At 34.5% G+C, this 144,179-nt stretch overlaps 2 protein-coding genes across 4 annotated transcripts; both read right to left on the minus strand.

Moving 5' to 3' along the window:
- Positions 1-1,847: 1,847 nt before the first annotated feature.
- On the minus strand, positions 1,848-60,279 carry LOC140451385 (zinc finger Y-chromosomal protein 1-like). 3 transcript variants are annotated; one of them, XM_072545168.1, is made up of 2 exons: positions 60,088-60,279; positions 1,848-3,691 (listed from the first exon to the last, which is right to left on the minus strand). In XM_072545168.1, exons 1-2 carry the CDS (start codon positions 60,108-60,110, stop codon positions 2,416-2,418), a joined length of 1,299 nt encoding a protein of 432 aa, XP_072401269.1. In that variant the 5' UTR covers positions 60,111-60,279; the 3' UTR covers positions 1,848-2,415. The 3 variants fall into 3 exon arrangements, with proteins under 3 accessions (XP_072401269.1, XP_072401268.1, XP_072401267.1); XM_072545167.1 differs by lacking the exon at positions 1,848-3,691 and adding an exon at positions 18,087-24,845; XM_072545166.1 differs by lacking the exon at positions 1,848-3,691 and adding an exon at positions 46,821-48,984.
- Positions 60,280-79,137: 18,858 nt separating this feature from the next.
- Positions 79,138-81,780, minus strand: LOC140449972 (uncharacterized). The gene has a single exon (XM_072543388.1). It carries the CDS (start codon positions 81,750-81,752, stop codon positions 80,508-80,510), a length of 1,245 nt encoding a protein of 414 aa, XP_072399489.1. The 5' UTR covers positions 81,753-81,780; the 3' UTR covers positions 79,138-80,507.
- Positions 81,781-144,179: the final 62,399 nt, after the last annotated feature.

A 144,179-nucleotide genomic window follows, 5' to 3' on the forward strand; every position in this document is an offset into this window, starting at 1 on the left:
ATTTGTAATATAACTTTGCAAAATAAAAGCTCTAATAAAAGCCGAGAAAAAATGTTTTTTCCTAAATTGAATGCAGATTTGACCTTTGCGTTATAGTTAATCATGGTTTAGCGAATTATCTTAACATTTTACAGCAGGAATACCGGGATTGTGCATCTTGACCTAGTGCTCTCATCTCAACAGGGAAAATGATCAAATCCATCTTTACGGATGTCTTCGTGGGGTAGTTCTTTAGTGGGTCCTTTTTTTCGTTTATACTCTTACATAATATGCTGAAGACTACTACTTGATGGTCCTCCTACTATGTTCTGTTTAGTTAGTTTTCCCGCTTTGCATAGAGCACCGGTTATATCCAAAAGGAGTAAATCAAATTTCTTCGCTATTGTAGCTAATAACCGAGTTTCATAGCTGTCATATCAATGAAATGAAAAAATATTCGTAAATAATATTTCTTCGACGTTCACTTCCAGCATATATTGACATTGTAGTAACGATTCTATTATCAAACTAGGACACTACATTGATATTCACATTGCGTATATTGGCTATTTTCTCTACCATATGACCTGTGCCACGCTTCTTCATTTCTTTCTCAGCTGGTATCACAACTCCAGGAACACGTTCCCAAAGATAAAATGACCTCTTTGGCCAGATATATCATGAGAGGTATGCTGGTAAACCAGTTGTCAAAAAACAACTTGTAAATTGATGTTTTGGTATCAATTTTGCTGATTTGACAACCACGTTGCTGCTCCTACTAAGATTTGGTGCTCTTGGAGGTGCAATGTAACTTTGGTAACCAGCAAACAAATCAAAGTCATATCTGAATTCCGAAATACTGCTCAGCACAAAGTTTTTAAAAGCCCCACTTATGTGGTTTTCCTGGGTTGTACTGCTTTAGGATTTTGGGCCTACAGCTAGAAATTCTTCTTTCGGAGCCATGAGTAGCCGTTCTTTGATTTGGCTCAGAACAGGTCTGACTTTGAATAATCTGTCATGTCTAGGTTGATCATTTTCAACCATGTCATCATTGTTATTGAAATGTTAAGAAACATTTTATTTCTTCGAATCTGTTGCAGCTCATCATATCACTAACTGCTCGGTGTCTTGTTGACGGAAGTTGAATTATCGACATATCGATAATAGTAACTCCTATAAATTGTTCTATTTCGTATTTTTTTTTTGTATTAGCTGATTTATCTGGACGTTAGTACTGAGTATATTTTGATTGTTCTGTGATATGCTCTATAAGACTATCAGGAAAGAGAAACTTAAAAAATTGGACAGGAGTTTCTAATTGTAAAATCGAGAAAGGTACATTTTCAGAACCAGTAAATTTTATTCTGATCTAAAATTATTTTCTGATCTTCTCAGATTACCTCTGACCTAATTATGAGATTTCTTCCTTTTATATCGCAGTCTTTCAGAAAAAGGGGTATCATCATCTAAGGAATCTGAGGATATGGCAGGAATCAAAGTTTCTTTGATTTGAATAATACTTTGTCTTCAATTTGGTGTTTCAGAATTCATGTATACCCTTCAATAGTCTACAACTTCAATAGTTTCCGCAAAATAACTTGTAGATAAAAAGAAAATACAGTTAAGATTAGATTTCACGTACAGTGCGTTTGTGTATCCGCTTATAAGTATTTCATCATCTGACATCTGATAAATAAATCCGTAAACTAATTTTCGAAACCAAGTTCAGATTTCTGCTTTAATCTGTACCTTCTAAGAATTGCAAGGCAAAACAGACGTTGATAAAGATGTTATTAGAGACATGGGAAATCTAAAATTGCATTCCATAACATATCTCCTCAACTAAGCAAAAATGCTTAGCGAATTGGTTTCTCATACTCATAAAGAGTAAATCGGAATAAAAAGAAAAGACAGTTAAGATTAGATTTCACGTACAGTGCGTTTGTGTATCCGCGTATACGTATTTCACCCTAAAAGGGATCTTCGGAGCGGCTATTACCAACCGCTCTGTAGATAAAGTTTTTAAAGCTGAAAATTTGTGATATGGTCCTTATTTTGAAGCTACTTTTACAATATTTGATTATATTTGCATATAAAAAAATATCAAAAGCAGTTGTTGGATATCTGTTTCAAAGAATGTCATGGGAAAATTGTTAGTGCCCTGGTCTATAAGTAGTTTCAAAATAAGCAATTATATTTTGATATTATATAGGAAAAGTCTGTGAAAAAATCCATAAAGAAAATGATATTCCGTTACGTTTTAGTATATAAACTTGGCGAATGTTTGTGTGCCTGTATTTTCAATAAATTACGAAATATTGCACCGGTACTCAGTCTCTTCATCCCACAATAGGTTGTAATTAACCTATAAAATTTATAGAATCTTGTTACAAAATACAAACATAACTGTTCAAAAATTTAGCTCTATGAAAATATTTACATGACAGCCATACCAGTACAAATTTTTAAATGTAAATTGAGAGATCCTCTTGAAATATACCCCCCGTTACATAACTGGCAGATATACGGTCTCTCTCCAGTATGTCCCCTTACGTGAATCCTTAAAGAAGCTGCTTGATTGAAACATTTGCCACAGTACTCGCACGGATACGGTTTCTCACCTGTGTGAACCCGTTCGTGCATTATGAGATAGTCTTTTTTGGTGAATCTCTTTTCGCAGTAATGGCAACCAAAGGGCTTGTCTCCGGTGTGTATTCTATAATGGATTTTAAGTTTATCTGATGTACCGAAACCTTTACCGCACATATCACAAAGATGACGTTTTTCTACCTTATCTGCTGGATTTGCGTTATGTTTAGTCGTGATGTGTTTCAAAAGCGTGGCTATTTTACTAAAGACCTTCAAGCATATGCTGCACTGAGTTTTGTGTAACGTACCTTCTATGTGCACCGTATGGTACCTTGTTTGATGGATAAGCATGTACCTAGAATAAACAAAGCACTTATTGCAAACTACGCAGATGAAAGGCTTAATTCCTAGATGTTCGTTGTTGTGTTCTTTGAAGATGACTGAGTCATTGAAACCTTTCCCGCAGGTCGAACAAGTGTAATAAAACTTATGATAGTGGACCCTGTTTATATGAGTTTGTAAACATGTTCTTCTAGGTGTATTATAGCTGCATAACGGGCAAGTATACATAGCTTCAGCACTGTGAATCTGCATATGAACAGCAAAGTTATACGCTTTTGTAGACGTATGCTTGCACACTTCGCACGTATAGAATTCTTCGTGGATTTTTGAAATATGCTCTTCCACTTCTTTTTTACTTTGGTACTCTGCTGAACATGTAGAACAAGTGTAAATGTCTTGCTCTTCGTCGAATTTATAGGTATGTACATCTTTGTTTTCTTCAGGGTGGTACATTTTCGTATGATCGGTCAGCTCCCGCCTGGAAATAAACTCCTCCAGACATCTCCTACACGTCCAAACTTTATGTTCTTGTCTTTTAACTCTTTCTTTTGGCGGTGGTTTTTCTTTAGGAAGTCTACCTTTTTTCTTTTTATATCCTGGAGGTGTATATTCTTCATCGCTGTTGTCATCGAAGGATTCTTCGCCATCTTCCTCTTCTTTGATCGTCACTTGCCCAAACGGGGAATCGCTGAATCGTGTTTTTCTAGGAGGAGAGGGAACGTTGTCGAAGACAAAATCTTCCTCCTCTACTTTTACTTCAACTTCCACTTCCGGAAAAATCCTAAAAGATAAGATTAATAATTATTGTTTGCATTGTTTTCAGCATAGTATTCAAATAAAACCATTTATGTTCTTTATGACTTTAAATTATATTATTATTGTCTATACTTGTTATCAAGTCTTACATTTATAATATTTGCCACGCAGACTTTGATAATGTCGCTACAGTTGCACATGAAACGGCAGGAAAAATAACTCCAATTAACGAAAAGGATTTCAAAAACACAAATGGTCACCAAAATCACCAACGAGGAAGTTATCCAAGCACTTCGAAAAATAAAAAAGGGAAAAGAAGTTGGAACAGATGATATTCCTGGGGAAGTGTAGACAGTTTTAGGAGAAACAGGAACAAGTTAGCACAGGTTTATTTAATAGAATTATTGAAGAAGGACAAATGCCAGACGAATGGAGAGCTATATTACAAATGGAGTGCTAAACATTTTTATTTAAAATTATCTCAGCTGCATTTCACTTTTGAAACATTTTTTTCTATGGCATACAGATTCTTTGTAACTCGATGTTTTCCACCCCTCCCGCTACAAGAGGGGTTTATGCTCTGGGGGTTCTTCTAAAGAGTGGCAAACTTTGGAAAGATCAAAGATCAAGAAGAACAATGCTAATAAGATTTCAGCATTTTTAACATTAAAATAAAATTTGCCATTCACAAAGAACCGCTGTGAGAAACAATAGCAGAAAAAGGTGGAAACGAGCTAAACGGGAATTCATGTGAGAGAACAGATTGAGATAAAAACACTCTTACATTGCGAAAAAAACTGTATTAAATGTTCAATACCCCACGAATCCGTGTCGGTTTGAGACAGTGAGTCGCCTCCACTTAACGTTCAAATGGCAGAATGGAAGAGAAAGTTTTCATACCCGACACGGAACGTTCCATTGTTTAAAAGGAAACGTCCTAGGAGCATATAGAACCATAGGACAAAACGATTGAATTGATAGGATCTAAATAGGTAGGATCATAAAATCAGTTATGTATAAAGATAAAGTCCGCGGAAAAGTCGATATTAGATAATATACCAAAAGAGCAAGAATTGGCTACAAAGATAATTTCCAATAGTAAATGGACCAAGTTACAAGTGGCAAAGAGCATTAGAAAATGAGATTAATGCAAGATTAGAGAAAGGACGACAACTTAATGTCTGATACATTGTAAGAAGAATGGAGTAAAATCGAAACATCAATGACAGAAGCAGTTAATGTTTGCTTAGGATATAGAGGAGCGAAGAGAGAAGAAGACTGGTTCGACGAGGAATGTAAAACAGCACTAAGGCAAAGTTGGAAAAAGACAATAATAGAACTCAAGAAACAATTACAGAACATGAGACGAAAAGGAAAGAAGCTAAAAGAATCTGCAGACAAAAAAAGAGAGAATATTTGGAAAGAAAATTAAAAACAATAGAGGAGCGTTACATAGCAAAGAAATACAAAAATTTCTATTAAGAAGTGAAGAGAAACAGACAAACAAATAACACGCAAACAATTTTTTGTAGGAATAAAAAAGGACTGCTCCTTGGAAATACTGCAGAGAAATTAAACAGATGGGCACAATACTTTGACGAACTTCTAAATAATGAAAAACAGACGCAAACAGATGAGGCAATGGGCCAATCAGATCATAATGATGACGTGTATGTAGAGGAACCAACTGAAAAGGAAACAATAAAATGGCTTAAAAACGGTAACAGCGCAGGGGAGAATGGAATCCCGGCGGAAATTTTAAAGGAAGGAAGGATCACACTGCAAAGAAAGCTATGTAATTTGATACTGAGAGTGTGGAGAGAGGAGAAAATGCTAGAGAGATGGATTAATGCCGTAGTTTGCCCAATACATAAGAAAGGTATCAGAATCCTTTCTAAAAATTACAGAGGGATAGCGCTACTGGATGTTATGTATAAAATATTAGCAAAGATCATACGTAATAGGTTGAAGATCAACAGTGGATCAAATATTTACCTTAAAATTGAAACAAAATAACAGTTACGAACAAAACTTGGGACTCCACATGCTCTTCATTGATTTTAAACAGGCGTATGCCTCTATCGATCGGGAAAAGTTGTACAAAGCTCTACAAAATTTAGGAATATCCAAAAAGTTGATAAAATTATTGAAAATGTCGCTAACAAGTACAAACAATAGAGTGGTCATAGAAGGAAGTATGTCAAATCTGTTTTAGATTACAAGAGGATTAAGACGAACAATAGTCAAACCTATCTTTCACTCACAGATGTTATATGAGGTCAACTTCGAACAAATTATATAACTAAGCAAAGACAATCTGGTTATCCTTCTTTGATTGAATGCTGAGTAGACAAACACTGCTATGGAAGTCACATTTTTTGTTGAGCTTGATTGACTGTAGTCTTTCCTGTAAAGTAATATGTTGTACATAAATGGTTTTTATTTGAATAGGTCTAAAATGCATACTCACAAATATGCACACATTTTTCAATAAATTTGGCACCAGACGTTTTACAAAAAACTCTTATAACAAAAATTGTTAGTACATAAAATGATCACCGTGCGATGGTTCAGTTCATATATAAGAAATAATGTAATCCTTAGCACTTTAAAAACATAATAAAGTTTATACATCTATTCTCTTGAGACAAGGACTCAAGATATATTAAAATATATAGGTCAAACCCAGGGATTTTTTAAAAATCGGTTTACCGGACCATGTATTGTTAAGGGTTAAGTAACCTTTGACGATGAGCTAAAAATTGTAATACCTATTGCAAGGAAGTCTTCTTTTATTTTCTTACCTATTTATAAATAACTATTATTTAACGTTGTAATTTAATCCGAGAGTTATATAAAAGTTCGCAAAATCCTAAAAATCAATCACTTTTAGGGCAGTCTTAAGATTATTATTAGGTACAAATTGACACTACGTCGAAATATTATTTGACATTGAACAAACACCTACAATTACCATTTTCGTCACAAATTATGTTGCACATTACTCTGATAAAAGAAGATAAAATCGTCATAAAATTGTTTACGTAGTACTAGTCCAAGATCCCAGAGCGATCAGACATAACTTATTTTCACACAGATGAAACCTTAGAGTCTGAGTAGCGTCTCGTGTGCTTTGAATACCTGCGTATTTATGAAACTTGCTGAGTGACACCTGGGCAGGTACCAGGTGAGAAAGGTAACTAAAAATAAGAGCTATTTAACTTAAATTTACATAACTGATTTTTATACATATTTTGTAGAATATTATTTTGAAAATACTGTAATAAATGTCAGACACTTGTCATGGACCAGAACTTGTGTCAGACGCTTTAAAGCTCCACTAAAATTAAATGAACTTTACTTACTTTTACATGTCTGATTTTTAAATATGTTATTAATGGAACTATAATAAAGTTATATTTAATCAGTCAGACAAATTAAAATGACAAAACATCCCTCAAATACAAAAATTAGTTAACCAGAAGTATGAGCGCGAGAGTGCTGTGCGCATGAGCCTCAGAGTAAAAAATTCAAATACATTAAGAATACTTACTGTTTTCGATCTGATTAAATATTTTTGCATCTCTATTTAAAAATCAGACATGTAAAAGTAAGTAAAGTTCATTTAATTTTAGTGGAGCTTTAAAGCGTCTGACAAAAGTTCTGGTCCATGACAAGTGTCTGACACTTATTACAGTATTTTCAAAATAATATTCTACAAAATATGTATAAAAATCAGTTATGTAAATTTAAGTTAAATAGCTCTTATTTTTAGTTACCTTTCTCACCTATTACCTGCCCAGGTGTCACTCAGCAAGTTTCATAAATACGCAGGTATTCAAAGCACACGAGACGCTACTCAGACTTTAAGGTTTCATCTGTGCGAAAATAAGTTATGTCTGATCGCTTTGGGATCTTAGTCTATACAATTTGTCGAAAATTTTCAAAATTATTCGTTCTTCTTGTCTTTCTTTTAACTATCTATTTCAACAAACATAATTGTAATATGTTTGGCTTTTTGTACGTAGAAATTTCGAAGTTTAAACACGTCTAACTTAACTTCTAGAGTATTAGCATGACTGTTACAGAGAAACTGCAACTAAATGGAGAAGTAAACAGTTTTATTATTCACTTCTCATAATAAATAAACTATTTTCCTTCAACACTAATCATAGTGCGAAAAAAGTGAGGTATATTTATACGATGCACAATGCCAAAAAAACATTAAAATGTTGCAAGGTATTTGCATCTTCATTATTATCTTAAACCAGCCACTGTTATGATTTTTATTATTTGTTATATTCTTGTCAAAAGACAGAGTAAAAGAAATGATTTATGTAGATCATTCTTTAATAATGAATTTATGCTGTCATACATTTTCAAATTAAGTATACAACAGTGATTCTTGTAATAAAAACTTACTCCTATTAGTCCAGTTACTGTGGCATTTTTCTTTTAAATTTTTTATAACTGCACCGATTTATCTGAAATTTTTACAGTGGGTAGTAAATTACTCAAAAAACATAAGTTATATGGTGCCGATGTGTGCTTCTACCCCTGGGGTGGTTGGCACCCCATCTAGGAGGTTGAACTTTTTACGCTCAAAATAACCCCGGGAATTGATATAGAATCAAATTTTAAACAAAAAATGTCATATAAATTTTTTTCGCTAAATTAATACTTTTTGAGTTATACGCACTTGAAAAAGTAAACTTTTCGCAAAAAAGAACATGCTTTCCAATGATTTTGTACGAATAACTCAAAAACAAAGCGTTTTATTGAAAAATCTATAATGAACAAAAATAAAGCTTATAAAAAAACAAAGAGAATGTTTTTTTATTAAGTTTTATAAGTACAATACTAAGCGATTTATAATTGTTTGAAGATGACTTTTTGTTTTAGGGATACTATACTCGATGCATTTAAAATTAAATATCGGAAAATGGACATCTTTTTTGATAAAAACTCATACAATACTTTTTAAAGAGCTAGAAAAAACCTTTAAAATGAGCTATGTTAAAAGCCATTTCGATTAAAACAAAGCGAAATACGAAGGAAAGAATTTGAATTACTCTAGCGTTTAAAAAAAAAAACGAGCAGTATAAGTAACACTATTTCGATCAGAATTGAAATTAAAAGTATATCTTCTTCAATTCATTTTATTTTAGTGTTATTTATAAGTTTTAAAAGTTTAGCCTGTTTAAAATGCGTATCTTTTGAAAAAATCATGTTTAAATTAAAAAATCTTTTTTTTTTTAATTATCTAAAAATTTACATTTTTTCAAAATAAATCTAAAACTATAAGAGATACGTGAAAAATAGTTCTATACTAAAATGTAGTTTTTTTCTTAACAAAAATTTTGATTTTTTTATTTTTGTTGTAACTCGAAAAATAATAGAGATATAGCCAATTGAAGTTTGAGATTTAGCGGCTGACACATCTGTAATCAGCACTTTGGCCCTTTACTATTTAAAAAGAAAGAATTTTAACATATTTTAATCTACTTAGTCTTGTAGCTTTTGAAATTACCTTTAAAATATTTTTTTAATGGACACTGTAGCTTAAAAATTAACGGAGTTATTCTAAAAAAATTTTGGAGCATGTTATTTATATTTTGGAGCATCAACTTATTTTCTGTATATATAAAAGCTTTATTCATAGCTATTAATATAGCTTTTTATATATATAAAAGTATATTCGAAAAACTGGTAACAGACACACTAACACTCACACAAATATGTATATAATACATACATACATACATATATATGTTATGTATATAATATAGGCACCTCTAAACTGAACATTTGCTTCAGAGAACTAACGAACACAGAGAACCGACACTCCTTTGATGTTGCGTGGGCAAGCCGCCAATGAGTGCCAATGACAGGAGTACTTCAGATCTCGAAGACATTTTAGAAGCTGGGAGATACTGTACAATTTTGCTGTATGGCCTTGTCAAAGACACCCACATGAACAAAATGAATAAGGTCGAAGATTATTCATCATTACTTGAACAAATGCGATACGAATCGTTTATTAAAGCCACAACTAAAAATAGTGCAGTTAAATTATCATCTCTTGTACCAACTGTAAGTGCCCTGAATGAGCATATCAAAAGAGTTTATTTACAAACTCAGATATGGCTTGGAAACAAAGAGATTGATATAACGGATTGGGGATGGTTCAAGAGTGATGATATTTTACAACCAATAAAAATGAAAAGTTCACCTGCACCAGAAGAACTATTGAAACTGATTTTTTGCAATTGCAAAAAGGGTTGCGGCTCAGCGTGTGGCTGTCGTACACTAGGTCTCTTTTGCAATGCAGCAATGCTACGCGTGGAACATGCTCTGGCGACAATTGTCAAAACTGTCCTCCAATAGACGAAGAGGTGGAGTTAGAACACGACGAGAATGACGCTCCAGACAATGAATAATTTGATATATTGTAAATAATTTTTATTTTTGTAAATATATTTTGTATACTTTCTAATGTAAAGTATTTTCATGCATAATTTTTTACAATAAAAACAGCATGAGTATACTTAATTTTTTTATTTAGACATTTACCAAAGGGGAATTTGTTTCGTGAGCATAGAGGTGGTTTTTAAGGGTTGAAAATAAGCTACCAATCAAAAAATATTTTATTGATAAGAAAGGATTTTTTGAATATAAATGTACATTAAAAACTTTTGAAGTTGTTTAAAAAGATTTTTTTATATATTTTGACATAGGGGGTAGTTTTTAAGGGTTGAAGTGTTGCAATCAACCAAAATTATTTTATATAAGCAGATAATTACATTGTAGATGATATAAATGCACTACAAAAGCGTTTGAACCTGTTAAACGATTTTTTACAATTATTTTTATTAAAAGGGGTGGTTTTTAAGATTATTTAAGGGTTGACAATGTACGCAATATCCATTAATATAATTGACAATATTTCAATTACCTAATTTAATACGATTTAAATCCATAAAATGTAAAAATATAAATTTTTTTCATTATTTTCAATAAGGGGTGATTTCACCCCTTAAAAATAAAAAGCTCGCCTATCGCATATATAACTTTTGAAGAGGGAGGTAAGATAAGCCTAATTCCAAATTATTAGCAAAATCGATTCAGTTATACAAAATTTAGAGGTATTGACCTCTTTTCCTCCACAGTGACTAGAGTATATCGTACATTTGTAATTTCAAAACCGGAATGCGTGAAAATAATAAAGAAATACTATGGATCTTTCAAAGTGAGATTGTTTTGGAAAGGTTTTTTTACAACTGAGGATTATAATGGCTTTGAAATATACGAGGTCTGGTTATTCAATAACGAGACTGCTTACGAAAAAGAGATTTATTTTAAAAATTATTCTACAATCGAATGCTCTCCTTCAATATATTCCCCTTCCCTCACCACACACCGTTCCATTAGTTTTTTCCATTGGTCAAAGCAATGCTGGAAGTCTTCTTTTGTTAGAGTTTTTAGGAGCTCCGCCGTTTTTCGCTTCACCTCTTCCATCGACTCGGACCGGATTCCTTTTAAGGCAGACTTGATCTTCGGAAACAGGAAAAAGTAACAGGGTGCTAAATCAGGCGAGTACGGCGGGTGTTCGAGCTCTGGAATGCATCTAGCGGCTAAATAACGCTTCACAGACAGTGCGTTATGGGCAGTTGCGTTGTCCTGGTGCAAGATCCACAGCTTGTTCTTCCACAACTCCAGCCGTTTCTTACGAACTCGCTCTCGCAGCGTTGCCAAAACTTTCAAATAGTAAGATTGGTTTACAGTTTGACCCTCTGGAACCCATTCGCCGTTAATGTCGAAAAAAAAAACGATTAGAATGGCTTTAACTTTTGATTTCGACATCCTTGCTTTTTTCATTCTTGGCGATGCAGGAGTTTTTCAGTTCATGGATTGTCGCTTAGTTTCAACATCGTATTTGAATATCGAGGTTTCATCGCAAGTGATGATGTTTTCCATTAATGCAGACTCTTCATGTAACCTCTCAAGAAAATCTGAGCAGATCTGTTCACGGACGAGGTTTTGGTCACGGGTCAAATTTTTTGGGACCAACTTCGCACAGACTTTCTTCATATTCAATTCGTCATGTAAAATTTTTCTGACAGTTTCTTTATCGGCGTTTACAGTCTCAGCAATCATCCCAATGCTCATACGACGATCTCCGCACACAATTTCATTTATTTTGGTCACTGTTTGCGGAGTTAAAACAGAGACAGGTCGACCTGGACGTTGGTCATCCTCGGCGCTCTCTCGGCCTTCAGAAAACCGTTTATACCATTCGAAAACACGCGCACGAGATAGAGAATTCTCACCATAGGCCTCTTTCAACTAATTATAGCACTCAGTCGAAGTTTTTTCAATTTAACGAAAAAAACGTGTTTTCGTACTGAAAGAGTAGACACTTCCAGCTATCCAATGCTGCGCGCGCAGTCTCGTTATTTAATAGCCGAACCTGGTAGATACTGCGCTTTAGCAAAGTAGTTACAGCCCCGGCTTTTTCTGGATTCTATGGGAATATTGTTCGGAATAATATTTACATATGCTACATGTCACTTTTCTTTTAGAACATTAGAAATCAAAATAGTGTTAGTAAAATAATAAATAAATATATTGGATATAGTTTATTTAAAATAAATATACATATAACTAAATTTTTACTGTAATTGTGATGCAGACAGAGCAGCCAAAAAAAAATAGATTCTAAAAAAATATACCGATATATGATTACATCTAAATAAATTATACAAAAAAAAATAAAAAGTAATATATTTTTTAGTCACCTAAACAATTAAAATATCTATGGTTATAGTATCTAAAGTGTTAATATAAACATAAATCCTGTAACTTAAGGAATGGTTCTTCAGTAACGAATTTCAACGTTGAACCATTACGGAGAAGAAATAGAGATTTGATTAAAATCAGTATTTTACGTGGTTGTGATGTGATACTCTTGTGCCTACGCCACTTACGTCAATTTCATCGATCGTAAATGGCACGAGGAGGGGATAGCTAGTTCGTTACTATTCACAATAGTTCATAAGCTTCGTTAAGATAATTGTATCTGTCTCAAACGTATTGGCGAATGTTCTAGTACATCAGTTGTTGATAAAGAGTTCAGTTTAATGGTCCAAAGTGAAATATTCCAGTCGTTATGAACATTATTGATTCTATGACATTGAACAAATCCTGTCTCCTTACCAGTACATACTGGATTCGTAAACATGAGGCCTGCTCATAGTTTGCTTATTTAAGTGAAGGATATTTGTGTTAATGGAAGGTTATTGTTATAAGCTTGGGAAATTTTTGGAGAGTATCTTATGTTCTGTCTCAAATGACTATTCCTAAGAAAAATCTCTTCCTATCTTTGTTATTATGTTTAATAATAATAAACAAAAGATGAAAAACCTTCAGGGAAACATGGGTGAAGTTTCAAAGATGGAAGGAATGTATCGAAGATAACGGTAACGGAATTTTATAGGAAAGAATTCAGGTGAACGAAGAAAGCCTTCAAATATCAAAGATGTATCATCACCCATAGAATAAAAAATACTATTTAACATTATTTGCCTGATAGGAACATTTACTGAGCTCTATATTTTATATTATTAACAAAAAAATATCTCCAAAAAATTGCAAGGTGTTCTGAACCACAAATTTGATATGATAAACCGTGAGTAGAAAATCTTCCTATATGTTATAATAAAATAACATCCTAACAAAATCGAAACTTTATATGAACAGATAGTAACAAATCAGTGACAAGTGTATATTCTGTAAGAAAGAGAAATAAACTGTGAACTCTATTAACCTCATTTGGTATGCAAATTGCAGGTTTAGAAAACTGACACTATACTAATTGTACTGTTTTCAAAGCATTTCGCTCTGATCAATAGGTAAGCCTGATTTACGATAAAACTCCGGTAAATACTTCGTAAATTTAATTATCGCTTTGCTAAGCAGTTCAAGGGTGCTGATGGAAAAGAAATACCCTATTCTATTTAACTGTCACCTCTACACTCTGTCATGGGACTTGGTACAGCCTGCTCAAACAAATAAGCCACTAACTACTCAGTATGGGCATTATAACACCATCAATCGCAAACCAAAATACCGTTGTCATATGCCAAGTGGGAAACTAAAAAATAAAAGTAAAAAGATAAAGGAAAAAAGCCTAATTATTACTATTGTGGTTTACAATACTTTAGTCTGTTCCTAACGGAGATTACCACGGAGATCTGAATGCTGATGATTTTGAGAAACTGAGATTCTAGTACTTCGACTTCTTCCCTCCAAATGCGAACAAAACTCTATTGATGTAGATGGGCTCAAGCTAAAGTTTCTGTGGCAAAGATAAATATCACAAATCAATGGCAAAAGTGATACAAATGTTATAAAACATGTTATTAAGGAAGAGCAAAAAATATGGGAGGTAGTACTAAGTCCTTTTCCATTCCAGATGAAAATGTTGATTAAAACTTGTTCACGTAAGAAATTTATTAAAATCGCCTATATCACCTAATATTACGTATAGAATAGACCGATCGTATCCCACAATCGAAAATAAATGACATTAAAAGCTCAGATCGACGAAGGATAAGCTTGTTGAAGAGCAGAAAAGTCTGTAGATAAAATTCAAATATTGTTTAGTCTAAAGAAAAAGTTATGGCACTCTATATTAAAATGAAATGGCCTTGATCAACTGCTTATAAATGATAAACACATTAAATGAACAGTATTATACATACAAAAAAAATTGTTGAAATAATTTAGACATATAATCGAAGCGAAACTGCCTGAGTTGTAGAACAAACGTTTTTTCCATCAGTGAAATGCTTCTACCATAAGTGGACAATTGTAATAACCAAACTTGATGAATTCGGTTTTCAATTAATGCCTCATTCGGCCTGTTTACTAGATCTGGCTCACAGCTATTAACAAAACACAAAAAATTGCAAACTAGATGATTTAAATATATATTTCAAGGACTTAGAATCATCGACTCGGATTAAAACGGTGCTAATTTGGAATATCGTTGGAATAAGTGGGTCGACGAGTGGCAAAAATCCTACAGAAAGTCATAGGGCTTTAAGTAAGGTTTGTGATGAACAGATCTTAGACTGTGTTCCGTTAGGCCAGCCGCTTCCATGAAAGCATACCGGATAAAAACGGTCATATCGACGGCATACAAAGGTTGATATCTATAGTCCACCCCTGACCTATTTCCAATTTAGGCAGAAGTTTAAATGTATACTTAATAAAAAGCCACATGCATCTCTTGACCAACTCTGGATTAGAAAGTCCCAGCTTGAATCAATGACATTAAACCGTGCAAGTGTTGAGGTATGTCTCAGTGTTAAAGGGGACGAGAAAGGACACAGGTGCTTGATTAAATATTTGCTGAAAAAGCAGTTATCCCTAAAAGAAACTGCCATTAAATGACTATGCTGTGTCTTGCGAAGTAGCGAAAACTAGTGTAGCGAGCTTAAGTGTGCAAGAGAAACTTGTGAAGATGAACATGGTGGAGGTCCTTTAGTCACCCCGTCAGATCCGAAGAAAATGTCAGAAAATTCCACGATATAATTCTAAAAGATCTCAGGGTCTCTTTGCATCAAATCATGGAGGAAAGAGGCTTTTCATTGGATGTAGTTCAAAACATTATATCCAATATTTTAGCTATGAAGAAACTAACGGCAAGGTTGGTTCCCTGAGTGCTTTCAGCTGATCAGAAACATGCTACACAGAGATAGGACTTTTTCCACAGCTTTTGGACACTTTTCACAGAGTTAAGAATTTTATTGATCAGTACGTAACAATGGAGCAAGTTAGAGCAAGCCGTGGAAGAATATGAATTCACCACCACCTTACGAGTTCACACCTGTGGCGTTAGCCAACAAGGTTATGGTTTCAGTATTCTGGGATGCACAATTATTTGATTATTTAAAAAAGGAGCTACTATAGCAATCCCTTACTATACGCACCAAATAATATTAGCAACTTAGTAACAATGGTTGCCATTCGTGATACAGTTTCCAAAATTGTAAAGCACCTTCCATATTCTCCAAATTTTACCCCAAGTGACTACAGGCTGTTCTCAAAACTGAAAGAAGACCTTAGGGGAACTTTTTTTTGACCAATGATACAAATAATTTATGCCGTAAATAGGTTTAACACAGTCGAAGTAACTTTCTTCTAGAACGCTAGCGAAATGTTAAAGAGCAGATACGAAATGTGGTAAACGGAGGCAGGACTATGTTCAAAAATAAAATCGTTAAAATTTTCTTGTGAGCATTATTCATAGGTCAAGGATTGGAAATAGGCATCAAACCTCGTAGAGGAAAATCTGTTGCATTATGAAATATGGATTGCAGAAAAGGAAAACTTCGGATTGGTGGGTTTCTCACTGTTCACTTGTAGACAGAATCAAAACCGTCTGGAAACTGCAACATTATTGAAGCAGAGTTACTGATGAAGTTACTGCATTTCTTTTTCAAATTGTCGCAATTGATGAAACGTGTTCCATGTTGAACAAATGTAACAGTGACAAAAACGACTTACTGTACTCTCTTTTGCATGGCAATTTAACCCACAGGCATTGAAACATTGCGATTGATTAACTGGAAATACGACTGGAAATTCTAGGCTCATATAACATACAGCACCGCCATAAGTTCACCAGACTTCCACTTGTTCCCCAGGTTAAAGGAGCCTAAGCGTGGGCGATGTTTTTGTCTTTAAAAGAGCTTTCTAATGCCGTTATCCATAATAAAATTGAAAGTTGACTGGCATAACAAACCTTCCAAGACGAGGGAATCGGTGAATTAGAAACAAGGGGTGTAAAAAATATGACAAAAATAAATACGCTTTGAGTAATACAAATATGTGCATTACTTCTGAAATATCCCTCGTAATAACTCACGTAATTATCGAACAACCTTGTTAATCATAAGCGATAACAGCGAAGAAGTGTCTTAATAATTTGGAACAGAAGATTTTATTCAAGGATATAAAATAATCTTAACTAGAACCCTCCACAAACACAACACCTCACTAAAACATATTTTAACGTAATTTATCGTATTTCAACGGTGTCATATCCATTTGTTTAATGTTAATATTACATTGTAGAATTCAAGCAGCTTCTAATATGCGCATTAAGTGACCCTTTAGAAACACAGCCAGTGCTACAGTGAGGGCACTTATAGGGCCTCTCGCCTGTATGCGATCTCAAGTGAATCCGTAAAGGCGCTCCCTGGTTAAACGATCTGCCGCAATGATCACACACATAAGGCTTTTCTCCATTGTGAATCCTTTCGTGCATGATCAAATAATCTTTTTTGATAAAGCTCTTGCTGCAGTACACGCAGGAGTACGGTTTTTCTCCCGTATGTTTGCGGTAATGTATTTTCAGCTTGTCTGTTCTGGAGAAACCCTGGCCGCACACGTCGCATAAATGCTTCTTTTCGTGCGGGCCTTCATGGAAGGTAAGATGTTTGGTTAGTACATGTTTAACCAAGGTCTCGCTTCTAGCGTACATTTTAGGACACATATGACATTGCGTCTTGGACTCTTTATCTAGAACCCTCACTCTATGATTACGGATTTGATGCGCCACAAGGTACCGTGAGTATATAAACTCCCGACTGCACACTATGCACGAGAAAGGTTTAACTCCCAAGTGGAAGTTTTCGTGCTCTTTAAAAGTAGTGGCGTCGTTGAAGCATTTGCCGCACGTACGACACTGGAAATCGTATTTCCTGAAATGCATTCGCGTGATATGGGTGAGCATCGCAGATTTCCTACTCGCAGTGTGAGTGCACATTGGACAAGGAAAGAATCTGTCCTCCCTGTGCTGCTGCATATGGGCGGAGAAGTTCAAGGCACCTGAAATACTTATTTGACACTCAAGGCAATCATACGTCTCTTCATGAGTTTCAATATGCTTCGTCACTTCCTCTTTCGTCTGGAACTCTGCCGAACAATTGTTGCAAGTATAGCATTCGAGTATTGGATCGTACGAATACTTTTCGTCCTCTTCCTTACCAAACTTTTCCTCCATGTCTTCGTGAAACAATTTTCTGTGGTCGAACATATTTTTCCGGGTATCGAACTCCTCGAAACAAATTTTGCAGACCCAAGCGCGAGCTTTGTGGTTGGGCTTCTGCTTTGGAACGTATTTTGGTGGATCTTTCTTCACTCTTTTTGATTTTGCAGCGGATTTTGATTTTAAAACCTTCTTCGTTTTCCTCTTCTTTGACGGCGCTTCCCAGTCATCAACTAGCTCAGTTTTAATATAGTTTATTATCCTAAAAAATTAAAAATGTTGTGTCTGGTTGGAACAATATATTTAACTATAAATGTGAAAATAAAAACGATTTCTGTTTTAATAAAAGGCTTATATTTATATCACTTTATTTGGTAACATAAAATAACTTACATTAATTATAAACATTTTGATATTTTTAATAAGGAAAAAAAACATAATTCCATTTACATTTATTGTACTTTCATCTTTTATCACTGAAAATTTTTTATATTCCTTGACATTAAACATATTTAATTTTAACAGAAAGGTAGAAACATATGCAGAGTTAAAAATGCAAACAAAAATGCTAGGTCTGCAAATTAACACAGAAAAAAAAAACAATTATGCAAATGAGAAGAAATATAGTCCCAAAAAACATACATGAAGATGACATTGAAACGGTTTACATACCTGGGAGTAGAAATATATGCCGACGGATCAGAAGATGGAGAAATACGGAAAGAATAACGCAGGCAAACAGCTTATTTTGCCCCTCCCATATATTACGGTCTAAATCGTCCACCGAAATACAAAGATGAGAATTTATAAAACCTTAATTCGACCATTAGCATGATATATGGCAGTGCAGCATGGGTCCTGAAAGAAACATCCAAAAGCAAACTCGACACATTCGAAAGGAAAGTACTGAGGAGAATACTAGGACCTGTGAGGGAAAACGGAATCGTCAGAAATCGGAATACAACAACGAGCTTTATCAACTTTATAAGGAAGCACCACTGTCAGACTTCATTAGAATACAAAGATTGCAATGGGTCGGACATGTGATAATGTCGGGAGAGGATAGGCTACCAAAAGAGCACTGAATGCTAGAATGCAGGGAACGAGACCGGTTGGAAAGCCAAGAAAGCGCTGGGAAGACACAACTGTGATTACTTATGATTCAGATCGAGAACTTTGACAAAAAAAAGAACTATGGTCGTCGGAATGACAAATGATATTGCTGAGAAATGTTCTTACGAACAAAAGTAGAAAAGTATCTGACTGTGATTCGAATAACTATTTTACAGACTTAAAATACATAAGGAATGTTTTTCATAGCACTGACAGGGATCAATAAATGATACAATATTTAACAAAAAGAACAAACAAAAAACAAAGTCCCCTTGTTGGAACACATATACAAACATATAACCATATTGGTTAATATTTAAAACATAAATTTTTTATTAAAATTTTAGTTGAAAATTAAGCCAAGACTTTAGTACCTCAATCTAATAATATCAGTGAGGTACACTGATTACAATTTTTACTACTACATATAAATAGTGGTATACTTCAGTCGTACCATTAAAAATCACACGAACAAGCTGAATTTTGCCGAAAATGTCAATTTTTGTACGCTAAAAAAGATGCAAAAAAGTTAACCACTTTTACCTCCGGGCTTTCTCCTAAAACCCCCCACCGAGAGGGTGGAAAACGGAAAATAATCCATTTACCAATAATCTGAACAACAAAGAAAAAATGTTTCAAATAAAAAATGCAGCAAGATAATTTTAAACAAAAACATTTATTAGCATTTTTTGCGTAGAATGAACCGTTCTCCCAGAAACAACGATTGAAGCGATCGGAGATTTTGAATGTCGGTTAGGCGCGCGAAAACAATGCTCGTTAAAATTTGTATCAGCTCGACGGTAAAAATTCAATATCTTTTGATTCGAGTGTCCTATCGACAAAAATCAAGATGGGTTTTAAAGGAAAATAGTGCAGCTTTTGAAAAGGGTGCAGAATGCAATTTTTGCTTCGTTCAGCTTGTTCGTATGATTTTTAGGGCTCAAATCTCTGGCGACTGGACTAATAACATAAATATGAATCCGGCTATAACAGTTTTGGGAATAATATATCCAAAACCGTCTAATAAATCGAAAGAGAATGTCTTCTGGAAACTGGAGTGGAAAAAAATATGTTATAATGAATGGTTCATATTGGAATTAACTTTGATATACCGGAAATATTCAACGACAACCACACGAAACCGGGGAAGGCACCTCAAGAGATGGACTGATGACATAAAGAGGATATTTACCAACTGTATTGCAACAGCGCAAGGCATATCTGAATGAAAGTTTTTACAAGAGGCTTATGTTCAACAGTAGACGTTTACGGGATGGTGATGATGAATCAATGTTAAACCTTAAAGTCTTGTCACAAAGAATATTGATCAATGGAAAGGCAAGTGGATTAGAAAATGGAAGTTTTCAAGCCAATTCATTCGACATGAGGTAATACTTGAGGAGCAAAGTGCTCAACCAGTGCAACCTTACCCTTATCATGACATATGGATGTCAAACCTGGACCGTAATTAAGGTAATTATGAATAAACTAGCCACAGCAGAAAGGACAAATGGAGATTCGCAGGCTATTTTGCTAGACAAAAAGACCAATGTTGTTAAAGACCTTATCAAGTTAGATAAGGTGACATTAACAAAATACCCGGAACAGTATGTTGCTCACGATAGAGATCGATGGAAGGAGTTGGGAGAGATCTATGTCCAAAAATTGAAGATAGAAAGCTAAGAAGAAACACAGGTCATAGACCTAAGGTACAAAGAAGTGTTCAAGAAAGACCTAACGTATGAAAAAAACTGTTCAAGAAAGACAAAAACATTTGATAAAAAAGCACTAGGTTATGATGGTCAAGGTGTGTTGATGGAATCTTGCACTGTGCGAGAGAATTTAAAACGAAGGCTTTCGAACTGAAGTGGCACAATACATGTACATATACATATACATGTACTAAGGTGGACTCTAGGCCAGTGTGGAAATGTGGAGAAGAACTACTTCGGTTTAAAGTCGGCCGTAGGAGCACCAAGCACCATCCCAGTCCGGACAAAAGCCTGGATCAGAACACAACATAAATCTCATTGGGAAAATATACTCAGTCAGCACATCGTAAAATTTATATTTGACGGACACACGCTAATAAGACTCAAGTACTGTAAACTAAGCAGGAATCAGCTCATGAGTCATAACAGGCTTGGACACTAAAAGAAATACTAAGACAACTAATCCAACTAGTAAAATTAACGTTAGAAACAACAATAAATGAAATGAATTTGAAGTCAACCAAGGTTTACGACAAGGGGATCCAGTGTCTACAATCCGCTTGAGATAATAATTAGAAGATGCAAACTAAAAACAAAAGAAACAATTTTTAATAATTAACATCAATATTTGGCATTTGCAGATGATCTTGCAATAATAACAATACAGAAAAGAGAACTGCAAAAAATATCAAGAAAGTAATATAGGAAGCAGAAAAATTTGGACTGAGATAAATCAACAAAAAGACAACATATATGGTTATGAGAGAAACATAAGCCAAAGAAATGAAGAAAGTTATTTAAATATAGAAATAATATAATCAAAGACCACAGGCAAAGAACTTGATAAGTCCAATTTTTGACATTTATCCTTTTTAATACCAATATGTAGCTTTAATTACATAGTTTTTGACATTTAGTAGTAGTAGTAGTAAGAGTAACACAATACAGAGTAATAACTTGATAAGTCAAAAGATATAATTGTTTGAAAAAACACTGTACATGGAAAGAACTTGACATGTCCATTCCAAACAGGGGAAAACGTTGATAAGTCCAGGTAATCCTAGTGGTTGGCAATAATGAAAGTGACATTGAATAATCTGATTACTACAGATGCTTTCAGTTTCTTTGTTTTGACGGTTATGATAGTGCTCAGTTTGTTTTATTTTAAAGTGAAAGTGATTATTTACAACGTTTGATACTATTATCTGATAGTCAAAATAAGCATGGCAGATACGGGGGAGTATTCGAGTGATAAATTACCTTGTGCTCGTGGGAAAAACTTTCAAGAAAATGAAAAGCTATGGGAAGATGCAAGATGTTTCAAAGAAACTAAAGTTACAGTCTTATGAAACTGGCGAAGCTTGCAAATGTGTTAAGAAATGCTTTGATGCAATCTCTGAACATGAAAGACAATCTATTATAAAAAAATATAAACTCCTCTAAAAATAATGATGAAATAAACATATTTAGCGGGCTTGGTTACCTTGGTTACCTAACCAAAAGGGCTAGAAAATCCGAGAATGAGGCTGGTTTCCGAGATTTCACAGTCTGTTATCATGTGAAAATAAAACGGGAAGCAAGCGTGGAAGATGCCCCCTTTTGTGCCATTTTATGGTAAAACAAGAGGTAAAGTTGATATTCTTGTAAATACTTAAATTAAAAAAATTAAACGAACCTCCTAAGTACTTACGGGGTTTTAAAGAACGGGAACAATCTATCTCTGAGCACAAAATTTGATCATTTTTCCATGTAAATCTCCAAAGAAAATCTAAGGTCCAAAATAGAAAATTGGTCGCAAAGTCGTACAGTTTCTACTATTATATTATTTATCTATGGTTGTACAGCTCGGAAATGGCTTGACGGATAATGAGCTATGAGGTATCCATGGAGATGGTGGGAGGAGACAATTATTAAAACAAATATGGCGTCGTATCTAAAAGACACAGTAACGTATTCTTATTGGATCCTGTCGTATGAGGTATCAAACAATTGGATTTTATGTATACAATAAAACTATATGGGAAAAACAAGACTACAGGGTATCGTCAAAGTATGTAACGTCCACTTATAGGCATGGGTCTGTCGAAACATATACAGGGCATAGTCAAAAGTATGTTACTACAAGAAGATTACAGGGTATCGTCAATCACTGGAAAACTGGAATTATATTGTAAAATGTTTTTTATGAATGTTTCATTTGATACAAAAAATAGACAGTCAATGATTTTTTGGGGGTAATGACGTGATAAGTCCTTCTTTACAAGGGAAAAGGTTGTTAAGTCCATTAAGACGAATAAAAAATAATTAATACCAGTAATATGCGATATAAATTTAAAAAAAACTAAAACGTAAACCAACAACCAATATTTTTGTTTAGCAAATTTTTTTCTTTTTATTTCTGATTAATTGTAAGACTTACTTTAATACAATCAGAGTTTTAAACTTTAAAAATTTTCTCCTGAAGATAAACAAAAATGTAACTTATCAAATTATTTTCTTGTGGTCTTCAAATGACAATGGATATGCACAACATGAAATAATGGTCAGGATATCAAAAACGAACCAAAAATTTGGACCACTTAACTAAAGGGTACCCCGTTAAGATGCGCAAAAGACCCTCACTTACAGAATTTATTTTTTTTTTAAATTTTTATACGTTCTATGTAAAAAAGTAAAAGTAAGGTTCAGCGCAATTTTGGCCCGAATCTCTATATCCTTTACCCTTTAGACCACATCGCACTGTTTGGATACTATCAAGCTGATACAGGGTTTCCAGAATTATTGAATGGGTATCTTTAATGAATAGAAGATATAAATGTAAATTTTAGCCTTAAATTAATACAGCCTTACGATTAACTGTATAGTAAGTGCCACATAATGGTAAAAACATACTAATGTGTAGAGTGGACAAGAAAAAATAAGTACTGAGACGTTGTGTTTTTTATTCAAACAATCTGTATATATCTCTTAATTTGTGTAAATAAAATTAGTCTAACTGTTCAATGTCCATTATAAAGTCGACATGGTCTATTTCCAAATCGTCAATTTCTGAAAGAGCGCTGAAATCAACTAAATCATCGATCTTTTCAATATCGTCTGGATCTTTGGAATTTTGCATCTCGTGGTGTTGCCTGTGCCTTTTCCAGTATTTGTGTGCCGAAAAAGCTTTACCGCAAAGATCACAACAGTAATTTTTCTCTCCTGTGTGAATCCTCATGTGTATTTTAAGATTATAGGGGTTGGCAATTATCTTGTGGCAGATAGGGCATTCCACGGTACGATCTTCGCCGATGTGATGGATGATGCTTTGGTGGCGAAGCAAGCTCTTCAAAAAAGTGAACTCTCTGCCGCAAATTTCGCACTGAAAGAGCTGGTCGTCGCCGTAGAGTTCTTTTCGATGATTAAGGTTTATATGTGATTGAAGGTATCTCTTCACGGCGAACTTTTTGTCGCATATCTCACAGCTGTACCTCTTTATATCCAGATGTAATTCTTTGTGGGAATCCAGCAAGGTTCTGCCCAAAAATCCCTTTCCGCAAATATCACAGTAATGTGTGTACTTCTTTTCGTGGCGCAGAATGTGCCCCTTAATAGAAGACTTATTACGAGTGGTAAACGAACATATTACACAATTGTATACATTGTCGTGTTTATAACAATGATAGACATATTCTAGAGTACTATTGAACTTTAAGTTGCATCTCGTACACGGGTGATCATTTTCCAAATGCTCGAGTTTGTGCTTTTCGAATTCTTCGAAAGTTTTGAACGATTTTGAGCAAATATCACAACTTTGTTTACCATGAAAGGCCATGTGTTTGGACATACTTCTAGTTTTTACGCGTTTACCACAAACACTGCACAGAGCCAGTTCAGAAGCAGAACTTTCACGTTCTGATTTATTAATTTTTTCTGTATATAATATATCTCCGTCGATATAAATATTTTCTACCGGCTGGTCAAATTCGCCTTCTTCATATTCCTTATATTCTTCTAGAACATTCACTTCACAGTCCTGCTGTTCTTCCTGTTGAGAGTCAACAGATTCGTCAGGGTACGACTCACTATATACTTCTGGAGTATGATCCCCCCATTCAGTTGGCTTTTGAGCATCATCGTCTTCAAGATTTTCATCATCAAAATTTATTAATAAAATTTCAGGATCGATTATTTCTTCAGGATTCGTTGGTAAAAGTGCATCGTCTAGATAAGACCAATTATCTTCATTGACACTAGTTTGACAATCGTCATATACAACTACTATAATTTCTTCCGTGTTTGATTCTAAACTGTTCCTAAAAGTACACTATATTAATAAATAAAATTCAAATAAAACTTAAAAAAAAATCGTTTTCTTTTTGGATCAACGCATGAAGAAATCACTTTTTACTTAAAGATTTCGAGAAGATTTTAATAATGAGTCCAATGGGCCCGAGACGCCAATTATTTTATCATAAACTGATAAAAGAAAATTTATTGAATTTTATGCATCACTGAATTTGTTTACAAGTATGTTTCAACAACACGGGCACTTCGGACCCTATTTGTATTGATACCTTAAGTCTAAATCTTTGTTACAGAAGTTAATCTGGTAGTCAGGTAATGTTTTTGTGGACTATCTAAACGACCTATAATTCCAGAAATCCAATAATAAAGTCTAAACGAGTAACAAACAATGTAAACATCTCTTTGATGCTAAGAAAAGCAGAAACCCAAATATTTCGTATTCCACTTCTTATAGATAAATATTTTTGAATGCACATTATTTATGTGAGATATATGCATTGTCACGTAAGCTGCCTGCCTCTCAAACATTATTGCGGCGTTCAATGGACCCCGACCTTCCGGAACATAAGAGTAGAAGCAGGTGAACGCTCGCATTTAAAATAATGCATTTATTTTACCTATCAATTATGGTACGATCCTATGGTCGGAGCGAGGGTCGACGCCTCGTTGTGAGCGTCCACTAACAAGTCAATGGTTCCACACGGTAGGATTCTAAATAAAGATTTTTCTTACAAGATGTCTGTGGAACAATTCGAATTGTTCTAAGCAAGGATCTGGAGATTTAGAGAGGCATAAGTGTACACTATATATAGGGAACAATTGAGATTTGAGATCATTCTGAAATATTGTATCTTCAAATAGCAAATAAATTTTAATTTTAATTAAGTGGTTGTGTTTTAGTGTAAATAATATGTAATAAATTAAACATAGTGTTAAAATAACTGTTAAATAAAGACTATAAATAAATTGGAAATAAAACCATTTCAGTATAATACATTTATATATTATAAGAGACGTGCCAATATAATAACGAGTTCTTCTTTCGAACAGGGAGAGCAGGGTCAAACTATAACGTAATGTTAGCTGATATTCCAAGAGAGACTCTCTTAAATAATTATAAGTAAAGTACCAGCAAGATTCATACATTAGGACTTACAAAATAGTTTACATTAGATTTTATAATGAGTAGATTAACTTCATCAACGTTATTATGAGTTTTGTGAGCATGAAGACAAATTTGCGAAATTTACAAATAAAAATGATTTGTTCATAGCTTTAATCGAAAAAGATATCGCACTGTAATCAAAAATAAACAGTAAATAAAGAAAAAAAAATCTAAATAAAACGCATGGATGGTTTTCTAAAATGTTTTATTCAATCTAATAAATTATTCAAATAAAAAAATCAATACAGACTTTGTATATAATAGGCAAATCTAAATTTGCTACGGACTATTCACAATTCGCTCCTATACATCCACGGACACAAATACAATAATAAAGGTCTGACTACATACATAATTTTTTAGTAGTTGTCATAATTGTCAAAATTTGACAATTATGAGAGTTTGCTAGTTAACGCATATTAGGAAGCTCAAGTTGAGTACCAAGCGAAAATAACAAGAAGCGCATATAGTTAATTATACGAAAAATTTTGTTTATAATAATTTAGCTCTATTCTATTGGGGTAAATAATTGGGGCAAGAATGTATGAGACGGAGTCGGTCCACTAAGGCGCTACCATACACAGTAAAAACGTATTTGCGTTGTATAATTATCGATAAACATTTCATTACCAAGAAATTATCACAGCCCATAGGAAGTCTATGCTCGAAAGTCAGAAAAATTTGGTTTTATGGACAATAAGTGTTCACAAAATTGTGGAAATATAAAAAAAAATTCTAGAATTGATATCAGATATATTTTTATATTAAAAAAATTTTTTATATGAATGCATTGAAACAAATAGTTTTTTAGGAAATACAATTCGTATATTCGCTCCGTGCGTGACCATGGTAGGGGTACCTTGAAACGAAACCAGCGTGCGTAGCGGCGAAATATGACAAAATTGGAATCATGGAATCTTTTTACGCATAAATTTTATCAAAAATGTGTGCAAATACATGTTGCGTATTTAATTGTGCTAATAATAGCAAAAATAGTAAGTGTAGTTTTTATAGGTTCCCAAAGATTGCATATAAATTAGAGAAAAGAAAAAGATGGATCCGTGCTATTAATATGAAAAAGTAAATATCACATAATCTCATTTTTATGCAATTGAAATAGGAAATATTTAAATAATTTACCTTAAATGATATTTTATAAGGCTTCAAGCTAACTGCAGAGTGCCTGATGACTTTAGCTTTTATATCATACCTTTTACTATTACTGTTTTTAATTATATGCTCTTTCAGGTGAAAAACTTGATTTGCCAGTACTAGATTTTTCCCTTTCTTTTCCGTTTGGGGTTAAAAAGATATATTATGATGAATTTTGAGAAACCCAGTTTTTAATACTACATTTATTTTGTACATAAACTGAAAAAATATAGGTAATTAAAAAGTTAATTATTAATAATTGTCAATTTCGCCTGTATTTAACAATGTCAAACATATGTCATATGTTTAACCTGAAAATTGGTAGGTCCAAAACAGTCAGATGAAGGCGGTAGGTGTCGCGTCAGTCACGCACGGAGCGAATACGTTATAAAAATAGGCCATGTGTATTATTAATTTTAAAATAAAAGAAAACATGTTATTTCGAGACACAGGGACATCAAAAAATGGTAATGTCTAAAAACATAGTACCAGATCGACAGTAGAAATCTGCTACAACCAAACGGGCGTAGCAGTGATATCCAGTTGTGACCAATCGAATGTAAGTAAGATGAATACCATATTTTTCAAACATGTGTGAATACAGCTCAAAATTTTGCTTGTGGGGTACTTTACCCCATCAACTCGAAAGTACCAATAAGACTGTCGTTAACGGTATAGTATCTTGCAATTTTGTTTCATAAATTTAACAAAAATATCGTGTGAAAGTGTGAGAATAGCTGACAGAAGTTATTTCGCTTTGCACTGATAATAGCCCTATTAAGTCAATGCACCTTGCTCTTAAAAACTGGATCGTCCACTGATAAACCTGACCTAATAGAACAGGAAAATGGGTTTTCGTAAAGATTTTCTTACAATCAGTATTGTTAAAAATCTGAAATTACGAAACTGTAGGGTTTGGATGACGCTGAGTAGAAATATACTGTTGTGCTGAATGTTGCACTGTAGACGTCAATAATATTGTGAGAATAAGCCAAAATTTAAGTTTAAAATAACTTTATTTTTGACGTTTCGATTTCCATCTCGGAAATCGTTCTCAAAATATTTATAATATTAATAAAATCATGTCACATGTAACATCAAATCATAAAATCTCTTTAAATCTTCCAAATCTCGAGGTTGTGCTTTAGATATCACTATAGGAAGAAATCTAGAGGTACTAGCTTGGGTGATTGTGCTGGTCATTCTATTACTCCTCTTCGACCAATCCATCTACCAGGTAATCTATCGTTTAGCCACTGTGTAACCAGAAGAAAGTAATGCGGTGGAGCTCCATCTCAATCGTGGTACCCAAATCTTCCAAATCTCGAGGTTGTGTCATTGTTTCGCAAAATTTAATCCTTCTGCCGAAATTCCCAAAATCTTTATCTTTATGTCATACACAATATCTCCAAAAATTGAACGTTTGGGTTGGTATTCTTGGGAAGCTAGCTAGCTATCACCAAAGCTAGGACCTCTAGATTTTTTCTTATAGGGATATCTAAAGCACAACCTCGAGATATGGAAGATTTAAAGGGAAGAACAACAGCTTCAGCCTGAAGTGTTTCAGCCAGAGCAGGCTTTCGAACATTTACTTTAGTAAGTTACTTTTCTTGAGTTTTTATATTTTATTGCAAAACATTTTATACTTAATATCTTTACGGTTTTACTTAATTTTTTCAAAAGTACTAAAAAGAAAAAAAATGTATGTGGTATTTTTAAAAAGGTAGTTGAAGGACTTTTAAAGATTTTGGAGGTTGTGTCTGCCTCCGCTAGAGGATTAATGTAATTCAGTTGAAAACTGGTCTACAAAATGTCCCACTCACAAACAAATGTGACGTGTTTTTGCATATTTTAAGATTTTCTGTTGGGAATAAATTATAGAGGGTGGTACCTTTTCAAATTGGCACACAATAAATGGATACAAGTACTAATATTTTGCGAATTTTTAAATCATGTTATTGATAGATGTAGGCAGACCTTTCGTATGCAAGTATTTCTAATTTGCTCCTATTACTAAACCTTATTAAAGAAAGGTTTGAGATCATGACTACATTAAAAGGAACTGTTTAAACTTTGACGAAAAGCCAAAATTATAGTTTTAAATATTAAAGAAGGAGACAATCGGAAATATATTTCTACTAATTTAAGTACAAGTTTATGCCGCATTTTTTACAGTCCTAAAATACATTCGGAAATATACATTAGTAATAAAATGAAACAAGGAACAACAAAGGGCGAAAAATCAACTTAAAAATTTGAGTAAGACTCCCAAAAGTAACTGAATGCAGCCGTCAACAACTTATAAAGCAGGGATCCAACGGCGCGTGGAAAGCTAGTCCTCGCACCAACACAGTTGGTACGTCGAAATTTGGTCAGGTCATTCCCATGAAGTATCAAAGTTTTGCGCGCAAGCTTTCGAGCTCCTTTGAATAATTCGAACAAACGATGGGACTCACCGCACCGACTGAAGATCGCCAAATATGTCCTATTCACCGGCGCGTGAAATGGCAAGTTTTGAGTGAGTAGGGGCATCCGACGCGCCGTTTGATCCCCGCTTAAGGCGTCTAATAAAAGGGCTGGAATTAAAAAAATTTTCGACTCATAAGTAGATTTTGTATAGGATTACCAACAAATTTCTATATACCACGTTCTACAAATTCTACTTCCTAATCTGTGGAGTTACATTCATTTTAGTACGTATAATCAATTAATACAATGATAACAAAGTACTACTTCTATCTATATGTCTATCTATCATTTGGTAAACATTTATATTTTTCCTTCAAATTCCGTTGTACGTCATAAATAACGACTTTATAACATTATAGATAGTTTATTTCACGGAGTTTGTCCGATGAATGGAATCATACTAGAGGCACATTTAAAGATACAATCAAGTTACAATTTTAAACGCGGAAGTAGGTTTTTTAATCCAGCACCTAGGCAACTACATATACTTTCGCCGGTAAATATAAAACATTCAATACTTAATTCGCATTCCTAAGTAGCCGTCATTTACAGCTCATTTTTAAAGAAGTTCACTTTAAATTAAATAGCGGTACTGTCTGTTGTCTAATATTGTTGTAGGTAAATTATAATTATGTAAATAAGTGTATGTATATTAAATCGAAATAAGTGGTTAAAGTGGTTTCATCGTTAATGGTGTTAAGAACAGAATTCTCGTACGTTTTTAACTGTATGTATAACCTGCCAAGGCAGATTCAAACACAATACTGAATATTTTCTGATGCTGAATAAAGGAAATATAACAGGTTCTATTTTCAATTTTTTCCATATGTATTTAGTGCAGTGTAGTGCTTCGTTTTTTTTATAGGTTATGTCCCTAAGTTTTTTCTGAATAACCTTTTGCTTTTTTATGTACATTATAATATTTATGTAGATTATAAAAGGCATCACTGCATATCATTATATGATAATGACCAAGGAAAATTTTAATGTTACTTTTTTAAATCGTTTTTTACTTTGATACACATATTTTACCAGTTTTTACCAAGTCATTGAGAGCAATTAATATTTAACATTAAATAAAGATGTAAACAAGCATTAATTCAATATTTAATGCAGGTATTAAAGTTTAATCAGGCGTACAACGGATTTTGTCAAAAATGATGGACATATATAACAAACTGTATTCACGATGATTCTGCGGTAACGTCACAACTGAACAATAAACTTTTTAGAACTATACAAATGAAATAGAACAAATTTAGACAATTAGAAGTGTAAATATTTTTTTTGACTGTTGGTAAAGTTGATTACGTGAATTGTGAGTAATTGAAGAATAAAATTAAGGTAAGTTATGCTTTTAGCTTCGTCGTGACTCTACGTCAGCTCAGTCATAAGTTAAAATGAGTGTCCACAAAAAAATAAAGAAGTGTTAGCAAAAGACAAAGTGGATCTTTGTAAGTGAACTTAAGTTGACCAAATAGTCTTAGTTGAAGAATTTGTTAGCGTGTTATAAAAACAGTTCACGAAAATCATTTGCCTTATTGCCGTAAGTTTTAGTACGAAACACTTTAAGTAATTGTTTCTTATTTTATTTCTCTTCAAAATACAAATCATTATCTGAGAGGAAATCTTGCAGTTATTGTTTTAAAGATGTTTTCTGAAGAAGAAACTGTTCGGAGTTTTTTTTAAGTCTTGAGTGACAGCTGGCATTGTCCAGAATTATCACACTGCTGGGCGTTATATTAGGAAGTGAAGTATTACTACGTAAAATATACTTCCAGTACATTTTCATCATCACCATAAGAAGCTCGACAATCCGTTGTGGATCTTGGCCTGCTCACAAAGAAGTCGCCACTCCTGTCGATTCCTGGCAACTTCCCTCCATCTTCTAACCCCTCCAGTACATTTTACTGGAATTAATATAGGTCTACAAGAAGACCTATAGGTTATTTTCCTAACCTTGCACGAAAATCATAGGCAAGAAATGAAGAAAGTGTCAGCAAAGTTTGTGAAGAAAATATGTGTACATTTCAAAGTACATAGAAAATGAAATATTTGTAACTCTAAAAATATCGACAGGAATGAGTTTAATATTGTTACAAGGGTGTTTTCGAGGTCGTTAAATACGAATAATATTACGCCGATAGTTCTCGAGCTACCTAGTGGAGGTTGGACCTCTTCTCCTGGAGTTTTATGTTATTTTCGTTCGAAATCAGTCAAAAGTCGTAGGTCAATTACTCGGGGGTTTTTTGGGGTTGTTGAACACAAATATTATGACGGTAGTAATCTCCAAGGTATCTGGTACCAAAGGTGACCTCGTCTCTGGAGTTTTATGTCTACGTAAAAATATCTACCGTTGCACTTTACAATGAAAATGATGTACGACCTTTACCGAGAAGTATATCCAAGTGGAGTGTCATATCGCTATTGCAGTCAAGAATTTCATCCTTTAAGATTAGCGATTACACCAAGAAAATTGGATACTTGTGATGAATGCAACAACTTTAAGCTAAAAATAACATATAAACAAAAAGCAAGAGATAAACAAGTAGCCAAAGGAAATGAAAATGACCAATGTTTAACGTTGGATCTACAGCAGTGCTTAGCTACACCATTCCTGTCAAATGCCATTGCCTTTTACAAACGCCAGCCAAATGGACTTATAATTTAAAAATTCACGACAATAAAACTAACCAATCACATTGCTACATGTGGCATAAGTCTACTGCTGCTCGTGGAGCCAACGAAATAGATTCATGTACTTTTAAACATATTCAAAATCTTCCTGATGGAATTACAAAAGTAATACTATATTCGAATACGTGCGGAGGACAAAACAAAAACTCGTATGTAGCGGCAATGCTAACGTTAGCTTTGAAAAAGTCTCCAAGAATTTGCACAATTGAACATAAATTCATGTTGCCTGGACACTCACACATAGAAGTGGATGCTGATAATGCTGTAATTGAAAGGAAAAAACAAAGAAGCAGTATTTTGATAGCCCATCCCCATGATTGGTATCAGCTTGTCCGATCGTGCGGTCCTAGATTTTTGGTTATCGAGATAACCCAGGACGACTTTTTAGACTTTTCAAATAAGTTGAAAGGTCCTTTAGTAAAAAGAAAAAGAGACGTTGCACAGATTTTAAGTGGCAACCTGTGCGTACCTTAAATTACAGTAAAGGGTTTGGTATCATCCAATTTAAAACCAGCTTGAATGATTATGAACGTTGGCTCGGTTTTGAGACAGAAAACATCCGAAAAATGGTTAGCTAATGGTGGTATCGTCCAAAAAATAAGAAACACGTTATTGCCAATAACAAAAGAAAAGAAGGCTGATCTGTTGTCTCTAATAGAATTTAGTCACCCTGTTTTTCATCAGTTTTATAGGAGCTTAACTTCATCCGACTCAACTGTATCGACAGATCCAGATTTGAATGAAATCGATGCTGACAATAATCAAAATTGAAAAATTCCAAAAACTAAAACTTTTGACATTCTTAATTAAAAATGTGGGATTTTTGTTTGTCTTTTATTGTTGTAGTTTTTATCACTATAATAACTTACTTGTTTTGTTTTTAATTTTAAGATAAGTAGAAGGCATTTTTGTTTATTACTATGTGGCAGTTAATATTATATATTTGTTTCTAGTGCCAAATGCAACAAGTTATTTAAAAATAAATGATATATTACTGTTAATTTTTGTGAGTACGTATGTCAAATTTTGTTACGACATTTGATATTCAGCAAATAAAATTGCAAAAGAGATTAAATAAAGAGTTTACCAAATATTCTATGACTTTATTTGAAAATATATACTGACAATTTTGTTTTGTACAAATGGTGACAGCAATTTAGTACAAACAACAAAACGGAACTTTATCCTCTATAAATCATGTCTGTCACCGCAGAATTATCGTGCATTTTCTAAATAATCCCAAATAAAAACTACATTACACGCTGTTTTATACAATCAATTATTAAAATCAAGAGTAGTACAGCGTTAAAAAAGCATATACTGCATTTTGGAATGTAAACAATGTTGAAATAATTTACAAAACAATCGTAAATATTCACCGCATGATTTCCTTTTACAAATTGCACACTCAAAAAATATAAATACATAATAAATCATCGTAAAAACCTATATACTGTATATAAAAGGTATTTTTGTATCAATACGAATATGACAAATAAATCAAACAATCAGCATCGTTTAATGAAAAACACATTTTAGTACTAGGAAAACTTTATCTACAATAACACTCAATAAATAGTACGTGTAGTTATGATACATGAGGTACTGCGTTATGTACATATTAAAAGCCTCTATACTCTACATACATACTACTCAAAAAACAATATAATTGTTAGAAGGCAAGATCTTAGGCTAAATCGGTTAAAAATAAATAGTAAAATGCCGTTCGGTGACACTAAAATTTCCAAGTTTAGATATAGTATAATTTCAAAATTGTAGGCACTAAATTTCAAGAAATGATATTCAGCGTTATTCTTAAGACTCGCAAAAATTTGAAAGTTGCTTTTCAAAGATTTTATTAACTATAAACCAAATTTTATGGTTGTTATAGACAATGCGTTTTACCATAGTCGACAATTGGAGCCGTCACCAACAACTGCTTGTTGGAAATCTAACATCATGAACTGGTTCTCTCGAAGAAATATACCATTCGATGACAACATGTAGAAAATAAAATTATTAAAATAAATATACGTAGAGGGTTGCGTTTGGATTTAAATTTGAGCCTCTTACCATTGTTTAACACGTGTTTCTGGGCCTACCCGTCACCAGAGAGACTTCTAAGAAGACTCAAACCAAATCGAAACGCACCGACTAGTATGGCATTTATAGGAACAATAATTACCTCTAGTGAGGGAAGATGAAGTGAAATGTCGATAGCAATTAAAGTAAACTGTATACCCAAGCTTAATCAAGCAATTCAGAGCGATGCTGGGAATATTTATATTCCACTATGCATCAACAATTTACCCATATAAATTACCTTCATTTTTGTACTCATTTCGTCGAGTAAGGACGATAACAAAATAAATATGCGTAGACAGTTGTGTTTGGATTTAATTTGAGCTTCTTATGATTCTCTAATACGTGTTTCTGGGTCGACCCGTCATCAGGGAGACTTGTAAGAATTAAAATTATTAAACCTCGTGAGGGCACATAGACTAGTGGCCAAAATGCTGGAAACTTTACAAAAATTGTAGTTTTGTTATCAGCATTCCTCTTTTTCACAAGACTTATATTTTATAATTTTATCTATAATTTTATTGCATCGTTTTATGCTTCTACTTAATATTTAACATTTACTTTAAGAGGAAACCCTCTAAAAATTTAAGAAATAAAACAACAGTCGTTAGCTATTAGTAGATATATTTGTAAAAAATTGTACAATGGTTATTATCAAGAAAATTAGTAATTGGTGGGATAACCTTTGTTTTTTAGGACAGACTCGATTATGCGAGGCATGGAGTTCACGAGACGAGCCAAATCTTTTGGTGTAATAACTAAATCAGTTCTCTTTTGTTACGTGGGTTTCAGTGTAATACTAACACTTTTAGCCTTGACCATAAATTTTCTATTAGATTTAGATCGGGATTATTTCCAGGCCAAGACAGGACAGTAACGTCATGGTTTCTTAACCATTCCATGAAAGTCTTAGCCATATGACAAGGCGCTCCATCCAGCTGGAAGATGCATCGTTGGGCATCCCCTTCAAACAAATGGTCTGATGGTCGGCAGCAGTTTGACTTGCAGTATCTCTTCCTGATATTTTTTTGCATTAATATTGCCCCCTATTACTGCTAAGCGTCCAACTCCATTAGTGGCCATACAAGCCCATACCATGACACTCATAGGATGCTTCATAGTGACCGTAGTACACACACTGGGGTAAAAGGTCTTCCCCAGATCGGCGGCGAACAAACTTCACTCCGTCCCTCCCAAAGATCGAGATTCTGGTTACATCACTCCAAATTACCTTACTCCACTGTTCTTCTGTCCACCCTCTGTGTGTCAAAGCACAATCAATGCGTTTTTGCCTGTTTTTTTTTTCAGAATTTTGGCCACTAGTGTATATCGGAATTCAAGAAATACGCTGTCGATGAAATGGCTCGTAAAAACAAGATAATTGTACATCACCTCCTTCCTTATCATTGTGAGCTGAACCCTATCGGGCTTATATGGGTTCAAATAAAAATTCAAGTAGCTAGGGAGTACTTGATTTTTAAAATGGACGATTTGAAAGGCCTGCTATAGAAAACGCCACGCATGACTCATAGAAAAATTACATTATACATATTAGAAAAGAATAAGGTAAAACGCGGGATCTATACACTAGATCATCCCACTAGGTAGGATGTTCATGTTTCAGTTGAACTACTAATTATTATCAATTGTGAATAACAGTGATTGCGATATTTCTTCATTATTCGAGTTTTCTGTAAGCCCTACATACGTTACTAATATTTAAAAAATACACAAGTTTTAGGTAATTATGTTTTAAAACATTAATTTAGTAAAAATACTCTTTTAGTACATATAAATTTTTAAAATTCACTTTAAAAGCTTAAACGATACACCAGTGGTTGTGAAGTTAACGCCAAGACTGAGAGTGATATATTTCCCTCTTACTTGCATCTTCGATGATTTACTGTTCTTTTCTACTGGTCAGCGTTGTCATCTTTTATAATACACTTTAAAAAGTTCCTTATTTTGTGACTATTTGACCTTATGTAAATTATTATAATAGAAGTTGATAACTTATAATAATCATTAGAACAATTATCATTTCTACGAAATTAGTGCCTACAATTTTGAAGCTATACTATAGTCTTCAGAAGACGGGGTTATGTACGATATTCTTTAAGTTTTCACATCTATCAGTGACAAGTTTGTCTACTGTCGCCTAAAAATTGACATTTACATCGGATTCGGAGAATCTTTTCACGGTTCGAAGAATTTTTCACTGCTACGTGACTATTGATGAGTCACACAATTTTAACACGCTACAGGTGAAGAAACATTAAAGCAGATCACCCTCAAAAAAAAAATATGGTATTATTCACATTGATTATTTTTGAAAAAGTGTACAAGAAATGCAGCTCTCTTAGACTGTTTGCATGTGGATTTGAGTGAATACAGCCCAGGTTTATCCTGCAAGTATACGCTCTGTAAGTAATATAGTTAGATCAAGTCACAATATCATCATAAATAAAATTGAAGACACCGTATAAATGATGAATTCTGACCATGTTGTACCACGACACAGACCAAAAGAACCTTTCCAAGTGAGCCATTGCCACAAAAGTGGGCAGATTCACAAAGAGGGCACAGGCCTGGTACAAAGATGGATATCAAACTGCAGAAATGTCGGTTGAAGGAATCTAACGTAGGGCGAAAATATAAACATTTCTATTCAGAATAAAACCCAGTCATAAGGCGGCAAGTGAGTGCAAAATTAAACAATGGGATACGAATTGATCCATCTTATTCACCAGATTAACACCGTATGACCATTTCTTCTTCCAAACTTCTTTGAAATGAATCTTATCAATATATAGACCGAAAAACATTATTTTAAAAATAGTAACAAAAACAGTAATGTTACCCTAAATTGCGAGTAAAATATTTACGTAAAAAGTTTGTCAAACCAAATGTATAGAAAAACTGGTCTTCTACAATATGCGCAAATGCTAGAAGTCTCTTAAAAAAAAGTACTAGTAAAAAGTTCTACGTCCAAAACAGAAAATCTGAAGATTTCTATAATTCTGTACAGCAAGTAAACAAAATTATAAACCTTTTTAAGAAAAACCTTTTTAAGAAAATTCAAAATTGATAATATTTTAGGAAGTGAAAAATCTTAATGTATATTAAGTGAAGTATTCTTTATTTTCTTCAAAAAATACAAGACTTGTCAAAAATTTGGTTATATCTCTGGATTAAGCTATCTTTTCTGAAACAGCAAGGAGAGAAAATAGGGTTCCTTAATTATATGCTCACCCGTAATTTCTCGTCCACCACAACGAAGTTTTTGATAGCGATCCCAAGAAGAGAAAGAGAGATCAAAATCTAAAATATATAAGGGCCGTTTTGAATGGCACAATCTGTATGTACATATAACCAAGGTCCTGGAGAAGATAATGCGAACTACAAAAGTTAGTGAGATAATTAATATAAACTCAGATGGTTCGTACTACATTTAATAGTGTCACACCAAGCAATTAATAAATATTAAATATAATAACAGGAACACAAAATCAGGAACAATAAATTATTTTGTTTAAAGGATATTCTCGAATGATTTCTGCTGAATAATTTTTTTTATATAACTTTATATAAACCATTCGAAAAGACATCGTCAGTTTACATTTCCATTTTTTCTTTTGGTAAATTTTATTGAAATATAAAGAAAAGTCATTAGTATCGATACATAAAGAAATTGTTAAGTCCTTTAAACAAATATCAAATAAATATTAATAAATAATAGAAAATTTTAAGTAGTATTGCCATTTTTTAAGTTGGTTAAATTTTAACTTGAAATACCTTTCCGATTTTCACATAAATATACATAATTCAACAAACATTTGTCCTCATTTAAAATTTTTGATTGATAGTCTTGAGAAGATTCTTACCCAATGTACAATATAAAATAGTATAATTACAAAAGTTATATAGTGAAACAAATAAATAAAAATTTCAATTAACGAAGTTGGTAGAGCACAAAATAATGTAGACTACTCTTTAAAAATCCGTAAAGTTATATCCTAAAATGCATTTTCCTTAGGGAGAAGGCATTTCCGAGCAGAAAAGTTTATAAAAGCAAAAAATTGCGTGAATTAAGTAATACTGAAGATGCCTCCATTCTTGGAATCGAAAAATCGATTCAGTCAATATCAAACTCATTCAACACGAGAATTAAGTACGTTTAGTATTAATTTTTACTTCAATATTAATCTCAGGTACGTTTAAAAAGGTCAAGGAAAATAAAGATGCTGACAAGTTGGCAACACTGGCTAAACTCATCTTTTCTAACTGAAGTCATTTAAAGATGGATTTCCGCGCCTGGAAGCATTATTAATTACGATCTTACTAATTTAACACGCCAGGACTACGTCAAGCAAAAAAGTTTGTCCAATTATCACGTGAAATGTCAAAGTTTCTTCTTGAAATAAGCAAAAGATGACATTAAATTGATAACAGACCTCACTCAAATCTATCTTCTGAAGCATCAACTCAATAAGATCTATTTAAGTTCATAGAAGGCGATATTCTTACACACTCAAGTAAATAAGATACATATCCTCTAGAAAGCTGACAAACTTTGCCAGACAAATTTTTATTTTAACAGAAAGTAGTTATTTTCGGTTATTACTTAGTTAAAAAAAACTTCGATGTAGAATTGAATATCATTAAGCAAATAGCAATAAATAACGGGTACAACGAACAAACAGTAAACAAAATTTTAAAACAAAAGCTGCATAAGAAAGCCCTGAAATTAGTATTTTCACCACCACCAGAGAAAAAACCGAATACTTTCTGCTCGATTATGATCCCCTTCCCATATCAGTTGGCCTAAACAACAAGAGCCAAAATAAAAAGCATTTACACAGTGGTCTATACAAACTTAAATGTGGCGACTGCCCAAAAACTTACATCGGTCAAACTGGTAGAAATTTTAATAAACGAATAGCATAACATAAAAGGGCTTTCAATAACAGAAAAACAGATTCTACATACGCACTTCACCTTCTAGATCATAATCATTATTTTAACGAACAATTTCAAATTCTTCACATTCAAAATAAAGGCCTTAAGCTATCTTTATTAGAATCTATGGAAATCAACAAAGACATAATTCTGAATGACCAACTTCAGACAAACAGTTCTCCCCTCCTCAACTTATTCAGTTAAAGACTATAAAGTGTAGATGCATAACAAAAATAGATCAAAGTCTTGAAAACAGAAATTTTCAATGTTGTATTGTTAGATATTATTAGTTTCGTCGGAAACAGAGTTTATGTCAAATATTTGCTTAAATCTCAATGAAATGAAATAGATATTATGTTTAAAGTACATAATATTTTCAAGAAAATCAGAAAAGTATACCAAATGTTACATTTTAGCTATCTATATAAACCAACTCTGTCTTCTTTAAGTTGAAGATCAGGTTGTTTAAAATAATGGATCGTTACGTACAGGTAATCTAAAGATATACGGTACTGTTACACCTGGAAAGGAAATGAATGAACTAATTACTTGACTAGTTTTATTTGCAATCCAATTCGTAATCCTTCCGATGGATTCTTTAAAAGTTTCTACTAACTACTGCGAATTTTGTTTATTATAAAAAAATTTAAGATAGATTGTCTATTACCTTATATTAAAATAATACTCTTTTGGAGAGTGAAATGATAGCATACATTTAGGAAAAGGCAGTACATACCTATCGTTGAATCGTTGAATTTGAAGAGTTAGCAAATTTATCAAGCGGTTGAGATGCGCGAAAAAGATATTATAGTAAATTAGAAATAAGGGACGTCCTATAATCAGTACAAACACTTTCGCTCCGGAACTTTATTCCAGATGGTTCACCTGTGCGGAATAAACTTGTTTGATAGCATATGCTAATGAAATTTTACAACTTATTGTAGAGGAGACTAAAAAAATGATGCGCAAAACGTTATAGCAGATCATCCAGAATTCATGCATGGAAACCTACCAATAAAGAAGAAATTTTAAAATTTTTGGGATGTATTATGTATATGGGAATTGTCCAGCTTCCCAAAATTGCTGATTATTGAGCAAGTCACCATTGTATAATTTGACATTTATTTCTTCTGTAATGACCAGAAACAGATTTCAGCTTCTCTTGAGATTCTTACATTTTGATGATAACACTGCTGCTTTACCAAACGATCGTTGTCATAAAATTAGAAAATTATTTAAAATAACACAATTACGTTTTGCTCAACAATGTAATCCTGGCTCAAACTAGTTGTTGATGAAAGTATGATTCCCTTTCGAGGAAGACTACTTTTCAAACAATATATACCTTCAAAGCGTCACCGATATGGCTTGAAACTGTTTAAATTATGTAATTCTGCAGGATATACTCTAAAAATGATTATGTATACTGGCAAAATGGCTAATAAAGGGCTGGATTTATCGGGAAAAATTGTACTAGATTTAGCAAAAGAATATCCACAAAAACGAAGAGTTGTAATAACCGATAATTACTACACGTCTGTGCCTTTAGCAAAACAATTCTTAGATGCTCCTCCTACTCCTAAGTACCTTCTCTGTTGAGGTTGGCGATCAATATGGCAAATTTCTCACTGTCCTGGGCTTGATGAATTAAGTAATTTCCTCTTGTGTGGGTCCAATCTCTGGTAGCTTCTGGTAGCTTCGTAGCCAAGATTTTTTCTTTTGTCCTATGCCCCTTTTACCTTCAATCTTGCCTTCTAACCTGGAGCTGCTCAAATTCCCTATGGCGCATTATGTGTCCTAGATATGACGTATTTCTAATTTTGATAGTATTGACCAGATGATGGCGTGTGTTCATTGCTCTCAGTACTTCTTCATTCGTAGTTCTGCTGGTCCAGCTTATTCTTAGCATTCGGCGGTACATGAATTTAATTTGTTGACGTCATATTGTTTTAATGTCCAGGTCTCACAGTCATATAGTAATAGAGACCACACATAACACTTTAGTGTTCTCAATCTTATTGAGACTAATAGCTTGGGGTCACAGAGCTTTTTACGCATATTAATGAAACCAGATCTTGCTATTTCAATGCGTCTTCTAATTTCTTTTGAGTGGTCTAGTTGACTATTTAGTTCTCTGCCCAGGTATATGAAGCTTTGGGAACTCTAAAGAGTGATACCATTTATTTGTATGTTAGGTGTAACTTGTTTATGGAGGGTTTTGTGGAATACCAGAATTTTGGTTTTGGAAAAGTTAATGTCCAAGCCCAGCCTGTGACTTTCTTCTGATAATATGTTCATCAATATTTGTAGTTGGTCTTGTGTTTCTGCTAATACTACGGTGTCATCGGTATATCTTATATTGTTAATGATGATTCCATTAGCTCTGGCACCTCCAGGGCGATCTTCAAGAGAAGCTCTAATTATATGTTCCGTATATACAAATAATAGAGGGGATAAAATGCACCCTTGACGCACTCCTCTCCTTGACGCACTCTGTCATGCAGTGCCATTAGGATCACCCGTAATCTTGCTATTTTTTTCAAAAAAATTTGTAAGAACGTAAACTTACTTTGTTTTATTAACCATTTATATTAATAAATATTGTTTTGTAAGCATTCTTCACTTTGGCACCTGGGGAACTTACCTAACACTCTTATGGCGGCAGTCAACGTGTTAAAAAGTTTGAGAAGTGCTGGAATGACATACATTGCGTCATTTACCAGCACAACAACAATAAAAGGTTAAAAATCATCACACGGAATATTGGAATAGAACATAAGCAAATTTCTGGAAAATCGACAACCGCTTGACTAGATTTGCCGTAGTTTACTTAAAATAGTAAGTAGCAACGACAAATATAACTTATTTTACTTAAAATTGACTAGCGAAATGAACCTGAGTACGACTAGATAGTTCATATTGTTTCGAGAATTATCTTTAAGTGTTGCAACGTCTGTCGGAAAGCGAATCATGGCATATAAGAAAATAGTAGGTAGTGAAAAACTCAAAGTAAAGCAAGTTTTTCACTATTTACTAAAACTTAAGTAACACGCAAATTAGACCAGAGCCAAAGCCTTTGAAAAGATAAAAAGTAAAAAAAATGGCAATATGATGGAACTCGTTGGAAAGAAAAGAAAATATAAGAACAATAAAAGAAAAATAATTTACGGGTGATATGAAGTCGGGAAGTGAAAGTGGATGAGTTTTTAAGGGTAAAAAACAGTTTTTCACGATGTCAGGCAAAACTATAAGTCCTATGGAAAAAAGTTAAATGGCAAAGTTGTAGGCAATAAAAAGATCTACAACAATTTGTATTTACTTTTTTACATAAGCTCAAAATTTATGTTGTAAATACAAAAGTTGTAGATCCTTGTATTATAGTCCTACCAGAGATCTAAGAGAGTCATTAATATTTATTATCGATAAGTGTCTACAGCAAGGCAGCGAGGGATCGCCTCTGGACAGGATCGTACTTTTATTTTCGATTTGTATTACTTATTCGATTGTTAGGTGTGTTTAAAAGCCGGTCTTTATCATTGTCTATTAAAGTTATAATAGTTGCAAACATATTTATATACACTACATTTACATATTTACAAAACTTTATCAATTCTAAATAGAGTACAAAACGGACAGAGACAAAAATATTTTAGAAGATTATTTTCAAAATTGAGCGGTCTAAACGCTGGTTTTATACCGTTATCAACTGAATTTAAAAATATTTACATAAATTACGTATACACAGAAAGTTTACCATTTATAAATACAATTCAAAAACTACTTACATTTAAAGAAAATACATGGACAAGTCAGTTTCACTATCACTGTAATGATCTAGATCTACAATAATTGTTTCTTTAAGCAACCTATCTGTATTTATATAAGATCTTTCCATCTTTAGAACATGGCAACACTATTTTTCCAGCTGTCATTGTCTATTTTCTCCATTTCCAATTCAATTAGACGAACCACAGATGAATTTAGGGTGAGCGAAACATTACTTCTTCTTACCGATGCTTTTAGCTCATGCCATATGTGTTCAATCGGATTGAACATGCAATAGTAAGGAGGAAGTCTTAATAGTGTATGACCCATTTCTTCCGCCAAACTGTCGCAATAATATTGTTTGCTGATGGAAAATGATTTTAAAGTTTCAAGTAATTGTTTTTTAGAATAGTTATCTTCATAATATATGTCATTTTCCAGCATCTATTCCTGGATTCTAAGTTTGGTGTCGTTAGAACATGGGACTTTATTCAGCCTACGCCTGTGGTAGCTGGCATTGTCCATCACAATTACACTGTTTGGTGGTATATTTGGCAATAACTTCGTTGAAAACCAGTTTTCAAATAATTCTGAAGTGGTATCATCATGATAGTCGACACGGGAGTTCTTAATATTTTTGCATGACAAGGCTAAAGCATTAGGTATAAAACCATTTTTGTTCCTGCATGGATTATTGTAATACGTTTTCCTTTATTTGATGAAGCTTTTGTTGTACAGCGACCAGAATAATCTGCCGAACCATATTTTGGAATGTCATGGGTGTCAAACCACGTCTCATCCAGATAAACAATCTCTCTTCCACTTTCTCTGTATTTATGAATTTGAATTAAAAATTCCGTCCTCCATATTTGTAGACGAGGAGATTCCATAATCACTTGGCGTTTATCGATCGTTTTTATTTTAAAGCCGTTTATTAGAAGACATTGCCTTACTGTCTCACTGCAGCCCTTGATTCCTGTGTCATCTTTCTGCAACTTTTGCATGATGATTTTTAACGTGGGGACCATCTGTTCTTTAAACATGTTATAAATTTTTCTTCTAATGATCTCCACTTCACTCCGGTCTAGTTTCATAACATTACCAGCGTCTTTTATTTTTCTTCTACTTACTATCGGTTGTTTTGTTATAGACCACACTGTGTTCATTGGTCTTCGTGTTATGACTGCCGCTTTCTTCACTGCATTAAATTTGGAAAGTCATCGTTCAAGGAGGGTAGTGTAAACGTCAAATATCACTTTTTTTGTGTCAATTGACAAAACACTGCGCTTTACGGGTTTGTTAACACTGACGTCTATTCTTTCGGCATTATTATTATCGATAACTTCACAAGAAGTACTAGGCTCTTCTCACGGACAAAACATTTTTAAATAATATTGTTTTATACACAAATTGTCTTCCTGTACGAACAAAGTCAAACAAATAACTAACGAAATTGTCATAATATTATCTTAGTCTACATGTTCCCCAAGTCAGAAAATATAGTTATGATTTTAAATATATCGTGATTGGTGCTTTAGGTAATATCCAAAAAAAAATCATTCCAAGAAATTATTTCAATTGACTTTGTAGCAGTCACAACTGCTAACATATAATTAATTAATATAATTTATTATTAAAATCCTAAAACCCCTCAGAATCCCGTTTATGAAACGTTTATGGGCAATAGACGGTACGATGCGCAAACTAAAGTGATCAAGAGGTGCTCGGCTAAAGTCAGTTTTGGCCAACAACTCACACAGAGAGGTGTATTTCTCCAAGCCTTAACCGGCATATTTTTTTTTTGTCTTAAAATCGGGTAGATAATCTGGGACTGGATTTAATATTTTTCCCGAACATCAAGGGAGAAATTGGAACAACATAATATGATACAGAATCTTGATTGAAAAACCCGGCTTCCAAATCTGCCGAAATGATTATTTAAAACCCGGCTTCCAAATCTGCCGAAATGATTATTTAAAACCCAGATTTCACCCGATTAGGATAACGTTTAATATTAGGATTAGTTTAACCAAACACCTACTTCAACCCATTGGTAACCAGGAACCGATTGTCTCCAGAACCACAGCGTTCTTCTTCATTCGCTTTTTTCGGAGCCCCAAGGACCGCCAGAGTCTTAAGGGGACTTAACCAGGACAGGCCTTAAGCTAAACACCGCAAAGACAAAGGTGATGGTAGTCAGTAAAACGCCAATACAACCGGAAGTGGTAACAGCTTATGGTGAACAACTGGAGAGAACCAACAGTATCACTTACCTTGGTTGTAATCTAAATGAGAACTGGGACATGAGCAAAGAAATTAGAATACGGATAGAGAAGGCCAGAGCTGCATTCTTTAAGATGAAGAAACTGTTATGTGGAAACAATATTACTTTAAATCTGAAAATTAGATTAGTGAGATGTTATGTGTTCTCTACTCTTTTGTATGGTGTCGAAGGTTGGACTTTGACGGATACACTTCTCAAGAAACTGGAAGCCTTTGAAATCTGGGTATATCGGAGAATCCTACGAATAAGTTGGGTGGATAGAGTTCGTAACGAAGTTGTTTTGCATCGGATGGGAAAAGTTACGGAAGTCGTCAAAACAGTTAAAAATCGCAAACTTGAATATTTTGGCCATGTTATGCGCCACCCAGAGAGATATAATATACTCCATTTAATAATACAAGGCAAGGCAGATGGAAGAAGAGGGTCAGGTCGAAGAAGAACGTCATGGGTTGGACTTTGACGGATACACTTCTCAAGAAACTGGAAGCCTTTGAAATCTGGGTATATCGGAGAATCCTACGAATAAGTTGGGTGGATAGAGTTCGTAACGAAGTTGTTTTGCATCGGATGGGAAAAGTTACGGAAGTCGTCAAAACAGTTAAAAATCGCAAACTTGAATATTTTGGCCATGTTATGCGCCACCCAGAGAGATATAATATACTCCATTTAATAATACAAGGCAAGGCAGATGGAAGAAGAGGGTCAGGTCGAAGAAGAACGTCATGGTTTAGAAACCTGAGAGATTAGTTTCACAGATCCCCTGAGTCCCTTTTCCGAGCTGCCGTCAACAAAATTACTATAGCCAATTTGATAGCCAACGCTCGATAATCGAGCTCGGCACATGAAGAAGAAGAGCTGGAAAAATACAAATAGGTTGCTCAAAGAAACAATTATTATAGATCTAGATAATGACGATGATAGTGAAACTGACCTGTTCATGTAATTTTTTTAAATGTAAGTACTTTTTGAATTGTATTTATAAATGGTAAACTTTCTATGTATACGTAATTTATGTAAATATTTTTAAATTCAGTTGATAAAACCAGCTTTTAGACACACCTCAATTTTGAAAATATTTTCTAAAATATTTGTGCCTCTGTTCTTTTTATACTCTATTTAGCAATGATAAAGTTTTGTAAATATGTGAATGTAGTATATGTAAATACTTTTGCAACTATTATAACTTTAGTAGACAATGATAAAGACCGGCTTTTAAACACATCTAACAATGTTAGTATAACAATAGAATAAGTAATATATATATATATATATATATATATATATATATATATATATATATATATATATACCGGTATTTAGGCGCCACGCCCTTCCGGTAGGGATCTATGGAGGAGTATCACCAAGCCGCAAGCCCTTATCTCTTGCCGTATTGCTCCACCATAGGCCGATCAGACACCAGCATATTCTAGTCTAAGCCGCAGATTCATCTAAAATTTTAAACTGCTGCGTTAGCCTTTTTTATTTTTCTCTACACCGAGCTGGGGCTCGAAGCCACATCCACTGAACCATTCGACAGTGAAGCGAATGAGAATCGGCCGCCTAGCCCGCTTGGCTATCTGACCGAGTATCTGCCGAGCCTATCTGAAATGAGTAATGCACATCGAAAGTAAAAGTACGATCTTTCCAGAGGCGATTCCCCGCTGCCTTGCGGTAGACACTTACCGATAATAAATATTAATGACTCTCTTAGATCTCTGTTACTACTTTACCTACAACTTTTCCATAGGGCTAGTAGTTTTGCCGGAACTAGTAATAAATAAAACAGTTTTTTACTCTTAAAAACGCATTACTCGTAAATTATTTTCGTTACATTTTCTTTCTTTACCAACGGGTTCCATTCTATTACTGTTTTTTTTTTGTCTAAAAAATTATCGGTACTGGCCTAAATTGAATGCCTATGTTCAAAAATGACAAACTGTAGTGCAATTTTATAAAGATAATTCGAAGTTCAAATTATAATTACCTATACACTGTTATTAAAACTAACGTAACTACCAATATACAGATACAGCAGTCAAGTAACTAGTTATTGGGTACCACTGACCTTCAGTAAACGTCATCATGCCTTACCAGCAAACCTTTGCAACTCTTGAGGTGAATATTCAACATAGCCTTCGCCACGAACGCTTTGGTACAGAACTGACACACGTACGGCCGTTCTCCTGTGTGTCCCCGCATATGTATCACCAAACTAGACCGCTGTGAAAATGCTTTTGTGCAGTAGTCGCAGATGTAGGGCCGTTCTCCCGTGTGTATACGGGTATGCTCCACGAGGATGGGCTTCTTCGTAAAAGACTTCTCGCAGTACGAACAACTGTACGGTTTGTAGCCGGTGTGGATCCGGATGTGGAATTTGAGCTTCTCTTTGCTAGACAGCATTTTACCGCAAATGTCGCAAATGGAGAAATTACCGGTGTGCGAGTTCATATGCAGCTTGAGGCTGTTCTTGTGTTGGTATTGCTTTTTACAAATGACGCATTCGTGTAAGCTGGGGCAGTTCATGTCTTCTTTGTGAAGGTTAACCTTGTGCGCATGTAGGTATCTGGAATACAGGAAACACTTGCCACAAAATTCACAATCGAAGGGTTTCAGCCCCGTGTGGTAGTTGTCGTGTTCCTGGAACCAAGGTAAGATCTGGAAGCCCTTTTTACAAGCGTCGCACCAATATTTCAAGAGATCCTCGTGGTTGTTTATGTGATTCGTTATTTGATTTATTTCAGGCGTGCGAAAGTCGCACATGAGGCAGTTAAATATCCCCTCCTCGGAATGTATTCTCAAATGTATAACATGCTCCAATATTTTTTTCTGAGACGCGTTGCACATTTCGCAGTAAAAATAGTTGTTGTGCGTTTCGATGTGATCTTTAACTGCACTTGGGGTTCTAAACTCTTTTCCACATATATCGCACGGGTATACCTCACTAGAAAACCGACTTTGGCGCAGCCTCTTACCTGGATGTTGTTCTTTATAGTGCATCTTCAATTCTTTGGGGTACCGTTCAGTTTCATCCTGTTTTTCTTTTAAACACAAAGGGCATTTGAACTTCTTATCTTCTTCAGAGTCAGTGGGCATTAGTGCTCTATACTCTTCTTCTGATAGTGGCAGTATTACAGGTAACTCAATTGAATCCGTAGGCTCTTCCTTAATCTCCTTTTTAATTTCTACTGTCTCGCCTTCGGCGATTTCATCTTTTGGTTCTTCTTTAATCTTTACAGTTTCTTCATCTGACGTTTCTTCTTTGATCACTATTTGTGTTTTTCTCCTGGAAGATCTTCTCTGCACAATCTCTGGTTCACTATCACCGTGCTTATTCTTCTTTTTCGTGTCTTTTAATTTTGCCCACGGCGGATCATCTATCTCATCTTTTACCTTATTACTGTCGGGAGTCTTTCGAGGTCTACCTCGTTTTGGTTTAACTATTTCACCAGAAATCGCTCCTTGTTTGTTACCATCGATCTTTATTTTTATCTTCTTGACTTTCGGCGGTTTAGGTGTAGGTTCCGGTGGCGTTTCATTTATTGTAACGATGGGTGTGAAAAACGCCATGGGGAATCTGCAAATAACAGTGTAGTGTAAAATATTTCTTAAATATTTGCTTGACAACAACCAAATACAACAAACAATACGTTATAAAGCTATAACTGGTTCTATTAACCTAAGGAGCTAGCAGTTTTGACCAAAACCGACGAGAGCATTAATTGGGTGTCCATTGGACGAACTATTTTTACACTACACACAATATTTTAAAAAATAATTCATGTAATTGAAGACTTGAGATAATAAATTGTAATAATGATGAAAGACATGGATTGAAGAGAATCTATGAGATCTCCGGGCTAACAAAATAACAAATTGGGCTCCAAGATATGAGAGAAAGCATAGTCTTATTAATGCCAGAAATAATCTGCTAAGCACCGAAATAACTGTCAACGAATCAATTCAAGAAGCACGATATTTGGACTAATAAACACAAATTCTTGACAAAATATGGACGAAGCAATTAAAATCAATGGAAGACAAGGAAAGAGAAACTACATAGAATGCAACAAACTAGGATTTTTTATTAGAATTTACTTGGAAATCCATCAAAATGAGTCTAAATATTCTTCATATAAAAGAAAAACCCCAAAGATTATTTCAAATATATCAAAATCGTCTATAAGTTTGACCATTTTGAGAAGGAATATTTTTCGTTAATCGTGAGCTTTTATGCTCAAATTTCCGCGAAGGTCAACACTTTCTTTCATTAACGGTTTTCTTTCATCACAGGTTTTCTATGATTTTTCAATTCGTTTTCGTTAATCCCTTCTTTGACTTCTTGTTTACAATATTCAATTTTTTTTTTTTTCGTTGTTAAAGATGGCTGAAACTTTCCAGCCGTTATATATTGTAGATGATGTTCTCATTTGATCTTAGTTCTTAGCTCGGGAATGAACAGTCGGGTGAAATTTCCTGCTTCTACGTTTTTTGTGATTTTCCGAAGGACGTTTTGTCCTAGGATTTATGTTTAAAATCGGAGGAAATATATGCTGTAATGCATAAGAATTGTTTATGAAAACAGTATGAACCTGATTGTTCCTTGAGCCCTTTATTCGATTATAAGCAGTATTCAACGAATAAATGATAGAAACGAATTAGACTAGATTAAAATAATTCGCTATGCCAACTGAATGTTGTCTGAACGGTACAGTTTATGGGACATATTCTTACGAATTATATCAAAATGTTGACTTAAAAAACTCTAATAATGCTATGACATACACTGGCGATAAACCTGAAACATGCACAGATTAAGATCCGCTGAAATGACGGTATAGAGAAAAATAAATTACCAAAACTCCTAAACAGATTACCTAATAAATAACCAAGAAGTGTTTTAAACATAAATAGTGTTAATGAGTATATTTAAAAGAGAAATAAATAATAAAATATAGAAAGAAGCATAACTTTACTTGGTGGTAATTCATTATTGAAAATCAATACAAGCACACGACATAAATATATTGTCAATAATGTTACAGCACATTGGAAGGCATCCTAATGGTTTCATTCAAATCCATTCTGTTCCTGTGTCCTTTAAATTACATTAATTAATTATTAACAAATTAATAATTATTAATTTTTAAATTAGCTCCAAATTTGTTTAAATTGGTGTCCTAAGAACTGGCAAAAGTGGCCAGTGGTAGGAAAAGTCCTTTTCCTGAAGGTAGTTTTTACATACAAAAAATTTGCTACAACTACATCAATATCGATCTATACCCTTTACATTTAGGACACCACAGTGCAACGTCCAATATTGCGGAAAAATGCATAAGAAATGGACATAGTATGAATGATTTTTGCAAGAATAGTCTGAAAATGACTACGCCAAAAATATTGACCATCGTGAAATTCTTATATGGGAAAAGTGGAATTGATATTGTCTGAGGAGATTGTCTAACTGTAGAAAGAGGTACATTACAAACTTCTTCGTGGGATATGTTTTATTATACGCCTGTTACTTGGTCGAACCTATTTTTCGGCATACAACAATCAACCACGTACCGCCTATGAAATAAGCGAATATTTGCATTGACTTGAAATAAAAATGATCATTTGGTCAGCAGATAACCCAAATTTAAATCTGCTAGAGCATACCTAGGACTAAATAAGATGCAACTCAAGTACCAGAAACAATTTTTGGAAATTTTAGGTGCTCTTCAAAATGAATGGAATAGCTCCAATCGAGAATATATATTCCATGACGCTTAAGTACTTTGAAGATGTTTAGTATTTCATTTTGTAATTTTTTTCTTGTATTTCCACACGTTTTAGAATTGTTCATATATTTTCCAAATTTTTGCGTTAGATATTTCGGAATCACAAGTAATCAAACAAACTTGAAGGGTCCAGGTTTTTTGGCCGCCAGTGTACATCAGCCGATCAAGATAAATCGAGCATTTTTGACTAGAAAATAACAAAGACACCGGAAAATGGATTATATGGTAGTAATTTATTTGTAGTCACTTTTGATCTATTTTAAATGTGACTCAACCTACCCAGGATACTAGGATACAAAACTTGCCATTGTAGTTGAAATATATTTCATTTTGCATTTAATGTATAGGCAATACAGAACATACGGTTTGCTAATTTTGCTAAAAACTGCCAAATCTACAACCTAAATCAACATCGACAACATTACAACCCTTCTACTATAATTCTTTTGAACAGCTACTCACCAGTTTTGATCTTAACGATAACGAACAAAATTCTACGGACTAGATAGCCAGATAATTTTTAAAAAAGAACTATTTTTGATAAAATTTAGGCTGTGAAACATCTTTTATAAATGAAAAAAATTAGGTTGTTGTTATCAAGCAATATGCTTTAATATCTACTTATAAATATACAATTACAGAAAAGTTAACTACAATAGTAAAATGAAAATATGTAGAAATGCAGTATATGCTCCTAATATAATGTAGTTGTCGAAAAACTTGATGAACGAATGACTGCATGTACAGCTGGTTCCTAAAAAAAACTGATACGACTCTTAAAGTGTATTTTATAAAAAATTGAGCAGTGCATTTTGAAGGATTATTTACATCACTGTCACTACCAAATTTTAAAATTTGTCAGATAATTTATTCTGTTCAACGTCAAAAAATGACTCCACACGCTGTAACGAAATAGAAGATGGTTGGTCACTATCTGCCGTAGCGAACCATTTTAACGTAAGCAGAACAACATTTTTAAAATTTTTAAAAGATGGAGAGAATAAGAAACTCTCTAAAGAAAGCAAGGTTCTGGAGGACCAAAAATATCTACCGCTCATGAAGATCGTACGCTTTTGAAGATATTAGAAGAGAATTCTTTTGAAGATGCGAAAACTGCAAGAATTATGTCACAGTTACCGGGAAGAAAGACAACAACTTGGCGCAGAATTAAAGCATCGCTTTAATTCGTTTTAGGTACCGAACTGCAGAAAAAAAATTAATTCTTGATGATCCATGTATAAAAAGAGTATTGGATTGGATGCGTCGAAGTGAAAGACCTTCTTGGCAGGACATTAGTGCATGTAGTCCCGAAGTCAAGTGTTACTGGAGCCAATGGAATTTCCTAGTGCTAAAAAATGATCTGTATAGAACCCTTGAGAACGATGAAGGTACAGAAACTAAGCTTCAGTTGATTGTACCTAAAAGTAAAGTGTCAGAAGTATTGCGTCAGTTGCATGATGGTGTATCAGGTGGACACTTTGGTAATACGAAGACTCTGCAAAAGGTTCGAGAACGGTTCTATTGGGTGAACTGCAAAGATGATGTAAGAAGATGGTGCCGGAAATGTGAACTGTGTGCAACCAGTAATGGTCCAGTTGGTAAAAAGAGGGCACCCATGAAACAGTACAATGTTGGTAGTCCTATGGAAAGAGTAGCAATCGACATTGCAGGTCCACTTCCAGAGACGAATGATGGAAATAAATACATCCTGGTAGCCATGGATTATTTTACGAAATGGACTGAGGCCTATGCGATACCAAATCAAGAAGCTGCTACCGTTGCAGAGGTACTTGTTAAAGAATTCTTTAGCCGATTTGGTGTTCCCTTGGAGATCCACTCCGACCAAGGGCGAAAATTCGAGTCAACCCTTTTCCAAAACGTTTGTAAATTGATTGGTGTCAATAAGACCAGGACGACACCCCTGCATCCTCAATCAGATGGAATGGTCGAGAGAATGAACCGAACGATGGTTAAACACCTGTCCAAAGTTGTATCAGAACATCAAAGAGATTGGGACCAGCACATTCATTTATTCCTAATGGCCTACCGCTCGGCCGTGAATGAAACTACAGGCCAGACTCCAACCTGTCTGATGTTAGGTCGTGAAGTTCGTTTGCCCTGCGACCTAGAGTTTGGCTGCAGACCTTCCGAAGAACATGTTGCAAGCGAAGATTATGTCGACCGCCTGAAGTTAAGAATGAACAACATTCATGAACTTACCCGACAACACATCCAGTTAGCCAGTGACAGAATGAAAGATCAATATGATTCTCGATGCAAGAATGAAAGCTATGAAGTAGGTGATCTTGTTTGGCTTTATAATCCACAACTTCGTCGTGGCTTGTCTCCTAAACTGCAAAGACAATGGGAGGGTCCGTATGAAATTAAAAAGAGAATAAATGAAGTAATATACCGAATTAAGAAGTTGCCGAAAGGTAAACCAAAAATAGTTCACATAAATCGTCTTGCACCTTATGCTGGCTCAAATAAAACAGAAGAAGCCCGAACCCTTCAACATGAGATCAAAGATGACCGGCGGCCCAACTTTAATGAATTTGTGTCAAATTACGCAGAGAGAAAGAGTGCTAGATTCCGCGTGACCACAGAAGTTCAGCGGGATCTTTTTAGTGTTCCGCATAACGTCTCTCTGGCCCACTGTGTTGCCCAAGATCTTGAGACGACTAAAGGAATCTCATCCGCATTCTATAAGAAGTTCGGTCGTTTGGACGAGTTAAAAAATCAGCAGCCTAAAGTTGGGAAAGTACTGAGATTAGAAGATGGTCCTCGATCTTTGCTGTATATGGTGAGCAGGAAGTCGTATACAGACAGGCAACCTACGAGGATATATGGCGTGCTCTAACTAATTTGAAGAAAATCGGCTGCAATTACGACATCAAGAATTTGGCATTACCCAAGATAGGCCATGCACTAGATAATCTGGATTGGAAGATTGTCAGAAGCATGCTTGAAGTGATCTTCCGAGAAGCCGGCGTAAGAATTACTGTGTGTTGCATTAATCCGAGGAGATCGTGTCCTTCAAAGACAGTAGACTGTTATTTCTTTCTGAGGGGTCCATGCAGAGCTGGAGAGTCCTGTAGATTCCGCCATCCTGGGCCTACATATAGAGTTGCTGATGGGACGCTCAGATCTAAGAGGGGAGCAGTGTTACGAACATGCATGCGGCGTGGCCCGTGTAACGGTTGCATCTCGAAAACGACTAGAACTTTCCGGCGATGTCTCGAGCGCGAGAGAGAGATCAACCCGTCAAATAGGCGAATTAGAGGTGGGCTACTCCCGAATGTTGGGGTACATAGTGACTTTTATATATAAGCGTACTTTCTAGTAGTTTTTAGTTGATAAGAGATAATCGTGCTGTAAACTATATAATATATTTACATAAATTCGAACCGCTCGTTTTATTGAAACACACTACAATATATAATCAATTGTTTGTTTGTTTATGTCATAATAATATAATATAATGTCAGACCAATCAAATACACTGCTCAAAATAATCAAATCTTACTAAGAGTTGTATCAGTTTTTTTAGGAACCAGCTGTACAAAGCATTAAGTTGGGTTAAAATGTATAATTCAAACTGTAAATGGCATGAAGGACCACAAAATTTGAAGAAACTACATCGACTAAAATGGACTTGTCTGTTTTTTAATCTTGTCAAGCAGAGTTGTAAAAAAATGTTCGACCATCAGTCTCGTTATTTTACATTTTTCATTTCAAGAGAGTCTGTCTGAATCCGTCAGGGTAACTAGTAGAATAATCGTTCGACTAAATAAAAGTCTCGTTAGTCTACACTTCAAGAAAAGTTCTTAACCAGCATAATACACAGTCCATTCCAGTCAAAGTAGTTTCTTCAAATTTTCTAAGTAACAAAAAAACCAAGCAATTTTCAAAAATAATTATTTTGAAAACGATTTTTGCATCTGAAGTTAATTTCAAACAATTATAATAATTAAAATTCAAATTGTTATCGTTTGTGACCTTATAGCTCACGGATTAACCCGTATAGACTCCAATGGACACTTAAGAAAAGCGCAGTCATCCTTATATTGATTTTCTGTCCTTCCACTTTGTGTTATCGCCATATAATAAAAGCATTACGCCCGATTTCATAATCGTTTTAAAGTTGGCATCAATTTTGAAGTCACCGTAACTTTGGATGGCTTTAAAGTCAACTTTAAAATGATTATAAAATCCGTATTATATAGTGTCATTAAAAATAGGGTCAAAATACTGTTTTCTTATGATTTTTTTTACAAAGATCTGATATAAAATAATTTATAATACAAATGAATGATTGTTCAAAATACGTGTAGTCTTAATATCACCTCCAAAATTAAAAAAAAAAATACATTTTACACTTACTATGCACTATGTAGTATGTCTGTCTATAATAAAAAAATTAGAAACCCACTAGATCCCATCTATTGTTTCCTGACCTTTTACACGGCAATGAAGAAAGCAAACGTCCAATGTAAATGTCTATAGAACCTATTAAACTATTTTGTCCAATTTGTATGTGTTTTGCATAAAAAAATGAAGTTTATCCCTCTCATTATCAAATAACGTATACCTTTGAATCCGCCCCGACCCTTCATAAAATAATTACAAAGAAATCAAATTGTTTACTATGGTTACAATGGTTATACCTTGTACAGTTTATATTATATGTTTGTTTATCATCTGTGTGAATTGCTGCTTCAAATATTCATATTGATAGGATCTAAGGACTATACGAAAATGTACATGGTCATTGTACAATAATTTATTATACCAACCGTTTAAGAGTCACTTCCAAAATATCGATTTTATACAGTAAGCATCAAACATTAATAAAACTTTGGCAATCTTAAGCCCAAAATGTACCGAAGTTATTGTACCAACAATAATATTAAATATTTTTTAATTTATTTTGTCAAAAGATGATCCACAAGCAAAATACTCGCAAATAAATATAAAATTAGGTGTTTACTCCTCATGAGCATGCAAGAAAATGTTTCATAAACTTGTTTAGATTTATACAGATTAGTAAGGCATACAGAATCACAATCACGAGTCTTGATCCGACGATTTACAAGATCGAGTTCCTAGTACAAAACCTAAAGTCCTATGATTCCATATGAAGACAAAAGTTTGACAGTCAGGTTAAACGCAATAGATAAAAAACTTTAATATTAGTATTATATCATTGTAAACCTACTTACTATGATATGAACTAACCAATCAGCTGTGCTATTGCTACAAAGTTTCTTAGATTTAATAATAACTGACTAAAAACAAAAATAAGTGTTAAATATACCCTTTCTTGGAAAACTCAAGTACCAAAATTAATTTTACCCATTTTCTTAAAATTCCTGTATCTTTGAACCAAACAAATCAAACTATGTAAATATCCTTCCTGTACTCTTTTTACCAACCAACACTGTCAATAAATATTGTTTATTTCATTATACAAACATTAAACAACAATAGTAATACCAACAGAATGAAACATCTTATAAATTGTATAAAATACTTCACTGGTGAATAGGTCAACGCATAGAAAGCCAAACGAGAAATTAACAATATTATCACAAAACAGTTCTTTTCTAAAAACATCTGGTGCCTTAAAGTCATTAAAAATATATTTACACATATGTATAACACAGCTTGATTCAAATTGTTACCATTAATGGTGTAGATTATAGCAAAACAGCAATTAAGTGAATTAAATTATTGCATATTTGTTGATCAGGTAGTTTAAAATAGGTACATTAATAATAATAATAAAAAAAATTGGATTTTGTATATATTGCATATGAATTCACTGACTTTATCAATTTCCACAAAACATCTGTAGGTCAAAAATGGAGTTAAAACACCTAATGGTAATGTTAGTAATACATATTCGTAAAAAACATAAAGACAATGGGCTAATTTTACAGATTACTCATTTATGAACTATTCATATGAAATTATTTATATCTTAAAGTAACTAGAAGCCTGATTAGAAAAAGATGTATAGATGAAAATTTATACAATTGGGGAACAAAATATGGCTCAGATCAGGATTTATCTATATTTGGTATCACATGCATGATGCCATACAACCACAAACTGGCAGCAAAAAAAAGTACAATAACCAGCAAAACTTTACACGTATGATAATAGAGTGAAAACATTGGAAGGCAGTGCAAACTGGGTCCTGTTAAAACATACAATACATGAGTACAAAAAAAGAAAAATAGAATGGAATAAACTATGTTGATAGAATGGCACAAAACAAAATAATAATATGTGGAGATAAATCATCAATAAGGTGAAGAAGAATTAAGAGACCTAAAGTTGCTGAAGTATTCAAAAGATACCAAAGAATGAAAATTGACTGATATAGTAGAAGTTAAATTTTAGTGCTATTCAAAATTTAATTTTTAAGTAGGATTACCCTATTATATGTAGTTAGTTTTTTATTTAAGGAAAGGCAATTTTGATATGAAGATTAATGTAAGATGTGTGATATCTAAAAAATTTTTGGTGTAATTTAACTCAAAGAGAACTTTACATGGCGTTTTTAAGACTTAAGATTTATTGGTGATTGCTAATAATAGCAAGAAAACATGTGTAACCCATGCAGGATAGTACTTGAACACATTTTTTCTTTGAAATAAGAAAGTACTTGACCTACTAAATAACTTGTTAAAGTCAATTTATTTGGCCACCTAATAAGTTATTATACCTGAAGTCATATGAGATTCATTGCTTACACAAAATCAATAAATATGTACCAATAATTTTGGAGAATGTGCCAATATTATCAAAGCTGAACTGTTTCTTTTTTTGTAAGAAACCTTTCCTGAACAAAATCCTATGAGACCAATTTTTGTGTATAAATAACCAATTATAACAATTACTTAGTTTTATAAGACCCTTTCCTTGATCTTTAAAATATAGTATTCTCAACATCACAACAAATAAGTTAGGTGATGATTATTCAATATAATACATCTAACAAATTACAATATTATTCAAATATTATCAAAAATATCTATAATCTTTTTATTGTTGGAATAATAAAAAACTGAAACTGTACTATACATTTGTGTAGCAAGCACTTATATCCTCAATTTGATATTATAAATATAATATCAATTTTTCCAGGATAAAGTACATTTACAATAATCTAAATGTCTCTTAAAGAGATTAGTTTTCTATCAAATAAATTAAGTATTTAATAAAGTATATTTTTTAAATGCATATTCCCAAACTAACATATCCAAACAAAAGATCTCTAAGAGACATATTTAACTCGATAATTCCATATGAACGATTATGTATATACATGTTGTTTACTATTGAATTAAACTGAATTCATACATTTTGAGCATTGTGTCTCATCAACAGTGTCTGTTAAAAACTATAAAAAATATAATAAATGGGTAAAGATACAAAGCCATTCAATGATAATATCTTACAAGAAAAGTTATTTAATAGTGATACTATATAAATAGAAAGAGAGGGCTATGGCATTAGAATAAACCCAGTTTAAAAATTGTAATTCATGATCGTAATTAATTCGGAAAGCAAACCCAACATAAATTTAAAGAAAGTGATGATGTACTCAATAGTATAAGTTTAATAACTACATATTGGAAACTTATCAATACTAGCATTAAAAACATGTAAACTCTCAATAGTTGTAAATATCTACTATGTTGTCTACTATACGAATTAACCAATGCATACCAGGATCAGTAGATACAAAGGACACTACCAAATGGGAATTATACTGGCATAAATGATTGGACTACTTGTTTGGACCCCTTAGTACCCATATGATAGGAACTCCTAATAAACAATGAAATAACCAAACAAATAAAGTGCATAGTTTGGAGCTAATTATGTAGATCTTATGCTCAAGTATGTTGTAGCACTAGCATGGAGCACAATACATGATAGGACGTAAGATATTCAAACCATTAATACTTTTAAGAGCGGTCTTTGAGAAGGCAAAAATATGTTGAGGATCATTATATCATTAATACTTCCAAACTATCAATGTTTGTGAAAAGCTTCACAAATGTACCATGGTGCACTCAGATTGTTATAAGTAAATATAACAATATACCAGCGGGAAGAATTGGTTAAGATCATAATTAATTCTATAAAATATTTTGAGCATGGGTTGCCCACATTAGTGGATTCAGTTCAAAATGGAATACATGTTACTTAATTGAACACTATTTCCATATTTTTGTTCAGATTACAGTGTTCAAATTAAATTATTAAAGGTAATTAAATTAAACTCAGTTCAAACTCTTTTGTATTGCCTCTTGGTAGATGTATTTAGAGCATTTAATAATCACAGGAAACAGATGATAATTAAAGACTAAGTAGGTACTTAATGTTTTTGTGAAATCACAAAAACTTATGACTGTAGTAAACAGGGCTTGTTTGTAAATAAGCAAATGAATCACTATTAAATTATAATTATTTACTAATTGGGGACAGAAAATAAACAGATAATTAAAATGACATTTCTTAAAGACTAAACCAATTTAAACCCATAAAAAATCAATACAAATGTCAAGATTATTACCTAAATCAGGGAAGAAACTTTGGTATAATCGGGTAGATATTTTTTGTGTTGAAATGTCAAGTGTAAATTATAACAATGTCAATTTGTGGGCATGTGAGATTGATAGCATTAAATAAACATGATATTCAATCATATTGTTTAATATCGTTGTCCCAATTGTTTTGGATCGCTACTTTTTTAAAAGATCGAAGACATTGCGCATGTGCTCAACGCACACATGGACATAGAATCGGTATTCTTTATTATCGTTCATATGAGACTAGAGAAAATTTAAATAAACTTAGCCAATTAAGTAGTAACTCACTCTTTTTCGTCTGTGTCAGCCATGGAAAAAATGCCTTCGTTTTTTGCCGCCGAAAAAATACCACCACTGAGAATACTTTTGATTGAAACTCACAAAATAACAAATATTGTTTTTTCACACACACAAACAACGCAACACCCTGTGTATCGCCATCTTGAAACGCGTCATCTTTTTTAATGGTTCGCACAAGCGCTTCACCGCCACACTAAGCATGCGCTGGAGAAAGTTTGGACACACTCCGTACAAGATTTATGTGGGGAGGTGGGTTGATTAGAGGAAACGTCACAATTTCACTGCGCTGACGTCACTTGTATAAACAATTTTAAATTGTCTAAAACTAATCTAATAAAAAGGGTCTTTCCACTGCCAAACGTTTATTATTATTAATATATTAAGGAAGTATATTAATTATTGGAGTATTGATATACAAAACACAAAAACTTCATTATATTTATAAAGAATTCAATTCATTCTGCAAACAAGGGGCGTACCAAAAGTTAGAAATAAGCGAAAGAGACTCAATCCTTCTTTCTAATGAGTTTAACTAGATTAATTTGTCACATATTATCATATATTTAAACATGTAGGTACATTTTACATTGTTTTTGGTGATAGGACAAGGACAACATATTTTAACAAATACTAACAATCTTAATAAAATTTCTTTATTTTCAGATATGTTTAAAATATTTTCATTTATATCTATCTATAGTAAAATAAGTAACTTTAAAATATACAGTAATACAATACAACAAAATAGTCAAATCTGTATTAGAATTTTTACAACAATAGTACACACAAAATTTGTATAATAATAAGGTAAGTGCGCCAAGTATTGCCTTGCTCCTAATATTGCCACTCCCCATAAATTTATTAATTTGTCCCTTGAATCACAGATGGTCATGTAAGCTCAAATATATCGAATTAAAACAACCACTCTAAAAACGTTATAGGTGGAACCAGTTAGTATTGGTGTTCACGGCAAAGCAGCGTATATTTCGTGCGATTTGTTTATAAAAACGTGGGAAAACTGTAATGATTGTTATAAGCTAGCTAATACCGACTATAGAAGGGTGAGAAGGTTATCAGATAGGTACATTCAATTACTTTATTAATCCATATTGTATGTAATTAATATAAAAGAGAATAAAACATAAATCGCTATTTTTGTTCCGCAGTAGTAATGATCCTAATATTGCCACATGAGATAGTTCCTAATATTGCCATGGCAATATTTGGAACCTAACATAAAAATTTACTTTTTATTAATAAAAACTTTCTTTTCAACAGAATGCCGAATAGAAAGAGAGCCCTGTGGTCTGAGGTGAATCTCCTTGCAGCGTTAGAAGCACTAAGAGCTGGAAGCAGTATAAGCCAAGCTTCATTACGATATGAAATACCTTGAATAGCACTTGGACTACATTATCGCAGCCAAAATTCGGTTAAACGACTTGGAAGGAAAAGTGTTTTAAGTTTTGAACAAGAAAGAGAGCTAGAATTCATAAACTAGCAGAGGTGGGCATGCCAATAACTAGTAAAATAGTAAGAAGAAATGTATTTTCGTATGCGATGATAATGAACATTCCTAATCCTTTTTCTGATACATCTAAATTAGCAGAAAGGAAATGGCTGAAGTTATTCTTTGCAAGACATCTCGATGTGGCTAGAAGGAAGGCTCAGCAAATGAATCCAGCAAGAGCACAGAAAATTAATCCATTTATTGTAAATGATTATTTTAAGAAATTGGAGGAAGTATTCATTAAATTAGAATTGTTTGATAAACCTAGAAACGTGTACAATATGGACGAGAAAGGTTGCCGTCTAAAGATCCATAAACAGCCAACCGTAATGGCCAAGAAAGGTGCTAAACGTATCCACTTGACAGCGCCTGAACACGGTGAAAATGTTAGTATTGTGGGTTGTAGAAATGCCCTGGGGCAAGCCATCCCACCGTTCATTCTTTTCAAAGGGAAGAGATTGAAGCCTGAATGGAATGATCATCTACCGCCAGGATCAACTGTAATAATGACACAGAAAGGGAGCATGACAAATAACATGACAAATGAGGCGTTTATTTCATGGCTAGAACATTTTGCAAAGTATAAGAATACAGGACCCACACTCCTGATATTCGATGGTGCAAAATCGCATCTGGACATAAGTATTGTTGAAGCTGCAGAAAATTCTGGTATTACTTTATTTTGTCTTCCAAGTAACACCACGCATGAACTGCAGCCTATGGATAAAGCAGTCTTCAAAAGTTATGAGTCTTTTTGGGATCAGGAGGTTTCAAATTTTTTAATAACTCATCATCTCTAGGTTCAAAGCAACTGAATATTCCCTTTTAATCCAGACATAAAAACACATAAAAACCTGCATAAAGACAGCAGCCCTAGAAGCTCTTGGAGAAGTGGACCAAAAATACACCCACCAAACTACGTAATTAACCGAAGACATACTAACATGCATAAAAGAGAAAAAAGCACTCCATATAAAATACCTGAACACAAAAAACTATGGAGACTTGGAACTATACAGAAAAAAAAAATAAAGAAGTGAAAAGAAAAGTGGCAAATGAAAAAAATTAAAGATGGGAAAAAACATGCACAGAGATAGAACAGCACATAGGAGGAACGAGAAATTCAGAGTCATGGCGCATCTTAAAGTCGCTCCAAAGAAATAAGACAGAGAAAATCAAGATCAGCCAAATCAAAGAAAACGAATGGCAAGAATACTATAAAAAATTGCTAACCGAAGACCGCCCCGAATTCAAACAATCAGAAATAGACGGAATAGAAATCTACACCCATGACGAAATCGAATTAAGCCTAGCTGAGGTAAAAAAAACGATCAAAACTCTAAAGAACAAAAAAGCAGAAGGTCCCGGTGGAATACCAAATGAATTGATAAAAAACGGATCGGAAAAGTTATTTCGTATGATACATAAAATGTTTGAGAGAGCACTGAATGGAGAAGACTTACCGGCAGAATGGACCCAAGCATATATGACATCAATATACACGAAAGGAAATAGAAAAAACTGCGAAAACTATCGGGGAATCAGCATTATATCGTCTATAGGCAGACTGTATGGAAAGACCATCAAGGAAAAATTAGAAATATATATACAAGATAGGTAGGTCCAGACGAAATACCTGCGGAACTACTGAAATGTCTAGACGATGAAACTCTACCTGTACTTCTGGACCTATTTAATGAAGTATATAAAACTGGAAAAATCCCACAGGAATGGTTGGTGTCCACCTTTGTAGCAATACCAAAAACAGTATATACCAAATATTGTTCAGACTATAGGACAATATCACTAATAAGCCATACCCTCAAAATATTTCTAAAGGTGATTCATGGAAGATTATATAGAAAACTAGAAGATGATATGGATGATACTCAGTTTGGGTTCCGCAAGGGACTGGGAACAAGAGAGGCATTGTTTGCTTTTAATGTCCTCTCTCAAAGATGCTTATATATGAACCTAGATATTTATTCCTGTTTCATCGACTTCGAGAAGGCATTCGACAGGGTCCGACATGAAAAACTAATAGAAATACTGAGAAACAAAGATATAGACAGACGAGACTTACGAATCATTATCAATATGTATTGGAATCAAAAGGCCAATATAAAGATAGAAGAACAAAAGTCCGAAAATATAGATATAAAGAGATGAGTAAGACAGGGCTGTGTTCTGTCACCATTACTGTTTAACGTGTATAGTGAAGCCATATTCCAGGAAGCGATAGCGGATCTGGGTGATGGAATCTCTGTAAACTGAAGAATAGTAAGATTCGCTGATGACACCGTTATAATGGCAGACACCCTGGAATCGCTACAAGAATTGGTAAATAGAATTAACGATTATTGCATTAGATACGGACTAAAAATAAATAAGAGAAAAACTAAATTCATGATTGTCTCAAAAACGCAACATGGAAATGAAAGATTAATGATAGAGCAAACCCAAATAGAAAAAGTAGAGACATATAAATATCTGGGAACCTGGGTTGCTGACAAAAATGACCAAAGCAGAGAAATCAAAGTCCGAATTGAAACTGCAAGGCAAGCATTTGTGAAAATGAAGACAATGCTTACCAACAGAGACCTTCAGTTGCATCTCAGATTGAGGGCTCTAAGATGTTACATATTTTCTATCTTACTATACGGAATGGAAGCTTGGACATTGAAGAAACAACACATAAGGAAAATAGAAGCGTTCGAAATGTGGTGTTACAGAAGAATATTAAAAATTCAGTGGGTTCAAAGGATTACCAATGCTGAGGTACTACGACGTCTAAATAAGGAGTTAGAAATTATGAACAGCATAAAAAGAAGAAAACTAGAATATTTGGGTCACATAACCAGAGGAGAAAAATATGAGCTGCTGAGAATTATTATGCAAGGAAGGATCCAAGGAAGAAGAAGCATAGGAAGAAGACGCATCTCCTGGCTGAAAAACCTTAGAGAATGGTTTAACTGTAGTTCACTACAACTTTTCAGAGCAGCAGCTAACAAAGTGACCATAGCCGTTATGATATCCAATCTCCGATAGGAGATGGAACTTTAAGAAGAAGATACAAGATAAAATCGGAGAAGGCCAGGCAGGTTTCACAGCGGGGAAAGCATGCTTAGATCACATTTACACGGTCGAACAACTAATAGAAAAAAGAATGGCCAAAAATAGATCGGTCCATCTGGCTTTTGTTGATCTTAAGAAGGCATATGACTCAATACCTAGAACCAAGCTATGGGAAGCAATGGAAGACATCGAAGTTCCACGAAGATTAATAAACGCGGTAAAAGCACTCTACAAGAACAACGAAGTAGCTATCAAAACGGGCAATAGAATATGCACTCCATTTAAGACGACAAAGGGACTACTACAGGGTTGCTCTACATCCCCCACCCTGTTCAAAATATTCCTGGAAAAAACCCTGAAACCATGGAAAAGAAAGTGCGATGGAATGGGTATACCAGTAAGGAACGAATATCTATATACGCTAAGTTTTGCCGACGACCAAATAGTGATCGCACAAGACGAGGATGACGTTAGTTTTATGATGAGAAAACTGAAGCAGGAATATACAAAGAATGGGATGGAAATAAACCTAAAGAAAACTGAATACCTTACAACGGAGAATACAGAAATAAGACAGCTGGAAATAGACGAAGGTAAATAAATCAAAGGAACAGACAAGTATAAGTATTTGGGTTTCATAATATCAAACAAAGGAACAACAGAGGAAGATATAAAAGATAGACTAGGACAAACAAGAGACTGCATACGAAAATTTAACCCGGTACTATGGGATAAGAACATCAGCATGAAAACAAAGAAAAAATATATAATACCATGACAAGAAGTATCCTCACTTATGGGTGTGAAAATTGGACAATAAATAAGAAAACCAAAAACAAAATAAGAGCAACAGAGATGGAATTCCTAAGGAGAAGCTGCAGAGTAACAAGAAGAGATAGAATAAATAACATGGGGATTAAGAGGAGAATGGGAATGAACTCCGACATAATAGACTACATCGAATAGAAGAGGTTAACCTGGTACGGACATGTCAGAAGAGCAGACCAAAATCGGTGGATATATAGAATAACGGAGTGGAGCCCGATAGGAAGAAGAAAGAGAGGCAGACCCCGAAGATCTTTCAGAGATGAAGTGGACGAAGCAATGAGTAGAAGAAACCTACAGGAAGAAGACTGGCTAAACAGGAAAAATTGGAGAAAACGGTTGAGTGAAGGAATACAGTGAAAACTGTGGAAATCCTTGTATGTATATATATATATATATATATATATATATATATATAATCCAGACATCATACCTGAATCAGCATTTGCACCCAGTCTTATAACGCATATTGAAGAAAATGTGTTAGAACCACTAGACGTCGACGATAACAACGTAAATAAGCCATCAACTACTACAATTGATGAAAACGGTCCCTGCACAAGTGGAATAAGTAATAAAAAAATCAACAAAACGTCTTCGTTTATATAGCGAGTCATCTCATTCTGAATCAGATTTCAGTGTTTATGATAGTACATCTGATGATATAAACAGCAAAGATGAAAATATGGTAACATTCACTCCCGAAAAAGTTCCAGAACCAGACACTTCTTTTAAAGGTATGGGCTTACTGATTTCGCCCCTAATCAAGATAACTGCTACAAAGCGAAAACCAGCAATTAATAGCAAAGCTCAAGAAGTAACGAAGGATTTATTTTCCACGTCGATAGAAAAACCACCCAAAGGTAAAAGTAACAAAGAACCTTCCAAACAACAAGAAAAATCCAAAGACAAAAACAAAGAACAGGAAGAAAAGAAAATAAACAAACATCAAAAAGAACAAGACAATCTGAACAAAGAAAATAAAGAAAAGAAAATAAACAAGAATTTAAAAAGTAGTGAATCATGGTTCTGTCATGTATGTAATGAAGACCGCCGGGCTGACATGAGATTATGTCTTGCATATGGCTAATACGTACATGAAGAGTGTGTGGGTCTTACTAAACATGATAAGGATAAATTCATATGCCCCAATTGTTCTCAAAAATAGTAAATGTCTCACATTAGTTTTTTAAATGTTAAGGTTCAATATTATTACTTATTTTTATTAACAAAATACCTGTTTCTTTTATTGCCAGTACTGTGGCAATATTAAGGGTATAGGTTCCAAATATTGCCAGTTGGCAATTGTTTAAAAAAAAAGAAGAATATACATTTTTTGATTTTTTTATTTTTATAATTGTTTAGAAATTAGACTATAAACATGTTTGTTACTTGTTTAATAAATTTACAGGTTATTTCAAATAATTTGTATTTACGTAATAAAAAATAAAAAGTCTTAGCATGGCAATATTTAGCTCACTTACTTTACAAAATCGTCCATTTTTACTTCATCAAAAAAATGACTGCTTGTTCGTTCATATAAAATTTGATTTAAATAACCGGGAACATATTCTGCCCAAGTATTGAGCTATTAACCTATTGAGTATGTATTAGATACAAGATTTGCTTTTTTTTGTGATACCTACATATTGCTGGTTTCAAAGGCAGTGGCGCAGAGCCAAGACATATTTTATCAGTTATGCAGTGGCGTTGCAATATTAACCTTTCAGAGTTAACGTGCGGACTATGAGTCCGCTTGTCGAATTATTTGTCGATTTCTGACGATTAATCATAATTTCGTTTATATCTTAAGCGAAGGGATACTCTATTCAATACAGTTGTGAGAGTTGTCTAGTGCATTTAGTTGTGCTGCTATATTGAATTGCAGAACGTGAGTCCGCACGTTATACAAGTTGTCATACATCTCCAGGTAAGACTCAATTTTAAAATATTTTATTTCTGGGTCAAATAAAAAATATTTACGTAATTTATAATTGGGAGTATGTTTTCTGTATATTTGATTGATATAAACTTATTTTTATACAGATTTTTTTAATATGAGTTTTGAAAAACAACAAGCGTATATTGAAAAGCTTCATGCGGAATTTCTCTCTGATTCTGAGGCAGAAGTTGAACCTGTCGATGACGATGTTAGTTGGAAAGGAGATTTCGAAGATATACAGAACCACGACACCGACGAAGAAATTGAGGAACCAATTTCAGAAGTCTTGAATGTTCCACAAAGAGTGCTGCATTTCATTGGTAAGGATGGAACAACTAAATGGAAGAAACATGTAGGAAAACGCCGGATACGAACTGGTAGTGACAATTTACCGAAGGTAAAAATTTCTGGAGTAACTAGGGAAGTACGACAAGAGCATCAAAGATTTGGAGTTGTTTTTTTACTGAAGAGATTCTGTAAACCATTGTAGACAACACGAATATCTTTATTGAACTGTGTTCTTACAATCTCAGTAACAAATCTACAAAAAAGACAGATATTTTAGAACTTGGGCACTATTGGGTCTTTTATATATAGCTGCGGTAACCAAAAATACCCACAGAAATGCAGAAGATCTCTTTAGGACAAACGGCTCATCGCCAAAAATTTTTAGATCGACGATGTTCCATGGACGGTTCAAGTTTTTGCTCAGACACATCCGTTTTGATGATAAACGAACACGATTAGAGAGGCAAAATATGACACATTGGCAGCTGTGAAAGAATTCTTTGATTCGTTTAATTCAAATTTACCTAAACATTTTTCATTATCAGCATATACAACGGTAGATGTAAAACTGTAAGCTTTTCGTTGCAGGTGTGTCTTTAGGGTATATATGCCGAATAAACCTAATAAATACGGCATAAAAATCTACGCGTTAGTAGACACTAAGTAGACGCAAATCTAGAGGTGTACGTTGGACAACAGCCACCTGGCTCATATAAAGTTGATACGAGCAATATTTCCCTCGTTCTTCATCTCTGCAGTCCTATATCTGGTTCTCACAGAAATGTAACAATGGACAATTTTTTACGAACCTCAGCTTGGCCAATCTTCTTTTGAACGAACATCAGCTGACTATGACAGGCACTATGAGAAAAAACAAAAGGGAGCTTCCACTTCAATTTACTGATCCTAAGAGACCAGAAAAAACAAGTATGTTTGCTTTTAAAGAAAAATGTACGATTGTGTAGTATATACCCAGAAAAAACAAAAACGTTGTTTTACTCTCAACGATGCACCTCGATGATTTGCTAGACGAATTAACGGACAAGCCAGAAATCATCATTGACTATACTTCCCTCCTAAGCCAAAATGACGTAAGTGAATATTTCGCCAATTTTGCGTCAAAGGTTGTGTAGGGTTTTTATACTTATTCCCATCAAATTTACTAAGAAAAACAGACGTATCTCACATGAAACCGCTTCAAAACTACTAATAAAATATCTCGTATCTCAAAAGTAGCTGTAAAACTTTGTCAAATTTGACTTAACTCTATTTTTCTAAGCTAAATTAACCTATCTCAGAGATAAGTTAATTTGGCTTAGGAAATGATATAATCTAGACATGCGTATTTTATGCTTAAGGGTGAATAGACGATCTGCAAATATAAAGGTGAATCAGTTGAAACAGGACTTTATAACGTAGCTGTTACAAATGAAATCGTAAATAATGTTGATACTAATGTTGATATTACTAAAAAAGGTACAGCTAGGAAAAGAAAAAAAATTCGAGTTATTTGTTGGTGACAGAAAAAAAACTAAAATTTCGTAGAATGGTAGAAAATCACTCTGTCAAACGTAGTTGCTCAGAAAATAAGTGCAGACTAAAATGTGTTAGCAAAATTCCAGAAGATAGACAGTTTGTTTTAAATGAAGAATTCTGGAAACTGGAACCCTCCAAAGAAAGAAAAGCTTTCAAACTGCACCATATTTCAACATATTCTGTGAAACAAAGAACAACAGAATCCAGTGCTGAACCATATAAGAGGAACAACACACATACATATACTTAAGGATGGTACTATGCAGAAAGTTTGTAAGGTATTCTTTCTCGGTACCCCACATGCGGTACATGCATTAGGAGTTTCACATAATTCTATCGCCCACCAGACAAGAAAGGGACGCATATTCCACATAAGAACCTAAATGACCAAGTAATTCGTGACCATATGTCCTACAAGTCGTCAATTTATCATTACAGGAGAGAACATGCTCCCCATCGACTTTAATTACCCAGCGATCTTAGCTTTTCTTTGATGCATAAAGATTACATTTTAAGAAATCGAGGAACTCCATGTTCATACGAACATTGAGGGTAGTGGCAAAGTAACTTAATATTTCTATTGTAAAATTGGGACATAAGGAATGCGAAATTTGTGAAACTTTCAACTTGCACAATCCAAGCCATAAAACGATACCATTGACAATGAATGTAATACACAGGATGGAAGTTTCACATAGAAAGAGCCACAAAATCACGTGCAAGATATCGTGATGATGCCAAAAAGACTACAACAGCGCTGATACAACTAGTGTAATATACTGTGCAGATTTGGAGGAGGCAATAATGCTGCCAAGATGAGAAATGTTTAAAACCGCAATTTTGATCAGCCGCCTAACAGTATACAATGAAAGCTTTGTTCCAGTGGGGAAAAACTAAAAATTGCAGACCTTTTGCCGCTCTCCCAAATGAAAAGAAGGACCAATTTTTTTTGTGCCCCGAAATTGTCTAGCTACATGATAATTTTGGATGCGTCTCTCTTTGATTTGAAGAAGTTGTAAAACGTGCTGATAATACCCATTAAAATGTACGGAGTGCTATCAAAATGTTGTGAACCGATATTATTCAGATTTTCTTACTAGTAAACGGCGTATTTGCATTTTTATCATGTTACATTTTATAAGTCACCCTCCTCAATTTCTTGTCAAAGTATACTTTTTTATTTACTATAATGGTATACAGTCGATCACTTTGAATTTTACCCAAGTGAGAAGAAAATAGTTTTGTATATTCGATGCATACAATGTAAATAGGAGCATCTTAACAATATATTCAACACAAATTCCCAAGGCACATAGGGTTGAGTGGACATGATTTAATGTTATCTTTAACGTTATCTTTACTCAACATTGACGTTTTTGATGAAGCAAAATGTCCTCTCCTGCTGAACTAGCAACTAACGAATATATTTAATAAACGAACATATCGAAACAACACAAAGATACGACTTAAAATATAACTCTTTAACAAACGTCACAGACGTTGACCTAAACTTTAATATACCGAACAATAAGATATGTATATTGGTCAAAATATTTTACTTAAAAAACTGCCAAAGTTTTCGTACCACTTGAATTTCTTGTTCAACTGTATTTTTAGTGTTCTAGCTGGTCAAATTTAAACATTGTATAACAGAAAATAAGAATGTGTCATAATAGAGATGTATAATATGAAATAGACAAACATAATGTTCATAATGAATCAACCGTTCATAAAGATTTAGTGAAAGCACTAACGAAAAAAGCAAAGAAAGACAATTTAGATATTGGTAACACTGTCTGTTCTGCACACATATTTTTGTAAGTATTGTATTAAGTAGACACATTGAGAGTAACACTTCAGTTTTTATATAACCATCCATCCAAATTTAAAAAAAGACCACCCGAGATTCTGCAGTCCAGCGCACTGGATAAATTTTACAACAAATTTACTAACAACAAATTTTACATACACACACACTATTCAAATAATTGATAAAATTACATTTTAACACTGTATCATCATATCATACCAAGCACCTTTAAATAAGTATTTCTTCTTCTTCTTCTTCCTCTCTATAAGCAATTCCGCTTGTTCGTTGGAGGATTAATACCTCTATGGAAGGGTGTCACTTATCTTTTGCGCGCTCGTCCGAAAACTTCTTTTGCCGATTGGTCACGTATCTCTTGCTATTTTGACGACACGGGTCTCCTCTATTCTGCTTACGTGGTTATTTCATTATTTTATTCTTTTTTTTTCTATTTTGTGTCCATTCATTTATACACTGCACGTTACATTTTCCTCTAATGTCTTCATTTATCTTTCGATCTCTCAGCTTATTTCCTGTAATTGTTCTCAGTACTCTCATCTCTGCCGTTTCCAGTAGCCTTTGCGTTGTGGCTGGGTCGGGTCTTGTTTCTGAGGCATATGCCATTATTGGTCTTACACTGGCTTCATAAATTCTTGACTTAATCTCAGCGTTAATCTGTCTGTTTCGCCATATAGTGTTATAAAGTCATTCTGCCAGTCTATTTGGTTTTTGGACTTGATCTCTCACTTCTTTGTCCAGGTCTCCATAGCTAGACAGTGTAATTCCCAGGTATTTTATTTCCATTACTTGTTCAATACTGATGCCATAAATTTCTATTTTACATCTGGTTGGTTCTTTGCTGATAACTATTGTTTAAGTTTTCTGAGATGAGATTGTCATATTAAATTATTTTGCTCTTATGTTAAATCTGTGGACCAGTCTTAGCAGACTATCTTCATCTTGGGCTATCAATATTGCTTCGTCGGCGTACCAGATTATTTTTATTTCTTTGTTTCCCATTCTGTATCCTCTTTCTTTGCTGACGCTTTTAATGATTTCATCCATGATCAAATTGAAGAGCATGGGACTCAATGAATTCCCTTTTCTTATTCCGCTGCCTATTTTTATAGATTCTGTAAGTTGGCCAAATAATGACAATTACAGAAGATCATTACTTGCGAGAGACCGTCGGATTATATGGACTTGGCCAAAGAAATGACAGAGGAGAACGCTTGCTACACTTTTGTATAGACAACAACCTGTTTGTTACTAATACAGGCTTTCAACATCACCCAAGACGACTATACACTTGGATATCACCAGGAAATAGATACAGAAATCAGATAGATTTTATACTGGTAAAAACCTGTTGGAGGAGCGCTGTTAAGGATGTTAAGACCTATCCAGGAAAAGATTGTAATAGCGACCATCAATTTTTATCAGCTGAATTCCGCATGAAGTTAAGAAACAGTCCAAAAACAGGAAATACAACAACTAAATGGCATCTAAGATATAACGATCCGTACAAAAAAGCCGCAATGCAAAAGCTATGTGACCTCAAACAATCATTAAATCCAGAAGAGTTCTCAAATAGCATATGGACAAGAACAAAATCCATATTGCATAATGCTGCGAAAAACATTAAGAGTGATAGAGAAGAAAGAAGGAAACAATGGATAACAGACTCCACGTGGACTAAAATACAGGAGAGGAACTGCTTAAAAGCCACAGGACTGACCAGTGAAAGTGATAAAGAGGCCTATAAAGCGCTGAACGGTCAAATAAAGCGACTCTGCAAAAAGGACAAGAACACACACTTGAACAAAATCTGCATGGAAATAGAAGGGCATAAAACCAAAACTGAGACCAGAGACATGTTTAAAAAAATAAAGCAGATAACACGTTCCCTTACACCAAACTACCTTGCTATCAAAGATGATAACGGAACTTTACTCCCTTCTAAAAAAGATATTTTACACAGATGGAAAGAATACTGTGGACGACTGATGATGGAGGAAAGCACAGATGCCCCATCCCAACAAGAAGATGCCAGTTTTGTGACGGAACCTGACGTACTCAAAAGTGAAGTTGAAGCAGCAATTATGAGGCAAAAAAGTCAGAAAGCTGCCGGCCCAGATAACATACCTATTGAAATGATTTGGGCCCTAGATGACGTTGGAGTGGATATAATACATCAAATTTGTCAAAGAGTGTGGGAGACAGGTAAATGGCCTGAGGACTGGACACAATCACTATATATTCCCATACATAAAAAGGAAGCGAAAGATTTATGTAGCAACTATCGCACAATTGCTCTAATTGCGCATTGCAGTAAGATACTCTTACACATAATTCTCGAGAGGATAAAGCCCTTTTTACTACTTAACATTGCGGAGCAACAAGAAGTTTTCGTCCCCGGACGTGGTACTAGAGAACAAATTTTAAACGTACGGCAGCTTGTAGAAAAATCCAGAGAATTCTACATCACAACATATTTGTGATTCATAAATTATAGTAAAGCTTTCGATTTGGTCAACTGGACTAAATTTTAACAGGTTTTTGTCTGAAATGGGAGTCCCCAATCATCTAATACTGCTAATTAAAAGCCTGTACAATAACAATTATGCCAGAGTTAGAATAAATGAGGAACTAACCGATAGTTTCAGGGTCGCAAAGGGCGTGAGACAAGGCTGCATACTAAGCCCAATTCTATTTAACATCTATGGTGAATGGATAATACGGAAAGCTACTGAGGACTGGAACGGTGGCATCACCATTGGCGGGAAGAAGATTTGCAACTTGAGATATTCAGATGATACTACTATCCTCGCTAGTTCTGAAGCTGAATTGATTCACCTGCTACAACGGATAGAAGACTTAAGCTTAACGATGGGCCTTAAAATAAACAGAGATAAAACAAGAATCATGATAATTGACAGAGCTAACAACAATCAAAATCATCTGGTCATGATAAACAATATCGCTGTTGTAGATAAATTTGTGTATCTGGGCTCATTAGTAACCAACAAAGGAGGCTGTACTGAAGAAATAAAGCGGCGGTCAGCAATCGCAAAAAGCGCTATGGCAAAATTAACAAAAATTTGGAAAAGCCATGAAATAACTACCGATACAAAAATGAGACTAGTAAGAAGTCTAGTTTTTCCAGTGTTTACTTATGCATCGGAATGCTAGACCCTTACTGAGAAAGACAAAAAGAACATAGATGTATTTGAGATGTACTGCTGGAGACGAATGCTGAGAATACCATGGGTGGCCCGAAGAACAAATGAATCCATACTGGACCAGCTAAACATAAAGAAAAGACTAAGAACACAAATATCAGAACAAATAATAAGCTATTTTGGACATGTGCTTCGAAGAAATGGTCTTGAAAAACTTACCATCCAGGGAAAAGTAGACGGCAAAAGTAATAGAGGTAGATCTCCCACACGATACACGGACCATATTGTTGCTACCATTGGCACTCCATTGTCAGAATGTGCTAGAATGACAGAAGATAGAAAAACGTGGAGGAACATTGGGAAATTTAGCTAATAGCTTCATGATATCACGATACCTGCATCAGGTTAACGACTAAGAAGAAGTAAGTTGTCCATCTATTCTGACTTCCACTTTGTTGTTTTGGTAGATGTTTTCGATAGTTTTTATAATATTTAGGGGAACTTCTCTATTATACAGAAGATGGATTACATCTTTGAGTCTTACTCTGTCAAACGCTTTCTTTAGGTCAATCAGACATAGAAATGTTGGTCTATTATACTCTAGTAATTTCTCAGTAATTTGCTTTATAACGAATATTGCATCTATACACGACCTTCCACTACAAAAACTTTAGCTTTTATTAGCACTTTAAAATGTTAGTTGTAAGTTTTAGGGTAGTATTTATATACCTCTGTAGTTTTCTGGCTGTTTTTATCTCCTTTTTTGAATAGTAGAATTAGTTCAATTGTTCTCCATTCTTTCCGGTAATAAATATTTGACTTATGTAAACTCCTATTTTGATAAATACAAACACAATACTGCTAAAATATCATGTATATTATAAACACTACGATATAGTATTCCTTTTATTACCAGAACCATTTTGCAGAGGGTCGCATCAAGTCTAAATGAAGACGATTTAATTTTTTTCCATCAATAGTTATTCTGTTTTTGTTTGAGTTAAGCATTTTAAAGGTGTTTTGTCATTGTCGCGTACTTGGGGGTAAGGCACCCGCACAATTTACAATCTTATTCTACTTTTTTAGTCAAAAAAGCGCAGCTCAAGGTGCGATACCAAAAGTAATAAAGGGCTAAGCCACTCAGAAAAATATAGAATGTCAATCGCCTTCTCCAATATCAATGGGAACTCCAAGTAGTTTTATATATAAAAAAAATAGATGTCTAGCTAACACTCATGTCACTACTGCTTTAAATAAGGCAACATATACATGAATATAAAGAGTACCAACATTTGCAAGTTAAATTTAACTTGATGGAAATATATTACTGGATCAAGTAATTGCAGAAAGTTATGCATAGGGTAAAAAAGCAACAGATCGCTATACAATAAATCTGAATGAAGTCTATTGAGTTTTGGTCGAGATCTACACAAAGATTAAGACCAAAAATAGTGAAAAATTAGAGAAATTCTTAAATAATGGGGATCCAACATAAAAGAGTTACTTAACAACATTTGAACCATACAACTCTTATAGAAAAATAGGGCTTAAGTAAAAACTGAATAAAATAAAAGATTCTGACAAACCACAAGTAAAAGACTCTTAAAAAGATCAGTAAACAGATATAGAATTAGGGCGATTAAGCATCTTCATCTACCAGTTGTAGGTAATTTCAAAGTCAGAATGAAGAAGGTTACGAGTAAGTCGATGAAGAAGTATGATGTTAGAAAACTGAAAGATCCCAATGTTTGATTGAAGGTGAGTGAAAAACACAATAGAAAGGTGCTAAAATGCAGAAATGTAGGAACTATAGAGGAAAGTCTGACCATCATACAAGAAACAGTGAGAGAAATAAAAGGACAACAACACCTGAAGAACAATATAGAGAAACGGAAATCGTGGATGACCGATGAAATACATGAACTTATGGATCAGAGAAAAAAAAACAAAGAAAATCTCCAAGAATATAAGAGAATACATACCATCGTCAGAAAGAAGATAAGAGAAGCTAAAGAGAAACAAAAAACAGAACAATGGCACGAAATAGAGGAGTATCGGAGTCGATATGATAACTTCAATGTCCATCGAAAGGTGAAGGAAATAGCTGGAAAGTTCTGAAAACGCAACACCGGAAAATAACAGATGAAGGCAATTTTACCATAACCAAAGAAGATAAAAAAAATATGGGAAGAATACTTCGAGAAACTTTTCCACGACCTGGATAATATAAGAACTCACCATTGAAGAAAATTCAGGTCCCGAAATCCTACCAGAAGAAATAACGGCAGCCGTCAGATAAATGAAGGATAGAAAGGCACACCGGAACTTGATGAAATTCTTGCAGAACTGCTGAAGCTATTAGATGCAGAACAAATAAAAATCATAACTGAAATATTTAATCAAATATATAGGACAGGAAAAATACCAGTAGAGTGGGACAAATCGGAGTTCGTGCCATTGCCCAAAAAACCAGGAGTAAAAGTTTGTGAAGACTATAGGAGCATAAGCCTAATGAGCTATCTGCCGAAGCTGTTTTTAAAAGTCACCCACAAAAGAATTTACCGGAAATGCGAGTAACAAATTGCACCCAATCAGTTTGGATTTGTGAACGCCGTTGGTACGAGGGAAGCTTTATTTAGCGTGCAGGTGGAATGTAGAAATGTTAGCTGTGATGTTTTTGCATACCTGATTGACTACAAGAAGGCTTTCGATAGAGTCAGGCATGAACAAATTGTGGAAGTGCTGAATTCTGAATTCTGAATGAAATCTTAAGGGGAGTGAGACAGGGGTGCATAATTTCACCACTGATATTCAACCTGTACTCGGAGCACATTTGAAGAGGCTGTAAAAGATATTGATGAAGGCATCTCAATAAATGGAGTCAAGCTCAATAACCTGCGGTATGCAAATGGTACAATAGTGTTTTCCAATACCATAAAAGGGCTGCAAAACTTAATGAACAAAATAACGGAAAGGAGTAGAACATATGGACTAGATATAAACACCAGCAAAACCAAGCTAATGATCATCATCAAGGAAAACATAACTAAAAGCAAATCTGTATGTGAACCAAATGAGAATTCAACTTGTCTCACAGTACAACTACTTAAGAACTACAAAATCAATGAGTCGTGGGACAATACCCAAGAGAATAAATGTCGCATCTGAAAGGCAAAAAGTGCATTCTTGACTATGGGCTCTGTGTTCAAGAGCCATGGCCTCACCCTAGAAACAAAAATAAGGCTCCTTAAATGTTACGTGTATTCAGTGATTGTGTACTGTGTAGAAACGTGGACTAATTTTCACATATAGAGGAAATTAACAAAAGGAAAATGTTCAACAACAGATGTAAAATATTAAAAATAACAAAAAATGAAGCATGAATTGGCAACTTTTATCAACCAGCTAGAACCCATTAAAAATTTAATTGCTATTTACATTTCTACAAACATAGAATTTGATTCAATCTTTTTTGTTACCCTTAAACTTGTTGGCCCTTAGCTGCACCACAGTTTTGAACAATCGTGGTCATTTATCTATATAATTGTTATAAAATCACAGTGCTATACCCAAACTCGTATGTAAAATTATATAGTTTCCTTAAATTTAAACCCAAAAATATATAAAAAAAATATTTTATAGTAATATACAGATATCTTAATAGTTATACCATAAACTAGACGATTTTTGCAACAAGTTAAACCCATTAATTGTTTATTATAAAATTCGTTGTGTATAAAATTGTACATAAAACACTTTTGGTTGTTTTTGGTCTTAGCCTATTCAACCAATATGTTCGTATATCAGACAAGGTAGATAGACACATGGAAATTCGTAGAATAAAACATTGGGCGAAGAGGCAATCTGATACTAATGATGAGGTTGTTCCACATGGTTCCAATCCACAAGAATTGAAAGTGTTCAGACAGGTATGCTTAGTGTAGAGAGTAATTTCCACAAAGTCGAAGAAAAAATATTTTTAAAAATTAAAAACAATTTTTAAATAGATAAACCTATTTCTGGCCCTGTGAAAAGGGCTTATCTGGTCTCTTTTTGCGTCCACTTAAAAGACCAAGATCAATCTTGGGCTCTACATTTGGTATGTAAAACATGCGTTGAACATTAGCGCAATGGTCAATGGGAAAGAGTAATTGCTTAATGATAACGTCCAGAAGGCCTTCCGGTAGGTATAAATTGTCTTATTTTGAACAAAATTGTCAAGAAATGTTGTCTATCTAATGCGAAAGTCTTGATTTTCTACGATCAGTATTAACGAAGTTATGGCAGTTGATGTATTCCAGAACAGGGGTACGCATCTACAATAGGCGTAACCACTTAGATTAAGCGCAGTAGTTAAGCGGAAACATGAATTTTAAGATTGGTGACCGTGTTTTTGCCAAAGCCACGTTATTTGATAAAAATAATAGCAATAACTCAGGGAGTATTGCTGTTTTTGTACTGAAATTCAATTCTGCAGTACGCCATGGCATTATAAAGTCCATTTTAGATGACACTGCAATTATTTTGTGGGATATAGATATAAGTGAAATGCCAATTAAACTAAATTTGTTAAAGAAGAATAAAGGTAAGTAATCTAATAAACAACAAAAATCAAGTTTGTTTTGTGAAAATTGTGAAATTAAATCGGTGTTATGTGCTCCAACGACAGGTCGCAATTGTTTTGCATACTATATTTTACATGGAATTCCAATCAAAAGAAAGATTACCTTAAAGCCCCAAAAGATATGCACGCAACTGATAAATGTCTTTGTACTGCCGGAATCTTGAAGTCCTGTTGAAAGGACATATATAAAAATCGTTGAATTCTTCTGGCAGCACAAACCACTGGAAGTTCTATCATTAAAGTTTGACATAAAAATGGACATATTCTGACCCTGACCTACATTCAGCAAGGAGGCGGTCAGTACTAACTTCTGAAGAAATACCCACTCCAACATTCAGTAGTCTACCTACATTCCCAGAAGATGAAGATGATAAAGTTTGATATCGACATTGATTTTGAAGCAGATCTGGGAAACCCCCATCGTTTCAATCAACAAAAACTGAACGATCTTGTTAGGGAGCTGAACTTATCCAGAGAAGCTTCTGGATTACTTGCCTTTAAATTTATAGTAGACTTCACAGTTACTTCGATTGCTTTTCAAAAAACTTTAGTAAAGAACAGAGAGAAAGATTCTATCAAGTTTTTAACCAATATGTATACTCAGTTCTGATTTGGATCACAATTATGAACATTTACAAAGCCAAATATTGATGGAATAAAGAAAATACAGAGTCAAAATGGGCTTGGACCAGACATGTTGCCAGATTGACGGATGATAGATGGACCAAAAAGATTCTAGAATGGTGACCAAGACAATAGGGATATCGAAGCAGAGGACGACCACCGACTAGATGGACGGATGGTATAAAGTGCTTAATCACAAATTGGATGCAAGAAGCTTACGATATAAATAGGTAGAAAATTTTACGGGAGGTCTACCTTCAGCAGTGGACAAATATAGGCTAATTGATGATAGAGTCATGGGAAATTAAATTAAATTAAAGACAAAACTAAAGTCAGAGATGCCTGAAGGGAAATTTGTAGGACACATGTGTTTTCAGATAGAAGAAAGAGATAAGATAGAAAAAATAGAAAGAAAAATGATAAAAGGAATATCTAAAGTCAAAGATGATAAAGGAAACTTTGTATGACACACGTGTTTTCAAGATAGAAGAAAACAAGGAAGATTACTATTGGGATAAGCAGTCGACCTCAAAAATGCTTAACCCTTAACTTGGCAAGCATATGTTATAATATACATAATATTTCACATTTTTTATTTGACAATCAATACAAATAGTATGTGAAACCCAGTTCTTGGCACTATATAGTTGAGTATACACTATCGTATGTAGCCAATGTACAGATGCAGTCTCGACAAAATGGCTGAGCAAGCGTGCTGCTTGCCAGCACGGGGTATGTATGAAGAAACAGAGCAAATGTAGCAAGAAACAGAGAAGAAGTGGATACATTAAAGATTCTTATGTCCTATATTGAATGAATGAAGGTGATATGTATATTTTGCTCTATTTACTTCTACAAAACATGTTTCACAATAACTTAACTTCTTTTAGACGTTAAGATACAACTTATGACTAAAGAGTTGTAACTTAACATATGAACATTTGAGATAGGTGTGTCAAAAATCGTCTAGTTTCCATTTTGTTCGTAAAAACCATCGTTTACATGGGAGTCATGTGTCCAATCACATCGACGTGTTGTCGAGGATCAAGAAAAGCATCTGAAAGAGAAAACTTATGCTCCAATTCCGACACTTCCGAAGCAGGTGTCATTGGAGTCATAGGAGTGGAGTTTGATCCATAAAACGAATGATACGGTAAGGGCATGGCTTCAGGTATAAGGATTTGTGAGTTGTTATAACAACTCCTAATATGGCTTTCTAGAGCAGTTTTGGAAATGAACCCTTTGCTACAAATCGGGCAAATATTTGGTCGCTCTCCAGTATGTGTTCTTTCGTGGATTCGTAGCGGTGTTCTTTGGGTAAAGGCTTTACCACAGTATTTGCACACGTAAGGCTTTTCACCCGTATGCACCCTAGTGTGTTCAATAAGCTGCTCTTTCTTAGAAAAGTGTTTAGGACAGGTTTGGCAGCCATACGGTTTATAACCTGTGTGTGTACGATGGTGAAACTTAAGTTTTTCCCTACTAGATAATTGTTTCCCGCAAATATCGCAGAGGACTGAAAGATCTACGCCTGTTTCGTTGTGATTTTTAAGATTATGCCGTCTGAGACCTGAAGCTGAAGCATAGTGCTTATTACAAATGGTACAGTCAAATTTGACTAAAGGGCTACCGGTTAGGATCTCATAATGTGAAGTGCGTCTATGTGACGCCAAAAACCACGAGAACATGAAATGTTTACCGCATATTTCGCACTGAAATGGTTTTTCCCCGGTGTGAAAGTACTTATGCTCTAGCGCGTGAGTGCTAACCGTGAAAGCTTTGTTGCAAATCTCACATTTATATTTGGTAGCTCCTTCGTGAGCGCGCACATGCATTTCGAGGTGATACTTCGAAGCGTTTCGATAAGAGCACAAATGGCAGTGATATTTACCGTCCTCGCTATGGACTATGGAATGTAAGGCAAAGGCAACGTTATTTTTGTAAGTTTGGTCACATATATCGCAGATTATCGGTTCGTCTAGTTCAGCAGGAGGCGGATGATTGTCCGTGTTTCGTTTTTTACGTTTCTTCTCCTTTTTCTCCCTCTTCTCTTTCTTCTCCTTCTTTTCTTTCTTCAACTTTTTGATTTTCGTTCCGTCTTTTGTTATTTTCTTCTCTTTCTTCAACTTCTCTTTAAGTTCTTTTCGTTCTCTTCTCAGTTTTTCCTTTAGCAATTTGGTTTTCTTTAATTTTTCCTCCTCTGGGATCCACTCGGTCTCGGATTCAAAATCGTACTCTTCCATTTCACATTTCACTTCATCTGCTTTAGTTGTTATCCTAAAAAGTATTTATGTTAGTGATTTAAATCAAGCGATAGTTATACTTACCTCACATAAAATCACGTCACGTCACAATCAAATATTAAAACACTAAAATTATGGATAGATTTACAGAAAAAATAAGATCATATGTTATTTTCAAATTCTTTAATATAAAAAAATACAAAAATATCATTTTTTTAAACTTCTCTTATAGATTTGGTCATTGTACTGTACTTACTTTAAAAGAATATATTAAAAACGGAAAAGTACCACACAAATACAAGCTAAAAATGCGAGGAAACTGCATATATTCATACTTTTCTCATTTTGAGCAAAATTCTTTTTTAAAATTAAGTGTATTAAGTGTAATTGACGGTTGTGTGTGTTGCCTAACTTAAGGCGCTAAATGTTTGAGATTATCTAATAATATTTTAAGATCTTTTATTTAGATTCTAGATGCTGCAACTGCTCATGCCCTAAAAGAAAGGCAAAACAAGAAGCAATATAGCCAATTTTGTGCTTTGTTGTAGGAATAATTAAGACTATACCTCACGTAACAATTAGCAAATTCCAATATGGCTTCTGCAGTCAACTATAGACCAGATATTTGTTTAATAAGAGACTCTATAGTCAATACACATACAGCTACACATACCTTGGTACCAACATTAACAGCCAATGGGATTACTCCAGTGAAATAAAACAACGCATAGGAAAAGCGAGATCGGCGTTCATAATGATGAAGTCTCTTTTCAGAAGTCATGATTTACCACTTGCTACCAAAATCCACGGAACTGAAGCACTGAGTTATACCAAGCCTTTATAGACTTATAGACTTTATAGAAAAGGCATTTGATAGTACTCCAAGGAAGGTGATTGACATATGTTTAAAAAAGAAAGGTGTGAAAATAAAACTCAGGCAAGCCATTATGAGTATATATAGACATAGAAGGAACAGAATCAGAACCGATAAATGTTCATAGTAAACGAGGGTCTACAGTGTGGATCTCAGAGTGTGCATACGCAGACGATCTAGTGATATTTGGGATAAATGAAGAAGCACCCAATCGAAATTTACAAGTATGGAACGCTGCACTAATTAAACGAAATTTGAGGATCAATAATAAGAAGACGAAAATAATGGTATGTGGAAAAAATAGAAAACAAACGAAGATAACACTTAACGGAAATACACTTGAACAAGGCGATACTTACAAATACTTGTGAGTACAAATAGAGAACAGAGGAACTGAAGAAACTGAAATAAGTTCCAGAATAGAAAGTGCAATTAAAAGTACGTTTTTGTCGAAAAAAGAAGTATCCCAAAAAGCCAAAGTGACCATATACAAGACGGTGTTCGTGCCGATTTTAACTTTTTTTAGTGATAGTTGGACGCTTACTGATAAATTAAAATCGAAAATACAGAGCATAGAAATGAAGTTTATTAAAAGATAATGGGTATAACCAGGTTAGACAGGATTAGAAATGAAGCAGTCAGAGAACATCATAAGGTCCAACCAATTATTAAGAAAATTTAAGAGGCCCAACTGAGATGGTATGGACACATGGTTAGAATGAATAAAGAAAGACCAGTTAAAAAAGTGTGTGAAGCCAGAAGACAAACCAAGAGACCATGGGACAGGCCAATGAAGACATGGGATGATAATGTAACCTCAATCCTAGAGACACGAGGAATCAGCAAAGAACAAGCAAGAAACCAAGCAAAGAATAAGAAGTAATGGAGAAAAATTGAACATGCAACTAACTAAAGACATTACACCCGGCTCTTTAGGGTAAATGGGTTTAGGATCATACATCTCTATAAGATATTAGGACTAAGGAGGCGTAATAAAGAAGATAAATATCAGTTTATATACGACTTTCTCAATTAACTGAATGTTCTAAACCATCATTTGCCTAGGTACAAATCAAGAAGAAGAAAGATGAAATCCTTTCCTAGCTCCTTCATAGACGGTCCAAATAAGAGTTTTGATTATGAAACTAGATGAAAAAAAGTTTTCTCAATGGTATATAAAGAAAAATCTAGAAATAGTGGAAAAGTGAAAAGAACAAGCACTTTCAATTACCTGTCTCCGATATTGAAATAAAATGTGCATACTAAGCATTGTAAAAATTTCATTTTGTTCCTTTTTGTTTTGAAAAAATGGATAAATACTAAAAGCCAACACCTCTACAATCTACTTTTTTAAACAAGTCAAGGAATGCCCAACTAGTGCAGCCTTCGAAATGTACCCCTTTCCACAAATAAAACAACTGTACGGTCTCTCCCCAGTGTGAGTTTTAATATGGTATCTAAACGGAGCCCTATGTGCGAAATGTTTACCACAGTATGTACAATTAAAAGGTTTCTCGCCGGTGTGAACTCTCTCGTGTTCTTTGAGCTGGTCCTTCTTGGGGAATCTTCTCGGACAGTTAGCACATGCGAAAGGTCTGTCTCCTGTGTGAGTTCGTAAATGATACTTCAGTTTTTCTTTCGAGGCTATTTTTTTGCCACAAATATCACAGATTACGGACCAATCCATCCCTGAGTCGTTGTGCTGGCTGTACATGTGTCGCTGAAGGCCCGGAAGGGATTCGTAATGCTTGTTGCATACCTAAAAGACACACAAGCAGAGGTTACAAATAAAATCAATATTATGTTAAATTAATATGTTGTGAAATTATGAAATAACATTTGGAAAATTATTTGTTTTAAGCATATATATCTAATTGTCCACAAAAATATGATTTTTATACTTTCTTAGGTCATACCCATTTCGATTTAACAATGAATATGAAAAGTCAATACGAGAGATGTTATTCATGACAGTTTTTAAACAAAGACATTTTCTGCCTTGTAATATTCTGATTGATTAAAGGATCTTAACAATATTGAAACAAATATTGGCTATGACATAAACTGTAAGATTTTAACAATAAAATTGTCAAAATATGAAAATTGTAATGCTTTGCAAACAGAGCAGTGGCGTAGTAAAGAGAATAATTTAGTCAGAAACAATTCACTTATGGTTATTAGAAATAAAGAGAAAGAAATAGTGAGAAATGGGAAATATAAACAAGGTAAACGATAACAAGATACATTCATAAATATATCATAAATATATAGGCAATTATGGGTTTTTAAATAGAAGTGGAGAACAATAATATTGATGAAATTTTATGGAATCTGTCGTAAATAGAGCAACAATATATATGTTTTCTGCTTAAAAGATACTAGAAACACGTAATTTTTATCGAAAAATGCTAGGAATAAAAGCTGTATGCTTTTTTACGCTATATTTAAGTGATATTTCTTTTTGTGTAGTAGGACGATCCCTTATATTTCATTCATGTGTCAGTTGTTTCTTATTCCATGTATTCACTATTAGTACATGTAGTTCATTGAATAATAGTCCATTTAAATACATTTTTTATGCCTTTTTTATGCTGTATAAGCTTAAGTTTAAGTTTGTAGGGCCATCCTTGTCCCTCGGCGGTCATCCTGGACAAAGGGGGCAAGGGTTTTCGCGCTGTATCTCGTAAACTAGCAACTCTACAAAAAATTGTATCCGACATTATTTGTAGCAAATGAAATTATCTACAACTTTATTTCTATTACTTTTAGTCGTAAAATGGAAAATAAAAAAGTTAAAAATAAAAATAACTAAAAATTTTTGGGACAAATTTTTTTTGGGCCTTATAACTTTTTTTCTGGTAATTTTACAATAAAATGACATCAGGGCAATATCATTGAGGGTTTGGAGATGGTAAAAGCATATAACAGAAGAGTGAGAAATTTCAGGTAGACAAGTCGAATACTTTGAGCCCAACAACTTTTACAGTTTTTGAGAAGAAACAGTGTAAATTTAAATATTAAACCGAAATATATAGAAGCAGTGTACATGGTTTGTTAATAGCTGTAAGTACAGTTTCCAAATTGGCAGTAGTTTGATTACAAACATTGTTTTTATATACATACGAGGAACATTATTTTACATTTCGTATTTATTAATTATCTAAAAAACTAGTTTCAATTATTGGCATTATCGTGCTAAGTGCTAGATCGACTATTTACTTTTAAATAAACAGAGTCGGACCTACCCAAATTAAAATTATTGAAATGAAAGTTTAATTTAAATTTAAAAAAAGATAGAAGATTAAATTTAACAAAATGACAGATCGTACTTCTGACTACAGGGGTCCATGAATTAATCCCGATCAGCAAAACATTACTTATTCTACCATCACTAAGCAACAACCATTAACAAAATTCCCAACAAAAAACCAGGCCATAATTTTACCGGCAGTAGATGAAATAAGAACAGAAGAGTACACCATTGCAGTAGGAACTATATTCCATCCAAAAAATGTACTGTTTTCATCCAAAATGTCAAACAGAAGAATATGCATCTACCTTTCAAGCATACAAGTCGTAGATGATTTTCTAAGTCAACATGGTGAAATTAAAATTGGAGAACATACAATCAAAGCACGTAAACTAATTACACCCGCTAATAGATTAGTTTTATCCAATTTATGTCCATCTATACCCCATGACATAATCGAATAGTCTTTAATCAATCTTGGTTTTAAATTAATGTCTCCGATTTCGTTCCTTAGAGCTGGAATACAAGACCCGCAATACAGCCATGTACTTAGTTTTCGAAGACAAGTTTACTTTGCTCCTACAGACAATTTTACTGTACCCGACTCCGTCCTAATTCTAATTCTTTCCGATAAACTATTTTGTTACAAATGCTACCAAGCTGGTCACGTTTCCTCGGACTGTACTAATCACCACCATATGTACTAAATTACACCCAATTACTAGCATTCTTAGAAGGCGTTCACGGTTCTTCAACCCCAGTAGAACTGGCCCTAGAATACACACAGGATATACACGGGTTGGAACATATGCTAACTGAAATATATCCCATGTTGAACGAAAGAGCAATTAAATCTAGAATTACAAAAATCAAGAAAAAACTACTTAGTAAAATAAACCAAGATTTTAGTATTCAGGAAACACCTCTGAAGATACTGACGCATCACATTAAAATACTCCTTCCAACGATAAATAAAGAAAAAACAAAAAGTTAACAAAATGGCTATTATTCAGTGGAACATTCAATCCGTATTTACACATATAGAAATGCTACAGCTTTTAATTAAAGAAACACATCCACAAGTTTTCTGCTTACAAGAGACAAATTTCACAACAAATATAAAATACTCATTAAAACAATATGAGGCCTACCATAAAATTAGAACAAACGCTGGTAAAGCTAGTGGCGGCGTATCCATTTATGTTAATTCACATTTGGAATCAGAGGAAATCCCTATACAATCAGAATTAGACAGTAAGAATAAAAGGGTAGAATTTAATTTAAAGTTAATCGGGAAGCTAAAGCTGCTATACGACTAGACCAGATAAAGAGCTCCTAGAAATTCCTCATTCCGACATTCAAAACACCATCAACAAATTTTTAATGAGAATATGGCTCGAAAGATGGAAAAAACTTGACGACAACAAACTACAACGCATCAACCCAAAATTGTCACCAAAAGGGATAATGCCACAAAAACGACGATATCAAGTCATACAACACCGCTTGAGAATAGGACATATCAGGTTAACTCACCAGTACCTAATGAAGATAGAACAACAAAAACTGTGCTATGTTTGTGATATTCTTCTGACAATCGAACATATTATTATTAGTTGCCCACTCTATCACCTGGAACGACTTCAAAGTGATTTACCAAGTAATCTGAAAAGGGCTCTGAACATAGTAAATGTGATAAAGTGACTAATTTTCTAAAACTAACTAAATTGTACAATCTAATATAAAAATAGACTTAAGTTCTCAATTGTAATTAGTTGTTATAAGCAAACATCTGATTTTATGTACAACTCTTCCCCGCAAATAACCTTTCATGGTTGACGCGGTTTACTTAAGAAAAAAAATCAAAAAGCATATAAAAATTTGGATTCCAATTAAAAGTTTCAAAACTCCAGCACCCCCCGAACTTCTGAAATAAATTTTCTGCAGATGCAAGAGAAACTGTAAAAGTCTGTATAGTTGCATCAAATGCACTGCAGTGTGCCTCAATTGTTCTGGTGAAACCTGCAGTGACATAATGGAAATATTACAATTAAGCGAAAAATTCGAGGACGAATCACCGACAATGACGCCAATTCTAATTTCCGTTCTTTCGTAAAGATTCACCTTCGAAACTGAATTAGATCCTAAGCCGTAGCCTGGACGAAATTGTCAGTGAATTAGACTTACCGAAGATACCACTTAACAAAAAATGCGCCTCCAGACTCTACCTTACTTAGGTGGTTATGAAAAAGGTCGATAATAAACTAATTATACCATAAGAATGGTAACAAAATAATAAATTATATGAATAAAAAGACCAAGATAAAACTTTTCACGAGCAGACTGGGAGAAGTTTGCTTCTGACCTTGATAAGTGCCTGGGCTGGATACCTCCTATCAGTAAGAGCTATGGTCGCTTTGTCAGGGCTGTGATAAGCACAGCCAAAAAGAGCATGCCTAGAGGTTATCGAAAAGAATATATCCCGGAATGGTGTCAAAATAGTGATATATTATACCAGAACTTTCTTGAAACTGGAGACCAAGAGATCGCAGTTAGTTATTCATAGTCTGAATACAACATGACAGCAAAATGGACTGAGACAGTAGAAAACCTAAACTTTCAAAAATCAAGTCGGAAAGCTTGGGCCCTAATAAGGAAACTTTGAGATGGTAAAAGCTTTTAACAACGGAAAGCAGGTATAAACCCAAACTTAGTGGCTTCTCATATTGTTTCGACATCAAGAGCTACTAGAAATAAAGCTCACACACGAGACATAAAGAAACATTAAAAAACCTTGAAATCGCAATCAATCAAGATTGAACACTCCTTGAAGAACACAATTGAAGAAATAGATATCGCCTTAAAGACGTTTCCCCGGGTAAAGCTCAAGGTTTCGTCGGCATCCACACCGAATTCATACTCAATTGCGGGAAATACACAAAAATCTGGCTATCCAATTGCTCTACTGTCTATAACGTATAAACTACTTGAAAGACTAATTTTTAACAGAATAAGCCCAACAATCCTCAAAGCTATACCAATTTAGCAAGCAGGTTTAAGATCAAATCGAGATTGCACAGACCAGGTATTATCTCTCTGTACTTACATAGAAGCCGGCTTTCAAAGAAAACTAAAGAGTTCTTCTGCGTTCATAGATCTATCAGCAGCTTTCGACACCGTCTGGCGAGAAGGAATAATTTATTCTTACGCACTATTCCTTGCAAATTCACCGCTAGATTAATAGAAAATATTCTCACCGACAGAATATTTCAAGTAACTATAGGATCCGAAGTAAGCACCCACAGAAAACTCAAAAATGGTCCACGCACCACTGCTTTTTAGCTTTTACATCGTAGACATGCAGACAACAACATCAACAAAGTTTGGCTATGCTGATGACTGGGCTTTATTAACCCAAACAAAGTCACTAGAAGAAGCTGAAGAGATTCTTACGGAAGACCTAGAGGTTATGGAAAATTACTTTCAAAAATGGAGACTTCGCCCCAATGCCTCCAAGACCGAAGTAACCTGCTACCACCTAAACAACAATCTGGCGTCAAGAACCCTCAACGTTCACTTTGATAACACACGACTCAACCATAATAAACATCCAAAATATCTAGGCGTGGCCTTGGACAAACGTTAAGCTTTAGAGAACATTTAAGTACAGTTGCCGAGAAGCTCATCGATCATTCGAAAGCTCTGCGGCACAACATGGGGGACATCGGCATCCACACTCAGGTCTTCAAACTTAGCTCTTGTTTATTCCGTAGTCGAATACTGCGCGCCAATATGGATCAACAGTGCTCACGTTAAAAAGATAGATGTCCAGCTAAATAACACCAAGAGAATGATCGCTGGAGTAATCAAATCTACACCAACACATTGGCTACCAGTTCTGAGCGACATTTCACCACATTTTCTCCGATTCAATCTGCTTACCAAAGAATATAACAAGATCCTTAGCAACAGGGCGCTGCCGATTCATAACTACATAGAAGATGCAAATAAAAGTCGACTGCACTTCAGAAAATCTCCAATACAAACTGCAGAAATCGCCGCAGCCACAGGGTTTAACATGATCACCAAATGGATCCATAAATGGTCGGCAGCTCAAAAAAAATATAGCCATACTTTGCGTCACAGAGACACCTCCTGGATTTGACCTACCACGTAAGACCTGGTGCACACTTAACCCCATCAGAACTCAACATGTTCGATGTGCAGATATATTGCACAAATGGGGCAAGCTACCATCACCGTCATGCAGCTGCGGCACTTTTCCTATAAACTGGGCATAATTTAAGTATTTTTATATCGAGTAAAATTTAACATTTATTGTAATGTTTATTGTAATATTGTAATGTCATATATGTCAAATTTTTACTTATTTTTATTTATAACTTTATTATTTTCAATTTTACGATAAAAAGTAATAGAAATAAAGTTGTAGGAAATTTGATTTGCTACAAATAATGTTGTATAATATTTTCTATAGGGTGGCTAATTTACAAGATACAGCGCAAAACCCATTTGCCTCCTTTTTTCCAAAATGTCGGACGGAGGACTAGGTTGGCGACCCTACAAACTAAAGCTTAAGCTTATACTAACCACCCCCACACATCAAAAAAATTAAATGGCTTCTTCTCAAAAATGTAATCTCAATGTAATTTTCAATGGACCGTAAGGAGTATCCACCTTCTTTTATTAATTTTGAGCTAATGTTGTTTAATCCAGCTTACTTGTTCTTTAATCTATTGACTACTTCTTGCATTTCAACCAATGAGGGTGAGTTTATTTTTCTGTCATTATTTTGGCCAGTGCTATTCCATCATACGCATCAGTGCATCTTTCAGTTTTGTTCAAACTTTTGTTTGAAGAATTCTGTCCATTTTGTGACTATCTTTTCTATGTGATACCATGTCTCCTTCTTTGTTAAATTTTGGATAGAATTTTCTGGATTTTCGGGATTATTTAGTACTCCTACCTCACTGAGTTCCCTTTTTATATTCTCTCATTTCTTCTTTAGATAAATTCTCATGTTTTCTCCCTAGCAACCTATATCGTTCTTCTGCTTGTCATGTTCTCTGTCTTTGTATGTAATAAAAACTACAGAAAACTTTTCCGCAATTTGCAGAAAACGGCAATGGCAAAGCTAGAATCATAGTATACTGTCTAACGTACTTTAAAACAATGTAAAACCAGCTTACCTTGCAATCATACTTGGCTAAAGGCTTTCCAAACAAAATCTCATAGTGCGCGGACCTTCTGTGCTTGGTCAAAATCCTGGAAAACATAAAATTATTCCCGCATATCTCACACTGAAACGGCTTCTCTCCAGTATGAAAGTACTTATGCTCTATCGCGTGGGTACTAATATTAAACGGCTTCAAACAAATATCACATCGGTACTTGGACGAACCTTCGTGCTCCCGGACATGGGCCTCTGTTCTGTACTTTGAGGTATTGGTGTATTCACAGAAATGGCATGAGTATTTATTACTGGTACTGTGTGTTATGGAATGTAGAGCGTAATCTATGTTAGTGTGGAACTTCAGTTCGCAATCTGAGCAGGATAAAGGTATTTCGAGCTTCACTGGTAGGACTGATGATCTCTTGCGACTTGTTTTCTTGGAACAAAATTTATTGTTGGACTTTTGGGATTTTTGCCGAGTTTTCCGGAGTTTCCTAAAAAAATGAGGTTATAAATTTGGATATACATATTAGTGGAAATTTTTAAACTTAAAAATATAAAATGACATAAATAATTATGATTATTTCACTAGACTATTTTTAACTTAACAATATACGGTACGCCGACGATACTGTGATTCTAGCTGAAAACATCGACGACCTGCAGGAGCTAATCAATAGAGTTGACATGGAATGCACAAATTGGGGACTGTCGATAAATATCGATAAAACTAAATACATGGTGACCAGTCAAGTGGATATCGGCGCAACCCAACTGATATTAAACCAACAACCGCTGCAGAGAGTTCAGAGATTCAAATACCTTGGATGTTGGATTACCCAAAATCTAGATCCATCCTTCGAAATTCGATGTAGAATTGAACAGGCAAGAAACTCATTTCAAAAATTCAAGCCTCTATTATCCAATAACTCATTAAATTTGGAAATCCGTGAAAAGTTTACAAGATGTTACGTGTGGTCTGTACTTTTGTATGGATGTGAAACTTGGACTTTAAACGCCGATATCATGAATAAAATCGAGGCGTTTGAGATGTGGTTGTATCAAAGGATACTAAAAATTCCATGGACTAGCAGAACCAGAAACGAAGAAGTTCTTCGAAGAATGGGACATCAACGAACTCTATTAAATATTATTAAGAGGCGTAAACTAGAATATCTTGGACATATAATCAGAGGACCAAGATATGAGTTCCTTCGGCTAATTCTCAACGGTAAAATCGAAGAAAAGAAATGGATAGGACGGAAGAAACTCTCTTGGTTGAGGAATTTGCGGCAGTGGACAGGTTTGACAGCGGACCAATTGCTACACGTAGCGCAAGACCGAGATTAGTATAAAAATATTATAAGCATGGTAGTCGCCGACGTTCCGTAGGGATATGGCACTCTAAGAAGAAGAAGATTTTTAACTGATAAAACGTCATAGCAACGCCACGTTTCCTACTGACAAAACTCCTTTCTGCCCCTGATTTCTCAGAGACAAAATTATGACAGATCCGTCACGAAGGTGTCGGTGGGAATTCTATTGTTGTCAGTTTGACAAACGTCATTGAGGTGTAACCAATTTTGGACAGATATAATGAATCCAGACAAAAAATCAAGATTTGGATGCCAATCAGGAAAAGAAATCAAAAAATTGGTTCCGGAAAATGTGCCATTGAATACGCAGAGGTCCAGAAGCTCTATTTGAACAAAATTATCGGAGTTCCTACTACCATAAAGGAACTAGCAAAAATTCTCAAGGATTATGCTTTTAACATAAAAAAGTAATGGCGAAGACTATAAAGAGTTGTCTGTAAAGTCAATGTGGAATATTATAGCAAAAATGATACAAGAAAAATATTTTACGGAGTACGGCATAAAAATCGACCTTTTCACAGACATATCTTTCAAATGTGCAAGATTGGCTAGAGATACCAAGCGGAGACAGCTTCAAAGTGTTCAAGAATGAAGCATGTTTAAAATTTCTTTAAATTATTCCCCTTAGAAAATTTCTTTCACGCTACCTATGCCTATATATTTTGTTAAAAGCCTTAAAAATAACCCAAAAGCAACGAGCGATTTTTCACGCTTTTTTTTAACAATGAAATAATTCGCCAATTGTTGTTCTGTACTTTTTATCTATCATTTGTTAAATAGAAACCCTTTCTAGTAACAAAGAACTCAGTTTCTATTGTCAAATACCCAGTTTACCTTCTCAGAAAAACGGAGATGTTGGTTAGGTTACAAAAATAACCACACTAGCCTTGTCATTTAAGTGTCATTTTCGAGTGGCACTCTTCGGCCAATACTCCCACTTTTTTTTTTTCCTTAGCTTGTCTAAGATCAGAATTCGAATTCATTTTCGAGTTGGTTCCTGTGGCAAGCGGTTTGTCTCCATCAAACGGCGGTAAGTGTATTTTCAATTCACCCTTATCTAAATATCTTCACACAGTGCTTCCTATATTAACTATTTTTTCTTTTGTCAAAGAAACGTCTTCCAATTCGAAGAAACGAAGTCACTTCTGTTTGCCGTTCATTCGTCTCTACTGTTTGTCTCTACTGTTCGTCTCTACGTCTCGTCTATACTATTTACTACTACCTCTATTATCGGCTGTTTCTCTTTCTTCCTTTTCGTCTGCCTAAATCAAATTTGAGAGATTGCGGATTGAAGATCGTAATTCGTTATTGTACCTGACTGACTGTACGAGACTCCGTCCGGCTCGCGGAGATAAGAATACGGCCGGGGTCAGAAAGCCCTGCCTGTCGTAAGAGGCGACTAATGGGTAGGAATCGGGAGGTGGAGAGCCGTCGTTTGAGGTGTCGGGTTGGTAGAAACGCACACGGTCGCTTCGGCGACACGGTCACCGGTCTACATTCTTAGTATCCGAGACGAGACTCTCGTGGGACCACTCTACTCTCATTCCAAAAGAGCCTGGTGAGGTTGAACGAGCTAGGCCCGTACGTACCTCTCCTGACCTTGGTCAGGAATGGTGTGGGCGCCCCGGCACGTACCCACCGGGAGATTCAAGAGTGGTAGAGGAGAGATCCTCGGCGGCGACCTGTCTACGCGTGAGGTGGAAATTCCTCCGCCTGCCGAACCTATCCGCCCGTGGTGTGGGAATAACGGGTAGGCAAGGTACTCACAACACAGGTACTACGGGGAAGGTGGAGCCCCACGGGACGTTTATGGTATACGTAGCGTGGTAACCCCACGAAACGTTTCGGTATACGTGGCGTGGCACCTTCACTTTGGTGTCGGACTCGTAGGGGCAGAGGTTTCACTACGGGCGTATGTCGAGAGATAGGTAGCCCAGGGTCCTGCCAGGTTTTTATACTTGGAGGGCACGTGCCTTTAGCAATGACTGTACGAGACCGTTTTATGAAGAAATTTTAAACGTGCTTCAAGAAAAAAGAAAACTTCGTTCAAAAGCATTATCCATCGAAGAACTATTAAAAATCATCCAAAGCTACGACGAGGAAACCCCCGATGGAGCACAAAAAAATATTTTCACCTTTGCTCATTTGAACTTGTTTGGAGAGGCAATGAGGCCGCAACTGCAAGATTCACTTTTTCTAGAAGGAATTTGATGTTATGGGAGAATTTACGGACAGAATTGAATACAACAGCTTTTTTTCCAAAACAAATCAGGACGGTTCGAAAAGTTTGACAAGCAGCAAATCATCATCATCATTCTAGCTTTACAACCCTGCATGGGTCCTAGTCTCCTCAAGAATTTCTCTCCAGTCGTCCTTATCCACCGCCTTTTTCCGTCAAGCACGTATTCCCATATTTCTCATGTCTTCATCGATGTTATCAAGGAACCTTGTTCTGGGTCTTCCTCTTTTTCTCTGACCAATGGGTCTAAAAAGGAGCGTTTTTCTAGCCGGGTCAATTTGTTTAATCTGCATGACATGCCCTATCCACCTCAGACGTCCTATCTTAATATGTTTTACCATATCAGGTTCCTGGTATATTCTATAAAGTTCGAAGTTGTATCGTCTTCTCCACACTCCATTGTCAATCACTGCTCCATAGATTCGCCTTAGTACTTTCTTTCGAAACATCCTAGCTCTCTCCAATGGCGCTACAGCCCAAATCGGGCCTTGGCCTTCTCCAAACTATGCCTCCAACCTTGTCGGTCCCGCGCCGATCTTCTCCAGGTTCTCACGTTTAGCAAATTATGCGCGTCCGCTGCCACTTCATCCTCCCATCTTTTCCGTGGCCTTCCTTTTGGTCTTGCGCCCTGCATTTTACTATCTAGGGCTCTTTTCGGAAATTTTTCTGTCTCGATTCTTACTACATGACCAGCCCAGCGAAGTCTCTAAAGTTTAACGAATTCTGAGATCGGTGTCTCTTTGAACAGTTGGTAGTTGGTTGTACCTGGATCTCCATATCATGTCTCGCATGCATAACATACTATTGGTCTGATAATAGTTTTGTAGACCCTGATTTTCGATCTCCAGTATGTGTTTTTGGAGCGGAACACATGATCGAGTGAAAAATAAGCTTTGTTTCCCTTTAGTATTCTTCTTTGGATTTCTGGTTCTTCTGTTCCATCCGTGTTTAATGCAACTCGTAAATATGTGAAACATTCTACCGTTTCAATATCGTCCTCTAATTCAACTGTGCGTCTGTTTCCCCTAGCTCTTGCCTGTGTTAACTTTTTTGTCTTTTGAATATTTATTTCTAGTCCGGTCTCTTTTGCCTTTGTTTTTATTGTGAATATATTTCTGCCGTCTCTTCTGTTCTGCGAGACATGATGCTGATATCATCGGCATAGGCGGCAATCTGTATTGATTTATTTGTTAGGAGATTACATTTTCCATATTCAGCTGTCTTATCACATATTCCAACGTCAGGTTGAATATTGTCGGTGACAGCCCGTCTCCTTGCTTTAATCCTTGGACTATTGTAAAGTTTTCAGTGAGCTTATTTTGGACTCTGACAGTTGCTATTGACAAATCCATTGTCGTTTTTACCAGTCGGAGACATCCTAGCATGTTTTCATTATCTTTTGTCAGCCTCCAGGTCTCTGAACCATATGTTAGGACTGGGCGTATTATTGTTTTGTAGAGTTTTATTTTTGTATTTCTCGATATAATTGTGGATTTAAGGAGGAGATTGAACCCAAAATAGTATCTGTTGGCCGTGCAAATTCTACGGTTTATCTCTGCGGAAGTATTATTTTCAGTGTTAAGGAGCGCTCCCAGGTATACAAATTCGTCCACTGCTTCGATGACGTAGTTTTCTATAACAAGTGGTCGTAGGATTTGTGGTTGCGTGCTTGTTTTCATATACTTCGTTTTGTTGGTGTTTATTATTAAACCCATTTTTGTAGCTGATTCTTTTAATGCTACATTTGCCTCTCGTACAGCGTTTTCCGTTCTCCCAAAAATATTGATATCATCAGCATGGGCCAGGATTTGCACTGATTTATTATATATTGAACCAGTGGTTGTGATTTGTGACATACGTATTACTTTTTCCAGAACCAGAGTCTAATTGAACAGTATACAGGAGAGATGGTTTTCCATATTACAGTCCGTTATTTGTTTTAAAAGATTCAGACAGTTCCCCTGAATTCTTACTCTACATTCAAATTTTTCAAGAGTTAGTTTTGTTAAATTTACCAATTGATTTGGTATTCTGAGCTCTTTCATTGCTTTGAACATTTCTCTTATATTCACACTGTCACGCAAAGCAGCAAATGACTGGTAAAAAATTCATCAAACGAAAATTTATGCCCAGTTAGATTATTTTTGAAATTAATGCAAAAAAGGGGACCAAAGATTTTATCAGACAGACTCTTTCTTTCCGTCCACCCCAACTGGAAGGATTGATCTTGGTTCAAAAACTGTCCACTTAGAATCAACACCGTATCTAAGTGGGAAAAAATGTCAGCTGAAAAAATTGGAATAGACACAAAAAAACATAAAATAACAAACTATTCTCATCGATCTTCAGCTAATCTTTTATAAAAGGAATATTTCCAAATAATATATTTACTTCGAAAGAAAGCCCACAAAGTATATTTACTTTATTGTATAAACTATGTCATTTTATTTATGCAATTATTTCAACTAAACTCTACTTACCTCTGAAATACCACTTCGATAGCACGATGGACAGAGTGGTAAAATACCACTCTTTTTCTGTTTGTTCGCGCTGCAATACAGACCCATTCCCCCAGTGCGTCAGAGCAAACTGACGCTAAGCAATGCCTGGCATCTCTTTCTAATGGGCCAGGTTAATCGACCACGTGACCTTTCCATTGATCAGCTCACGTGGTCGATAAACCCGGCCCATTAGAAAGAGATGCAGGGACTGCTTTGCGTCAGTTTTCTCTGTCTCACTGTAGGCAGGTATCGCAGAGTTTATATGTCTATAGCTGTAGCTATCAAAACATAGCCCCCACCTTATTTAACACCTAATTTTTATTTAAACTCAAGTAGAGATAGTGCAAGCACTCCTGACCATGGCGCAGTAGACGAAATTTGGTTTAGTCCCCACTTCCATGCGAAACACATTGTACTATGCACTGTATAATTCCACTTACAATAGAACCTTTCTGCCTTTACGTGAATTTGACTCCGCCTTCGCGCATGGTCAGGAGTGTTTGAACTATCTTTAACATAATTGAGTTCTAATAAGAACCGATTTTTATATAAGTTTATATTTTTGTAGTGTGAAGTGTACAAAATTGTACAGTAATGTATTTCCACAGAACTCACTTTTTGTTTGGAAAAGTATTTAATGCTTACTTAAATATTTTTTTGTTATTATTCTTAATATTTTTAATATATGACCTTAGTCGGGTACATATTTAATTACTTATTTTCAAAATTGGCAACTTCTACATACTTTATAATAGCGTGCACCGTTTTTGACACGACAATACATTAGAATATACCCTTAAACAGATGTGTGGAAACATCATTATCATATATTTAACCTTATCAAAAATAGTCTAGGCGGGATCTGTTTTTGATTGGACATTTTCCATAGGAAGCTATTTTTTAGCTGGAATCCCTTCAGGATGTGCCCAATATCGATAATCACGATATGCGCCAGTCGCAAACCCTGTGCTAAATTATTTATTTAACAAAATCTGAAAACAATTGAAAATTTCTCATTTTTTTGCTCCTATTTTCGTTTATAATTCGGAAAATATTGATCCTAGAGAAAAAATTATAAGAAGTTAAAAGTTTCGTTATTCAATTTTACACAATATTTCGTTAGCTAGAAATTGAAAAGTTAATGTTTATTGTTGAAAACATAGCAATAATTGGAAAAAAAGTACAAAAAAATGAAGTTAATCCTTTAAATGTTTTAGATTTTCTAAACTTGACTTACAAGCTCCATATTCCGCCTAGAAAAACCTTTTAATATGTTTAAAACGTGTACTAAATTTTGTTAAGATGGGACGGATAGGTTTTTGTATAATAATTTTGCAATCAAGCCTACTGGAAAAAAATCGCAAAGTTTCAAATTTATAGTAGGCCCTAAATAAGGGCGTCAGATAGTTGTAACTTTTTTAACATATAAAGGAAGGCTCAAACTTTCAAACGCTTCACTAGGAGAGCCTAGAAATTTTTTAAAAGTTTTAAACATTTTTTATATATATTAGGCTTATAAACAAATTGAATAACTTTACGAGCTTTAAACATATCAATTTCAAAATTTATACACTTAAAGAACATGAAAAGTCGCTTCTTTAAAAAAAAAGATACATTCGGCTTACTGGTTGCCGAGATATTGAAGGTCAAAGTTGGCATACATTTGCCGTGTAACCATAAGTGATAGAGGGCTCGTTTTTAAACAAATACCCTCGTCTTGTCAAGTACTTTTTATATGAAAAGTTTTACGTAATGCGCTTTATGCCAACATTCATAAAAAAGACAAATAAAAAACCGTTTTCGCGTAAACTGTCGCTCGGAATGCATGAGAGGTGGTGGTGGGGGACATTCACTCGAAATGTGAATCGGCGAGTTCAAAATCATAGCGCGCGCTAAAAATTGCATTATCTTGGCTTCTTGTTAACCAATTTTGCTCTTTTTTTTTGAATCGATGTCTCGGACGAGATGGATTTCAAATAAAATTTTTAATTGCTAATTGGGAAATTTGCAATAAACAACTGTATGTTAAACAAGTAATTGCATTTTTCTTCATGCATTTTTTTTGAGCTTGCAATTTATACATTGAAGTAAATTGTTACGTTTAGTAAACAAATATGCATTTATAAATTGTTAATAAATAATTTAAATTGTTAAAACAAAGGCGAACGAAAAAAATATTTTTTTTTTTCATAAATAGACTTTATTTTGACTTAATCTTCAATAATTTTTTTTTTTGGAAGGATATGTTTAAAGCTTGTAAAGTTATTCAATTTGTTCATAAGCCTAAAAAATGTTTAAAACTTTAAAAAAATTTCTAGGCTCTCCTAGTAAACCGATTTGAATTTTACAAAAAGCGTTTGAAAGTTTGAGTCTTCCTTTATATGTAAAAAAATGTGCAACTATCTGAGAGCCTTATTTAGGCCCTACTATAAATTTGAAAATTTGGGATTTTTTTCCAGTAGGCTGGATTGGAAAATTATTATGCAAAACCTATCCGACCGATCTTAACAAAAAATTTAGCACACGTTTTAAACATATTAAAAAGTTTTTCTAGGCGGAATATGGAGCTTGTAAGTCAAGTTTAGAAAGTCGAAAACATTTAAAGTATTAACTTCATTTTTTTGTACTTTTTTTTCCAATTATTGCTATTTTTTCAACAATAAACATTAAATTTTCAATTTCTAGCTAACAAAATATTGTGTAAAATTGAATAACGAAACTTTTAACTTGTTATAATTTTTTCTTTAGGATCAATATTTTCCGAATTATAAACGAAAATAGGAGCAAAAAAACGAGAAATTTTCAATTGTTTTCAGATTTTGTTAAATAAAAAATTTAGCACAGGGTTTGCGACTGGCGCATATCGTGATTATCGATATTGGGCACATCCTGAAGGGATTTCGGCAAAAAAATAGCTTCCTATGGAAAATGTCCATTATGGACTGAATTTCTACAGATCCCGCCTAGTCTATAAACTCGCTTTTACTTCGATAAGGTTGCAAACCGATAATTCGCTCATTTACCACGCGTTTTCATAACTGAGAACCTTAACCGCTTGCGTAAGGGAGGCACAGACTCGTTGTTCCATAAATAAGACGGTGATTCTGCTAAGAAGCCAGCGTTTAATCAATCTCTGCGGAGTGTACGCAAAACTAAAATTTTTTATTACTACTGATACAACAAAAACGCATTCGGTCAGTTCCTGCGACGATAATTGTAACAACAAAGGGTAAGTGGTTAATTAATGGTTATCAAGGCTAAAAGAAACTTTTATTCAAAACTAAATATACAGGATATACATTTTGTTTCCTTACATATAAAAAAAGCAGCGTAAAAATTCTTATAATCAGTCTATGGTGAAATGTTTCTGATTTCTATTGAAATCTTGAAATGCTTTTAGTGTAATATGGTCGGTCTTTAATGATAATTTTAATCTCTTTTTAGCTGTCATTATTTTCTAGAGTGTTTTTGAGTGGTTTGTGAGAATAGAAGGGGAGTGATTCATGCCTGGAAAAACATTATAATCTGGTTCGAATTGATCGTGGATTAGGTACTAATGCGATTGCAAAAAACTGTAGAAATTGGCAAAGAACGCATAAACCGTGTCCCATTTAAAAAAATTTATGTTTGCTATAACACGTAGTTATTTCACCCTGTAGAATTCCGCAGATTTTCCAAGTATGGAGAATATCATTGCCTACATTTTTACTAAATATGTAGGTACATATACACCCCGTATATGTACCTACACTTTAAATGGCATTCAAAATATTTATATTCTGGAATACTGGAAAGGAAAATAACATATGGCGACTGTGTTATTTATAATTCTGAAAGGAAGTCCATCTCCAAGCTGTGGAGGAGCTCACCTAACAGCTAAAAAGCAAATTCAAATCAATTGTAATTGGTTTTTTCCATATTCATGGAATTGTGTATCTTCACTAGGTACCTGAAGGTCAACTATTAATCAGCCTTACGAACTTCACGTTCTTGCTGAGCTCCGTAAAACTGAAAGTTCAAGTCATGGGTTCAAGAGAAGCTCAATTCGCAGTCTTCTAGTGTATGGGCAAATACAGCATGTTTTGTTTACTGAATATTGTACAGTACGACTTTTGGCTGATTCCTAATGTCAAATCTGCGTTGACAGGAATAATTAGAGCTCATTGAAGCTGTAAAAGTGAAAATAGTACACGTGACAAAGGGATAAGATGAAGACTCCCAAAACTGTCTCGAATAATGGAAGATTCGCATGGAGCATTGTATGGATCTAGAAGGGGCGTTTATTGAAATCGATAGTAAGAAGATAATGTATGAAATCAAATCAAAATACAACGTTAGTCTCGTTACTTAAAAGCCACCCTCGTATTATAAAAGTACTAAGTACCAGAAGATAAGTAAACATATAGCTGCATTCTATGTAAAAATATACAAGATTGCATTCTATTTCATCTAATCATTTACACATCTTTGAAAAAGATGTTTCTTCTCATCAATTCGAATGACAACCTACTCGTATTATTTTTTGACTATCTTTTTAGTCCAGTTCCATCAGTTTCCGGTTTGCAAAACAATAATGATTGTTTTTTTTTAACAATCTACATGGTTTGCTTGATCAAACAAAAATGTACCTTTGGCTAACGCTGTTAAGGAACCACTTCCATGGGTACATTAATCACACTGCTTGTCTTAGCACAACTTTTTACATGATTGGCCATTGCCGGTTTCGAAATAAAGCCTTTACCACAAATGTTACAAACATTGGGCTTTTCGCCAGTGTGGGTTTTTCTGTGGTACCACAACGGAGCCCGATGGGCAAACGATTTTCCACACTGCTGACAAGAAAATGGCTTTTCCCCAGTATGTACAGGCATGTGAGCTTGCAAGAAGTCCTTTTTAGAAAACTTTTTAAGGCAAACAAGGCACGAAAAGGGTTTATCACCAGTATGGATTCTTAAATGGAATTTTAGTTTATCCTTATTTTTAATTTTCTTGCCACAAAACTCGCACATTACAGATCTGTCGATACCCATATCATTATGTTTGCTGTACAAATGACGTTTTAGGCCCGAATTTGATTCATAGTGCTTTCCACAGATCTTACAGTCGAACTTTACCAAGGGCTTTCCAGTAAGCTCAGAATAATGTGACAGTCTCCTGTGGGAACTCAATAACCGACTATACATAAAGCGTTTTCCGCAAATATCACAGGGAAAAGGTCTTTCACCGTTGTGGAAATATACATGCTCCAAAGCATGAGTGCCTATCTTAAAAGCTTTTCCACATATTTCACATTTGTACAAATTGGACCCATCGTGGCTTCTAACGTGTTTTTCAAACCTATAAACCGACTTAAGTTTTAAAGAACATAAATGACAAGAATAGTGGTGATCGTCGCTGTGTTCTATGGAATGTAGCGCAAAATCGACATTATTAAAAAATATTTTGAAGCAGTAACTACATGATAGAGGTTCATCTAATAAATTTGGTTCTACTGTAGGCTTCTTAGCTTTTCCTCGACGAGATTTGAAAGTTCTTCGATTGCACTTGTTTCTTAAAATACGAGTCCTAAAAATTAAAAGTTTATTATATAAGTAAGAAAATGAAAATACACTTAATGAACATTTATAAAAATGATATATTGGTTTACGGGCTCATTGGTTGTCGTATCATCGACGTCGCTCATCCTGACGTTTTCTCTTCTTTTTTATTTTTTTGACGTCTCTAAAAAATCTCTTTTTAAGGATTGTGATTATGAAGGTCGTAGTCAAACGAAGTTTGACTGAGAACGGTAGAGCGAAGGTTAAGAAGAGAGACATCTCAGTTTAGGTTTAGGTTAACACACATCTTCAATACAACAGCCAAGAAATACAATATAATAATATCAGCAGGAAAAACCAAATGAATGACATCTAAATACCCACTACGATGTAAAATCGAAATTGATGGGAAAATATTAAAACAGGAAGCAAGGTTCGGATATCTGGGAATAGATATAACTAGTTACGGAGATGTTGAAAAAGAAGTACAACAACAAAGCTTAAAAGCAAGTAAAGCGGCGGGATCTCTTAATGACACAATCTGGAAGAACAAACACCTAAGACAAGACGCAAAAACAAGAATCTATAAACCAAAAATTAGACCTAGATTAACATAAACGGCGGAGACAAGACCTGATATATCAAAAACTAGACGACTACTAGAAACAACAGAGATGAAAATACTTCGAAGACTATCAGGGAAAAGTCTGTGGGATAGGGAGAGAAGCGAAAACATAGGAGAAGCATGTAATATAGAAGACATAAAGTAGGGATGGCAAAACGGAAACAGGAGTGGAACGAACACATAAGTAGAATGACAGGGGATAGGATAGTACGAACAGCACGAGATAAGTCACCAAAATGGACGAAGAAGTATTGGCAGACCAAGAAGAAGATGGTGCGATAATTTAAACAATTTAGGAGTCTAGATACAAGAAGAAAGAATAAGAAGGAGAAATTGAAGATGAAATTAACGTTATGTTTCGCTAAGAACTTAGTAAATGACCTGATCTGTCACATTTTTGATACAGTAGAAACTATTATCTTCGTCTTGGCTCTCGTTGTTTGCCCGGAAACTAATGTATTGTTATAAAATTTCGGTGTATAATTCGTGGAAGTCTATACTTTTCAATAAGCATGACAAACTTTAACAAAAAAGACATAAGAAGCTTATTATTGGTTAAGACACTTACCTTCTAAACAGTTGCTTTATTATGAAATTCTAGTCACTCGTCTAACGATTTCGACAAATTCTGACCGTTACTCTTCAAACCCAATTTACACACACACATGAGCTTTTATAAATAATATCTGTTCCAGTAATTCTTAATCATATTTCACATATTTCAACAGGAACACATCTCTTACAAAATGCCTTGTTATCTCCTACTACTGGTTGGCCTACTATGAGACTCATTTTCTTCATCAACTTCTATTCTTCTTAATATTCTGCTTTTAACTTGCTATTCAATGGTACACAATTTTTCGTTGTTGATAACTATTTTCTTTTTGCTTTCCTGGTTATAATTCTGTAAACTATTAGTCCAGAAACTAGGGATGTTTGTGGCCGATCAAAGTCCACGGAGTTTTAGATTGTATTCTTATGTGTTTTGTCCCACTGAATTCGAATTTCAAACTTGCTTTTGCGCCGGAAGTGACGAGAATTTGTTATAAAGAATTAATTGTTTAAATAATTATAATTTGTAAACTAACAAATTTAAATTATTTTTGCAAAATCCAATTCGTTCCTGTAAAAAAACCTAATAATTACAACCGGCAACCTGCAAAATTGGTGCAAAAACATTGCAAAATTACGGCATTTAGGCTATTTTTCATTTGTAACTCGGCTGCATTTTGAGTAAAATAACTTTATAATAGCTCAAATTAAAGGAAAAGCTACCAGTTTTAAAATGAAACGTTAATTAAAACCGAAATAATATTTTTGACTTGTAATTCAAACAAGAAATAATTAATAAATAAATGTTTATTCTAGACGTCCACTTATTTGCTAAAGTATAAAAAAATTAAAGCATTTACAAAAGAAATAACTGTACGAAAATCATGCGATTACATGTACACATACCATCTCACACGTTATTAAGTAATCAAATAACTAAATCACAATATCTAAAATGAACAGTAGTACGACTATGCTTCTTGGAGCAACGGTTTCTACACAATAGCCTATACAGACGATAATGCTGTCCTGCAAAGCGGTAAGTTTCAGACCACACTATGTGAGAGATTACAAGTTGCTCTCCGACTAATAGAAACATGGTGCAAGGAACACTCACTGTCTATAAATCCTAAGAAGACAGAGATGGTCCTCTTCATCATAAAAAGAAGAATCACGATCTTATTACCCCCAAGGCTTTGAAACTACAGTCTAAACTTTTCTGACGAGTTGAAGTACCTTGGTATTACCCTTGACAGGAAGTTAACATGGAACTCACACTTAGATGGTAGAGCTAAAAGAGCATATATTGCCTATGAGCAATGCCGACAAACGGTACGACGCACCTGAGGCCTTTCGCCCAAGGTGATCGCCTGGGTCTACACTGCTGTCATTAGGCCAATGCCAACTTACGGAGCTATTACTTGGGTGCCAAAAAGTGCTACAGGCAACAGCGATTAACAAACTAAACCATATTCAGCGGATGACTTGCATAAATACAACAGGAATATGGAAGAATACAAGAACAAGAAAAGAAGTTTAAAGCATAATTTATGAAACGGTTAGACACAGGGAATGCCAGATATGACTTCTTCTTCTTAAGGTGCCGTGCATCAGGTGAGATGTTAAATAGTCAGGATTAGATAATTCTGTTTTTGGCAGCATTGCGAAGCATTTCACAGCTGTGGATTCCTTTCCATTGTCGAATATTGCGCAGCCATGACATTTTTTTACGTCCCAGACCTCTCCTACCCTCTATCTTCCCTTCGAGTATCAGTTGCTGAAAAGTATATGTTTCTCCTCGTAATATGTGTCCCAAGTATGCAGTCTTCTTACTTTTTACATAACTAAAAAGTTCCCTATCCTGTAAGCCCACTCTTCTGAGTACTTCCTCATTTCTGACCCTGTCCATCCATGAAATTCTAAGCATTCGACGCAGGCACCACATTTCAAACACTTCAAGTTTGTTAATGGAACTGGCCTTTAACGTCCATGCTTCCATTCCGTATAAGAGAAAAGGCCACACGTAACACTTAAGCATCTTGTATCGGAGGTTGAAGTCCAATTTGCGATCAGTCAGAAACTTACGAAGCCTCAAAAAATCATTTCTGGCTTGTTCAACTCTGCTCTTTATTTCATTCTCGGGGTCCCAACCCTCGTTTAGCAAACAACCCAAGTATATAAATTGCTTGACCTGTTCGATTTTTTCTCCAGAGACATATATCTTTGCATTGGGGTAATCATTTCTACTTATAAATTGTTTTTTCTTCTTGATATTTATTTTCAAACCCCGAGCTTCACTTGCAAGAGTTAGATCATTTAAAAGTCAGTGAAGATCTTCGATGTTATCTGCCACTTTTTTTTACGTATAAATTGAACAGCATTGGAGACAGTATACAACCTTGCCTTACTCCTTTTTTAGTGGAGAAATCTTCTGTTTCGTTGAAATTTTGAAGACGTACTGTTGCCGTCTGGTTCCAATACAGATTGGCGATAATTCTTATATCCTTGTCGTCCAATCCTAACTCTTGTAGGTATTTTATCATCAATTCGTGTTTTACATTATCGAATGCTTTTTCATAATCGATGAAACAGACAAAAACATCCTTTCTTTTGATCTAAACAATTCTGTATTAATGTTTGCATACTAAAGATCGCTTCTCTCGTGCCAAGTCCATTTTTGAAACCAAACTGACTCCATCCACTAACCTCTTCACATTTCTTAAACAATCTAGTGTGCAGTATTCTCAGGAAAAGTCTCCCAGATGTGACAGAAATGACAAATTCCAGAAGAAATTATGAAATAAGCTAACAAAAGAACCTAAAAGAAACATGATTTAGTCAGTATTAAAGTATAGATCAGAAGCGTAGATTACAGATAAAAATATGCGACAAAAATATCTTTCAACTTAAATGATCTACCAGAAAAGACAGTCTACTTTAAATCTAATTGACCATGTGAGGAATAAAACTATCAAATAAGTAATGACAGCAGAAATAAGGATAATAGAGACTACAGCTGGAAGATAGCTAAAATGTTGAACGCATATTATACTTACTGTAATTACGAAGAACGAAGGAAAAAATTATAACTTTAAAGATTTGGAACTGGACAGTAGCACACAGAAATAAATTACGAAGACCACGCAAAAATGGATCTCACTATTTCAAGAATTCAGATGAAAATGGAAAGCAGAAAACACAAGGGGAATGGAAATCGTGGAAATAAGTAATAGTAAATAAGTAAGTCACGAAAAGGACTTACAAAATCTATCTCAAACAGTCCTCTTTTATCATAGTAACTATATTTCTTAAAACACGTTTAATCATCAACTACTGTTCATTGTGTATATTGTGTCAACACTACAAATTAAATACTTTTAGTACGTTTGTGATTTTCACAACTGAGAATATTTTACAACATGAAACCAGTTAATGTTGCAAGGATGTATTGTACGGATAAATTCTGTAATGGGCTAATGTTATAATAAATATTTACATATACTGCTTTGAACCATGCACTCCATAAAAAAATTTTTGGATCCCATAAAAGATGCAAAAATTTTTACCACTTCTACCCCCGGGCTTCCCCCCAAAACTACCTCTCGTAGAGGGAAAAATAAAAAATATCGATTTGACATGACAATGACATGACAATATTAAAATATATGATAAAATGGATCTCGCATAGGTATAAACTATAGTTTGATAGTTAACCGATAGTTTGTACCAAAGCCTAAGAAGTCCTTGGTTGTGTTAATTAAGTGTTTATATTTCATACATCAACAATAATATTCAGCATCTAGTACTCCTAGAGGGTTAGTTTGATATATTCAAGCAATTTTAAAGCCATATATTATAATTATAGTAACATTTTTGGGCTAGAAGTATCATTCTTTTGATTTCTTGACTGGTGTTGTTGTATTTGTGCATCACGTGCATTTTTTTTGTGTTTTTACAATTTTTAGTCCAAATTTCTGATCCTTACTCTTAAAATTACCTAAATCGATTTTTGCTCAAATATCAAATTTATATGTAGATACGAGGGTCATTCGTAAAAAAAGTTCTCTATGCAGCTAAGAAAGAATGCGATGTGTTGTGAGAAATCTGGCTTTACTGCCTTAATCAACTCTCCGTCTCTCTCTCTCTCACTCCAACATTCTTACCTCGCTGCATTGCTCAGTTTAGTGGCTACGGATACAGCGGGACAATGATGAGACTTCATACTTTGGCAACCGGAGCTCAGAGTTCGAATAGGACAAGCCCAGTCCTAACTCAGAAACCCGGAGGTTGGAGTACCACAGGGAGCAGTCCGGTCACCACTACTGTATACAATATACACCGCCGATGTTCCAATATCACCTGGAACTCTACTCAGTCTTTTTGCCGATAACACGGCGATAGCGGCCAAACATAGAAGTGTAGATATAGCAGTAAACAATCTGCAAACAGCGATAGACAACATCGAAGAATGGAGTATACAATGGAAAACTGCCATAAACTCCGAAAAAACGCAAGCGGTGCTCTTCAAAAAGAGACATCCAATAGTCAGAGGAACAATTGACTTGCGCCAATTGTTCCTCTTCAGTGCAAAATAATCTCATCGAATGGAAAAGCGAAGCGAAATACCTGGGAGCAATAATGGACAAAAGATTAACCTTTAAATAACACCTAAACGCCACAATACAAAAGAGGACTCGCATATATAAGAAGGAAATTAAGAACGAAAACAAAGATCAGATTAATAAATAGCATCATATGCTAACTAAAATACGCATCTCTCGCATGGGGATACGTCTGTAAACAACTAAAAAGATTCAGGCGGCTCACAACAGCAGCCTAAGAGAAACAGTCAACGTACCCGTCAAGTCCCATACTAAAAGAGATAATGATATATGATACATTCCATCGATGGAGACACGAGCGCCAAAGCAACAAATACTGAATTAAAAATACATATATACCTCGGAGGGAAAACAAAAATAAAAACCAGAGGATAGTTAGTAGCTCTATCAATGCAGACAGTCACAATCACTGTGTAGGCCTATTAATAAGATTTTTAATAGCAAGAATAAAGCGCCTAACGCCTGCAGTTGATTCGGTTAGGGAACCATGTTGGAGTCCTGGTACCCAGGACTTCCACATGAAGAGCATTTGGCTGATAGTGTGCACCAGAGTGCTATAGAGGGGAAAGGAAAGGGAAAGTTTATACACGAATTAATATACCTCGTTCCAATGAATGGTTACACCCGAACGTCATTTCAAGAAGTGAATAAGTCCCTCAGGCTGGATTTAATTAAATTGCGTGCTTGCTTTCATTGCTCAGTGCCGACCTAGCAGCCTTTGACGTTAGAGCTTCCGATCGCTGTTATCGCCAGATGTGAAATTCGTGCTGTGATACATTTTTTTTTTAATGAAAAACGGATTTCACCTATTAAAAAAGTGCATATCTGTTCAACATATTCGCAAATAATGTAGAGAATTCAATGAAGGCCGAACCAAAATTAACGATAAGGATCGTAGCAAAAGGCCTTCAGTTTCAGCGAAATTGTCGAAAAAGTTGAAAGAATATCGCTTGAAGATCGGAGGTTTGCCATTAACAGCCTTGATTTGGGTACCGCGACTGCTTACAGAAAATCATAAACAGCAGCGTGTTGAGTGTATCCAGCAGTTTTTGGAACAATATGAAGACAACAAGGAAGAATGTTTGGATTTCACTCTTACATGCAACGAAACATGGGTGTTTCACTTTACCACTGAAATCAAGCAGCAATCACGCGAATGGCAACCATCTTTTGGGACAGAAAAGGCCTCCTGTTAATCGAATTTTTGCTTCAGGCAGCAACAATTAACGCCTACAGATATTGCGAGACATTAAAAATACTGAGACGTGAGATCCAGAACCGCCGGCGAGGACGATTGTCCAGTGATGTCAGGCTTTTCCATGAGAACGCTCGACCTCATGTCTCACATCAAACTGAACAACTGCTCAGAGATTTTGGTTGGACTATTGTGCCCACATCCATACAGTCCCGACCTAGCACCAAGCTATTATCACTTATTTCCAAAATTAAAAGAACTCTTGATGTTGAAGTCAAGGAAGAGAGAGGTTACTCGATTCCTCAAAGGATTGGCGGTAGAATTCTATAACATGGGGATACAAAAGTTGAAGCATCGGCTGCAAAAGTGTTTTTTAGAGAAACGGTGATTATGTAGAAAAATGTATAATATAAGAACAAAAATAAAGTTATCTATTTTTAAAATTCATTGGAACCTTATTTTACGAATAATCCTCGTACATAGGAATTTTTAAAAGCTACCCGACAATGCTAAACCCGGTATAGACAACTAATTTTTTCAAATATTTTTTTAAAATTTCTGTTCACAAATATGTTAAGCTTTCAAATATACTATGGAGAAAATAACATTTTCACCCCAAACACATTCCTTGGAATGCATCCTTGCAACTGTTGAGTACAACGACATATTTTTTTACACATACTCAAACCTATCTAAAAATACAATACAAATTTGAGAAATTTAAACCTACTGAGTATTCTGGAACACATCAGTCCCATTTTCTTTATTTACAGAAGAAGACTATTTGTTAAGTATTGGAAAAGATTCGGTAAATAATTTCACAGGCAAAGTGCAACTTCTCATATGAATCCTCATGTTTGCCCTAGAAATAAAGCCTTTACCGCACAAACTGCAGATAAAAGACTTTTCTCCGGTATGCGTTTTGATGTGATATCGGTAAGGGGCTCCGTGAGCGAACTTTTTGCCGCAATACATACAGATGTAAGGCTTCTCGCCAGTATGAACCCGCATATGCGCGCGCAGAATGTCTTTCGAAATGAACTTTCTAGGACAGACAGTGCAAGGGAAAGGCCTGTCGCCTGTATGCGTCCTTACGTGTTGTCCTAGCTTTCCTTTGCAAGACAACCTCATGCCACAAATATCACAAATTACAGAAGTATCAACGCCGAATTCCTTGTGGTTGTAGGAGTAATGTCCTTTAAGTGCTGTTGAGTTTTTGTAAGCTTTGTCGCAGAGATGGCATTTGTAGATTTGAACGGTTTTTTCGTCAGCGTGTACCAGCTTTTTGTGTGTATCAAGATAGGCGCTCCTGACATCTTTGCCACATATTTCGCATTGAACAAAACTTTTTGCATTGTGCGTCTTTGAATGTTTGTACGCGCATCTTTTACTTTTGAATATTTTACTACATTTTTCGCACTTCCACAGATCGTGAGATCTTATATGATTCTTAATGAGTGACTTTTTATCTCTGGAAAAATCGCACATATGACAAGAGTATAAATTCTCTACAGAATGAACGATTGAATGCATTCCTAGATCGAGGTGCGTCATGAATACCTCTTGACACTGCTTACAAGTTACGGGCTCTGGCACTTCATTCAGATTGACAAACTTTTCTATCTTTACCAAATCTAGCTTAATATTCCGCCTCCTTCTTCTCTTCTTTTCTGGCTGCTCTTCTTTTGTGTCACTTTCGTCGTAGTCGCTATTATCAAATCTGAAATCTAGATCCTCGTTCATATCGTTTTCTTCTGGATCATCTTCGTTTTCTTTTTTAATCTTAATCTTCTTTTCAACCTCATTATTTTGTACCTTTGGTTTACGTTTCTTCACTGGTTTCTTCTTTTCTGAGTCTGTTGTATTATCTTGAGATTTTTTTCTACCTACGTTTTTTTTCTTTGGAGTCGTTTTTGGAATCCAGTCATCGTTTTCTGAGACTGTTTCGGATCCGTTCTTTTCTTTTTTGATTTGCTTCTTTGTTGTTTTCAGTCTTTTGGATTTGTTTTTCACTCTAAAAATGAGCTAATTAGTATTGTGTATTAAAAAATTAGGAATGTAAGTAGGTTATTTTAGTCATTTAGAACTAGTACACTCACAGAAATGTATTGGTATGGTTATTAAACACTGTCAACACTTATAATCACCATGTCCTATTTACCAAATAACATCAGTAGATATAGACTCTAACATTATGATTCAACCACGAACGTATATAAATGGCAAATTTTTTTACAAACCAAGAAAACAAGGTTAGGGAGGTGGAAAATCCTTCAAAGTGGATACTAGGATGTATACTATTCAAATGGGTTTGAAAAGACAGCAAAGCATCAATGCCATAGGGCCAAATGACGAATGTATCGTCAACATACCGTAGCCAACATGTGGGTTTGAGCTCTTTTATTCCCAGCACCAGTAATGCGTTGACTAGTGATCGGAAGTCCTGAAGAAGACATCGAAGAGGATGTCGAAATCTCGACGCAATGATAATCGACGCGGTTCGACCCGGAAAACTGTTGAGTTTAATATTAATTTCTGTTATAGTATTAATCGTAGCTCTGTAGCTCTAGGTTTAATATATATACATAACTAAGACAATTACGTTTTATATTAACTTTATTTCTTAAAACAGTTTGTGTACTTTAAGTTGGATTTTAATCAAACCCAGCAACCCAGTGATATAAAGTGTCCCTTCCAATAGATAGAGTGTTCACAAACATATTTTTACAAACCCTAATACTACCATTATCATCATTGAAGTAATATGAAAACGAAGCGTTCCTCCTAGAATCTGTAAATCCTCTTCTACGTTTAATGTCAGCCTTTTGGACAAGTGATCTAACATATATTTTCTTCTCGTCCCAAGACATTTTCCAGAAGGCTGCAAATATATCCCGCCTTAAATTATCAGTGACTCTAATGCACTGAAAATACGTTTTTTGTGTATGAAAGCATCTCGGTTTTATCTTTCTTGATGGCCTAAATACGTATAATACATCACCATCGGATGTTTTGGTTTTTGAATAGTATACTTCCCCCTTGCACCTTCTAGATTTTTGTACGGCGCGTGCCCATGACTCTTTCTTGGATTGGCCATTTGGTCGTCTTTTTCGGGTAGTCTGGATCATTGTATATTCCTCTTCTTCTTTTATTGTAAACACCCTAAAAGTTTTTTGTTTGAAAATAGTAAAACTACAAAAAATATACACTGCTGGACAAAAGAACTGGACATTAACATTGTTCTACGTATATATATTTATACATACATATATATGTATATATATATATATATATATATATATATATATATATATATATATATATATATATGTTTGTAACTTTACACTTAAGCGTAGTTTCGTTTACTTAAAAACTAAATTTTTAAAATCAACCACTAAACTTTATTTAGTATTGAGAGAAAGAGGAAGAGCGAGTTAAGTGACGATTCCTTGGGCGTATCTGTTTATTATATTAAGTTTATAAGATCGTGGTTCCTCATTTTGCTGAGCTCTAACTTTCCTTCTTCAAGTATTCCTAGCTTCCTTTCGTTCTTCATCCGAATTATATTTTTTATATCTCACCATATTCGCAGCCAAAATTTTAGGATCGACAAACTTTCAAATGAATTAAAAATTACATTTTTAAAATAATAAATCTCTTGCATTTAAACCAAGTACATATTAACACAAAGCTTTAAATTATTTTGTTTAATAAATCTTATAGTCCTTTTCCATCATATTGATAGCACATTATGTATGCAAATCCTCAACAGGTCAAAAAACCATAGGCGTCACCCTATACTTGTTTTGAAATAAATAAAAAAAATTAATATTTTAAGATGCCGTCAACAATTCATTATCTTTTAAAAAATCTTCTGTAAAATAAGTGTCCACTAATCTCACTATACCTTTTTTGTGCGTAAAAAACGTCGGTATATATGCCACACGATTATTGTTAATTATACACGGGTGATTAACGAGAGAATTCAATGTTTCACGAAATAAATTAATGTAAACAGTAATTTAAAGGTGATTATGGTTTTCTATACAAGTTATCGCCTGACACAAAAAGAATATCTTCTTTGAACGATTACCTGGAATTACTGATAAGGCTTCACTAATGATAGTTTAAGTAGTTTTTATGCCACATTACAGCTTATGCCAATAATATAAATTAGAAATTGTTTGCATCTTCCATTTAGTTTGTAGATGTACATTGTTCATATCTTACCTACCTACGTTTTTGGTGTTGATATTTTGTTATTTGCATTTAAAAATGACGTCGACAACAGGTTTTATACCGGTTAAGTGTAGTTTTAAAGGTGCCTTCAGTCTAAGAGAAAAAAATATAATATTAAATGTACACGATGCACTTGTACATCAACGCCCTTTAAGTAGTGTTCGTGAAATCGTTAACATATGTTCAAATATGACAGGGGTTGGAGAAGCAACAATTTATAGATTCCTAAAAGAAAGAAAAGGAGGAACTGTTTCATCTCCCAAGAAGAGTGGAGGGAGTAAACCCTTGGAAATTGAAGAAATACATAAAAACATGATAAGACGCAGCATCCAATCACTTTTTTTTTAAACAAAGAATTTCCAACATTGGACAAAATCCAAACATTAATTAGAGAAAACGAAGAGTTACCAATCATAAGCAACAAGAAATTATAGGGACTATTGAGAGAGATGGGATTTCGTTGGCAAAAGAATAGAAGAAAATCCGTTTTAATTGAAAAAGATTACATTGTATGTTGGAGACGAAATTATCTAAGAACTATTAAAAAGTACCGAGAAGAAGGGAAAACAAATTTTTATTTGGACGAGACTTGGCTAAATGAAGGTCATACTGTACCATATCTATGGGTTGATACAAATGTGAAAAGTTCCCGTCAGGCATTCATGGAAGGTGTATCTACTGGAATAAACAATATTCCCGTTGGAAAAGAACGCAGACTCATAATAACCCATATTGGAAACGAATACGGTTTTGTCAACGGGGGATTATTAAGTTTTGCCTCAAAATCAACCAAAGATTACCACGAGGAAATGACTGCTGACGTTTTTGAAGAATATTTTGAGCAAATGTTGGATTTAATTCCAAAAAATTCTGTCATAGTCATGGATAATGCTAGTTACCATTCAAGACTAGCAGAAAAATTGCCAACAACGGCATGGAAAAAAGGAGAGATAATCGAATGGTTGGATAAACACGCAATTGAGTACAAGGAGAATTCGACAAAAAAGGAATTATTACCTATTGTAAGGCAACATAAAGCAGCTTATAAAAAATATATAATTGATGAAATGGCATTAAACCGTGATGTAATTATTTTACGTTTATCCCCATACCACTGTGATCTGAATCCGATAGAAAATATATGGTCTCAAGTAAAGGGTGAAGTCGGACGCAACAACAAAACTTTTAAATTAGAAGACTTACAACAATTATTAGAACATTCCTTATCAAAAGTAACTCCAGAAAATTGGAAAAATGCTGTTAGTCATGCTCACAAGGAAGAAAATAAAATGTGGAATTTGGATAATATGACTGATGCAATGCTGGAACCGGTAATAATTAACAATGGAGTTGAAGATTCCTTAGATTCTGAAGAAAGCAGTGAATCTGAAATGGAATTTGATTAAAATAATATTCATTTTTTTACAAATCGGCCCCTGTTACGGCCACAAATTATTTTATATATAACCAATAAAATAAACATCTTACATTTCTTGCAAATTCATTAGTACCTGTTAATCTCCATCACTCCGACACTGGCAACTTTATTTAGGGATTAGTAACCCTCAAAACTATTGTATTCTATTCTGCTTCAACCTTTATACCTGGTGGTCATACTCAATTTAAAATTGTTTTCCTATATACTTCTGTAAACTTGTTGACAAATATCTATTTTTCATTGAGTCACTTGTATCGACAGTTTAGGGATTTGCATACATAATGTGCTATCAATATGATTAAAGTAACTTAAAATTACAGTAACCAATATTTTTGTCAGTTTTGCGAAAAAATGAATTACAGATGAAGTAGTAAAATTTTGTAGAATCAATTAGCAAGAAGTCAACCGTATCGTTTTAGGAACAAAGTATGATTAATTAAGACTCAGTAAGTTGAAATGTCAAATTTCTTCCATAGATGGCGCTAGGAGCTATCGTTCCAGACAAACTGCGTTTCCGCTTGACATTCATCCTAGCCTTTTATCAGATTAGATAATTATTTCTCACTGTATATTTTGGTACTTTATTTGGAAAATATGCTTTACAATTGCTAATATAAAAATCAATTTTTTTAAATTGATAAATACCCACAACTGAACAATCCTTTTGTACAATCAAACAGTTCGCCGGTTCGGGTAAAACGTATTAAGGTTTTTGTCCCATCAAATAGCTTAAGCACTTACTGATATTTTGAACGTTTTTCAAATGTTTACTACTATATCTTCGCAGCTCTATGAAAAGTAAAAAAATGACTCTTATTGAATACATGTTTTAGCTGTGTATAGTAAATGGTGTCAAAAAATTGACACTTAATTCGGATTTTGAAATGGATTGGGAACACGATAAGCTCTTTTTGTCTTAAATGTGTTAACCCAACGATGCAGAGACATGAATGTAGATGTATTTGCATTTTTATTGATTATCGAAAAGCATTTGATCTTATCATCGCTATTATTTAATCTTAATTCGTATTCAGAGAAGCATTAGACGAGGTTCAAGGTGAAATCAAGATTAACGGGACCAGCATAGACAACATCAGGTACGCTGATGATACCGTCCTAATAGCAAGCAACGCACAAGAACTACAAAATATAATAAATGCGGTACCTACTTCGTGATAGTGAAATGTTCAGTTTACATCTAAATGTTTCCAAAACTAAAATTCTAGTATTTTCAAAGATACCAACAAACGTACAGCTGGTTCCTAAAAAAATTGATACGACTTTTAGTAAGATTTGATCATTTTGAGCAGTGTATTTGATTGGCAACACGCACTGGCAACATTGCGTGTTGCCAGTACTTACATATGGTGCAGAGACATTAACACTAACCAAGAAGGTAAGAAATAAAATTTGTGTTACCCAAAGAGCCATGGAACGATCGATGTTAGGCATTTCTTGTAGGGATCGGATCACGAACAAGGAAATAAGACGGAGAACAGGAGTGATACATGCCATAGAAAGAATTATGACCCTTAAGTGGAACTGGGCGGGGCACATAGCTAGAATGTCGGATAACAGATGGACACAGCGAATAATACAGTGGAGACCGAGACAAGAAGCACATCGAAATAGATGTCGTTCACCAACAAGATGGTCTGATGACATAAAACGGATCGACAAAAATTGGATGCAAACAGCACAAAACAGAAATACATGGAAAAGACTGAGGGAGACCTATATCCAGCAGTGGATAGATCCGGTAGATGATGATGATGATTTGATTGGTCTGACATTATATTTATTATGACACAAATAATAAAATAAACAAACAAACAACAAACAATTGATAAGATATGTTAATTCATAAATTGTAATAATTATTAAGGTCTAAATTTTGATATTATTTTGAATTCCTGCATTTAATTAAAAGTATATAAATGATAGTTTTTACATAAAATAGGATTGTTATAGTTTTTATTCTTATTAAGTAATAAAAGAAACGACTTAACTCAACAATATATTAAAGCAAGAGTTGTAACCAAATTAAAAGATAACCGGGTATTATCAGAGGCAGCAAAACATTTTAACATAAACAGAACCACAGTTTCTCTATTAATAAAAAATGGAGGGAACAGAAAACTCTCGAAAGAAAGCGGATTGGAAGACCAAAACTATATACTAAATTTACGTATGTAAAAATAAAATGAATGTTTTGTAATGTCTCCGTCAGCATTGATAACAGCTTGTAGTCTTCGGTCCATCTGCGTGAAAGGAACTATGAAATTGTCTTCTTCAGAGAGCTCTTCCCAAACCTGTTATATACCGTGCCAAAGCTCTTCAGCATTTTGAGGTTTAAATTACGCCGATACAACCGTTTTATAATAACCCCCCACACATTCTCGAATGGGTTAAAATCTGGACTGTAGCTGGGCCATGGTAAGGTTTCGATTTTGTTCTTCTTGAGCCACTGGGTTTATTATATTTGCAGTGTGAACAGTACAATTATCTTGTTGGAGGATAACATTATTTTCTGAATACAACTGTTTTACACTGGGAAACATGATGTTTTCTAGAATATTCAGATAAGTCTGCCCAAAAAACTTGCCATCAATACGCCATACTCTTCCCATTCCTCTAGATGAAATCTATCCCCACACATTGGATCTAAAATGACCAACTGCTCGATATCTATCAACATATAGAGGATTAAATCTATTATTATCTGGTCTATACACCCCAATTTTGCCCTTTTTAGAAGAGTGAAAAATTTTCTCATCTGTAAATATTACCTTGTCCCAAAAATCTTGTAGCTGATGGTTTAAAGCAAATGACTGCTTCTGTTGTGGTGTAAGAGCTTGTTTTTTGCTGCAGTTCGGTACCTAAGACGCGATGCTTTAATTCTGCGCCAAGTTGGTGTCTTTCTTCCCGGAAACTGTGATATAATTCTTGCAGTTTTCGCATCTTCAAAAAGATTCTCTTCTAATCTCTCCAAAAGCGTACGATCTTCATGAGCGGTAGATATTTTTGGTCTTCCAGAACTTTGCTCGCTTTCGACAGTTTCTTGTTCTCTCCATCTTTTATTAATATTAAAAATTGTTATTCTGCTTACGTTAAAATAGTTCGCTAGCAGATAGTGACCAACCGTCTTCTAATTTCGTTACAATTCTTGCTTTTAGTTCTTTGCTTGCATGTAGAGCCATTTTTTGAGGTTGAACAGAAAGTTTATATAATATATATATATATATATATATATATATATATATATATATATATATATATATATATATATATATATATATATATATATATATAAGCGGGGATCCTACAGCTTCTGCCGCTTCCCGCATTTCGATCGCCATCTTTTTCTATCTCTCCAGATGTCTTCATCAATGGCTCCGTCTTTCATGGTTTCCATAACACCTTGTATCCAAGACTTGGCTGCTATTCCTCGTTTCCTTCTATTACTTGGATTGTATTCCATAGCTCTTTTTGGCCATCTGTTGTCGTCCATCTTCTGTACGTGTCGATACCATATTAACTGTCTAGTTTCTATTCTTTAAGAAGTTGTATGTACTCTATCTGTTTTTCTTCTAATTTCAGAATTAGGTATACGTTCTACTCTTGATATATGGCAAGCTCTTCTCAGGTAGTCCATTTCAACCGTGTCAACTTTTTTCTTTCCTTTTACTGTCATTTGTAACATTCTGCTCCATATGTAAGAATGGGCTCTACAATTACTTTGTAGATAGTCATTTTAGTTCTCATAGTAGCTTTGTTGGACCAAAGTATTTAATTCAGAATTTGAACACTCTTCCTGCCTTGTTGCACTCTATAGTCTATATCTCGTTCCGTTGTTCCTTTACTGCAGATAATACTTCCCAAATATTTGTATTCGTAGCACCTTTTCATTTGTCTAATTTCCAAATCCGGGTCTTCGTCTTCACTGCCTATCCGCATATATTCTGTTTTAGACATATTCATACTCATCCCCCATTTTTCGTATTCATCTTTGAGCTTTCTAAGCATATAATCTGCATCTTCTTCACAGCTTGCAATTAGTACTTGATCATCTGCAAAGAACAGCGTTGTCAGATAATGGTTGTTAAGCTTCAACCCCATTCCCGCACATTTTTGTCTCCACTGGTGCAGTGTTTCTTGGATATATATTTTGAATAGTGTGGGGGAAAGACAACATCCTTGTCTCAAGCCTTTCGTTACTGTAAATACCCTTGAGAAAGTATTTCCTGTTTTTACAGTGCTTTGAGGGCATTTATACATGTTCAGTATTGCTTTTAGATATGTTTTACTAAGGTCCGTTTTCGTCAAGACACTAAATAAGAGTTTTAAAGGAACTGTATCATAAGCCTTCTCCAGATTTATAAATACCAGATGCGTAGGGAGGTTTCGAGCTGTTCGTTTTTCAATTACTTGTTAAAGGGCAAATGTGTTGTCCACGCACGATCTTCCTGCTCTGAAGCCGCCTTGTTCTTCAATTTCTTTATACTCCTCTTCTATTCTTCTTTTCAATGTACGACCATATAACCTTCCCAGCGAGCTAGTTACGCTAATGCCTTTATAATTTCCGCATTCTTTTCTGTCTCTCTTTTTATAAATGGGGCTAATGTGGGCCAAATTCCAATCGTCTGGAATCGTTTGGCCTTCAATTAAGCATTTATTAAAAATATTCACTAAGCTTTCCAAAAGAGCATCCGGTCGATGGGAATGTCTCCAGGCCCGGGTGTTTCTCCACTTTTCATTTGTTTCAATTCTTTTTTCAGTTCTTCTTTGTTTATCTTATGCACCTCTGAGTTTTCTGTCATTGAGATATGGTCAGGTCTTTCCATAAATTCGTGCCTACTTTCTGTTAATAGCGTTTCGTAATATTTTTCCCACTTTTTATTTTGAATCAGGTTTATATTTCCCTCATCTTTTCTTTCTTTTCTAATACTTTTTATGAATTTCCAAGCTTGTGTCACTTTGGTTCCTCCTAAGCATCGGTACATCTCTTCGCATTTCTCTTCCCACATTTCGTTTTTTCTTTTAGTGACTTCCTTCTTTCCTTCCCTGTTGAGTCTGCTGTAAATTCTGCGAGCTGTTATATAACAGAAAGTTATATAACAAATTTTAAGATTTGGCAGTGACAGTGACAGTATGTAAATAATAAGTATTTATCCTTCAAAATACACTGCTCAATTTTTTACAAAATACGCTTTAAGAGTCGTATCAGTTTTTTAGAAACCAGCTGTACATTTGTATGCAAATTTAGAGATAACAGAACAGGTAACTTCCATAAAATATTTGGGAACAAATATCAACAGCCAGTGTTACCAAAAAAAAAGAAATCCTATCAAGAATCGAACAAGAGAGAAAACTCATGAAGACGAAAACATTTTTTACAAGATCAAACCTTAGTCTAGAGCTCAGAATTCGAATGATCAGATGTTACGTTTTTCCTGTTTTGCTGTATGGCTCTGAAAGTTAGGCAATAGACTCATGGATACAAAAAGTTACCAATGGTAAGGTACTTCTGCGCATGAGTAAACAAAAAGAATTATAGCATAATCAAAGAGAGAAAAATACAATACTTGTATTTTTCATGTGGAAGGTCATGTGGAAGGTAAAGTGCAGGCAAAAGATCAGTTGGAAGACGCCAGAACTCGTGGCTGAAAGACCTATCCAGACGGTTTGACCTCTCATCCACAGAAATCTTTCGTGTAGCAGTTTTCAAAGCTATAATTGCCATTTGAATCGCCAACCTTCGAAAGGAGATGGCGCAATAAGAAGAAGTAAATAGTACATGCTGCTTGCTGTATTACTGCTGTCAGTTACCCAGAACAATCACTTTAAAGACAGGTCTTCCGAATTGGCGTTACCTCTATAAGATCTAGGGATTTCATACTCATTTATATAAATATTTGTCCGACGAAATAAAATCTTAACACTCACTATCGTTCAAATTCAAAAGCATTTTTAAACAATTTATTTTTAAATAATGCGATACTTAAGTATTTAATTATTAGGTACATCATTATTTAGTTATTGATAAACAAAATACAAACAGCTCTTTAATATTCATACGTGTTATAGAAATTGATTGCTGTATATCTGGTACTCAGCGTCAATTAGAATGCTTACAAGCCCCTATAGGCTACATAAGGTTGAATGATTTAGTTTACTCAGTATGTAAAAAAACAAAGAGAATTAAATTTTATATTAACTTTATTTCTTATAAACAATTTTTTGGTATTTTAAGTTGGATTTTCCTCGAACTCAGTCATCCAGTGGTAAAGTGACTTCTCGCCAATAGCTAGAGTATTCAAAAACATATTTTTACATACCCTAACACTACCAATATCGGCATTCAGGAAATATGAAAATGAAACGTTCCTTCTAGAATCTTCAAAGACTCTTCTACGTTTAACTTCAGTCTTTTGGACAAGCGATCTAACATATACTTTCTTTTCGTCCCAAGACATTTTCCAGAAATCGGAGAATATGTCTTGTCTTAAATTATCAGTGACTCTAAAACACTGAAAGTACATTTGTTCTGTATGGCTGCATCTCGGCTTTATCTTCCTGGATGGTTTAAACACGTATAACACTTCACCATCGGATGTTTTTGTTTTTGAATAGTATACTTCCCCTTTACACCTTCTAGATTTTTGTATGGTGCGTTCCCATGACTCTTGCCTAGATTGTCCATTCGGGCGTCTTTTTCTGGTATTCTGGACAATTGTATAACCTGATACTGTAAACAACCTAAAAAATTTTCGCTTAAAAATAGTAAAACTATTATACGTTAACTGACCAGTGGCGCACCCAGAGGGGGGTTTTGGGGGTTAAAACCTCTCCCAGGGTATATAAAGTAAAAATATATATATAAAGGATAGTATGAAAATGTAACTTGTCTTTCACACACAATATACAAAATCCAAAACGCTAATTTAATAAATAAGCATGTAGCGACCTGTACATGTGAAAGGCAAAAACAGGTAATAAACCATATGGCTCTAAAGCAACGCCGTTTAGACATTTTATTATAAATTTAATTTGTTTACAAATTATTATTTAAAATGAAGTTTAGGATTTAAATTATTATTTTTCATTATATTTAGATATAGATACCTAATATTAGGCTCATGATAAGAGTAGACAGAACGAGTGTGTTGCAAGTATCATACGCCTGCAAGACTGTATCTGCGACGGCCTGGTGCACTGTTACAGGTTGTGTTCCTCTGTATATGTTAGCAGTAGAAAGGAGACATCTCTTTGACAGAAGAGAGCATTTGACAACAGCCATAAAAAAGAAGAAAGGGAAAGATGGCACGAACCGTGAAACAACACGGAAGATGATGCCCAGTGGACCAAGATGCTGATCCCGAGCCCAAGGGACTGGGTAGATTGCCTGCTTTAGGGCGTATCTTCATAGGTTCAGAAAGAACGATACAGATAAATACCCATACTGCGAATATTCCGACACTGTTACTCACACAATGCTGGAGTGTAATAAATGTACAGTGAAGAGAAACAGAATGTATAGAGAAATAGGTATGAACCCTGTGACTGTGAGGGAGATGATCGTGAAGATGGCGGGAAGTAAGGAAGGATGGAATAGTGTTTATAATTACATCCGAACAGTAATTCAAAAGAAAGAAGAAGAAGAGAAAAACCAACCGGACCAACGACAGAGATAAGATCTAGATAAGAGAAGGGAGTGTTCCAAAAATGTCGTCAGCCTTACAACGGCCATCCCACTTTCAGAGTACGGTACGTGCGACAGTCAACTGCGCACAAGCAGTAGAGGGTGCTTTTAGTTGATAGGCAGGATAAACAGACACCTGAATCTTTGGCACTGCCATCTTTAGTACTTTAAATTAAACTAAAACCCAAATTTTAAGGAGTTAAAATGGAAGTAGCATAAAAAAATTTCGGTGCCCAACCAAACTCCCACCCAGGTACATTCTAGGTGAGCCACTGGAAAGGTCCACTTGAAATCTGCACATACTTTTTTAATACAAGTATATAATATACATGTACAAATCAGCATATTGCTTTAACTGCAGCCAATTATTGTCAATCAATAAAGAGATACATCACCTACGGACATTTAAAATTGGAACTAAGAGTTATGTTGGCGAGGTGCTATGTTTTTTCGACTTTGTTTTATGAAATGGAATCCTGGACCTTAAATGCGACATCAATAAAAAAAACTTGGATCATTCGAGCTGTAGGTGTATAGAAGAATTCTGAAAATATCGTGGACGTAACACGTCACAAACAAAGAGATTCTGTGAAGGATGAATAATGAAATAGAAATTTTAAATACAATTAAAACAAGAAAATTGGAATATTTCGGACATATTACACGTGGAGAGAAATACACCTTGCTCCAACTTATTATGCAGGGAAAGATCCAAGGAAAAAGAAGCATAGGGAGGCGTAGAATGTCATGGCTGCGCAACCTTAGAGAGTGGTACAGATGTACATCAAATGAACTTTTCAGGGCAGCCGTCTCAAAAGTCCGAATAGCTATGATGATTGCCGACCTCCGCCGCGGAGATGGCACTTGAAGAAAAAGACTTAGTAGTCATCTTAAAATCAAGTCGCGTAAATTTACGAGACTTATACAATACACAAGGAACAGGGTTGGAGTTATTTCGACTTGTGATCTCTCTAAATAGGTTTAAATTTCTTTTACGGCACTTAAGATTTGACAATTCTGAAACTCGCGAAGAACGCAAGAAGCTGAACAAGTCAGCACCCACACGGAAAATATTTGATGCTATCGTTATTAACTGCAAAACTACTTACAGTCCTTTTTATTTTTTTTCAGTCTTTTTCAACAGTGGATAAGAAACTGGAAGCGTTTCGAGGGCGTTGCTCATTTAGGCAATATATTCCAAATAAACCCAATAAATATGGAATTAAAATTTTCGCCCTGGTTGATGTTAACTGTTACTTTATTTCAAATCTTGAAGTCTATATAGGGCAGCAACATAGTGGTCCTTATACTGTAAGCAACTTTCCCAAAGCGGTAGTCTTGGGATTATGTAAACCCATATACGGATCAGGAAGGAATATTACTACCGATAACGTAAACAAGTATGGATATATTAGAGTCGTTGTACGCGAAAAAGCTGACGTTAGTTGGTACAATTCGTAAAAACTAAACAGAATTACCACCTGAGTTTGTCAACCCCCCAAAGTCACGGTTGGTCAACAGCAGTTTATTTTTTTTTCCACAAAATGCCATTCTTGTGCCGTATAAACCTAAGTAAAATAAAAATGTCCTACTGTTATTCAATATTCATTATGATAATAAAATATGTATATGAACTAACCGGTAAAGTTGAAATCATAATGAATTATAAAAATACTAAAGGAGTTGTTGATACCTTTGACAAGCTGTGTGCTGCCTAGAACACTTCAAGAAATACCAGGAGATGGCCAACGGTAGTTTTCTATTCGATGCTAAATATTGTAGGTATTATTGCAAATGTCATTTTTCATTCCAACAATCCCGATAATGTAACCAGCGGAAGATTTTTTAACAAAGTTTAGTTAAACAATTAGTTGACAATCACCTTCGTGCTCATGCTACGCTTTCTTGTTTGCCATAGTTAATGAAATTAAGAATTACAGAACTGGTTAAATCTAAAGATCCACCACCGCCTCCAGCTGGTAATATTCGCCAACAAAGGGGACGCTGCAGTTACTGCAGCGGATCAAGTATTCATGTGGTAAATGTGAAAAATATATAATATGTGTTTACAACATTGCACAAATATATGTAATGAAAGGGTATATCAGGCAAAATAATTAATATATAGAGTAAGATTTCAGAGCGATCAGACATAACTTATTTTCACACAGATGAAACCTTAGAGTCTGAGTAGCGTCTCGTGTGCTTTGAATACCTGCGTATTTATGAAACTTGCTGAGTGACACCTGAGCAGGTACCAGGTGAGAAAGGTAACTAAAAATAAGAGCTATTTAACTTAAATTTACATAATTGATTTTTATACATATTTTGTAGAATATTATTTTGAAAATACTGTAATAACTGTCAGACACTTGTCATGGACCAGAACTTTTGTCAGACGCTTTAAAGCTCCACTAAAATTAAATGAACTTTACTTACTTTTACATGTCTGATTTTTAAATAGAGATGCAAAAATATTTAATCGGATCGAAAACAGTAAGTATTCTTAATGTATTTGAATTTTTTACTCTAAGGCTCATGCGCACAGTACTCTCCCGCTCATACTTCTGGTTAACTAATTTTTGTGTTTGAGGGACGTTTTGTCATTTTAATTTGTCTGACTGATTAAATATAACTTTATTATAGTTCCATTAATAACATATTTAAAAATCAGACATGTAAAAGTAAGTAAAGTTCATTTAATTTTAGTGGAGCTTTAAAGCGTCTGACAAAAGTTCTGGTCCATGACAAGTGTCTGACAGTTATTACAGTATTTTCAAAATACTTAATAGTCTACAAAATATGTATAAAAATCAGTTATGTAAATTTAAGTTAAATAGCTCTTATTTTTAGTTACCTTTCTCACCTGGTATCTGCCCAGGTATCACTCAGCAAGTTTCATAAATACGCAGGTATTCAAAGCACACGAGACGCTACTTAGACTAAGGTTTCATCTGTGTGAAAATAAGTTATGTCTGATCGCTCTGGGATCTTGGACTAATAGTGTAGTAAAATAATAATAACTGTTTTAGATAATAACAGTTCATTTTATTTTATCACAAGAATTTTTTTAATCCGTCTCATACTTGATATTTCAATAAGCGGACTCACAGTCCGCCGCGTGTACTGATGCAACTTTTTGAGGCACGCGTCTGAAAGGTTAAATTCTACCATTGTAAATGCATACCCACCTTAACTTTTTTCCAATATGGAAATATTATGGAATTTATATAATAGATGCATAACATTTTTTTTAATTAGGAGAATGGACAAGTGGAATCCGTTCTTGGACAAGTAAAATCCGTTCTGAGTGTAATAATTTATCGACCAATAACAATACCCTTACTTCTATATATATTTATTTACACCAGTTGAACAAATATTTTTGTTTTACAAAATAATTCAGTCAAAAATGCAAATTTTCATAAATAATATACACAACAATTCATGTACCTGTTACAATTTATGTTTCAAAAATAACTTTATACAATATATTACCAATATTTACTGTTAATTCTCAGTGTGTAAATGTTTGAATTAACGCACAAACAAATGATACGTTTGTTTGAAGGATTCAGTAGCTGCATTTTATAAATTACAGTCCAGTTCTTCTGTATAATTTTTTATTAGAGAAGTTCTTTATAAAGTTTGCATATCCGTTAAATTTGTTTTTTTTAACATTCCTGTCTTAAATTTTGCAGTAACTTTAATAGACCAATGATGTGGGTACTTAAATAATCTCTTCAGGTATAAAATATTATCATTAAGACTCATCTAAGTTTCTTAGGTAGAATTAAAATTTCCAATCGATATAAAATTTCTCATTGTCAATTAGCGAGATGCGAATGCTATTATCTATAGTAGACGCCATAGTTAGAATGCAGTGCAAGTAAGATAAGTAATGTATTTCTTACGGGAGAACGACCGTCCACATTGCCGGTTTGCCCTTAGCGGCGTATCAGGACCGGATTTAAAAATCATAGCACTTCAATATACGCGCACACAACAATTGCCTACGTTTGTATAAAAGACTATCATTATTGTTTCAATTAAATCATGATTTAATCATCGATGTATTATTAAGAGAGTTACATTGTCGAACTAATCAATAACATGAAGAAAAATACTATAAAAAAGTAAAATATAAACAAAAACTCATTGTCGAATTCTACAGGAAAGATTTTTAGGTTTTATAAATGTATCAGAAGACATCTCTAGGCACCAATTTAAATAGCCAATGGGACCACTCAACAGAAATTAAACAGCGAATAATAAAAGCAAAAGCAGCATTCGTTAGAATGAGAACTATTTTCAACAGTCGAGACATATCATTAAAAACAAAATGCCGTCTATTGAACTGCTACATATTCACAGTTCTGCTCTACGGAATGGAAGCATGGACACTGACTGTTGCATCTATGAATCGGCTCGAAGCTTTCGAAATGTGGTGTTATAGGCGCATCTTACGTATATCCTGGGTTGACAGAGTTACTAATGTGGAGGTCTTGCGTAGAATGGGGAAAGAATGTGAAATTCTCATGACCGTCAAAACTAAAAAGTTGGAATATCTAGGTCATGTAATGAGAAATCAAGAACGTTACGGCCTTCTCCAGCTGATTCTCCAAGGGAAAGTAAATGGTAAGAGAGGACCGGGAAGAAGACGCATTTCCTGGCTTCAAAATTTGCGAAAGTGGTATAACACGACTACCACTGAACTGTTCCGCGCTGCAATAAGCAAAGTGAAGATAGCCGTGATGATCGCCAACGTCCGGAACGGATAGGCACTTTAAGAAGATCAGAAGATAGAACGGCAGACGCGTTATATAAAATTGTTTCTGAACTTTTACACTATACACCGATTGCTATATCAGGTCCATCTATAACAGAAAGTGAGGTTATACGTTCAATACAAACGGCAAAAAATGGAAAAGCACTTGGCCCCGATGAAGTAAGTGCTGAAATACTAAAGTTTTTGGGAAAAAATTATGGGATATTACCAACTGATTGGTTAAAGTCGACATTTGTTACAATACCTAAGAAATATGGTCCAAAGACATGCGGTGATTATCGGACAATAAGTCTGATGAGTCACGTTTTGAAGATCTTCCTGCGAGTAATACACAGCAGATTTTACACGCTGTTAGAGGACAGAATTAGTAATACTCAATTTGGGTTAGGAGTGGCTTGGGTACAAGAGAAGCCTTGTTAAGTATACAGCTGCTAGTACAGAGATGCAGAGATATAAATCAAAATGTGTACATTTGTGCAATCAATTTTGAAAAGGCTTTTGACAAAGTCCGACATAACAAAATGCCAGAAATATTGGAAACAGCGGGATTGGACGATAAAGATCTACGAATAATTACAAATCTATACTGGCATCAAGTGGCAAGAATCAAAGTTGAACAAGAACTGTCGGATGAAATAAATATAAAAAGAGAAGTGAGACAAGGCTGTATATTGTCGCCTTTACTTTTTAACTTATATTCGGAGGAAATATTTAAGGAAGCCTTAATGGAGACAACCGAAGGTATTATTGTGAATGGAGTAACCTTCAACAATATTAGATATGCCGACGATACCTTAGTGCTTGCTAATTGCGGAGAAGACCTTCAAAATCTAATGAACAAAATAAAACAGACTTGTGATCAGTATGGATTAAAACTCAACGTTAAGAAAACTAAATATATGATAGTTAGCAAATAAAATTATATACAGGATGACGGTATAAAAGTCGGAGATGCCACACTGGACAGAGTAGAGAAACTCGTGTATCTCGGCAGTAATATCAATGAGAGCTGGGATCTAACCGCAGAAATTAAAAGCCGAATAGAACAAGCCCGAGCTGCCTTTGTAAAAATGAGAAACGTACTTTGCAGTCACGATCTTAGCATTGAGCTTAGAGTTCGAATGACATCTTGCTACATCTTTCCTGTCCTGCTGTATGGAGTGGAAGCGTGGACTCTAACTGAGGCTATCCTTAAACGCTTGACAGCCTTTGAGATGTGGGTATACAGACGACTACTGAACATAAGCTGGATCGACAGAGTTAGAAATGAGAAGGTCCTTAGACGGCTGAACCAAACAACACAACTGGTCAATATAATAAATATGGTAGCCAACACGATATCCAACGATCGATAACGGTCATGAAACTAGAAGAAGAAGAAGAACTTTTAAAATCCATTAATGTTAATGACAAGCTAATTGCCCAAAGTTGTGACGGCGCTGCGGTTATGGCATGGGGGGTCTACAATTGAAAGTGCGAGAAACATGTCCTAGTGCGATATTTATACACTGTTTTGCCCACAAACTAAACTTAGTTTTATCCCAATCGGTCATGCAGATCAAAGAATGCAAAGTTTTTTTTTGCAATTTTAAGTGGAATGGCTGCTTTCTTTTCTAAATCCTCTAAACGAACTCAAGATTTAGATACCATTGTAAAACGAAGACTACCAAAACTACTTGCAGTGACGCGACGCCTTAACAGTCTTAGAACACCGCAATTCTTTGATTGAATTATTTGAGAGTGTTTTGGAGAATGGTGAAAAGGGGAATACAGAACAGAAACCATAAATAGTCCGAGAGGATTTTTGGATAGTTTAAAAAATGATTTTAATTTTAATTTTTTAAATCTTGCTTTATGGAAATATTTCCATTCTCAGATAATTAATTTAATGTATTACAATGCAAGATAAACGATATTCGCTTCTGTATAAAAAAATTAACGAATTTAAATATGTTATTAACAAAAGAGAGATGACTTTAAAAAATGCTGGAATAATATGATGGCAAGACGTTTTGAGCCTAAAAGGAAACACATACGCACTGATAATGGAAAATAGGTTTAAGAATTTTGATGACCTAGACTTTCTTGAGCTGTGCAATTTTAATGCATTTAAAAACACAACTTTTCCTGAAAAACAAATAAAATCTTTGATACGTCTTTATGGACAATATTTTGATTTGATTTCATTATGTTCTGAGTTAACAAGTTTTATACGAAACTGAGGACATTGACACGAAAAATAATTCCAGTGAGGTACTAACGTTTTTAAAAACAACTTCTTTGGACAAAGCATATTCGGAGGTAGTGAAATTATGTGAGTTAGTACTGACCATTCCAGCTACTAGTGCCTCTGTAGAACCATCGAGCAAAAAGACAAAAGAGGGAATGTAAAGATAGTGGGGGCAAAAATATTGTTAGACAGGAAGTGCCATCTTGAGAGGCCACATTAAACAAGGAAAAAGAGTCTTTCCTTGTTTAAGAAATCAAATTTAGTTGGGATATGTTATTATTTGTCCCAACTGTCACATGAAAGATTACTTGTATTTTCTATTGAAGTTTTTTAACAATTGTTTCACATTTTAGACTATTATTGTTATTATTTAATTAAAACTTTAAAAAAGTGTATTCTGTATTAATATTATGTAATATTAATGTTATGTAATATAACACATAAATAGATAAATTAGTACCCCTACACCACTGTATGATTATTGTGAAGTGTCATGAAATTTAAATTTGGCGCATTCGCATTTCCGGATATGTCCGCCATCAGAGGCCACTTTTTTGGTCTCGTTTTCATAACGATTAGATTCCCTCTTTTGTCTTTTTGCTCGATGTGTAGAACGTAGTTTTTCAACACTAAAACGAATAAAGACTTACTTAAGAAACTCGACAGGACAAGTTCGACTCTCTAATGTTTTCCTTTTCGCAATTGAAAATAATCTGGTTAAAGAAATGTGACAATATACAAGTTTTTACAATGAAGTTATAGACGAGTTTGCGAAAAATGCTGAAAGAATTGAATTACATTATAAATAGGTGAGTTTTTACATTTTTTTTTATAAATTGCTTCCGTTGTTTTTTAATATCACCGCACGCCCCTGCTTTCAAACTTTATCAAAAATGGCGAGAGACTTTCGTGCAACCCCAGCAACATCAGCTGGCATGGAACGCTAGTTTTTGACAGCTTCTTTGACAGTCTCAAAAAAAAACGAAACCGATTAAATAACCAGTCTATTAGAACACTAATGTGTTTAACTGCGTGGCTTTAAAAAAAATCCTTAAGAGAAATCACACAAGGATTGTAGGAACAGTCTACTATTTGATTTCACTTAATTTGTAAGAATTTACTTTTCACAAAGGATTTTGATGTGACAAGTTGGAATTAATTAAGAAAGTTTTAAAATAATGTATTTTTTGTTTTAAATAAATGTATTTGTTACCTACTTGCTATATTTAACATAAATATTATACCTATTTTAGGTATATCTAATAAATAAATTATTTTTCAAACTATTTTGACAAACAGTCTGAATTTTCAAATCTGTAACAATTGTCCAGTTTGATTTGACTTGACGGCATATCTATGTCTCGTGGACCTTAAAAAGGCGTTTGACCATGTCAAATTAAAGGACGTTATCCACTTATTGTACGCAAGGGAGATACCTCTAGGAATAATCAAAACGATCGAAAATATCGACCAAAACAACACAATAGTAAAAGTGGAAGAAGAACTAACCGACCCCATTAAAGCTGGCAATGGGATAAGACAGGGAGATTCCCTCTATTGTCCAATCTAATTATGGATGAAATAATAAAAAAACTAAAAAAGAATATCAAATGAGAGAAAAACAACTTAAAATAATCTGCCATGCAGACGACGCAATACTACTCTCTCAAAGTGAAGACGATTTACAACGTATGCTGCACCAATTTAATATAGCCCCCAGAAAATTTAATATGTTAATTTCCCTAAAAAAGACAAAATGTATGGTTACAACAACAAATTTACTAAGATGTAAATTAGAGCTGGAAGGTCAGATAATGGAACAAGCGATAGAGTTTAAATATAGTTCGTCCCAAACCCCTCTTTCAGTGCGTCATAGTTGATCGAATTCTCTCTAACACATTAAGCTAGAAGTGACAGAAAAAAAACGTGAGTCTGTGATTATTATACATAGAACTTGGAAAATTATTTATCGTAAAGCTAATTCTAGTTACGGATGTATAATTGGTTGGAGTTTATAATACGCTAAATAGATATCCAATCAATGATGCGCATAAATATAGCAGAAGGTCTCGATCTTGACAGTACTTTCACAACGTCAACTGATAAAATAATTGTCATTCCAGGTTAGTATTATCAGACATTTTACAGTGAAAATTTAATTTTGTATTTATTGTCATAAAAATATTTTAAATATGCCGAGATATATCGAGAAAGAACAAAGACTAATATTAAAATTATTAAATTATTTTCAATTAGAAAAAGAGGGATTACGATCCTGCAACTGTCAAATTTAACTAAAATGACATGCAATAATTCTCGACATTCTTAAAATCCTATATTATGTCAAAATTAGTGACGCACTGAAAGAAGGGTTTGAGACAGACTGTATCTAGGGATCACATTATCTAGCTACGGAAAGCTCGAAACTGAAGTGGAAGATCAAGTAAATAGAGCAAACAGGCTGTCTTAATGAAACAATATGGAGAAATAAAAATATCGGGAAAGAAATTAAAGGCAGAATTTACAAAACAGTTATCAGACCAATAATGACATACGCGGAAGAAATACGACCTGACACAGAGAGGACAAAAAGAATGTTAGAAACAACAAAGTTGAAAACACTTAGAAAAATTTATGGTATGACACTATGGGACAGAGCTAGAAGTACAGATATACGACGTAGATGCAAGGTGGAGAACATCAAGAACTGGGTAAGAAATAGAATAGTAGAATGATTAAAGGCAGAATTTACAGAACACTCATCAGACCAATAATGACATACGCGGCAGAAATACGACCTGACACAGAGAGGACAAAAAGAATGTTAGAAACAGCAAAGTTGAAAACACTTAGAAAAATTGATGGTAAGACACTATGGGACAGAGCTAGAAGTACAGATATACGACGTAGATGCAAGGTGGAGAACATCAAGAACTGGGTAAGAAATAGAAGAGTAGAATGGAAAGATCATATAAGCCGAATGACAACAAATAGAGTAGTAAAGACGGCAAAAAATAATTCCTCTATAGCAAGACGATCAGTAGGAAGACCACAAAAACGATGGAAGGACAACTTACTGGAGGCACATTGAAAAACAGACAGAGTCATGTCTACATAAAAAGAAGAAGAAGAAGAAGAAAATTTGACTTGAATTATTTGACAGAAAGATTGACCTGAGTTTGACTTAATTTCAAGTCAAACTTAAGTCAATTTCAAACATTCAGGTCAAACTTGTGCAACTCTATTCATGATGGAAACACTTTTCCATTAATACCATTTAAAAAAATTAAGAAATTATTTAATAATCGTGAGGTAAGATTTTCTCAACGAATAAAAATGTTATGATCGTACACTTTCACAAAACTAGGATTATCCTACATTCAGCACGTTCACTTAATACGCAGCAAAATTACGGGAAATATTTTAGTAGAAGAGAAGTAAACTCGGCCTCTTAACTCCGTACCGTTATCACGTAGCCGAGGGTGAAAGAGTGTTGTAATTCTTTTTCTCTGATTACTTTTTCTGCCTCAGAATTTCTGATAGGAGAGGAAAGAAAAAGAAAAGCATATAAAATGATAGAAAAATGAACTATTGTCGAAAACGACTGAGAAAAGTCAAATAATCGATATGGACACTCACCAACATTAGACTGTTGGAAGAAGAAGACGTTTGTTGAGATCATTTGCATATATATATATATATATATATATATATATATATATATATATATACAGTGTGTAAAAGCCAAATGGAATAAATTCATTATTTAGGTTACTGTACATATTTATAAAAAATCCCGAAACACGTCAAATTTAAATTATAACTTGACATTCTTAAACGTGAAAATGCAACCCCTACCTTCAACCCCCTTAGAATGACAGGTACAACCCCCAATTTTTAAAATAGGAAGTATAGGCTTGTGATATATCGTTTGAAAGGTCTTTTCATTCTCCATTCAAAAATGTTGTCGCTTTCAAGTTTATTAAGATTAATTAAGATAAAATAAATTAAAATCATGTGGTTACCGAAATTCGCTACAATACAATCAAAAACTAAAATGTAATGCAAAACGTAATAAAATGTAGAACACGAAAAAGAACTATGAATGTTAATGAAGTAGATGTTCAAAATGTTCACCGCGAACGTCTTGGCAACATCCTAATCTCAAATAAAACTGTCTTCTAACAATATTTAACATAACAGGCGTGATAGACCTAATCGCAAGCGTTATTCGTTCTTTTAAGTCATTTAAATCAGAAGGTTTAGTTTTGTACACAAAAATGTTGTCGCTTTCAAGTTTATTAAGATTAATTAAGTAAAATAAATTAAAATCATGTGGTTACCGAAATTCGCTAAAATATACTCAAAACTTATTTCCCGTTTAGGTCGTGATAATGAGAAAGTGAACAAAAACCATAGCAATGTGGTTTTTAGATGGTAAACATTAAACAACTTTAAAGAATTTCCGTGGCAACGTTATTTTAACACGCATTACTAAATTGTTTTATTTAAGTTGTCAGTATTTTAATTTAAGTAAAAAGTTCGTTCAATTCAATTCTGAAAAATGGTTAGATTAACGGAAATGCAAAAAATAACAGTTTTACAAATGTTTGGTTACGGAGATAACACCCGAATACAACTGGAAGTAACTCGCCTATTTCATGAGAAATTTCCTAATTTACCGCCTATATCCCAAGGAACAATAAGTAAAATAGAGAAGCAGTTTCGCGAGTTTGGTCATGTAAGGCAGATAAAAAAAGCAGCTGCCAATGCACTGAGTGATGAACTCAAATTAGATGTGTTGCTTGAGTTTCAGGAAAATCCACATACGTCTAGTAGACAGGCATCCACTACATTCAATGCTAGCCGTACATCGATAGTAAACATATTAAAAGAAAATAAATTGCATCCCTATAAGATGATACCTTCTCAGGAGCTCATGGAAGACGATTTTGATAGGAGAAGTTTTTTTGTGGGCAAATGATGGACATGTTGGATAACAATATTATCCAATTAGAAGACGTTATGTTTTCTGATGAGTGTACTTTTTCACTTAAGGGTCATGCTAATCGGCAAAATTGACGCTACTGGGCCACGGAAAATCCTCACTCGATGAGAGCAGAACACACTCAATACCCACAAAAGGTTAATGTTTGGGCAGGGATTGTAGGAAACAATATCATTGGTCCCTTTTTCATTGAGGGCAACTTGAATGGCAACAATTATTTGGCACTACTTCAAAATGATGTCATTCCAACGTTGGCAAATTTATATCCTGATCCAGGAAACCCTCAAGTTCTAGCGAATACGATATGGTTTCAGCAGGTGAGTGAACAAAACCACCACATTACCAACTTAATGTCCGGCAGTACCTCGATACAATATTTCCCAATCGGTGGATAGGGAGGCAAGGATCGATTGAATGGCCAGCGCGATCACCTGATCTTACATTATTAGATTTCTTTTTATGAGAATATGTGAAGAGCCATGTGTACAAAACTAAACCTTCTGATTTAAATGACTTAAAAGAACGAATAACGCTTGCGATTAGGTCTATCACGCCTGTTATGTTAAATATTGTTAGAAGACAGTTTTATTTAAGATTAGGATGTTGCCAAGACGTTCGCGGTGAACATTTTGAACATCTACTTCATTAACATTCATAGTTCTTTTTCGTGTTCTACATTTTATTACGTTTTGCATTACATTTTAGTTTTTGATTGTATTGTAGCGAATTTCGGTAACCACATGATTTTAATTTATTTTATCTTAATTAATCTTAATAAACTTGAAAGCGACAACATTTTTGAATGGAGAATGAAAAGACCTTTCAAACGATATATCACAAGCCTATACTTAATATTTTAAAAATTGGGATTGTACCTGTCATTCTAAGGGGGTTGAAGGTAGGGGTTGCATTTTCACTTTAAGGAATGTCAAGTTATAATTTAAATTTGACGTGTTTCGGGATTTTTTATAAATATGTACAGTAACCTAAATAATGAATTTATTCCATTTGGCTTTTACACACTGTATATATATATATATATATATATATATATATATATATATATATATATATATATATATATATATATATATAAATATTTTTGTTCGGTGTTGCAATAGTAAATCGTATGGTTACAAACTTTTCCACTCTCCCCGTATTTCAAACAATACAATGACAAATAAAATAAGTACATTTCGAAAAGTGTAATAAAATATTAGATTGATCTAAGACTATCAATACTCTTGTATAAACATAAAATAACATATCTAAAAGACTTAGAAATTTAAAACTTAATTTAGTTTTCCAGAAAAATATCCAATATTTCTTAAACTATTTACAATTTAATAAAAAACCAATTATTTTAAAGATAAGTATGTCCGATCTAGAGAGTTGGCAACATTGCAGGTTTGCACATTCTGTCGTAGAGGCCGCTAGTATAAAATATGTTACAATCATCGATATAATATAATAAGGATGGAGCCTATGAATAAATCTGCGTCCAAAGTAGCTAGTAACAATGGCCGATCTTGTTTCCGGAATGTCAGTGGTGTACGAAAAAAATTCTTTTGGTACATATACAATACAATTATTTATTTTCGTTCTTATTTACATTTGAATAAAAGACATAATAACGTGTAACATAAAGTTCAAAAAATATTATTTTTATAACATAAAAACATATAAAACATTATATATTTTACAGGTACGTAGTTGCGCATCGCACGCCACTGATGTGACTGGATGCAAAATATTAAAAATTTAACGAATTTATTAATTACCAAAAAGAATACATTAAATTATTGACTTAAACACGACTGCACGTTAAACCTTTACCTACTTAATATTAAAATTTTGGGACATAATTAATCACCTGTCAAATTCACGTCGTACATTGTAGCTAGTAATGTGACGTCAGTTCCGTCGTCTATCAGCTACATGTAAAAATATTAATACGCTCTATCATTAGTATATTATATCGATAGTTACAGTTGATTTTAATAATTTCTGAGTTATATTAAAGTAACAATAATTTTAGAAATAAGGTCAGAAATAAGTAAATCACACCTAAATTCATAACCATGGATGATTGTTGATGATTCTAGAATCAACAAATCGGTATATTTCTGTTTCGTGGACCTTAAGAATTTATTTGAAAGGGGCAAATTAAAGGACGTTATTCGACTATTGTACGCAAGAGAGATACCTCTAGGAGTAATCAAAAAGATCGAAAATATTTACCAGAACAACAAAACAAAAGTAAAAGTGGAAAATGACCCAATTGAAGCTGGTAATGGGGAATTCCCTCAGTTCTCTATGGTTCAACCTAAATAATAAAAAAAGTAAGAACTAAAAAAGATACCAAATGAGAGAAAAACAACTTGAAATAATCTGCTATGCAGACGACACAATACTACTCTCTCAAAGTGAAGATGATTAACAGCTTATGCTGCACCAATTTAATATAACTGACAGAGAATTTAACATGTTAATTTCCCCAAACAAGACAAAATGTTGTGAAACCGCTCCCGTAGGAAAAATGTTCAGATTCGGTTTATTTGCGGATTGTTGTTAAAAAATGTCCTCTTTACACAAATCTGAAGGGAGCCGGAAAGAAATTAACTGAACATTAGCAAAGATTCAAAGAAAAACAGAAAAATATATATTTTGAAAACGCCTGACAGACAGAAAATACAATAAATCGATACGAAATGTAGACGATATCGATATACAGGGTCCAGCACAAAGGATGGATGTTTTGAAATGGCTAGTAGTCTCCACCTGTTTGGGCGAAAGTGGTGGGGAGAGAGCCGTTTGACTTGTACGTTCTTAGCATTTTTCACCAGTCGACATTATGGATACGTAGACAATTGAGCACCGCGTTTTCGTTTACGACAGTTTGGTTCATAATAACAAGTACACGGTTGTACATCGTGAGTTTCATCGGCACTTTAATATTCGAGCTGTTCATTCCCCAAATACCAGCCTATGTTTTCTTAAAGCACATCGTAGACGCAGCTTACTGATTAACAAAAGACCAACAGGAGCTCCATGAATGGTTCAAATCCCTGAAAATGTGGCACGCGCGCGACAAACCTTCCTCCGCAGTCAATCCAACTCAATCTGCTGCGCAATATACTGCTGAACTTGGCCTCAGTGATCGTTCAGTAAGGCGTATTTTGCATATGGAACTCCAATTTCACCCCTACAAGTTAGATAAATTGGCTATTGTGCAACAGCCTAGAGATTACGTACTAAAAATGAACTTCGCATGTCAGATTTTTAAAACTTCATTTTGTTCACGTGTGATGAAGCTCACTTTTATCTTAATGGTTAGCTAGCAACAGAAGCTCTAGGAAAACGCAAAGTCATACTCAACAAAAGAAACAACAACAATACACCGTGGTTCAGAAAAGAAATAAAAGAGAAATGAAAAGAGAAACGAGAGGACTACACGAAGTACAAAACATCAAATACTCCAGAATCCCGAGACACCTATAGAAGAATACGAAATGAAACAAAGCGTAAAAAGAACAAAAAATGAGCACTGGAAACAGTTTACAAAAAGGATGAAAAGCGACTTCTACGGTACTTAAAAACAAATATAAAGATTCATAAGAAACCAACGAAAAGAAATGACAGAATTGAATGAATACAATAACATGCCAGCAAACGAATGGGAAAGATACCTGACGGAACTGTTTAAAGGAAAGGAAAATAATAATCAACACAATAACATACCTGAATTAGAACACGAAATAGAAATCAGTTTTTAGGTAGTAGACATAGCCATAAATTCACTCAAAAATAGAAAGTCACCACGACCAGACGGAATACCCAACGAGATTCTAAAACACGGAGGAGAACGTATAACCCTAGAGATGACAAAACTTATACAAAAACTAATATTGCACTGCAAGATACCAGGCGCATGGAGAAACAGCATACCAATGTTCAAGAAAGGGGATAAAGAAGACTCCAACATTTATAGCTTATACGTAAGCACTTAAGCGGTAAGCACTTAAGCTTACCACAAAAGTCCTAACCAACAAAATCAATAAACTAACAACTTTATCAGATGAACAACAAGGATTCAGATCCGGAAGATCCTGTGTAGACGCCGTATTTGTACTAAGAGAAATCACAGAAAAGGCTATCGAGTACAATAAACCAGCATATCTATATTTTATAGACCTGACAAAGGCTTTCGATCGCATCCAAGTTGAAGACGACTTACACCTGATGTAAAAAAACAAACATACCAATCAATATTATCCAAACCATCGAAAATATCTACTTCCATAACGGAAGACAGGCAAAGATAAATAGAAAACTAACACAGTCTATACCAATACAAAGCAGAGTCAGGCGGGGTGACTCGTTAAACCTACTTCTTTTGAATATAATAATGGACGAAATAATACAAGCAAGTAAAGGTCATGGTTACAAAATGGTCTAACATCCCTCACTTTTGTTTTCTCTCTTATCCACTCGTTTTTTCTTTTTATCCATTAGTGTTATATGCAAAATTTGTCTTTCCATTTCTCTTGCCAAGAAATACAATATGATAATATCAGCAGAAAAAACCAAATGCATGACAACGTAAAAATACCCACTACGATGTAAAATCGAAATTGATGAAAAAATAATAAAGCAGGAAGCAAGGTTTAGATATCTGGGAACAGACATAACTAGTTACGGAGTTGTTTAAGGAGAAGTACGACAACAAAGCTTAAAAGCAAATAAAGCGGCGGGATCTCTTAATGACACAATCTGGAAGAACAAACACCTAAGAGACGACACAAAAATAAGAATCTATAAAGCAGCAATTACACCTATATTAACATACACGGCGGAGACAAGACCTGACACATCTAAAAGGAGGCGACTACTAGAAACAACAGAGATGACAATACTTCGACGAATATCAGGGAAAGGTCTGTTGGATAGGAAGAGAAGCGAAAACATAAGTAGGGCATGCAATATAGAAGACCTAAATGTATGGGTGACAAAACGGAAACAGGAGTGAAACTAACACATTAGTAGAATGGCAGGGGATATGACAGTACGAATAGCACGAGATAAGTCACCAAATGGACGAAGAAGTAATGGCAGACCAAGAAAAAATGGTGCGATAATTTAAACAATTTAGGAGGCTAATATTGAAGAAGACACAGGCTTAAAGCCTACATACATGAAGGAAGAAGAAAAAGGTTATCCAGCAGAATTACCGACAGTGGAGTAATGAAAATCTGCGTCAGTTACATGAAAGACTGTTGCACACCCCAAAAGTGACGGCGCTTACTTATTCGAAGACCACAATGGCAATGCTGTTACTTTGAACTCAGAGCGCTATGTCGATATGATCACCAACTTCCTTTCACCTGAATTACTATGACGACGTGTGTGGTTTCAATAGGATGGAACGACAGCCCACACAGACAGAGCAACGATGAACGTTATTCGCCCTCTTTTCCGTTGTCGCCTTATTTCTAGGTTTCGTGATGTTCATTGGTTTCCGGTGTCCTCAAATTTATTAATCTAGGATTATTTCCTATGGGGATATCTCAAGGCTCGTATATACGAACACAAGCCCCTAATTATGGACGATTTGAGGGAGGCAATTCGCGTGGAAGTCGCCCAAGTTATGAGAACGCGCGAACGCCTACAGCAATGCATCTTCAAAAACGGTCACAACATGACTGATATAATTTTCCATACTTAATTGTGATAAATGCTATTTCATTGTGAACCCAAATCCGTCAATAAATTTGAGTAAAAATGACCGATTTTTTTATTTTTAAAAACTGTCCGTCCTTTGTGCCGGACCACTGTACAATGATACATAATTTATAAACAAAAATACTACTGAGGACTTTTTATTATAGTAGTGTACGGCATATTACAACTCTTTAGATGGATCTTCATATTTGCTTTGGAAATGAAGCCTTTGTTACACAACGGACATAGATGTTTCTTCTCTCCGGTGTGAGTTTTAATATGGTACCGATAGGGGGCGCTGTGGGCGAACCTTTTCCCGCAAAACTGGCACTCGTACGGCTTTTCTCCTGTGTGGACTCTCATATGGGCTGCAAGAATGTCCTTTGCAATGAACTTTTTGGGGCATAGGTGGCAGGCGAATGGTTTATCGCCGGTGTGCGTCCGCACGTGCTGTGGTAATTTTCCCTTGCATGATAACCGCATGCCGCAAATGTCGCATACAACGGACACATCGATACCAAGTTCTTTGTGGAAAGCAGAATAATGTTGTCTCAAACTGCTAGGATTTTGATATTCTTTATCACAAATTGGACATCTGGTGATCAGATTCGCGCGATCGTCACTATGTAGGATCTTTTTATGTATCGATAGACATTGTTTTTTGAGATGTTTACCGCATATCTCGCACTGTACAGTGTTTTGAACTATATGAGATCGAGAATGTTTGTAAGCACAAAGCCGGCTTTTTAAAATCTTGCTACACTTTTCACACTTGTACAAATCGTGGCTTTTAATGTGAACTTTAAACGATTTCTTATTGTCTTTTCGAAAGTCGCAGAGATGGCAGGAAAAGATACCGTCCGCGTTGTGTTCCTTAGAATGAATACCGAACTCAACGTGGGTGAGGAACGCTTTAGAGCAAAATTTGCAGATGAGTGGTTTCGTCACTTCGTTTAGATTTATGAACTTTTCTAGAACAATTTCTGTTTCAACTCGTCGTCCACGTTTCTTAGTTGGCGGTTTTATATCGAACACGTCGTCAAAATCCGGATCGGTTTCTACTTTTACATCAGCTGGTACTGCTGGAAGTTCCGGTGTGACAATCACTTTCTTTGGCCTTCCTCGTTTTTTTGGTGCTCTAAAACAAAATTAATGTAGGCAACATGCAAACAACAAACTAAGCATTTACGAGTTTCTACTATTTAACAACATTTAACAATATTTTACAAAATACGTTTCATTAATTAATACATAAAAACCATTTACAATATATGAAAAATCTATAAATGTGTAAAAAGAGAGTATATAAATATTTAAGAAAAAGTCACAGTCTAATAAGAATTTGTTCTGGCGTGAAACAAGCGGTGATATCAATTTTGCTATATTACAACCGAAATACGCCCTTATTATTTTTTATAAATATTTTATCACAATTACATATTTATTTACGATTCAGGTAGGGGGCAAAAACATAATCCCAATTAACTAACACGTACAGTACATTAAGTTTTGGATTAGATATTGCAAACTACATAAAGCGGTAAAATTGGCAACATTGCCTCGTATGAGGCAATTTTAATTCTCCGATCCCCTCCGACATCTTAGATTCTTAGATTCCTATAGAAAATGTCACACTGAGAGTGCAGTACGGGTAAGATACGGCAATGCTTTTCTTATGGAGAATAAACGCGCAGGGTTGTCGGTTTTCTCCAGCTGTTGATTGCTCATTGTCTCACAGGACCGAAAATATTTTATATCATGTGATGAGTTATTGACAACGAAAACTATGAATTTTGCATATAAAACGTCAGATATACAATTGAATCATATTCATAAGAGTAACATTTGAACACCTCTTTACAAGAACAACATACAATAACTGTAGTTTTAATGTTTTACATAAAATAGAAAAAACCTACATAATTTCTAGGAAAGAATTTGGAAACTTGGAAATGATATTATTTATAAATATTATATATAATATTCAAATTTCCAATTCTTTCATAGAAATTATATTTTTTCTATTGTATGTAAAATATTAAAAATACAGTTATGTTGTTTCTATAAATAGGTCTTCATTTCTTTTGTAAAACTTCTGCTACAAATTACCATCATTAACATAATCACCTAAATATGACCATAAACTTGTTTGTCATAATTAGTATTTGATAAACTCCAAGCTTTCCCTATTTCACCCCCTACCCATCCTTAGGGTGAAAGTGCTTTTGGAAAACGAAACTACACTTCAAAATTTAGTCCGAGTTTCAACAGAGAGCATGGAGTCCCATAAGTTTAAATCCGGTGAATTATTTAACGGTTGCGCTAAACTCGTAGTGTTAAATGTGTTGTGTTTTTTACAAAATACGGAACAACTTAATGTAAGTGCTGCTGTAAGACGTACTTCGTTGATAAGTGGTGTTAGCGAAAGAAGCATTTACAATTTCAAAAAAGAAAAAGAACAGAGTGGAACGTTGAAATCGCCAAAAAAAACGTAAAAAACGAGTGTGTCAATCAAATTCTAGAATATTCACATATGACGAGGGTGTAAGAAGTGTTCTACGGAGAATTGTTCATTGTGAATTTTTCATGAAAAATTTGCCGCCATTGCCAATCGTGGGTTAATGTTGGCCAATCTATAAATTACGAATGGTGCGATACTACGATACAAAACAGTCGTGATGCTTTTCTCAAAGGTTTAAGTACTGGCTTAAAAGCGCCTACTAAACGAGGCCCACGATATGTTTTATTGCATGCAGGTTTTTCAGGAGGTTTCCTTCCTGGCACACAGCGTGTTTTTCTGGCAAGGAAAAATGATGGCGACTATCACGATGAAATGGATGCCGCATATTTTGAGTCGTGGTTTAAGGAGACATTAATATTAAATTTACCAAATAATGGTCGCAGGAATGTCATTGTAATGGACAATGCATCGTACCACTCCCGTAAAGAGAGATTCCCTAACAATTCCTGGAATAAAGCTGCAATCAAGGAATGGCTAGTGGAAAAAGACATTTTTTTCGAGGAGTGATATTTGAAATCCGAACTATTAGAAGCAGCGCGTGCTTTTAAAGATCAATACGATAAGTATCATCTTGATGAGTATGCTTCACAACATAATGTTTATATTTTAAGGCTTCCTCCATAGCACTGCGAATTGATAGAAATGGTGTGGAACCAAGTTAAGCGATATGTAGGTACCCATAATACCACTTTTAAAAACGACGAGGTACGCCAGTTGATCGACGACGGTTTCGCACGCGCCACAGAGCAAAATTGGTGCAATTATGTCACTCATGTTGTTAAGAGAACGGAAACTGAGATGTGGACTGCGGACA

This window comes from Diabrotica undecimpunctata, chromosome 9 (assembly GCF_040954645.1).
Source record: "Diabrotica undecimpunctata isolate CICGRU chromosome 9, icDiaUnde3, whole genome shotgun sequence".
Lineage (NCBI taxonomy): Eukaryota > Metazoa > Arthropoda > Insecta > Coleoptera > Chrysomelidae > Diabrotica > Diabrotica undecimpunctata.

Excerpts from the sequence above, each read along its gene's own strand:
- LOC140451385 (XM_072545166.1), bottom strand. The coding sequence starts at position 60,110 with ATGGCTGACACAGACGAAAAAGA. Across the intron at positions 48,985-60,087 it reads GCTGACACAGACGAAAAAGA|ATTCCCCATGGCGTTTTTCA; the intron begins GTGAGTTACTAC and ends TGTTATTTGCAG.
- LOC140449972 (XM_072543388.1), bottom strand. The coding sequence starts at position 81,752 with ATGGAAGAGTACGATTTTGAATCCGAGACCGAGTGGATCCCAGAGGAG.